Source organism: Miniopterus natalensis, chromosome 12, assembly GCF_054644295.1.
Source record: "Miniopterus natalensis isolate mMinNat1 chromosome 12, mMinNat1.hap1, whole genome shotgun sequence".
Lineage (NCBI taxonomy): Eukaryota > Metazoa > Chordata > Mammalia > Chiroptera > Miniopteridae > Miniopterus > Miniopterus natalensis.
Window position 1 is genome coordinate 29542829 of NC_142092.1, and position 118625 is coordinate 29661453.

Sequence of the window (118625 nt, forward strand, 5' to 3'; positions counted from 1 at the left end):
ATAAGGGATGTCCAGTCAGACCCATTTTTTGGTTGCCAGTTGCTTTTGTTCCTGTGAGCTAAGTACATCCTATAGGCTCCAAGGAGAGAATGCTGTAAGTACCTAATAAATTGCAAATGTCTTTAAAAGGTCCACATTAATGAGAATCTTGTGTCAGAATGATGTGACTATTTATTTATATAGCTTTTACTTTAAAAAATGCTTTATTTTTTCATTCTAAATAGTATTATGTGCATCTTTCAAGTAGAACACAAGAAAATAGTAATGTCTGCTTTATGGAACCATTAGGTCCTTTCTGCTCATTTACTTTTAAGCAATATGTAAATTAATGTGAAGGATGAGTCCATTTTAGACATCTAAACAGTAATTTAAAAATGTGTCGTGAGATTGTAACGCCACGGTAATGACTATTTAACAGCTAACTAATGCTATATATAGCCTAGACTTGAAATATCTTAAAACTTTTTAGTCCCAAGAATATTTTTAAAATGGGGTTCCATTCCCTTCCTTTATTCTTGGCAGATCTCAAGAATCAAGAATGTGGGAATATGTTTCTTCATTTTAAAAAAACGAGGTTTCCAAAATAGGAATCGATGTTAACTAGAGACAGGAGTTTCAGCAATCCAAGTTCTACAAATCATCTCCTTTTCTCTTGCATGTGGACATGTTTCACTTAGTCGAGTTCTTGAACTTTTCAAAATTCTAGTTTTATATGCATAATTGGAAAACCCAGCAGTCACAAGGGGGAGGCTGTGTGCAAATAAAATGTAAATTTTACAGAATAGGATTTACATTTTGTGCCTTGCTTTTAATTTGCTATTTGAAAAAGTATCTAGTAAGCCCCTTCTGGATTAATTTTAGTTTTTAGGGCCAGTAAGGGTCTCTTGCAAAAGAAATACCCTTCTGCAGTACTTGCTTTTAAAAATCCCTTTGCCCTCTCTGCGGGTACTGAGTAAAGCTGCGCAGGCGCCTCGCTTCCCTCTCCACTCCGCCCTTACTGTCGTCTACAAGCTGATGACATCATTGGCCCGCACAACCTACCAGAACTCGGGACCTGTAGCTAAGCCTAAATGCTCGCTGTCGCGTAGAGCGGGCGTGAAGGGGGTGGGGCTGTTTTGATGCGCATGCGCACCGTGGATAGCTACGGTGCCTCTTTCTTCGCCTATTTCCACAGCTCTCCCCAGCGGTGGGGGGGAGTGGGGACCTGAGTGCCCTCCCTCTTCTCTCTGCCCCTCCCTTTCCCTCTCCCCCCCCACCCCGCCCCGCGGGACTTCTAACTGACAGTTGTCGCCCGGCTCGGTCCGCGCGCCGCCTCCTCTTTCCCCGGTCCCCTGCAGGTAGAGAGGGGCGGGAGGGGTGTGAGGGAGAGGAGGAGGAGGAGCCCGACCCGCCGCGGCCCTCCGCTGCGGCCCGCTCGGGGGAGGCGAGAGAACCCCCTCCTTCGTCCTCGCCCCCTCCCAGTCCCCTAGCCGGCCCGGGAGGGGGTGGGGCGCCCAGGCCGCGGCGGCCCTGCTGGGCCTGGCGGGTGAAGAGCGGGCGGGGCGCGGAGGGGTGAGGCAGGCGAGAGCCGCGCGCGCGCCGCCGCCGGGGGGAGGGGAGAGGAGGGCACCTAGGCTCTCCTCTTCTCTCCCCCATCCCCCGCGCGCCATGTAACCCCGCCCCACTGGCGGCGAGCTCGAGACCCCCGCACGCGCGGAGCCCAGCCGGCTGCTGAGGAGAGCGAGGCCCGATGCGGCTGGGGCTGCGCGGTGCGGCTGAGCCCTGAGAAAGCAGCCCGCGCTCACGCGTCCCCCGGCGCCTCGAGCGGCAGCTCCACATCGCCCAACCTGGGCCTGCCCGGGGCATGAGCGTGCCCCAGACGCCGGGGGAGATGGAGCCCGCGGGGGAGGAGGAGCGGCCGCCACCGGCGGCGGAGGACGAGGAGGAGGTGGCAGCGGCGGCCCCGGCCTCAGGGCCGACCCGAGGGAGGAGTGCCTCGTCGCGGGAAGACGCGGACGACCAGGAGGAGGAGGAGGAGGAGGCGATGGTGGTCGGGAGTGGTGGCTGCCAGGAGCAGGAGCTGAACTACGAGCTGCAGCAGGGATACCGCATCCTGGGCGAGTTCCTGCAGGAGAAGCACCGGGGCCTCACCGCCCCCTTCCTGCAGCCCTTGGGGGGCGTTGCCACCAGGGAGGAGGAGGTGGCTGAGGGGCCGCGCTGCGGGAGCCGGGGCAGTCGATCCCTCCCGCAGCAGCCCGGGCTGGGCATGTGTCTGCTGAAGATGGAGGAGAAGTTCAGTAGCGGCCAGTACGCGGGCATCACCGAGTTCGTGGCGGACTTCAGGTCGATGCTGGAGACTTGCTACCGCCTCCATGGAGTGGACCATTGGATCTCCAGACAGGGCCAGAAACTGGAGATGATGCTGGAGCAGAAGTTGGCGCTTCTCTCTCGGTGAGTGAGCCGCGTCCCAGGTGGGACTGGCTGACTGACACAAACACACCCTCGCACGTGTCCGAGGATGGGTTGGGCCAGGGGCCGGGGGGCGTAGCTGATAGGTGCTGAGTCGGTGCTGGAGAACCCTGGGAGGAGCAGCCTCTCTGGGCGGGGGCCCGCAGGGGTGTGGTAGGTGTTGGTGGAGGAGCCCTGCACCCAGATGAAAAGAAGCTGGGAAGGAAGCCGAGGCCAGAGCCTAAGAGCAGGTAAAGTTTGTAGGTGGAAAGTGAAGTGGTGCCCGTCGGAAGAATTATAGGAGTAGGCAGAGGAAAAGTTTTAGTGGGGATGGAATTTGGATCCGTAACTTTCAGACAGTTTAGCAAGACAGTATAAAAAGGTTTAAGGATGAAATATCGTTAGAGAAATAATTTTAGCTCATGTAAACGGTGGTTGTTCCCAGTCATTAAAAAAATAATAGTATCGTTTTTCTACCCATGTCGGCCATCGGAGATTTATGGAGTTATTAAGTGGTTAATGATTACTCTGGTGTACTCCTGATCTTTTCGTCTCAGCTTCATCTGAGGAGACTGAAGTTTTCCAATAGTGGGTGCTTCAACACAAAATTGTTAGTACGTTTAGATACTTGTGTTTATTCTACCACAAATCATTGGCAATTCAGGTGACACTGTGCTGTTGGTGTACTCCATCCATATATCCAGTCAGTTATTTTAATTTAGTGAGAGGAATTAATGGAAGCCACTAAAATAAACGTAATTATAAAATTTGTACAAGCCAAACTAATTTCTCAAGTGGCAGTTTTTTAGGAATAGAAAAGTAATTGACTGTTGTTGGAAACAGTTGAGTAGTAGTTTGACTCTTTACTAGCTGAAGTGAACTTATTTAGCTTTAGTTTCCTCATCTGTAAAATGGAGATAACAATAGTACTTACCTAATAGGGTTGTTGTAGGATTAAATGAGTTAAATGTAAAGTCAACAGTGCCCGTCCCATAGTGAGCCCAATATAAATGTTTATCATTATAGTAGTAGTTGAGTAAAATGAATATTTTCCTCATATCTGAAACTGGGCATTGTACAGTGTTTTTATGGAATAGCTCCTGAAAAGTTGTGTTAATTTTTTGGCCCTTGACTTACAATTGTAATATTAAAATAATCTAATTTGTCACTGACTTCTATATGCTGTTTTCACCACAATCAGTGACTTCTTTCATTGAAAACAGTAGTTAACAATGCTTGACTCATTAGGGAAGCTGTATTTAAACTAAGGAACCTTTTCTTGAATCCTTTCATAAAATAGAATTATTTGGTAGCAGAATAATTATTCACAAATTTGCTTTGTAAATTACTTTTAATACTTTTTTAGTGTATTTGTTACCCTTGACTCCACAGTACTTTGTAGTTATGACCAACATAAAAAACAATCCATACATGTTATTATTTTTAAGTAATAAAATATACTACAAATTGATGTCATAAGATTTTAGAACTGGAAGGAACCATAGATTTAATCCAAGCAGACAATTTTACAGCTAGAAACAGGATTTAGAATGAGGCAAGAGATTGACTGCATGAAAATGCCAAGAAGTAGCATATAGATTTTAATGAATTACAGGTATTTTCAAAAGCATTGTGTGTATAATAAATAATTTTTCAAGTCCCATAACAGAGCAGGGAGACTATTTCTCTTTCACATAAAGGTAAATTTCTGAATACTTAGAATCATTCCCAGTGTCTAAGCTCATTCTGATATGATTTAATAGCATCCATACTTAGAAATTAAACTTGTAACATTCTTTTGTTTGTAAACATAATATATTTCTGATATTATTAGTCTAAGAGAGATAAATTTCTTGCATTTTAGTAGCAAAAAGTAAAGTAATATGATGGTCTCAAACAGATAAAAGTTTTGAGTCTCACTTTTTTAATGTTTCGTGTATGTAAACATTTTGCAAGATCACACTTGTTGATACTAGGAAATCATTTCTTTTTATGTACTAGCCTAAAATCTGAGTTATTACTCAATAAATGCTTTGAGTGGACACAACTTTGAGAAAAAGCATAGGTTGCAACTCTTCAGTATGCAGTTAAAATATATAGATGTTCCAGAGCATGCTATAGACTCCATATGAATATGATTTTCAGCAAATAGATGACTCAGATACCTTATTTGTAAATAAGTGGTATGTGATATTTTACTAATAAAAAACCAATCATTTAGATATTATCGCTTAAGTAGTGTTTTTTTTAAAAAAATTATTTATTGATTTTTAGAGAGAGAGGAAGGGAGAGAGAGAAATATCAGTTTGTTGTTCCAGTTATTTTGCATTCATTGGTTTGGTTTATTTTTGTATGTGCCCTGACCAGGGATTGAACCCACAACCTTGGTGTATATGGAGGACACTCTAACCAACTGAGCTACCCAGCCAGGGCTTATTTAAGTTTTCTCTTGTCTTCTGGTATATATTTGTTAGATACTGAATTAACTCTTATTTTCAAATTTACACTAAGAAGAGCTTTACATCTACTTTATATACTAGTGAGCCTGTTAGTGAGCATGAAACGAGTTATCTTAGGTAAAAAGGATGCTATATTATCATTGTAGAGCAGCCCAATGGCATTAGTACTTTGGACTCATTATATAACTTGAATCTCAATTTCTTCATCTGTGCTATGAGAGTGTTAGGCTAGATTAGTTGATTGTATATGAGAGTTTATCTGCCAGAGCTAGACATTCAAATCCCTGAGATCAAAAGATAAGTTCTCTGCTCTTAAATGGTTTACAGTTGAGTAGGGAAAAAGAGACTTAAAAAAGTTGAGTCTGTAATGGACATATAGACCAGGTACAGGGAAATTTAAGAGGGAAGAGACCTAAATCTGAAGGGGAGGGGGAGAATACTGGGGATGGCAATTGAGAAGAAAGATAAAGGGAAAAGAGAATACAGTAGTTACAAGATATCATATAGAAGTTTACACTTGAACTGATTCTTGAAGTTGAATATTGCTATTGGGGTTTTTTTTGGAGTGTATGAAATGGACATTCCAGAATGCTGAACTGCAGTGAATGCAAAGCATGAAATAGTATACAGTTTCTGGGAACTATTGGTACTTCTGTATGGCTACAGTATGGTCTCCAGAGTAGTGTCTGCACCCCAGGAGATATGAAGGATGATTGGTTGGGGTGAGGAAAGAAAACATTACAACTTCAGTATATTTCATTTTATCCTTTTTAATTTTTATTTTTGTCTTGCTCTTTGTGGCGTTTTTAATAACACTATGTATATCGTTTATAATCACATATAAATATATATTAGTAATATAGAACTAGATTATATATATTATTTGTAATATAACGAACTAAAACAGACAACATATCTATTCTCGAGAGTTATATTTCTAGAAAGAATCTCATTCATTTATTTGAAGCAACTAAGATAAATATCAATTAACATTAAAATAGGGAGAAAAATCTAAGTAGAAAGGAATAGAGAATACTTCATAGTTAGGAAGTTATGCACAAAGCTTTAGAAACTGTCAAACTGTAATAAGAATTTTTGCCTCTGGCAAATTTTAAATGATCATGTTTTTTGAAAGCTTTTAAATTTTAAAATATTTTGAAAGCTTTAAGAATATTGCTATATAGTTAGAAGATGGCTTTTTCTAGTTTTAAAAGGTTGTAGTTATAGAAGAGGCATCACCAGTGACCCCAACAGAGCTGAACCTAAAATTTTTATTTTGGCCACTTAAAATAATCTTTTGGTGAAAATAAGCTTTAATGTAATATATATTTGTTAAAATTATTTTTCATTTCTGAATTAAGTTGCTGTTAAATGGTACATGGGTAAAAAGCTTTCTTAAAATAGAACTAAAGGTTATTTTTTATCATTGCTTTTTAGTTGGTAGAATATTTTTCTTGGGGATGAGAGTGCAAAAGCATCATGAAACCTCAAAAATTTTAAAATAGAGATTTCCAAGTAAAAGTAGTAATTGAAATACAAAAGAATTTTGTAGACCGATTTTAATCCCCTCCTGAGTTAAATTTGAATTTTGCTGACTAGCTTATTCTCAGTTAAGATCAAAACTCAGAAATTAATTGGGAATTTTAACAAGATGTTTCTTTTTCCCTAGTAATCTAACTTTCCTCACCCCCATTGGATTCTGTAATTCTGTCTTTTTTATGTAAATCTTTAGAAATTGGGGACCTTTGGTAATAGAATCTGGATTTGTCCCTTGTTCAGAACTACAGAATGTTAGAGCTTGAAACTCCGTGTAGTTCTGTTTGTTATAATTGTTGATTTCAGAGAGAGAAACATCAATGATGAGAATCATTCATCAACTGCCTCACGCACGCCCCCTACTGGAGATCGAGCCCACAACCCAGGCATATGCCCTGACCAGAATCAAACCATAATCTCCTGGTTCCTGGGTGGACGCTCAATCACTGAGCCATGCTGGCTGGGCTATAGTTGCCATTTAAAAAAAAAAAATAGCCCTGTTATTTAGAGAAGATTCAGAAAATGTTTAAGTGCAGTCTTGAAAGGATGAGGGATTTTAACAAGACATTTATTGAGTACCTGCTAGGACTTGGGGAAGCAGTTTCTGTCCTCAAGAGGTTTAAAAGATGGTACATACACAATTATGATAAAAAGTAAAATATCTTAAAACTGATTCATTCTCAGACTTGTTCCATTGTCAGAACATCTGGAAATCATACTACTATTTGCAGAATATCATAAAATAATTGATGTATTTAGTTGCATCATATTATTTCTTTTGTTAGGGGGTCCAAAAGGCTTTGTAAAATTATGGGAGGAAACGCTTGATTGAAAAGATTGTATTTAGTACCTTAGTTCCCCCTCCCCCCCGCAAGTTGGGAGAAAATAATCATGGTGGTACATCTTGGTTCAGCTCATGAAATAACTATGTTCCAAGGGTGCATACTTTGAAGACTATTGTGGTGAGCTTTATTATAGAGTATTAGGGGAGTACAAAGAAGTTGTAACTGCAAGGGGGGAGGAGGGAGCTGGGATTGAAAAATACTTTATTAGATTTCATTCTAGAGGTTAAAGTTTTGGAGGGTGGGTAGAATATTGATAGGCAAACTTGAGTTCATTAAATAGTTACTTGAACTATTATATGATAGGTAAAGCCCTGTGGAAACAATGATAAATGTGACATTATACCTTCAAGGTGGTAGGTAAACAGAAACAAAGGTATAGGTCAGAAGAGTACGGAGTATTCCAGAGGAACAGTTTTTACCCAATGATTAGAGTATAGGGCGATGATGAAGAGCTATAGTGGCAGATAAGTCTAGAAAGGTAGGTTGGGGCTAATTATGGATATTCTTGATTGCTTGCTAAGGAATTTATTTATTTACTTATTTATTTATTTAATTAATTTATCTTTGTTGTTGGAAGTATTACAGATATCCCCCTATATTTTCCCCATTGATCCCTCCAACCCGCATTCACACCCCCCCCCCCCCAGGCCTTCACCATACTGTTGTCTGTGTCCACGGGTTATGCATATATGTATATAAATTCTTTGATTAATCTCTCCCCACCCACTCCCCCACCCCCACCTTCCCACTGAGATTCATCAGTCTGTTCCATGCTTCTATGTCTCTGGATCTGTTTTGTTTCTCAGTCTATTTTGTTTATTAGATTGCATACAGTGAGATTATGTAAAACTGAATCAGGAAGAATCAGAATACCTGAATAGGCTAATAACAGCTGATGAAATCCAAGCAGTAATAAAAAAAACTTCCAGCAAACAAAAGCCCTGGTCTGTATGGCTTCACAGGGGAGCTTTCTAATTATTTAAGTTTTAGGGTTAGATAGTTTACTAAAAATTTTTCTTGCCTTTTGAGGTGGGCCTGTAGTGCTATGAACTTCCCTCTTAGTACTGCTTTCTCTGTGTCCCATAGGTTTGGAGTTGTTGTGTGTTCATTTTCACTTGTTTCCAGGAAGGTTTTTATTTCTTTCTAGATCTTATAGGTAACCCATTCATTGTTTGATAATATGCTATTTAGCCTCCATGTGTTTGAATGTTTTTGAGTGTTTTTACTGTAGTTGATTTCTAATTTCATGCTGTTGTGATCTGAGATGCTTGATAGAATTTCAGCCTTGAAATTGTAGGTAGAGCCGTGGGCTCTACCTTAATCGTGGTAATTGGTGATGAGCTTGGGGATGAGGCTGAGGTGGGCTATCTGTAGCAGCCCAGCCAAACTGGAAGGTGACAATGAAGGGCTCATAGTAGAGGAGCCCTAGCATGTGGTCTGTGTTTGAGCATGACCCATGTGCACTTGAGAGGAATGTATATTCTGCAGCTTTGGGGTGAAATGTTCTGTAAATATCAATTAAATCCATCTGATCTAGTGTGCCATTTAGAGTCACTGTTTCTGTGTTGACTTTTTGTCTGGAAGATCTATCCAGTGAAGTCAGTGGGGTATTCAAGTCCACGTCTATGAATGTTGATCTCTCCCTTAAAGTCCTTAAGGTTATTATTGATAAGTCCTTACTTATTGCAATTTTAATTCTTTATGCCTATGTTTCTCTCTCTATTTCTTCTTATTACAGCAGCCCCTTTTACATGTCCTGCCATGCTGGTTTGGTAATGATAAACTCCTTTAGCCTTGTCTGGAAAGCTCTTTATTTCACCATCTGTTTTTGAATGATAGCCTTGCTGAATAGAGTAGTCTTGGTTTCAGATCCTTGTTTTGCATTACCTTGAATACTTCATGCCATTTCCTTCTGGCCTATAGAGTTTCTGATGAGAAGTCAGCTGACAGCCTTTTGGGAGCTCCCTTGTAAGTAACAGATTGCTTTTCTCTAGCTGCCTTTAATATTCTCTCTCTGTTTTGAATTCTTGGCATCTTAATTATGATGTGTCTGGGCATGGGCATTTTTGGATTCTTCTTGCTTGGGACTCTCTGTGCCTCCTCAACTTGTGTGACTTTTTCCTTCACCAGGTTAGGGAAGTTTTCTGCCATTATTTCTTCAGACAGGTTCTCTAACCCTTGCTTACTTTTGACCTCCCCTGGCACTCTATGATGCGAATATTGTTACGTTTCATGTTGTCCCACAGCTCCCTTAGACTGTCCTCCTGTTTTTTAAATTTTTTGTCTTTTGTGCATCTCTGATTGTGTGATTTTTTTCTCCCCTGTCTTCTAATTCACTGATCTGATCCTCAGCTTCCTCTAATCTGCTATTTATTCCTTCCAATGCATTCTTTATTTCTGCTATGTCATTCTTCATTTCCTTCATAGTTTCTGTATCTTTTTTCATGCTGTTAAGCATCCTTACAACCAGTATTCTGAACTCTGTATCTGATAGATTGCGTATCTCCGTTTCATTTAGCTCTTTTTCTGGAGACTTCTCTTGTTCTTTCACTTGGAGGCTTGTTTTTTTGTGTGTGTGTGTCCCCATTTTGGCTGCTTATTTGGGTTTGTTCCTATGTATTAGGTAGGCCTGCTAGGGCTCTCAGCCTCTTTAGAAGGTCTCTGGTGCAGGCCAATGTCAGATGCTTTGTGACTGGCCCTGAGTACCCTGTTTGGAGCTATCAACCCGCAACTTGAGGTCCCCTCTGTTGGGGTTGGGTGCCTTTGGATAGGACCAAGATGCACACCAAAGTCTGCTTTTCCAAGGCCTGGGTCCAGAAGCACATCAGGCAAAGACTCAAAGCACTCTGAGGTCTTCCTGTGCCTGCAGATTGATTAATCTGATTCTCTTAATGAGCCTCAGGCTGTAGAAACTCCACAGGATGGGGCAGATGGTTGTTATCAGCCTCTTAAGGAGGCTCAGGCTGTAGAAATTCCTTGGGGTAAAGGGAAATGTTTTCCAGCAGGGTGGGGCAATTGCTTCCCCCTCAGGCAAAAGCTGCTAGAAGGTAAATGTCTGCCCAAGAAAGATTTCCTCTGAAGTATGGGGGAATGACTCAGCACAGGAATCCAGAGGGGTGCCCTTTGAGCTCTGTCTCCAGAGCCCACAACCCTAGATTCTCCTCACACAGCTCCAGTTCTCTCTGCCCTCCCTCTGTTGGAGCCCGAGGTGAGTGGGTGCCTGCAAAACTTTGTGTGTTGGCTCTTTAACAGGGTGCCTGCATTTCCAGCCGTCTCTCCCTGGCAGACAGAAAGCCAGCTGTTTTTCACAGCCAGTTGTGTGGGCCCCTTTCTCAGTTCTGGTGCTCTGGCTGGGAAGCCCAGCCTGGGGTTTAGGCCCTAGAGTCCTCAGTGGGAACCCCCCATAGCTGAGATCTCCCTCCAGACTTTTAGCTACTGGGTGTGGTAGCCCAGCCAGCCCTCTTGTGCCTCTGCATTTCCTACCATTCTCTCTTTGGTCTCCACTGTTCCTCCTTGGTTAAGAGGGTGTTCTCCAACTAGTCTTCAGTTGTAGTTGATTATTCAGGATGGCTTTTCTATATTTTAGTTGTAATTCCAGTTTGGTCCAGGGAGAGTGTCAGTGTGGCTTCCACTCAGTCCGTCGCCGTCTTTAATTTTTCTACTTGTTAGTTTTCTTGATCTCATCTATATACATATACATTATTTACTCACATAACAGAATTTTAATACAAAATTTGGATTTGCCATATGTAGTTTTATATTCTGCTTATCACCTATTAGATTTGATTTTACTTATTGTTAATCATATGTTACATGTGAAATTGTTACATGTGGGACTGTACACTAATAGGGTAACAATAGTAGAACTCTGTAATGTGCCTTTTGTTTTTTAGTTTTTTAAACCTCACTTGAGTATATGTTTATTGATTTTAGAGGAAGGGAGAGAGAGAGAGAGAGAGAGAGAGAAAGAAAAAAAGAAAGGGAGAGGGAAAGAAATATCACATTTGCCCCAACTGGGGGGTCTGAACCCATAACCTAGGTATGTGCTCTGATCAGGAATCGAACCAGTGACCTTTTGGTGCACAGGACGATGCTCAACCAACTGAGCCATACCGGCCAGGGCTGTTTTGCTTTTTGATCTGTATTTTTTTTTCTTCTAAATTTTAACTTTTGCCATATGGATTAAGCTATCTTTTGCTTTGTTTGACTACCAACAAAAAAATGACAGACCACTTTCACTAGTAATTAGCCTAAGTTATCAAAAAGTAAGTTGAAGTTATCAGTCATGCCTTGATGAGTTTGTGAAATATGTATTAAAAATATAGGTTAAAATATATTTTTATGTTTCTGATCACACAAGTTAGCTAACTTTCCAGTATTATTATTAGTATGTTTTATGACTATCCTCTTCAACAGAACTCATAATTTGCCAAAGTAGAACAAGTAGAAACAGAGCCTGTCTTGGCTGCCTTTAATATACAAAAGCCCAGCAGAAAGTTTGAAATTACATTTTTTATCATAATTTTAGTAATAGTTAACATTTATTAAGTGCCTTTGTGTCATTCTGGGGCTTTACCTATATTAAGTTGTTTAATCCCCACAACAACTCTTGAAGTAATTAATGATTTACACAACCTGCTTTACAAATGAAGAGATAAGGCACAAAAGACTAATTTGCCCAAACCTAGTTAGTGGCAGGACCTGGATTTGAATCCAGACTGTTTGGCTCCAGAGCCCAGGTACTTAACTATTGTGCTTTCCTGCTTATGAACGAGAGCTATAGGGATTGAGGGAAAGGAGTTTTTCTACCTGAGAGAGGCTGGGGAGAATAAGATTATAAAAGATTTAAAGAAGGGAGCATTTAGATACCTGTGGTGGTAGGATTGACATTAATATTATGCTAAGTGAAATAAGTCAGTCAGAAAAAGCTAAGTACCATATGATTTCACTCATATGTGGGATATAAAACTGAATCTAGTGGATACAAACAGCATTGTGGTGGTTGCCAGAGGGAAGGGGGTGGGGGCATAAGGGGCACTTTGGGTGGTGGGCACATAAAGCAATATACAGATCTTGTAACATAGAAACCCACACCTGAAACCTATATGTTCATATAAACCATTGTCACCCCAATAAATTTAATAAAGTGTTATAAAAATATATATATACATTAAGAGAAGGAAGCACTCTGCTTAAAGCACTTCAGCAGCACTTAGGCTAGAGTAGAGTAAGGAGTTTTGTTTACTGTTTTTTATATACTTGCCATGCCATTTCTCAAGCGAGGGCGTTTATACTTGTATTTTCTTTTATCTAGAACACTATCTCCAAAGGTTTTTTTGTTTTGGTTTGGTTTGTTATGGTTGGTTTGGTTTTGTCATGGTGGCTTCTCCTCCTTTCACTTCCTCAGAGAAATTATTCTTGACTATCTTTCACAGAATTTATAATATTTGACTTATATTTACAGCTTATATATGTATGCACACATTTGTTCACTTTTTGTATATTTTTTTATATTCTTTTTTTTTTTTTTTAATATATCTTTATTGATTTCAGAGAGAGGAAAGGAGAGGGAGAGAGAGAGAAAGAAACATCAATGATGAGAGAGTTATTGATCGGTTGCAGCCCGCAACCCGGGCATGTGCCCTGGCCAGGAATCGAACCCAGATCGCCTGGTTCCTAGGTCGATGCTCAACTGCTGAGCCACGCCCACCTGGGCTGTATATTTTTTTACTAGCATGTAAGTTTAATGAGGACAGGAATCGTGCCTGTAAGTGTTGCTGCTGACACGTAAATTAATACTGAATGAAGGAATAAGTGAACAAATGAACAAAGGAATGGATCTGTCTGAAATTTATTTTGATCAAGGAGTAAGGTTGAAATCCAGCTTTACTTTTTTCTCATGTCCAGCCAGTTGTCACAGCATCACTTTTCTTTATTGATTTTATTTACCATTTTTATAATATATTAAATTCCTGATGTTTTTGGATCTTCTTTTTTGTTTTTTGTTCCCCTCCCTTCTCTCACCTCATGTGCCCCCCCCGCCATCCCCTCACCTGATGTCCTCTGGGTCCCTGTTGCTCACATTTGGCCTCACCCCACACCTCGCAACACAGCCCCATTGCTTGCTGGCCGTACCTCACCTCATATCTTCCTGGTTGCTTGCCTCAAGAGTGGTCCCAGTGGCTCATCCTGACCCTGCTTATTTGGATCTATTTTTGACTTCTCTTCACTGTGCTGTTGGTATGTCTCACTGTTCATCTTCTGGTATTAAACTTATATAATACTGTAACTATAAAATCCATTTTATTTTTTATTTTAATTTTTAATTTTTTTTATTGTTCAAAATATTACAGATGTCCCCTCTTCTCCCCATTGACCCCCTCTACCCCTTCCACCGTCCTCCCCAGTCCCTCACTACACCATTGTCCATGTCCTTGGGTTATGCATATATGCATATAAATTCTTTGGTCAATCCCACCACCCCCTTTTTAATATATGGTAGGATGAGTCCTCCATCAAATGATTTTTCTTTTTCTGAATTTTCCAGAAATGAAATTTTTATGTTTTTATTTTTCCATGGTACTTTTTAATAATATAATATACCTTTTAATAATATATTTTTTAATAGTACAGTGGAATCAGCGTTTGTATCACTCATGTTTTGGTCACTTGACATAAGAAATATGTGAGAGAAGAATAGAAATTACTGGTTTGTGGGGAATAAAAATGATATTCTTTCCATTCTGCAGGCACTATAATGCCTTCAGTTCTTGATGGACTCGTGCATCTCTTTGTTATGACCTGTTTTTTCAGGTAGGCAGTAGCAAGATTCGCCCTAGCTTTCCTGTCTTTCCTCTTTGTGCCATTGTCTGAATCTGAAAGTGTGCTGAATTTACAGTCTTCTACCTTAAAGCCTCATCAATACTTGGCAAATATTTAGAGGAGTTGGCCAACAATAGGAAGCCAAGCTATCTATCAGCCCCCCTTTTGTAGACTTGTCACAACTTTAGCATCTTCATTGGAACATGAACATAACTGGATTGTATGAGAGTTAGTGACCTAAGAAGCCTTCTGCTCTGCCTTTACTGAGAACTCCTGATTGCTTCTGGATGGTGAAGAACAGCTGTCATGGTAGTAAAATGTTTGTTCAGCAGAACAGTCCTAACTTATTAAAAATGCTTATCAAAGTTGTTGAGGTTGGTAAAGCACTTTCAAAATACCATTTCAATGTAGCTAAAAAGTTTACCTTTGTGCCTTAGTTAAATTAGAAGAACAAAATCAAGAAATGGAAATTTATTCTAAGCAAAATGTTTAGTTTTTTAAAAATTTGTTATGATGGTCTTCAGTTGTTCTTTTGGGAATTAAGTCATTTATTTGGTGCCACAAAGGCCTTGAAAGGTTTTTTTAACTTATAAGGATCTTTGCTATTAATTCCTTATTGAAGTTGCCCTCTTGAATTTTACTAATGAATGTCTTACTGCTTAATCCTTGGCTTTTACTTAGCCCTTTCTCCATCTGTCTAGAGAATTAAATTGTGTAGATCACTTAGTATTTGAAATTTTTCTTCTTTGGCCTCTCTGTTTCTTAAACTATTTCTTTAACTTATCTTTTCAGTATTTCTCTTCTTTAGCTGTGTTTCTCCTTATAACTGGATAATCCCTAAAGTTATGCCTTTAGATTGTATCTCCCTATATTTATTTCTCTGGAGAAATCATTTTTTATTAAAACTTTATTATGAGAACTCTTAAAACAGTATCTTGAGCTTTCCCTTTTGTCTTAGTTTTGTGTTTATGTCCAAATAATTTTTCCAATTTATTCTGCAACTGTTATCTCAAAATGTTAAAAACTAAGTACATATTTCTAACTCAGGTCTGCTTCCCAGTTGTTTTATTTTTCTTTTCAACTTTCACATTCTTTTCCAGTGGTGTCACCATTGTTTCAACCTAAGTATATTAAAGCCATCTTTGATTTTTATACTTCTCACTTAGTATATACAAACTGTCACAGTGCTCATTGCTGAATCCTTTGCTGCTCATTTAATATTTTGAATAAATGAATTTGAATAATATGAATGTTTTCCTTAATTACTATTTTTCTTCTTTCCTTACTGATCCAAAACTGCCCTTTCTGCAAAGTCCAGGTTAAGTGCTTGACAAAAGAGTAATCAGATGGTATAGAGACATTGAGTAGATAAGAACTGAAAAATATCAATTGAATTTCATAACTAGGAGACTAATTTTGGTGGAGGAGATGCATGCGAATGCCAGATTAAGGTGTGAATGAAAGGTGAAATGGACCAGCAGTTTAGATGTGACTCTTTTCAAGGGGTATGGTTTGTTGTTAATATAAACTTTGATGTATTTTTATGCTAAAGGCAACTAGCAGGTTCAGGTTGAAGATGCAAAAGATAATTAATGAAATACAAATTCTGAAAACCTATAGTGGAATCACTTTTTGATCAGAGGATGGGAAGCGCATTTTTCACAGCATCTTAAAGTTGCATTTAGATAATTTTGTTTGGATTCAGACAATTTTATTTTTTGAGAAACAGGAAGTTAATGGAGCTCTTAAAACTACCATTTTGTCTGTGAAATAAATGGCAGAGTCAGCTGCCAAGTGATGATGAGCAGTGGGCTAAAGTTTTTAAATAATGATGGCATTTGCAGATGGGTACTAGACTTATTGGGGGAATAACTTTATATAAATATCTAACCCCTGTGCTGTACATGTGAAACTAATATAATATTGAATGTTAACTATAATTGGGAAAAAAATTTTTAAACTGAAAAAAGATGGCATTTGAAATTTTTGTTATGGAAAACCAATGAGGAAGTTGACTTCCTTCAAAGAAGTGGTTTTAGACAGGGTTGAGCCCAGTTTAGATTACAGGTAGACAACAGACTTTAAGGTGGGACTTTTCCCACAGTGCTTAGTAGTGGAAGTATAGGAGTGAAGGAGTTTTTATGGCTGAGATGCATGAGAGAGGTTGGGTGCCTGAGCCAGAAAGATAATTGATTAAGGGAGATGAGAAAAGCGAAGAGGTTAGTCATATATGATGAGTCCCAACTAGTTATCTGTGTGAATAGCTGAAAGAGGCTGGATTATGTTAGAGCAAATGAAGGAATCAAACAAGGAACTGGAGGTCTGGATAAAGATAAGTTAAAAATACAGGAGCAATAGAGAAACAACTGGGAGAGTAGATGGTAAAGAGGATCAAGTAGGAAATAAGTTTACTAGTCTGTGATAAATGCTCTTTTAGTAGGTATGAAGACTTTTTTTACCAACAACTCTTTTGGGTATCCAATATATAGGATGTCCCCTCAAAATGTATACACACTTCGAATGATTATAGTTAGTGTTTATTGCCCTAGCCAGTTTGGCTCAGCCTATAGACTGAAGGGTCCTAGGTTCGATTTTAGCCAAGGGGACATACCTTGGTTGCAGGCTCGATCCCCGGCCCTGGTCAGGGCATGTGCAGGAGGCAACCAATCGATGCATGGCTCACATTGATGTTTCTCTCTCTCTCCCCCTCCTTCCACTCTCTCTGAAAAACAATGGAAAAAATATCCGCTGGTGAGGTTTTTTTTTAAAAAGTCAGTGTTTATTAACATTCAATTCATTTTCAGATTTTAAAAGAATCTACAGAAGTGTATCTTTTTTTGTATGTCAATGCTTGTTTTCAAACTGATGACCATTCTGGGCCAGGCACTGCTGATAACTTGAAGCAATGGAACCACAAATATCAAGAATCATTTTTGCCCGGCCGGGCGTGACTCAGCGGTTGAGCGTGGACCTAGGATCCAGGCGATTGGGGTTTGATTCCCGGTCAGGGTACATGCCCAGTTGCAGGCTTGATCAATGACTCATCATTGATGTTTCTATCTCTCTCTCTCCCCTCCTTTCCTCTCTCTGAAATCAATAAAGATATATTAAAAAAAAAAAAAAAAAAAAGGAATCATTTTGTTCAGTGTTTGTGCGCACTCAATTCCACTGTTGCCTGTTTGTACCGTAAACTTTTATCTCTTATGTATCCCCATAAAAAAGTCTAGTGGATAAGTTTTCTTTGTTCAGAGCTTAGTCTGGCTTCACCGATTATTTCAAATCAGTTAAACCTGAAAAGGAGTGACAGTTTAGTGAGTTATCAGCTGTTAAAGTATGTATACATTTTGAGAGGGCAGTGTTTGTACTTCAGTTGCATTTTCAAACTTCCAGTAGCCTTTCAGGATAAATTTCCTTTGTTCATAGCTTAGTCTGGCTAAAAAGAAAGAAACATCAGTTGAGCTGTCAGCTGTTAAAGTGTGTATACATGTTTTTGGGACACCCTGTATAGTTGCAGATAAAAGTAGTGGTCTCTAAACTTTTATAATTTGACTTCTAAGCAGAAAAAATTTTAAAATATTCCCCATTGTATGCATATTTATTTATAAATCATATCTACATATTTATATACTATTATGTTTTCTATATTATAAAGCATAAAACATTAAACTAGATACTTAAAATATGAGATTAAGCATATTGTAAGTAATTTTAAAATATTAATATTACAAAAACTTATTTTGGTGAGGCCATTATGGTATTTCATTAGTTTTGAAAATCATGGTTTAATACTTGGCTGCAGAGCTATTTGAAGGACTTGTTTTAAGTTAGATTTATTTTGGTACTTGGTTTTAATGATTTTTGTAGTTCAGCACTCATAAGTATACATAAATCCAGATGGAAGAAGGCCATTGCAGGCCAGGCTGACTACATATAAAGCATATCTATCAAACATGAAAAAGTTTTTGCTGAAATCTACCAGTAAAAGTTCTGTCTTTCCTAATTTCATTGAGTTGCTCTTAAAAACTAATACAAGGTCTTGTGCTGAATAATCTTCATTTGCCTCCTCAAATCCATTCTCCACCTGTGCACTGCACCCCAAGAGGCTGATTTCTAAGGACTGCATCAACTGGTCTGCCTTATTCTCTGGCTTCTGATTGGGGTCAGTCAGTGGGAGGCACTGACAGGACAGGGAGGTAGGGATATTTATTCTAAGAGCTTTCTCTTTGCTAGGCTGCAGGTTGTCAGTAACTGCTTTTATCATTGTGTGGCCCTCTTCTACAATTACAGCTCTCTCAGTTCCAGTAACTATTGCCTCTCATTCCCCTATTGGGCCTAGAGTGTGATGGCTCCGTGACTAGCCCAGGAGTGCTTCACCATCCCTTCATAGTTTCCTTAATCTTGCCTGTACATACATAAATAGTGTCTTCATTAACTATCACCTCATTTTTAGTATTCTCTCTTGCCAGTACCCCTGAGGGCTATAGTTGCATTTTAATATTTTTAAGTAATGGATTTTTAAAAAAGTGACTGAAACTTTAGAATATTTTTAAGTAGGTTAGATAATTCTGTTTCTAAGTTTTAATTGTACAGATACAATTTTTATAAGTGACACAACAACATCATAATAGAAACCTTGCTATATGTATTTACTAGGGAGTCAGTATTAGTCCATATATTAACCATAAGTAAAGATTAATATCAAATCACTTCCTTCTTAATACTTATTTTAATAATTTTAAACAGAATTGAGCCTCAGAATTCTGAGATTTGAAATGTATTAACAACAGAGAAAATACCTTTCATGCTTTGTGGGGGGAAAAAAGATAACTATAAAACTCAGTAAATCAACTGTAATTATTGCTTAGCTTTTGCTTATAATTAGCAATCTGTTATTTTCAAACTATTATCAGACTGACTTCATGAAATAATTTTCCTAATAGGCAGGGGAAAAAACAAATTTTAAAAAAGATAGTTATTTTAGTGTATTATTTGATTATTGATTAATTATCTGACAATTCTCTTTGAAGGTAAGACTTATTTTTTACTGCATTTTATTCCCTGATAAATGAAACTCAAGTATTTAGTTACAAATGTCTAACAGGGTTTTTTTTTTGCACTATGGACAAAATAGATGATGGGAATTCTTCAACTTTAATTACGTATATAAATTTAAAATGATAAATAAGCCACTTGGCTTGTATTCTTCCAAACCTTCCCCCCCCCCCCCCACGAGACTCTGAAGCTACAGCCATTAACTAAACAAAGCCCTTATGCTCCTAGAACCTTCATTCCGGTGGGGAGATTTAATTACCAATTAAATAATTATATGATGCAATGTAGTGATAAGTAGCATGAAGGAAAAGAAATCATGTTAAAATAGAGAGTGACAGGGGATCCTCTACTAGTTATGGTGGTCAGGGAAGTCCTCTCAGGTATTCTGGCGTTTGAATAGACATTTGAATGAAGTGATAGTGCCTAGCCATACAAATATCTGGGGAAAGAAGGCCTTCCAGGAGGAAGATCAGGTGCAAAGTCGATGTTGGTGTGACTGAGAATAACGAGACTTTTGTGGCCAGGACACAAAGATCTAAGGGCAGAATGGTAGAAAATGAGGTTTGGAAAGGTAGGTAAGGGCCATATCACACTAGGTCTTCTAGGCCATCAGAACTTTATATTTTAAGTGTAATTGGAAGGCTTTGGAGGAGACAGAGCAGGGAATGACAGGATCTGATTACCTTTTAAAAGGATTATGTGGGTTGCTGCATCCAGAGTAGATTTTAGGGAGATGAGAGTAGAAGCCAAGAGAACTGTCATGAAGAGATTGCAATTGTCTGGGTGAGTATTTGAACTCGTCCATGTACACACTACTCGGTGCCATATGTATGTTTACATATATACTTGTATATAATTCCTTTTGGGTCAAAAAATATATTTTGTTCAGAAACTTTGCTTTTACATTCAGCAGAGTGATATGGACATCTTTTACAGTGAGCACATGTAGATTTACCTAATTTCTTATAATAGGTGGATGCTATTTCTTATTGTGGGTACATTACCTTAGTTAATTTGTGTTGTATCAAAGGATATTTATGTTTTCAAGTTCTTTTTAAATAACAAACAGTACTGCATGTGTGTGTGTGTGTGTGCGTGTGTGTGTGTGTGTTTATTGCTTACAGTTGTGGAGATATATCTATAGGGTAAATTCCTAGAAGGGTGATGCGTAAAAGGATATGTGCATGTTAAATCTTAATGATTATTACCAAATTGACTTTCAAAAATGCTGTGCCAATTTTACACACCCACTAGTGTGTGAGAATTTTTCTTTCTTAAAATCCCCTCCAACACTGAGTAGTATCAGTCTTTTTATCTTGTTGATATGAGAGAAACATAGTTTTCTGTTTTATTTTTAAATTATAAATAAGTATTAAAGCTTATAAATTTTTATTTTTGATAAGTAATAAAGGTTATTTTCTCTTTGGTCTTTGTTCTGAGAAAATACTGTTAAAGAAGTAGTTTATTAATTTCATCTTCTCTGTTTAGAAGACTGAATGAAGTTAAAGGATAAAATTGAGTTTCTCACTTTTTTACATAACAATTTACCCATGTGACTTACTATTTTCCTCAACTCTCTTTATCTCCAATTCTTAACATACACTGTGACCTCTGAGAAGTCATAATGTTTTGGTGTAATATTAGTTATTAATTTTCTCTTCTATTAGTGTTGATGAGGAAGTGATTATCATTACAGATGTACTTAGTTCACCAATAAAAACTATACTAAGATGAACCCAAGTATATCCATTCAGATCTGTTATTGCCAGTCATCTTATTTTCCTTGGGCCCACATTGCTTACTCTCAGCCTATTAGCCATCATACAGGTGTAATGCTGTTGTGCATGAAAGAATCATAGCCTGAAAACTATGGATAGTTTAGCCCAAATTTTTGAGAATTATTGGAAAACCAGTTTAAAAGTTCATTCCCTACCTAAAGCTGAATTAGTTAAAATATTATCTTCTTATAACAGAGAAAACACATAATAATGCCATAGTTCAGTAGAAGCTTGCAATCATACCATTTGTGGGACCTAGATGGCCTGAGAGTAAAATTGTTAAGTTTTTCTTAACTTAGAGTAATAAACCACTGCGAATGTAGTCCAAGATGGACAGGAGTTTGATTGTACTTCATGCCATGAAGGTTTATGTTTTGGTGATTTTTTTTAGACTATCTTCTATTAAGACGTATAGGAAAGCAGGAAATTATGACTACAGGGTCAACTTTGAATTTGTATAAATTCTTATATAACATATTGAATGCTTACTTTGAGTATTGACTTGATTTTGCCACTGTAGAAACAACATGTACAAAACCTTCAGACTGGCAGACTTTACAAAGTTAGAAGAGCAGATGTTTGTTTTTCTGATGCTTTTTACAGTTAACACATACAGGTACAAATCCAGAAGTCATTTTTTAGTCTAGACTTAAAAAACTTTGTTTAATGTAATGTTTCTTTTTCCAGTGTGAATGGTTTTAAGCAAATTGTTGAGAAACTTTTTCATCAATATCTTTAAAAATTAGGTTAATACCTTATTATATTAATAAAATATTATAAAGTAGGGAAACATTTGTGGTGAGGTTGAAGAGGAAATCTAGATTCTTAGGTTTTTCTTATAGTCAGACGATTTCCAAATTTACAATTGTATATTGTAATACAACTTAAAATTGTATATTTTAATGCTTCATTTATCTATAATTTCTTCAAAGTGTTTATGTGTCATAAATTTTCTCTCCCAAAATCTTTTTGTATTATTGTACATTTTCCCACACCAGTGATAGGTAGTATGAAATATATGAAGAGATATAAAGATAAGCTACATATAATTTTGCTAACAGAAAACTTGTTTTCATTAAAAAGATAGTGCTTTAATCCTTAATTTTAATGCTTTAGTTTTACATATTTTTTAAATGTAGGGAAGGAACTATCAGTGATTTTATGAGATAAGTACGGAAAATTAAAAATTATATAGGGAGAATAAAAATCTAGAGCATAACTAGTTTTTGTGTAGTTAGCAAAGGAATTCTTAAGATGCTGGTTAAGGGGGTTTATTGCTTACCCACAAGATTTGACCTTGTGAATTGACTTATTCTTCTCCAAGGCACTTGAGAGAAAAGACAACGATAGCAGTTACATCTAGAGGCTATTATGGATTGGAGGATGAGAAGGGAACTGCATGTACTTCAACAAGGCGTCGGTCAACACCGCGAAGTTTGGCGGGCTTGACAAGTGGAGTTTTTGAATCTATAATGGTTCAAGTTTTGAGACAGGAAGAACAGCTGAGAGCAAAAGAAGAAAAAAGGTAAATGTTAAAAAAAATTAAGTTCATGTTGTTCAAATTTTCAGGACCTACTTTCAAAGAGTAGCTGTGTAACTTTTGTATGCCCATATCAAATTTCTGGGCTCATTTTAATAGTGTTCCAAAATGCATTGCCACGAAAGTCTGAATTTATAATGAAATATCACAATGAAATTTGTTTTAAAATACAGTTTTAAATTTTAAACCAAATTATTTTGAAGCAATACAAAAATAATTTTTATAAAAGATTTCAGAATGCTTTCTAGATTTCTAGATTTTCTTTCAAATTATTAATTTTAAACTAGAGGAATTTTATATAGATTTGTATAACTTAGGATAGACTCATAGACCTTTAAAATTAGGAGAAACTCCAGAGATTACGTAGTTCAAAACAATACATAGGTCTGCCAGTTCCTCCACTGGTATTAATTTCCTTGATAACTATGCTTACTCTGGGCTCATCAGGAAAGAATGTTGTGCTCAATTAGTGTTACCTTCTAGGATCTGGAAGCATAGACTGATGGCACTTATAACCATTTTACTTAAAACAAAAGAGACTAGGACCCAAACAGGTGAGTACTCAAAAAGACTGGTGATTTGTATCCTAAATAAAATCTTCAACTATGTTAGGAGTGATTACTGATGTAATAGGGAACTTTGCTAATTCTATTCAAAGGCAATTTATAATATGTTGTTGCGCCTCTCATAGAAATAAATGTAGCTTGCTTTGATATTTATAGGATTAACACTTGACCTTGAGACTTTCCACCACCACACTTTTTATAATGGTGGTTAATTGGGAACCCAATAGTGTGTAATAGATTGGAATAGCAAGAAATTAAAGAAAAGGAAGGCCTGTAGGAAGGAGGCTATAGTAGTCTAGATCTCCACTACTGATGTCCAGAAATAGGGAGAGGTCAGATTGTTCCAGGAACAATCAACAGGAATTAGTACCTTCTTTGATACAGGGGGAACAAGGAAGAAACAAAGATGAATCAGGACATAGTTGTAATAATAGTGATAGTAGCAATAAGAATAAGATTTAAAAAGAGAGTGGTTAACCTTTATGTAGTGTGACTGTTTGCCAGGTTTAGCTCTAAGTACCTGATATGTGTTCAACATTTATTCTGAGGCACAGAGAGATTAAGTAATTTACCCAAGGTCAGGCAGTGTTTGAGCTGTGTGTGGTCAGGATTCAAACATAGGCAATTTGGCTCTAGAGCTTATGCTCTTAAACAATATGCTATCCTTATAACTTGTGAAGTGGTGGAACCAGCAAAGAACAAAGAAGGGTTTGAGTCCGTAATGTGAGGAGAGATCAGTGAACTTCAGTTTTTAATAAGCTTGAAGTTAGGATGAAAACATTTAAGCATCCAAGTAGGAATGACTAATAGGAAACTAGAAATTTTTTATCATTCGGTCTATGGTCCATTTGAAATTAATTTTTGTGTGTTATCTGAAGTAAGGATAAAAAATTTATTTTTCTTCCATATGGCTGAACAGTTGTTCCAGTATTTGTTGAAAAAACTATTTTTTCATCACTATATTCCTTTTGCATCTTTGTTGAAAATCATTTCAACATATATTTGTGAATGGACCTTCTATTCCATTTATCCATAGGTCAATACTATATTGGCTTGATTACTACAACTTTATATAGTAAGCCTTGAAATTTGGTAAATAAGTCTTTCAACTTTGTGTTTTGTTTTCTGTTTTTTTTGTATTTTTCAAAATTGTTAGGTACACAGGATCTTTGTATTTCCATGTGATTTTAGAATCATATTGTTAATTCTTACAGAAAAACAGAAGCCTAAGGGAATTTTGATTGAGATTGCATGGAAGTTATCAATCTGTTTCTGGATAATTGTTTAATTTCCCTCAGCAGTATTTTGTAGTTTTCAGTGTTGTACACATTTTCCACGTATTTGGTTAACTTTATCCCTACATATTTCATGTTTTTGATGTAATTGTAATTTTTAAATTCAATTTATAATTTTTTGTTGCTAATATATAGAAATATAAATGAGTTTAGTATAGTGAAAATCAAAATACTTCTATTTCTGCTCTGAGTTTGAAAGATTTTACTTCATGTAATTTGAAACTCTGGTATTGGATGCATACATATTTATGATTCTTAACATTTTTTTGATGGATTGACTTCTTTCTTAGGAGTGTGCCTTTTTAATCTCTGATAATATTTCTTATATTTTTAAATATTGTATGTAATCTTCACCATTGGCTTATTAGGTATACATCATTGTTTGGAAATTATTTTTAGTGGCTTCTCTAGGGTTTATAAGATGTGCCTAATTTATCACAGTTAACTTCAAATGTTATATACCACTTCACAGTATACTTCTGTTTACCTCTTCCTGTCCTTTGTGCTGTTGTCATACATTTTACTTTATAACTACATGTGTTATAAATCCCAGTACACTGTTATTGTGTGTGCTTTAAATAGTTATCTTTTGAAAAAATTTAAGAAAAAGGATTTTATATTTACCCATACATTTACCCTTCCCATGATGCTCTCTGGTGTCATTTTTCTACTGTCTAAAGAACTTCCTTTAACATTTCTCATAATATAGGTGTGCTAGTGATGAATTCTGAGCTTTTATTTTGTGTTGATGGGTTTTTTAGGGGAGGGGGTGTTTTGGGTTGTATTTTTTTTCCTATTAGCATTTTAAGCATGGCATGTTTTTTACCATACATAGTTTTTGAAGGGAAGTCTGCTGTTCTCTTATCTTGTTCCTCTCTTTGTAATGTATTTTATTTCTCTGACTGCTTTTAAGATTTTATCTTTATTACTAATTTTCAACAGTTTAATTGTAATGTGCATTTCGTGTGGGGTTGAGTTTATTTATATGTGTGCTGATTATCTTGTTTGGAGTTACTGTTACCCAGGAGAGAGTTACAAAGAAGAGACTGTGTTGAACCAATACCTTCTTTTGAAGGACACAGCTCAAGGCAACTTCATGGAGAGGAAGCCACTGGAATAAATATTTTACTCCTGTAATCAGCTGCCAGGGGCACCCTTAGCTGAAACCAAGAGAAACTAGTGGATGAAGTTGCCTATTGATACAGATAAACTGTATAGTGATGGGTAGAGATAAATCTAAATGCAAACAAGATATTCTGTATAGATATCTCCAAATTGATTACATCTAAAATTAACTATGAAAACATGATCTTTCCTCCTAATATTTGGTCTTACTCTAATGCTCCTTATCTTGGTGAGTGGCACCATTCATTGTCTACTGGATTATGCAAGTTAGGAACTTAGGATTCATCCATGACACCTTCTTTTCCCTCACATATAAATCGAATCCAGCCCCAAATCTTGACAGTTTTATTTTCTAAGTCTCTCTTGAATCTGCCACTTCCTTGTATCTTCTTTGCCTCCATCCAGATCCTTCATCTCTCACTTAGACTACTATTTTCTCTTATTTGATTTAAGTGACTCTGCTTGCCTCATTCCAGTTTGTTTTTCACATTAAAGATAGAATGAACTTCTCCAAATGCAAATTTGATCAGGCCACTTACCTATCCCATTGCCTACTATCTCCCCAAAACAAAGCAAGTACAGTTGATTCTTGAACAACGTGGGGCTTAGGTGTGCCGACCCCACACACAGTCAAAAATCCAAGTATAATTTTTGACTCCCTCAATGCTTAACTATGAATAGTCTATTATTTACCAGAAGCCTTACCAATAACATAGTCAATTAACACATATTCTATGTTATATGTAATATATACTGTATTCTTGTAATAAAGTAAACGAGAGAAAAGAAAATCATATGGAAGAGAAAATATGTTTATAATACTGGGCTGTATTTATTGATATTGTAAGTTTACATAGTTTGTTTACAAGGTGAATTGTCTGTCAGTTACCTGCATCAGTATTGTCTTATATGATATAAAACACTGTAGATGTTATATATATTCCTGACACTAGACATCATAAATGAAAAGATAATGTGAAAAAGAAATTCATATTTATTTATAGGTATTAGCAGTTCATACATTGATAACAAAGAAACAGCAATATGATATTTTTTATGATACTTTAGTGTAATTGGTACAATTGCTTCATGGTGGTAAGAAAATCTCCAGAAAATTTTCCAATATATGTATTGAAAAAAATTTGCATGTAAGTGGACCCATGCAGTTCAAACCTTGTTGTTCATGAGTCAACTGCACACACAAAAACTTTAATGGCTGAATATAATTTTTAAGACCCTACTTTCACTTTTTGGCCTCACCTTATCTCTCTAACCTCGTATCTTTCTTTCTCTCGTTTTTGATATCCTAGCTATAGTGGCCTTCTTTACCTCTCTTCATTGCCAAGAGATTATTAACTTTATGTGCATCCAAATTTAGAGTTCACATAAAAACACATGTGAAATGTATCAAGAATGGTAGGACTTTTCTTTTAACCTCTGTTTTCTAAATTTTCTAAAATAAGGATGCTTTTCTTTTATTATTGAAAATATAAAAAGTATTAAAATTTGTAATGTGTCACATTGCTAGTGCGACAGGCAGAATTTTTGAAATATCTTTTGAGCTTATCCCAAGATTTCTTTTGAGTCTGCAGAAGGAAAATGTGGCAATTAGGCAACATGTCGTGTGTGACACATTAGACCGCTAAACAAAGCCCCCGTTTGTACAATTTCCTTACCATCTATCATGATATCTAAAATTCTTTCTATCAGTCTGTCAATTTAATACTCTTCCAGGAGTTAGAGACCAGCAGAGATTATTGATAGTGTAAAATTAGGTCTATAAAGGGACTTTAAAATCATCATAAGGAAAAGTCATATGGGAAGATGGAGAAGGTTGCAAAGATCATTTGATTACTGTAGTTGTGCTTTAGTCCTGGGCATAGGCTTTTTTTTAATATATCTTTATTGATTTCAGAGAGAGGAAAGGAGAGAGAGACAGACAGAAACATCAATGATGAGAGAGTCATTGGGGATCAAGCCTGCAGCCCTGGCATGCACCCTGACCGGGAATTGAACTTCTATCTCCTGGATCCTAGGTCGATGCTCAACCACTGAGCCACCTGGCCGGGCATAGGCATAGGCTTTTAAAAAAAATTAAAACCTTTGGCATAAGATGTGAGAAGATAAAGTTTCCATCCTAAGTAGGTTAAAACAATTTTTATATCAGAAATTTAAGTCAGCAGCAAGCTGAACAATTCTAATGCATATTTTAATATGGTAATACTTAAGTTGTGTGTTGGGCATTTTATTTTTAATCCTCACCTGAGGATATTTTTCCATTGATTTTTAGAGGGAGTGGAGGGGGGAGAGAGAAACATTGATGTGAGAAAGATACATTGATTGGTTGCCCCTCTTCCTACACACACCTGGGGATTGAATCTGAAACCGAGGTATGTCCCCTTCACCGGGAATCAAACTCCAGACCCTTGAGTCCACGGGCTGACGTGCTATCCACTGAGCTGAACCAGCCAGGGCCATTTGATCATTTTTAGTTGATTACCTTGGCAGATGCAAACCTAAAAGTAAATTATTTTTTAAAAAATCTTTAAGCCCAACAATTAGGTCTCTGATTTGTTATCTGTTCCAGTTAAAGGAAGGGAATCCCCACTTTGTATTTTAATTTTTATACAGTAAGTAGCTTTCCCTGTTTGGAACAATACATGCCATAAAAATTGTGGGTTTTTAAAATATATCAGATTGCAAAAATCTAAAATCCTGGCATTCCTTTATTACTATATTTATTTGAACAGCATTGGAAACCAATGCAAAGGAGATGGCAGATGGTATGTGTTGCACAAAGAGGAATAAATACTAAATATGGTTTGGTAGTCTTACCATGTTCAGGTAAATGCTGACGGGGCAGTAGGCATCCTTGAGGCTGATTGGTATAGAGAGGCACTATTGAATTAGGAGACAGCAACCCTACAAGTCAAAGTTCTGGGGAAATGGAGTGAAAGGGCTGGTTAATTTACAGTTGCTGAAGTAGTCTTTAAGCTACTTATGACAACACTGCATTCTGTTTACAATGGTGACCTCAAGCCATTACAGAAAGATTAAATTATGCTTTATACACCTTGTTTAATAAACAGGAGAGTATATAATACATTTTAGATAGTTTAAAAATTAAAATTGGTTATAATTGAAGGTTAGCTCTCATCAACTAAATTTCTTTTCATCTGGAATATGATATTATTAGGTAGCAGTTTTGATCATTAAAGTCTACTTTAGCTGTATTAAAAATATTGGATCTGTTCACCATTCTGTTTCTCAAAACTGTTTGGTTTACCAAAAATAGTGTGTTTTATACTCTTGTTCCACATATTTGTATAAACTTAATGGTGTTTTATTGATTTGGAAATCACAATTTAAAACAAAATGTTTTGTAAAATAAAACTGACTTATGATTGACTTATTTTCAAATTGTCTATAATTTTAAATAACAGTGACTTAATGAAGTGTGCATTCATCATTTGTGAACCACACAGCATTTTTTAACACCTTCCGTACATTTTGGTAATTTCCCATATTACAAGTCTTGACTTCCCAAAGTCGAAGCCAGAAAATTTATATTATTATACTCAAAACTAAGGTAGAGGAATGTCTCCAGTCATATACTTCACACGTGAAATTGCATAGGAGCAACATGAGGTGGTAGTCTTGGTCAGGGGAGTTATCTTTTGGCACATGTAATGGTGGGAGCTTCTGATGGTTCTAGGTTTCTAGTATTACAGGTGCCAAGTAGTGATGGCAGTCTAGTTTTTCTTAGAGAAGCTGTCAAAGTGTGGTTGGGATTTATATCTTCATATCTTCTGTAGGTTTAGCTCTCTGAGCTTTAACAGCTTAAGTAAGCTCCCTAATAATCTTTAAATAAATTCCTTTTCTGCTTTAACTAACCAGATGAGATTCTTTTGTTGACAGCTAAGAAAAAAGCTTGACTGAACATTTAATATGAAAGGTTGGTTTTGCTAAAATGCAGTATTACATATTACTCATTTTATTTATTTTTATTATTTTTTAAATGTATCTTTATTGATTTCAGAGAGAGGAAGGGAGACGGGGGGAGAGAGAGAGAGAGGAACATCAGTGATGAGAGAGTCATTGATTGGTTGCCTCCTGCATGCCCCCTACTGGGGATTGAGCCCACAGCTCAGGCATGTGCCCTGACCAGGAATCGAACCTCAATCTCCTGCATCATAAGTCGATTCTCAACTGCTGAGCCATGCTGGGCTGGACTATATTATTCATTTTAGAAAATGTAAATAAATGTATCACTTTCCTTTTTCATGCCACTAATTTGCATACATTGTATTGGTTCCTGAATTAATGGATTATTTTGGATTAAAGCTCCTATGTATGTTTTGTAATCTGAGAGTGGTGTGCCTGCTTTCACCATTTTGTATCCTCAAAGGCTTACTTCAACTCACCTTCAAGTCCATGACTCAGAAACATCCACTTTTAACTTTTAGTTATTTCTTCTAGTAATTATTTCTACATTTCTAAATACAGCACATGCTTATATTGCTATTTCTTCATTATTCAGTTTGGCATTTTCTATTGACATCTATAGAAGATGAAGACTCAGTTCTCTTACAATTAAATTTAGAACTTATATATGCTCAATTTATCTTAATTTTTATCTCTTCTGCCTCATCTATCTTACATATTATTGTTGATTAATAATTTAGCTCTGTCTCATTTTAACCCCAAACTAGAAAATTATTATTACTATCTTTTTGTAATGTTTATTTACCTACGTGATCAACAATTACTTTGTTCTCCAATCCTTTTTTCATCTTAGAATTTCCTATGGTCATTTTTTTCTTCCTGAATTTTATACTGTAGAAATTTGGATAGTTTCTATTACTGTCTTCAAGTTCACTAATTTTTTTTCTGCCACATCTAATTTGTCATTAGTCCCATTCAGTATATTTTCATTTCAGAAATTGTAGTTTTCATATCTAAAAGTTTGATTTAGGTCTATTTTATATCTTCCATGTCTCTACTTAACTTTTTTACCTGATAGATTACATTTTTAATGACTACTTTAATGGCCTTATTTGCTAATCTAGCATTTGTTTCTTTTCTGGGTCAGTTTTCATTGACTGATTTTTCTCCTCATTATGGGTCATGAGTTCTGCTTCATTGTATGCCTGGTAGGTTTGGTTTTGATGCCAAACATTGTGAGTTTTATCTTGGTGGGAGCCAGGTATTTTTATATTCCTATAAATCTTTTTGAGCTTTTCTGAACTATAGTTATTACTTGCAAACAGTTTGATCATTTTGGATCTTTTATGATTTGTTACTTGGGTCCAGAGCAATGCTCTGCTTAGTCTAGGACTTATTATTCTCTGCTACCAAGGCACAACCTTCCTGAGTATTTTACCCAGTGTCCCATGCATTATAAATTTTTCCAGTATGTATATTCTTGCCTCCTTTGTCAAATATTAACTGACCATAATGGAGTAGGTAAATTTCTGGGTTCTCTGTTCTGTTTTACTGATATGTGTCTGTCTGTTCTTGTGCCAGTACCAGGCTGTTTTGATTACAGTGGCTTTGTAGTATAACTTGATATCTGGTATTGTGATCCCTCCAACTTTGTTCTTCTTTCTCAAGATTCCTGTGGCTATCCTGGGTGTTTTTTGGTTCCATATAAATTTTTGAATTTTTTTTTTCTAGATCTGTGAAGTATGCTGTTTGTATTTTAATAGGGATTGCATTGAATCTGTAGACTGCTTTGGGTAGTATGAACATTTAAATGATGTTAATGCTTCCAATCCATGAACATGGTATATTTTTCATGTGTTTGTATCTTCCTCTATTTCTTTTTTCAGTGTCCTGTAGTTTTCCGAGTACAGGTCTTTTATATCTTTAGTTAAGTTTACTCCTAGGTATCTTATTTTTTTTTTGGTTGCAATGGTAAATGGGATAGTTTTTTTAGTTTCTCTTTCTGAGAGTTCATTACTGATGTATAAAAATGCCATCAATTTCTGGGTGTTAATTTTGTATCCTCTTACCTTGCTGAATTCATTTATTAAATCTAGTAGTTTTATGGTGGAGTCTTTAGGATTTTCTGTGCACAAAGTCATGTCATCTGCAATAATGACAGTTTTGTTTCCTTCTTTCCAATTTGGATGCCTTTTATGTTTTCTTCTTGTCTGATAGCTGTTGCTAGGACTTCTAGTACTATGTTGAATAAGAGTGGTGAAAGTGGACACCGTTTTCTGTTCTTAGGGGAAATGGTTTTAGTTTTTGCCCATTGAGTATGATGTTGGCTGTAGGTTTGTCATATATGGTCTTTATTATGTTGAGGTATGATCCCTCTATTCCCACCTTGCTGAGAGTTTTTATCAGAAATGGGTGCTGGATTTTATTTAATGCTTTTTCTCCGTCTATTGATATGAGCATATGATTTTTGTCTTTCAGTTTGTTTATATGATATATCATGTTTATTGGTTTGCAAATAGTGTACCAGCTTTGCATCCCTGGAATAAATCCCACTTGGTTATGATGTATGATCTTTTTAATATATTGCTGAATCCGACTTGCTAATATTTTGTTGAGGATTTTAGCATCAGGGATATTGGCCTGTAATTTTCTTTGTTTGTAGTGTCTTTATCTGGTTTTGGAATTAGGCTAATGGTAGCCTCGTAAAAAGAGTTTGGAAATGTTCCTTCCTCTTGGTTTTTTTGAAATAGTTTGAGGAGAGTAGGTGTGAATTCTTCTTTGAATGTTTGATAAAACTCCCCTGTGAAGCCATCTGGGCCAGGGCTTTTGTGTGCTGGGAGCCCTTTGATTACTGCTTCAACTTCATCAGCAGTTATTGGCCTATTCAGGCTTTCTGACTCTTCCTGATTGATTTTTGGGAGGTTGTATTTTTCTAGGAATTTGTTCATTTCATCCAGGTTGTCCAGCTTGGTGGCATATAGTTGTTCATAGTATTTTCTTAAAATCCTTTGTATTTCTCATGGGCCAGTTATTTTACCTCTTTCATTTCTATTTTGTTTATTTGGGTCCTCTCTCTTTGTTTCTTGATGAGTCTGGCTAAAGGTTCATCAATCTTGTTTATCTTTTCGAAGAACCAGCTCTTGGTTTCACTGATCTTTTGTATTGTTTTTTAGTCTGTATGTCATTTATTTCTGCTCTGATCTTTATTATTTCCTTCCTTCTACTTACTCTGGGCTTTTCTTGTATTCTCTTTCTAAGTTTTTAAGCTGTAGGGTTAGAGACTCTATTAGAAGTTTTTCTTGTTTTTTGAGGCTTGTAGTGCTATGAACTTCCTTCTCAGGACTGCTTTCATTGTGTCCCATAGATTTGGAGTTGTTGTGTGTTCATTTTCCTTTGTTTCCAGGAAGTTTTTTATTTCTTTCTTGATCTCTTTGATAACGCATTCATTGTTTAAAAACATGCTTCTTAGCCTCCATGTGTTTGAATGTTTTTTAGTGTTTTTGTTGTGGTTGATTTCTAATTTCATACCATTGTGGTCTGAGAAAATGCTTGATATGATTTCAGTCTTCTTGAACTTGTAGAGACTTGTTTTGTGTTCTTTTTCAAAACTGTTTCGTTGTTTTTAATACTGTCTCTTTCACTTTATCCATGATTTTAATTTCTTTTTACTAAACATTGTATTTTCCATGCCCTGTAATTTTTCTATATCTAAAGTTTTTGGTGGATCATATTTTTTTTTTTCCTGTCCCTCATAATACCTTATTTCCTTTTATATTTTGTATCTTTGACTATGAACTTGTTTCTTGTGACTGTATCAGTGGGAGTTTCTGAAGATCTAGGAATAAGGTGCATTTCTTTAAGAGATTTAATTGTTTTTCTGTTCAAGTAACTAACAATTTTGCAATGAGACCACTGTAGACTCATTTCTTAGTGTGATGTTTTCCTGAGCACCCTGGGAATGTGAATGTGGGAAAAAATCCACATGAGAATCAACCTTATAGTTATAAATTCTTAGGAGAAATTTTTTTTCTCAACTCACCACTTCTGTTGTGAAGACAGTTTTCCTTGCAGTCCCCTAGTTAAGGACAGAGGAAGGGGTTGGTATTTCTAGTACACCCTTCTACTGATTGTATGGGCTTTTCAAGACCCAGCTTTGTATCAGGGAAACTAGATTCTGCCAGCCTACCACCAACCCCCATTTGGTAAAAAGTTAAAACTCTTCAAAATTATAAGCACATTTGAAAAAAATATTTTTTTATTAAGAATATGTTGCATTATTTGGGTGTTCAGATGTAATCATGTACATAAATGTCAAATCACAAATGACAGTTTAATATTTTTAATGAACTAGGACTATTTAATCAAATAATTTGTTGTATCTGTAATAGCAACATAGTTATAATATCTCTCAGCCAAAAATATAAAAGTAGGCTTGTTCAGTAAAAGAAAACATCCTGATATTACTAAAATAGTGTTCTTACTGTGTATTTGTTTTAACAAATTACAGTAAAGTAGTACAGAAAAATAGCCAATGTCAGACATTATACCTCGATTTTAATTTAAAGCCGAAGAATTAGTCACATTTCAGTGCTTTTATACATCATTTCTAGAGGTAGCATTCTCAATCTTGAAAAATCAGGAATAAGATAAATTATTATATTTTCCTTCACTTGTTATTCTAATTTCCCCCCAAAATGTTATATGCTTTAATTTCTTTTTTATACAGCTGTATTTAAATAAAATTCATACACTATACAGTTTACCTGTTTAAAGTGTAAAAATCAGTTATTCTTGGTATATTTGGTGTTGTGCAATCATCACCCCAAAAAGAAAGATTGTTAACTGTGACTGTCCATTTTCCCTGACTTTCCTGACCCTAGGAAACTACTAATCTACTTTGTCTCTAAAGATTTCTGGACTTTTCATATAAGTGGAATTACACAATATGTGGTATTTGTGGATGGCTTCTTTCACTTAGTGTCATGCTTTCAAGGTTAATCTATGTTGTAGCATGTATCAGCACTTCATTTACTTTATTACCAAATAATATTCTGTTGTATGGATATGCCACATTTTATTTATCCATTCAGGAGTTGACAGACATTTGGGGTATTTCCACTCTTTAGCTATTCCCAATAAGGCTACTATGAGCATTTACGTACAAGTTTTTGTGTGAACATGCATTTTTATTTCTTTTGAGTATAAACCTAGGAGTAGAATTGCTGGATCACCTGGTGGTAATCTTAAACTTCTGAGGAACTGCTACACTGTTTTCCAAAGCAGCTGTACCCTTTACAATGTATGAAGTTTTCAGTTCTCCACCTTTTTACCAATACTTGTTATCTGTCTCTCTGCATATAACATTTTGGGGGGAAATTAGAATAACAAATGAAGGAAAATATAATAATTAGTATCTCATTGTGGTTTTGGTGTGCAGTTCTCTAATGGATAACAATGTTGAGCATCTTTTCATGTGCTTATTGTTCATTTGTATATCTTCTTTGGAAAAATATATATTGAGGTCCTTTACCCATTTTTTAATCCAGTTATTTGTCTTTATTATTGAGTTACAAGTGTTCCTTGTATTTTCTAGATACAAGTCTCTTATTAGATATATGATGTGCAAAAATTTTCTCCTGTGGGTTGTCTTTTCACAGTACAAAAGCTTTTAGTTTTGATGATGTCCACTTTATTTTTTTCTTTTATTGCTGTGCTTTTGATGCTATATCTAAGAACACATTGCCTAATACAAGATCAGAAAGATTTATGTCTATGTTTTCATCTAATTTAAATTTTTTAATTTAAGATTTTGTGGCAGTGGCAGTAAAGAAATTTTTAAGGGGAAAAAAACACCTATTATCAACCTAGGAATCATTCATTTTTGAAATGCTCTTATGTCCTTGTTCAGTGTATGCATGTTTTTATTATTGCTGTTGTTTGGTAAGTACTATATTGTGTTCTAATATTTTTGTGCTTATACATGATATTCATAACTTTAATTTTAAGGCTATATAATATAGCCAGCTATTTTCCAGTTGTGTAATATAACTTCTTTATAGTTTTGTCTTTATTATATGATAAAACTCTGGTTAACACTGACAACACGTAACTTTTTACTTGTATTGAATTATTTTCTTAGTATAACTTTCTAGGAATGGAATTATGGGCTTAAAGGATGTAAAGATCTTTACAGCTCCTGTATGATGTCACATTACTTCTAGAAAGCACTAAACTGCTTTACTTTTTTTTGAAGTTGACACACATTATAAGAATTTTACTTTGAGTGGCATTATTGTCAATGATAATCCTCTATCAATAAACTTATGGTCAAGTTAAATGTGTATTTCTTCATCAAAAAAAAAAGGTATTTTAATGGGACGCTTTCTACTGATACAGAAAACTGGACCAGCCAGTTGCCTTGTTGACTGAAGATAAATATGACATACTTAAACTTTATTATTTTATGGCATCCTCTACTTTAAGCAATAATAGTTACATTTTGTTAAATTTCCTTTAGGCTTCGGGAGCAGGAAAGAAAAGAAGCAGAAGAAGCTAGCCAAAAGGAATTAGAAGAATGGGAAAGAAGACTTCTAGCTCAAGCAGCCCCAACTTGTATGGAGACCATGTGGGAAATTCCAGCTATTGGGCATTTCCTTTGTTTAGCCCAGCAAATTCTAAACTTGCCAGAAATAGTCTTTTACGAATTGGAACGTTGTCTTCTGATGCCTCAGTGTAATGCTTTTTTATCTAAAATAATGACTTCCCTATTAAGTCCTCCTCATCGCAGACCTACCTTACATCGAAGACCTACTTTGCCTTATAGGACCTGGGAGGCAGCACTGAGACAGAAAGTACAGCAGTGGTACACTGCTGTAGGGCAGACTGAAAATCCCAATAACTGTGCTGAGAAACTTGGTTTGTGTCCTCAGTTTTTTAAAGTTCTTGGAGAAGTTAATCCATTGGAAGAAAAACCTTTTCACGAACTACCTTTCCACCAAAAAGTGTGGATACTTAAGGGTCTTTGTGACTTTGTGTATGAAACACAAAAAGAAGTTCAAGATGCTGTACTTGGACAGCCTATTCATGAATGCAGGGAAGTTATCCTTGGTTACGATTATTTGGAGAATGCTTATGTACATTTTCCACAGTTCTGTGGTGCAGATGTACGGATTTACAAGCAGAGACCTTTTCAGGCCCCAGAATTTCCAATTCCACCCATTAAAATACAAAAAGTACCTCGGATTAAACTGGAGAAATTGAAGTGTGACTATTTTAGTACAAGTAATGGCGAACATAGGTGTAGCAGAGAAGGCCTGCCCTCTGCCTTCAAGAAAGAGCAAGAAATTAATTTTGATCCAACTTGCCCTGTTAAAATGAACTTGAGTAATCATGGCATCTCTGTTGAAATGGAAGTGAAATCCAACTGTGAAATTAGAATTCGCAGGCCCTGTGAAATTAAAAGAACTGATTGTTGTAAAGAAAATTTAGAGAAACCAGGAAGTCCAGGAGAAGTTACTGGCTTTGGAGAGCCTCTCAGTCCAGGTGAAATAAGATTTATAGAAAATCACGAGAGATATGGTGAAGCTTCCAGAGTAAAGCCTGAACCTAGTCCATTAAAAGAAAATGCTCTGAAATCTTGCCAAATACATGTAAATGGAAGTCACAGTGATCATGGAGAAATTAGCTGCCACAAAGTTGTAAGGGATATTCTGTTAGAGCAGTCACTGCAGAGCCACAAGAAACTCAAGCTAACTAAAATGAGGGCAAAAAAGAAGAAAAAGAAAAAAAAGAAATTAAAAGATGTTTTGAATGAAAACCTACAGAGAAAGCGTGAAGGTCTTCATTCTCTTGCATTCAAGTCTTACAAACCTGAGATCCAGAATAAGTTATTGATCATCAAAAAGAAAGCAAAACACAAGAAGCACAAATCTGGTAAGCTAGCACAAATGGGTGAGAATTATATTTAAGCATACTTCAAGTTCTTTCAATTAGGCATCATTAACAGAATGAAATGCACATGTATGTGCATGTGTGGTCATGCATGTATGTGTGTATCTGCATGTGTATGTAAGGGTCAAGTTTTACATTATTCCCCATGATTAAAACCCAGAGCAGAAGAAATTTCATTACTAACAACAAGAACAAAATACTGGTGCAATAATTTGAATTTAGTTCTCAGTTGAAAGTCCTCGGACATTATGTGTCTATATCTCTTTAGACCAATTTCTCCGTAAGTGATGCTTTCCATCACTGATTAGAAGTGAGGTTGTTTCCCCTGGGTAAGGGCAGTACAGTACAGTGGGAAAGACACTGATATCAGGAGATAGCATTCCTAGGACTAAAGTTCATAGCAACTAGCTTCTTAAACCAAGGCAGGTCAGATTATCTTTTTGGCTCTCAGTTTTTCCCCACATCATATATTTTTCAGTGCTCTGTTTTCAGTTTGTATTTGCATACCCACAAAATGTTGTGAAATGTAAGGAAAGAGTTATATCAACTAATAAGACACGAAACATATTTATATAAAAGGAATTGTAAATTTGTCTTACACTGAATTTAACTAATGTATCTGTCACAAGCCTGTTTAAATAATAAAACAAAAAATCCTATAAATATAGTATTCATTTGCTGGTTGCTCTGTTTCTTAATTACTCAGGTGCTTTTGCTTTTCCTATTCTTTGCCTTTTAATCGGTTTAAGTGTTTCATTTATTGAGAGCATAGGTGAGATAAAAGCAGATGACTAACTTTATTTATTAACCCTAATAAAAAGTTGCCTGATTGGAAAAAACTTGATTCGTTTACTAAAGTAGATTGTGGTTTATTGTCATTATTTGCAGATTTCAATTTTTATTCCCTCTTTCAGTAACAAAGATAAGATTTGGCAGTAATTTAATAATGAAATAGCAAATGAGGGAGTGAATTTAGTTTAGTTCTATAGCTGTTATACATTAGTTATTTAAATCATTAAATACAATTAAATGTGTTTTTAAATGTATATGTAATGTATCATTGATAAAGAAGTAGTATAAAATTTTATCAAGAACAGGATGTGTGTTGAACTGAAAATTGCAAAGTGGTCCACACTGATCTAAGCAATGAAAAACTACAATATTTTAAAGTAACTTTCAGAAATAAACCTTTTAAATTTTACAAGCAATCCATTAGGCTGTATAAAATTTAGTTTGATTAATTTGGTGAGTTCTCTGAAATGTTAGCCTCTGAAATACTAAATATTTTTAAATTTGAAAAAGTTTTCAATTCTAAAGTATGTAATATTGTTTTATTAATATCATTATTTCCTAAAACCTTTTATTAAGTTTATTTATGACCTACTAGTCATGTGTTCCAAGTTAATTATTTATTAAATTGGTTTATAAAATAACATAGTTATCGATGTAGCAGAATAAAAATATTAATTGCTAAGAATTGGATTAAATGAATTTGTAAGCATATAAGTGTTGCTACATTTTTGAATATAAGTTCAAAATGTAGATCAGAGGGGAAATTTATGAGAATTTAATGTCCAATTCTAGACAAGTGAATAAAAAAAAGTCAGAAGCAAATTCAGCTAGTACTTGCGTACCCTCTCCATGCCTTCTTAACTGAGGAGAAAAGGCTTACAGGAATGAAGTAGAAGAAAATAATGCACTTGCGTATACACTTTCTCATATTTATCTTAAGGGAAAATTTTAGAAAGTCAGCCTTCAGTCTGAAAATACGTGGATCTTGCAAATACAGTTTCTCTGTCCATTGTTAGCACTGGGTAAGCATAGGCCAATTCTCTTTCTTCATCAGATACTAAACTTCTAACTGTTATTACATTGTTACATAAAATGTTATAACAACACAAAACATTTGTTTTACATCATTTTGCCCTGAGGTTCTTTAGTAGGTATAAGACATTGGCCTTTTATAAAGTCAGTTTGGGCATACTCTAATCCAGTATTTCTCATTTTAAGAGTAAGCTGAATGGTCACAGATTTGGGAGCTGTTCCTCTTATAGATTCACATTGTGCATTAGTACAGGTCCATAATGCATTTTATGAAACTTGTACCATATATGTTTTAGAAGTCAGAAATCTTCAGATTTTAGAAGGGTGTTAACGATGTATATAGTGTTTATGAAGTAACATCCTCAGTGGAGTTTGGAGCAGCCACTGTAATCAAATACATAATTTCTACAGAAAACATTTTTTTAAAATTGTTAGACCAAATGAGATAAAGACTATAAAGAACCTCATAACAGTTCAGGTTAGATTTTGCTACTGTATAAATTATTTTTTAAAACTTTTAGTTTTCAGAATCTTTTGGACTCTAGAATTGTGGATAATTGATTATGTGTCTGTATAGTAAAGACTCTACGAAGTCTTGAAGAAAAAGAAACTGTTTAGTTTCCTTTAACTTAGTATTTTTTCAAGTTTATTTGAACAGAGAGCTATTTTATTTATTTTATTTTATTTTATCCAAATTATAGTATTGTATAGAATATACTTTGGGATAAACTATGTCATCCGTGACTGATTTATGAACCTTAATTTAGGATGGACTGAATTCTATATGTAGTTAATCTTTTTCCTTTTATGTTTTAATTTTCAGTTGTATCTTCAGATTTAGTAACCCTTCTTACTGTGATGGGAGATGATTTTTAGTAGAAGGCACAAAGGCAAATTGATTAAAAATGATTTGATAATTTTAATGCACTATGAGACAGTTTCACAGTTTTTAAGTATTTTTATTTTCCAGAATTGGAGTTTTCTTTTTGCTTTTTAAATTTTTGAATTCACTTTTAGTTATTTAAGCCTGTTCCTTACTCTTGGAAACATTATAGAATAGAAAAACATTGGAATTTCCCTTAATGTGCACACTTACAGCAGCAGATACTTCTCCTTCATGATATTTATAAGATCTATTCGTAACAGTTAAATTTATTTCTAGGTTATTTTGGTTATTGTCTCCCCTCTATTCTGTAGCATTCTTTTTTTAGCCTTGATTAAAATTAAGTTTAATAATTTCCATAGCAGTAAATCTGAAAGGATTATAAATTGTCAGTGAAAGTGTTTTTGAGAAGGCAAGCATTGCTTTACATAGATTAGGAATATTTAGAAAATATTTTACAATAGTTGCAAAAAAATGGGGTTAAATTTTTTTTTTTTTTTAAACTTATTTTTAACATGTATCTTGTCATCATAAAGTTGATTTTAGGGCTAAGTTGGTTTTCTGGAAAGGCAGTTTTCTGTAATAGCCAAAAGTTTACTTAATATAAATAAACCTTGGAAAGACCACTGACTGGTAACTTTGAGACCATTAGTTTGTGTTATAATGCACTACATTTGTTAGAGCATTTATTATAGAGAGCAGTGTTTATCACTTAAAGTTGTAAACTGTATTTGCCACTGGAGGTTAAATTTATGGCCAACCTTGGGATCATCGATCCTCTGTTTATGACCTCTTGATCTTGTTGTAAGTAACTAGTAATTGTATGAAAATTGAGTGTTTTGTGTAGTTTTTAGGGAAAAAATGTTTCTCCTCCACAATTTCATTTAAGTAAAGGTAAATACATGACTTTAGCAGGCAAAAATACAAAGTAAATACTCTTTCTCCCACAATGGGTTCGGACCTTTTCCCTGCAGCCTAATGAAGTTTTGTGGAAGAATTACTGAACATTTGGGGTACAATTTTGAAAATGAAGATGTCATACAAATGACCAAAAAGCCCAGGCTTTGACTGTACAAAGATTAGCTTTTTTGTTTGTTTATGTTTTGTTTCTCAATATTCTATAACATTCTTGAGGACAGAAGGATTATTTCTGGTTTAGCATTCCTAGCACTTAGCACAGTGACTGACACATTGTGTAGGAATCTATTGAATAAATAAGTGCACACACAAGTATGGTTCACTCAAGATATAACTAAAATTAACTCTTTAATATGTCTTTCATATCCTTTTTAAGGTATTTATATTGTTGAATAGGATTGTACTACACATACCATTTTACAGTCTGCTTTTTTTCACATAATAGAATACCATGAAAATCTTTGTGCAATAAATAGATTCCTGCAGAATCATTTAAAATGATTACATAGGATTCTGTTATATGTACTTTGTAGTTATTTAACCAAATTCCTTATTGGGCATTTTGGTTGTTTTCAATAATATGCTATTATAGATTGTATAGAACAGGTAGAGTTGACTGAACTTAATTAGAAATTTAAAAGCCTGAAGAATCAGATAAAAATTTTTAAAGATATATTAATTGTTACAAAAACTTACAGTCTTTTAAGTTATTCATTACAGCCAGTTTGGTTTGGAGGGTTTTTTTCCTTCCACACATGGTGATTATTTTCAACCAGATCATTTTGTGGTAGCTTCTTTAAACTGATTAAAATAAATAAGACAAGTGGTGGTATTCTCTTACAGGTATAGAAACTAAGATTCAAGATGGTAAAAAACCTTATTTTAATAATTGTTAAGTATATGTTAAAGACCATACAATAAAATGTCAAGTAGAGTGTAAATCAATGTGTGCTAATAGTCTGGGAAGCGTTCTCTGAGGAAGAAGGGCTTTGAAAATAATGACGATTGGATAGATGAGAAATGGTTAATAATGTGAGCAAAGGCATGGCAGCATAATTAAGTCAGAGGTCACTGAAAAATTAACACAGAAAAACTGAAGGAAAAGTTGAAAAGTTGAGGTCTTAGAAGTTGTTTGAATGATGAGAATATGCCATTTTGGGGCAGTATTTTTCTATTTTAAATAATTGAACCAGGAGCCCAGTACAAGGAAATGAGCATGAAATAAGGTCTATCAAATGTGTAAAAAGCAATGAGCTGGTTTATAGGGAATGACTGAGAAAGTAATGTAATCTACAATATTTGGTTATATCCAGGCCCATATTTGTAAAAGATTGTACAGTTCTGTGTTGCTAGCACTATAGAACTTAACTATGTGTGTCTTTATGGGGAAAACTTTTAGAGGACCAACTCAACATGGTAAAAGAGTAAAAGGATAAACTGTACTCCATATCCTTTTATTTTGTCTTCTACTCTCATGCCCTATTCCACCCCCACAAAATCTAATAATCTGATGCTTTTTGTGTGCCAGGCACTGTTCTAAACCTTTATACATACTGTCTCATTTAACCTTCATAAAAACTCCATAAACTAGATGCTATTATTATTTCCCATTGTATAGCTTTTATAGATTAAAAAAAACTGAAGCACAGAGAAGTTTATTCATGTGCCCAAGGTAACGCAGCCAGTAAGTGGCAGAATTAGGAGAAAGGATCTTGCAAAGTAACTGGGATATCGTTAAATAGCTATAAAAAGAGACTGACAGGGTTTAAATGAAAGGGTAGAGGTAACTTTAGAAAGAGGAAATTCTAAATCAAGATGAGCAATGATTACATGACTTTTCTATCACATTGACAGAAAAAAAATTTTTTTTGAGAGAGATGCTGCAATAATCAGAATATGACAACTGACTCAATATTCTAAATTTAAGGAGAAAAAAAAAAGTAGATGTTTAGCAGTTATTGAATTACAGGATAGGGTTAAAAAATTGCCAGTGTTAAGGCCAAATTGCTTACATAGAAATAGAACATTCCAGAAATTTCTGTAGAATATATATATTAGTTCAAGACATGCACATTTAGTAAATAAAAGTCAAGTTTAGATTCCAGTTGTGGCTTGACATTCTAAGTACTTCCCAGATTTACTGTTTAATAATGCAAATGCCCTTGTATTTTTACTTTTAACAGTGATTAATGTCTTAGTATCCATTCACTTATGGTGCCTAAAATGAAAACACTGAGAGAGTAGAGAATGTGTTAATGGGATAATTGTTAAACATGAGAAGGCCAGATCTAGGAGGGCATTGGAGTGGAAGTCCCTGAATAGCTCAAGGGGCCAAGGGGTAAAGACAGGCAGGGCAGCCAAGTGAAGGAGAGGGGTAAAGGTGAGTAACGAAAGACTGAAGAGAGAGGACTTGGATTGGTGGTGATAATCACCTTCCTTGTTCTAGTCCGAGGTGTATCTCCACATTTAGAAGACTAGAGTTTTGTGCCTAAGTTTATAATGTAAAATATATTTTTAGTTATATTTTACCCTCTCAAGTTGGGTTTTCTTTTCTAGAGCTGTTCTAAGCATAGTTTTAAAAAGCTTCATTATGCTGCACTTGTAACATTAATTACTAGGCCATATTAAGGTTTTCTTACCATTTTTCTGGTACAAGTTGAGGCTCAGCTTTTTGCCCATGTCTGTGTTTTAAGCTCAAGAATTAAGTTGAAATTCTGTGTATGTTTTAAACTGTTCCTGACTTCAGCGCAATCCTAGATCTGAGAATTACATTCTATTTTATGGGACCAGGTGACTTAGGGCAGTGGAAGCCCACTGGGAGGCAGTATGTAACTTGCTCTGTGTATATCTTACCCTGAAACAAAAACAGATTACCAAATGAAGGCTGTGTAGTTTTGTATTATACCATGCTCCATTTTAAAAGTATTTAATAAAAAAGGAAGAGCTAATTTTTAATGAAGAATATAGGAACTTTTGTATTCAGATTTTTTTATAAGAATATAGACTGAAGGTATTAATAGTGAATAGGCAAATCTTCTAACCCTAGTAAAAAGGAATGCTCTGACATCAGTCTGAAGCATATTACATCGCTACAGAAAGTCAGAAAGAATGCAGTATTTTACCATTAAAAAGAGCACAGCATTATCTCTGGCTGGGCAGCTCATTTGGTTAGTTTCCCCAATATGCCAAGATTGCAGGTTCAATCTCCAGTCAGGGCACATACAAGAATCAACCCATGAATGCATAAATAAGTGGAACAACACATCAGTCAATTTCGGTATCTCTCTCTCTTTCTTTCTCTTTCTCCCTCTCTCTCTCTCAAAAATAAAGTAACATGCTTTAAAAAAAAAAAAAGCACAGCTTTGAAGTGAGACAGATCTAGCACAAATACATGCTCCAGTGCATGTTAGCTACAAGTCCTCCATTGATTTATTTACCTGTTTATAGCCAGCTTCTTTATCTGTAAAAAAATGAGGTAATACCTACCTTGCTGTATCATTACAAAGATTAATTTGAATAGCAAAGCATAGTACCTAACATGGTGCTTGGCAGGTTATAGGAGTCAATAAATGGTTACTATGACTTTTGAGAGGTTAGAATTGCATAATAGAACTTGGACTTTGGCATTAGAATTCCTGGCTGTGGTGCTTACGTACAGTGTAACACTTGAGTAAGTAATCTTTTTGATCTTCAGTTAGCCCACATTAAAATGGGGGATTGCCTATCTTGGAGGGTTGTTTAAAGAATTAATTAGGTAATTTATATAAATCACCTTACTAAGTGTCTGATAAATAGTAGCTTCTCAATAGATACCAGTTTTCTTACTACCATTTCTAGGTCATGTTATGAAACTTTGGTGAATTGTGTAAATTATTTAAAGTCATTATCAGTATTTTCCTTGTTATAAAATGGTCTCCAAAGGACCCTCAGAATAAGTAACTCGCCTCCCCTTTTCTGTCCCCACACTGGTGAAATTTCTGTTGAAAAGTAGAATTCTTTTATTTAAGAATCATTTCTCATTACTGACTGTATGCTAAATGCTGTAACTACAAAATGAATGTGATTTCTGTCAGGAATAATTCACAATCAAGTAAGGAAAATAAACAAATGGATCATCATACTGTTTGATAACTTATAATAATTTATATATGTACAAAGTAGAGTGGTAGAAAGAGGGCATGAGTAAGAAAAACTAAGGTGAAGGTATAAGTTAATAAAAGAATTTGAAGAAGGTTAAGATAAATACTTTGTTTAGACTCTTATCCTCATAGCTTAGTTATAGTAGATAATAACAGTAACATTTATTAATCAGTCTGCCCACCAGTAGTCTAAGCTCTTTACATGTTTTAACTCATTTAATTCTCACAAAGTAGGTAATATCATTATCCCTATATTACAGATGAAGAAACTGCACAAGGAAATAAAGCAATTTGTTCAAGCTCTTGCAGCTAGTAGGTGGTTACAGCTGGTATTCAAACCCAGGTTGTTTAATTCCAAGACTCAAGCTTAAAACCACTGTACAGTACTACCTCCAGTTACTTAATAACATTTAAGTATCCTAATGACATGGTGAAAGGAAATACCCAATAATCACCTCAGCTTTTCTTTTTTTAGTTATAGTTTATATTCAGTATTATTCTATATTAGTTTAAGATGTATAGCATAATGGTTAGACAATCATGTACTTTATAGAGTGATCCCCCCAATATTTTAACTGCCCACCTGTCCCCATACATTGTTATTGTGGTATTATTTTTTTCACATATAAGTGAAATCAAGTGGTATTTGTCTTTATGTGACTTATTTCACTTACCACCTCAGCTTCTTAATTCATTCAAATAGAGTGGCTGCTAGAGTTAACTGAGAATTCAGTACCTGAGTTTAGTGCCTATCTAGCAACAATATGAAATTCATTGAGAATATCAAGGGTTATGCTGATAAATACAAAATAATGTGATGTTTAAAACTAATTAGAGTGGTACAGGAGTGGAGGTGGTGGGGAGAGGGGGACATTAAGGAAGGATTTCATTTCCTTCAAATTGTTTTTATAGCCTTCCTAGTTTTAGATCAGTAAGGTCATTAAATCTTTTCTCATGAATTTTAATAAATAGTAAAGGTGGAATATAGAGGAAAGGTATCCTGGTGTTCAAATCCTTGAGTCCCCTCTAGAGGTGCCTATTGCACTATTTAGAAATTAGTTGCTAATTACTACTTGTATTAGAGAGATACCAAGAATTTAATCACTTTTCCCTGAATATTGCTTGTTTAAACAGCCCATCCACTTATTTTTGTACGAGTTAGTTCTCATATAGGTACCATGTAAGCGCAAAAGCAAATAAAACAAAAATATGTTAGCTTTTTAAAATTTATTTAAAAGCAAATGTCAAGTGAAAGCAAGTTGATAGTTACTAGAACCAGACAATAAAACCCATGTGAACCTTAGTAAGTCAAAGTTTTCAGTAGTTCAAGCATAGTATATGTATTTTATTGATTTAGAAGTTATCCAAATTACAGTTCTGTGATATGAAAATAGTTATTTTGTAAACTGGAATTGTGACTTGTGCCTACAAGTTGAATAAAATGTTGCAAATTGACTATTTTCAGTGAGGAAATTGAAATAACCATAAAAAAAAACAACTCCCAAAAATTAAAAGTCCAGGACCAGGTGGCTTCATGTGTGAATTCTAGCACACATTCGAAGATTTGATATCTGTCCTTCTCAAACTCTGCCCAAAACTGAAAAAGAGGCAGTATTTCCTAACACATTTTATGAGGCCAACATAACCCTGATACTAAAACCTAGTGAGGATAACACAAAAAAAGAAAACTATAGACCCATATCTCTGATGAATACAGAGGCAAAAATACTAACAAGTCAAATACAACAATACATTTAAAAAAATACATCACAATGAAGTGGGGTTCATTTCACGGGCACAAGGATGGTTCAACATATGCAAATCAGTCAGTGTAATACACCACATTAACCAAACAAAGGATAAAAATCATACGATCTCATCAATAGATGCAGAAAAAGTATTTGATAAAATACAACATCCATTTATAAATGCTCAATAAAATGGGTATAGAAGGAAAGTACCTCAACGTAATAAAGGCCATAGATGACAAATCCTGAGCCAGTATCATACTCAATGGTGAAAAACTGAAAGCTTTTCCTCTTAAAGTCAGGAACAAGAAAAGGATGCCCATTCTCACCACTCTTATTCAGCAGGGTTTTTTAAGTCCTAGCTAGAGCAATCAGGCAAGTGAAAGAACTAAAAGGCATCCAAGTTGGGAAGGAAGAAGTAAAGATGTCACTTTTTGCAAATGACGATTCTATATATAGAAAACTCTAAAGACTCCACCAAAAAACTATTAGAAACAATAAATACAGCAATGTTGCAGGATACAAAATCAATGTACAAATATCCACTGCTTTCCTTTATACTAACAATGAAACTTCAGAAAAAGAAATGGAAAAAAAAATTCCTTTTGCAATTGTAATCAAAAGAATAAAATACCTAGGAATAAACTTAACAAAGGATGTGAAGTACCTATATACTGAAAACTACAATGCATTAAAAGAGATTGAAGAAGACACAGTAAAATGGAAAGATAGTGTTCATGGATTGGAAGAGCCAACAGAATTAAAATGTTCATATTACCCAAAGCAATATACAGATTTAACACAATCCCACATCAAAATTCCAATGCCATTTTTAAAATAAATAGAACAAAAAAGAAAACTTTGGATTTGTATGGAACCAAAAAGACCCTGAATAGCCAAAGCAATCCTGAGAAAAAAGAACAAAGCAAGAGGTATCACGCTACCTGACTTCAGATTACGCTACAGAGCTACAATAATCAAAACAGCATGGTATTGGCTGAAAAACAGACACACAGAACAATGGAACAGAATTGAGAACCCAGAAATAAAACCACATGTGTATGGGCAAATAATTTTTGACAAAGGACCTGAAAATACACAATGGAGAAAAGAAAGGCTCTTCAAAAAATAGTGCTAGGAAAATTGGAAAGCCACATGCAAAAGAACGAAACCAGATACACTTAGTCCCCATGTACAGAAATTAACTCAAAGTGGGTCAAAGGCCTAAATATAAGATCTGAAACAACAAATTACCTAGAAGGAAACATAGGTACTAAACTAATGGACCTTGATCTTAGAGAAGATTTTATGAATTTGACCCCAAAGGCAAGGGAAGTAAAGGTAAAAATAAATCAATGGGACTGTATCAAACTAGAAAGCTTCTGCAGAGCAGAAGAAACCACCAACAAAACAAAAAGGAAACTGACTGAATGGGAGATATTTGCAAACAACAGCTTAGACAAGGGGTTAATATCCAAAATATATAACTCATACAACTCAACACCATAGTCCAGTTAAAAAATGGGCAGAGAACATCAACAGACACCTGTCCCAAGAATTCATACAAATGGCCAACAGATATATGAAAAGATGTTCCACTTCACTATTAGGGAAATGCAAATCAAAACTGCAATGAGATACCACCTCACACCTGTTAGAGTGGTTATCATCAACAAGACAGGTAATAACAACTGTTGGAGAAAAAGGAACCCTCATTCACTGCTGATTGGAACATAAACTGGTACAGCCACTATGGAAAACAGTATAGTGGTTCCTCAAAAAATTAGAGAATAGCATTATCGTATAACCCAGCAATCCCTCCTCTGGGTATCTATCTGAAAAACTCGAAAACATTCATTCGCAAACGTATATTCACCCCTATGTTCATTGCAGCAGCATTCATGGTGGCCAGGACATGGAGATAACCAAAGTGTCCTTGGATAGAGGATTGGGTAAAGAAGATACACGTATATACTGTAGAATACTACTCATCCATGGGAAAGGATGAAGTACTGCTATTTGCAACAACATCGATGGATCTGGAGAATATTATGCTAAGTGAAATAAGTCAGAAAAAGCTAAGAACCATATGATCTCACTCATGTGAGATACAAAACTGAAACTTATAGACACAGATAGCAGTATGGTGGTTACCAGAGGGAAGAAGGGATGGGGGGTAATAAAGAGTAAAGGGGGCCAAATTATATGGTAACGCAAGATGATTTGACTTTGGGTGGTGGGCACACAATGCAATATACAGATCATGTGTCATAGAAATGTACACTTGAAATCTATATGATCCTATTAACTAATGTCACCCCAATTTAATTTTTAAATTGACTTCATGTAAGATCTTATCTGTATAGAAAAATGTTTAAAAAGGAGCAATAAGGGTGTATGTAGAGCAAAGTTAATTTATGTACTTAAGTCATTTTCCCTTTTGAAAAACTAGTAACTTTTTACGTTTATTTTAGCCTGCAGATGATTGTGAACTAAAATTAACTTTTAAGTATTTCCAGTTTTTATCCCCTTACATAGATTGTAAGCTCCTGGAGGACAGGGTTTCCATTTTATAATTCTTTGTTATTCCCATAAATTGTATAGTGTCCTATATCTCATGTTTGTTGAAAAATTAACAACCAGTTTATTAATTGATTTTGCTAATTGCAAATGAGGAGAAAAACATTTACTTTAACACGATTTATACTAAAAATAGAGGTTATATGCATGAATGTGTCTCTTTTGTCAGATTAAATACACAGAGTAGATTTACTTTATGCTATAAATTTGATTTAAGAATATAGGTTTATTTTTCCCAGTAATTTTTAGTTACACAGATGATTAGGTACACTTTAAAGGGAGATGTTTACTTTGTTTTAAAACTGGTCATTGAATACTGCCAAAGGCAGCCCTTGAGGAAAGATTTGGTGAGTGCAGAGCTAAAGGGATAGAAAAACACTGTTTCCTGAGCTACTGACAGGATTTTTACATTGGGTTGGCTCAAGAGACCATAGTCTTCAGAGTATAATTCTATGCAGGTTCCTGACTATGTAAGTTACTGTTAAAGGTAAGGTTTTTTCCTGTGTAACCTCATTTTTAAGTTGTGAATTAGATTTTAACTGAGTTGTAATGTGACTTTTTTGCTAAATCTAATTTGTAGTAAATTCTGATACTGTGCAACACACTGGAGATTGTAATAGTTTGGTTCTTATATAAGGAAAACAGCATTTGTTAATGTTTCTGTTATAGGTAGTTACAGTTTAATGTTTGCTTTCACTAGGGCCTGTTTTGATTCATCACTTTTATTTGACTCACTAAAATCCATCTGTTAGTTATAATTTAACTTTCAAGTTTCTATGTAATTTTTGTTAATGAAGGTTTATTAACAGCATTATGAAGCTTTTCTCTTTTAATCTTGAAAGGAAAAAAATCCATATCTAAAAAAGCAATCACAAAGAAGAGGAAAACTGTCACAAAGTCATCTACTGTACCAGAATTTCAGGTAAGTGTTTTAGTTTTCTCTCAACATTCTTTAATTTAAGTTTTGTTTCAGTGTTTGTATCGTTTGTCAAGAAATTGCTAAATTCCACTGTAGCACACATATACTTTCAATGAAATGTTTCCAGCTGTGACTTTTCCCTGCAAGTGCAGACATAGGTAGTACTTATGAGTTAATCTGCTAGTATTTCAAAAAAAATTTTACCTCTATTTTTGTCTCTGATAGTCAGAAATTTTTTTTTTAATATACTATGTTGTTTTGTGGAAGTAGTTTAATAGAACTATATATACAAGTAAATGTGTAAATGAAAGTCTTTCAAGAACAAACCGTATATGTGCATGGAAATACTGCCTAGGTAATCCATTTTTATTTATTTTGGCACTGTAGAAATGGTCAAGTTGTTAATTTGAAAAACAAATCTTTTAACTTTTAGTTACATATAAACTTTTGAAAGACTATTAAGTAAAGGTTAATTCAGTTATCTTTAAATATTTCTGCAAAAAGAAAAAATCACATGCCTGCCATGTGATTATGTGAAGAGTTTTTTGTTTAAAGCGGATACTAGAATAAGCAGAATCTCACCTTAATTAAATATGTTTATCTTCTATTTTTTATAAAAGATGTTTTCTTCAACAAATGATTTTTTCTTTAAAAATATCTTTTTATTAGGGTGTCCATCCATTTCCAAAAGTTTTACAACCTAATATGTCATTGCTGAAAATAAAAATACTAAAATGAGTTTCTGTGAGTTAATTCAAGTAAAGAAGAAAATAAAGGAGTAGTAACTACGAAAATATTGATAGTATGTAATGTGAGTTTGAAGTCATCTTTTTTTCTATAAAGTTCCTATTTTTGGAAGTGTTTCTTTGAAAGTTATTAATTGGTAAAAGTTTAATATTTTTAATTGAACAATGAAAGGAAATAAACATGCTTTTCTCTTAGTATTTTAAAATAGAGTATTTCTAATTACATTCTTAGGATGATTTATTTAATATAAAGTAACCTTGGTCCCACCATATTCAGTAAAAAAAATAAAAATGTGTATTTACTAGTTACTTAGAGGCCTTTCTATCATTGCTTGTACATGTTATTTAATGTTATAATAGTGTATTATCGTTCTTCCACTGATGTCATGCTAGCCTTTGCTATTTCTTTCACTCATTTTTTTTTTCTCAATCCCTCAAAGTATTCTGGCCCAATATTGGTATTTTGTCTCCATTTGTATCTTAGTGGATGGACTTTTATATGTAATAACTGGCATAGACACTGTTTTAAAATAAGCAGGTGATATTCATTAGTGAAGCATGAAATCAGTTTAGTGGATTGCATGACCAGCATTTCTTTTATAAGCTAACAAAGTTAAAATAGAAAGAAATTATAAAAGTGTGTCCAGTATAGTAAGAGTAATATTGTTTCATGAAACATTGGTTTTAATTTGTGTGTGTGTGTGTGTGTGTGTGTGTGTGAGAGAGAGAGAGAGAGAGAGAGAGAGAGAGAGAGAGAGAATGAGACTGACATGCAGTGTATTTTTGACCATGGGTTGTGAGCAAAAAAAATTGGAAAACACTGTCTTAAGTTGTGCTTTTAGTCAGTTACTAACCATTTGCTTACCACTCTCAGAAATTTAAGGTCAAAAGTACATGTTTTGCTAGATTGTGCTGTTTAAATAAATAAGTGAAGGAAAGAGGGAGGGAGTGAGAGGAGAGAAAAAAGAGAAAAGGAGAAAGACCTTTTCCAGGTTCTCAGGCGCGTGCGCGTGTGTGTGTGTGTGTGTGTGTGTGTGTTCTCAGGCGTGTGTGTGTGTGTGTGTGTGTGTGTGTGTGTGTGGCTAAAGATGGAAAATAGGCTATGACAATAGTGGTTCTTATGCCTAGTTTACAGTTTGAATACCGTGCTATTATTCATGAAGAAAATTAACACCTGTCTCCCAGGAAATAGGTCATTTGCTTCAAATAAACAAATAATAGTAGATAGTTTTAGCCACTAGTAAACTTTGTTGTTACATGTAAAACGTAAAGTTTTGCTTCTCAAACTAATTTTATGTAAAGTTTGTTTCTTTATTTGGAAGTTCCCCACATGTAAGATTATTATATACTAAAGAAGTGAATTATTTCCTTCGCAAAAGCTCTAGCATTTTGACGTTTAGCACCTCAGATTCTGCAAGTTAATTATTTTATCCAAGTTGTGTAAGTATCACATTTCTAGTAGTAAACATAAAAATACTTTATAGAAATGTTTAGCTGGAAGATTTGCTTCATAGTATTTATGCTAAAATGTCTTAATGCTTAAAATAATGAAACTGTTGGTGGATAGATATTACATCCCTTTTGTAAAACCTGACCTGTTTGCCAAAGGACTGTCATCTTTAAATTGCCTACTTGCCTCCAGAAGAATCCGGTTTTATTTATATACACACCTAATATTTACACCTCAGTTTAAGAATATAATCTCAGTTTAAGAATATAATTATCCCATCCCTATTAACGTATACACTGTAGATATTCAAATGGTGGATTGGATTTATTTTTGTGTGTGTACTGTAAAGGGACTAACCATATCTGTGCCACTTTTTCCTAAATGATGTCAGTGGTTCTCAAACTTTAGATAGTAAAAAAATAATCTGGCCCAGCCAGCGTTGCTCAGGAGTTGAGCATTGACCTAGGATCCGGCAGATCGTGGTTCGATTCCCACTCAGGGCACATGCCTGGGTTGCGGGCTGGGTCCCAAGCAGGGTCGTGCAGGAGGCAGCTGATCAATGACTCATCATTGATGTTTCTATCTCTCTCGCTTCCTCTCCCTTCCTCTCTCTGAAATCAATAAAGATATATTTAAAAAAATATACAATAATAATATGATGCCTTTATTAAAAATGAAAATACCTGGATTTCATCCTTGATTCAATGGGTCTAGGTGGGTACCAGTAATCTGCATACTGGTTAAGCATATGGGTTCTGGAACCATGCTGTTTGGATTCAAATGCCAATTTTACCACTAACTCTGTAAACTTATGTAAGTTACTGAACCTCTTTGTGATTTCAATTCCTCATCTGTACAATGGGTAATAATAGTACCTACCTCAGAGGGCTGTTGTGAGGGTTAAATGATAGAGCTTACTACTTTTATCTGTTGGTATTTATTTTTTAAAATGGGCATACCAGAAGCTTCAGACAGAAAATACTGTGTTATCAGTAGGAAAATCAATTAAGAATTGGCTTAAGAGCATGTATTATTAGACCTTTACCACTTTTTCCAGCTGCCTAAGACCTTGTAATAAATTTTAGATTTGGTCATGTTTCAGAAATCATGAAATCTCATGATTAAGCCTATAAGAATTTGAAATGTGAAAAGAACAAAGTAACATTATTTGCATCATTATACTTAACCAGAGGAGAAAACTTATGCTTAGCCCTACTCTCATATTAGGCTGAGTTATGCAGTTGGCCTTTAGGGGAACTTGTCAAATTTTTTAGTTAGAAATAGTTGCAAAAAAATTAGGAAATATTTTTATTTTAATAAAATTAATTTTTACCAAAAAGCTTTTTATTTTAATTTGTTTAATATTTGAGAGAGAAATCTCATATATGAATTATCTTATTGTACATAATTATAACAAAGTCATAGACAATATTTTAAAAACTTAGTGTGTCAAGTCTCAATAAAATAAGTTTTTTAAATAGTTACCATGACTCAGCTTTTCATTGATAACCAAAATCTTTCATATAATGCATACTTGCTCCTGTTCTATATGTCATTTATTCTAAAGGCTGCTTTGCAGAGACAATTCAGAACCCAGCTGCTAAGACTTACATAAAAGTATTGTTTTCAAATGTAAACATAAACTCACTGAACTTTAATATACCTCTTAAAAAAACAACTGTGTTTCTCCATTTAACCAATGAAGAAACTAAGGAATATGAAATAAAGTACTACCTTCAATGTAATAAATTGGGACCAAAATTAAAATTAGAGTGTAACTGCTGCACTATATTAAGGACCTTTTGATTACATTAATATTTTGAATTGCTACCTCTTAAGTATTTCCAACTTCATCTTTTTGTTTCACTTTTAACAGCATTGGTTTTTACTAATCCCTTAAAATTCTTTTAATTTTCAAATATATGTGGTACATTGAGAGAAACATCTCTATTTAATCATATAGTAGTTTAAAATATTTTAACTTGTTAATCAGACTTATTTTTCACATCACACATAATATCCTTATTTGCAACTTTTTTTGTTTTTTAATCCTCATCTGACGATATTTTTCCCATTGCTTTTCAGAGAGAGTGGAAGAGAAAGAGAGAGAGGTGGGGGGAGAGAGACATGGGTGAGAGAGACACATCAATGGGTTGCCTCCTGCACGTGACCCGAGCCCAGGGATTGAGTCTGCAGCCGAGGTATGTGCCCTTGGCTGGAATCGAACCCAGGACCCTGCAGTCTGTGTTCCAATGCTCTAATAACCCCTGAGCAAAACCAGCTAGTGCTTATTTGCAGGTTTCGAAGTACTCATTATTTCTGGTATGGTGATCAGAAGTGAGAAGGAATTTTCCTGTCATAGTTTTAACAAATGTTAATATAATTTTAGTTTAAATACAATATAAATTTTGAATTACCACCTTGCATTTAGTGTTTTGCTCACAATTTTCATAATAAATTGTAGGAATGTTTTATTAGAATAGTAGTGAACGTGATCCATTCCACTTGGAACTACTCATTTTGATTTTTCTTCTTTGTATCCTTTTGCTTTTTAATGTAATTTACTATATTGTTTTATTTTTGTATGCTACCTTTTGTCCTTTTTGGAACAAATGAAGTACATATCTCTCAAACCTATTGAGTTTATACCCAGAGGACAAAATTTCTAGCTTGAAGTAGTAATAAAGTAAGGAATGAATTATTTTGTAATTTTTCTGAGATGTGGTTATGGAGTTCTTTTGATCTCTACATGACTTCTCCCCCACTACATACACACATTTCTGCTTCTTGAATTTAAGAGAGGGTCTTTTACTATTTACCACTTAATAGAAGTGAGAAGTTAGATATAAGTTAAATCCTAAAACTATAATACATTTCCAGTTGTTAGATTGTTTAGAAAGAGCCCTTAAAGAACATGATACATGTAGTAATATATATATAGTAAGAGAAGGGTGGATCCTAGGTCCTGTCGTTTTCTCTACCAGTGTGTTATCTTAGGTTAGTAACTGTTAGTTTTAATTAGTATGTATATGAATTGGAGATACAGCCTAGGCCAAAGTTTGGATCAGATTACATATTAATGGTCCCTTTCACTCGTGGCTCTGTCATGGGTTGCATCAAGTGAAAGGTTAACTTGAGGGGAGATTGTGACTGCCTAAAAGAGGCTCTTCTTGGGGCATAAGACTTCTCGTAACCTTTGCAATGTGACTGAAAAACCCTCATGAGTGTTGGCAGTGTGATCCAAGTGTAATCTGAGCTGCTGTGGAGTTTTTCTTCCCCTCCGCACCTCCCCCAGAGGCCCTGAGCCTCAGATATGTTTTTCAAATTCAAAGTAATGAGAAGGAGTTTTTAATAAGATGTTTTGCTTCATTCAAAAAATGCATCTGTTTTCCTTATTAAGGAGAACTTTACTTATGGGATTTTTTTTTAATCCTCACCCTACGATATATTTTTTTCCCCATTCTCAGAGAGAGAGAGAGAGAGATCAATCGATTGGTTGCCTCCCACATGTACCCCAACCATGGCCAGGGATTGAGCCTGCAACTGAGGTATGTGCCGTGCCCTTGACCAGAATAGAACTCAAGACCCTTCAGTCCACAAGCCGACACTCTAACCCCTGAGCAAAACCAGCTAGGGCTGGATCAATTGTATTTTTAAAAGCATCATTTGAAGTTGAATTGAGTTTAAAGGCCACACATATGCCTTACTTTGTAAGAGAAGAAATACATGAAAGAGTTGGGATAAATCAAATTAGAATTATGTTCCTATACAAGAATTTTCTAATAGCTTAACTTGACCCTATTTTGGATATATCAGGTATGTATTACAAATTTATGTAGAGAGAAGTATGCATTAATATATAAAGAGTATAAATTATGTAGCTATTAAGTCATTTTAAAATAAGGTAAAAGTAAATATTGCTAAAATATTTTGACTCAAATTCAACACAATTTATGTTTAAAAGTCATGTCAGTTATTTTAAGAAACATTTGTCTTCTCATTGTACATTTACTTCAGTATTCCATCCTCTGTTTGGAAATTTGTCTTTCTGAATTTTCATATTCACTAGCTCCTTAGTACCAGAAGGTTTTAGTAGCCTTGCAGATTTGTAATTCATAATCATTCAATACCTTACTGCTCAAAAGTGTGATCTGTATACCATACCTGGAAACTTGTTAGAAATACAGAATTGTAGGTCCCACCTCAGACCTACTAAATCATAAACCATATTTTAACAAGATTCCCAGGTGATTCCTAGGCACATTAAATTAATGTTTGAGAAGCACTGATTTAGTACAACTAAATAACTGGGTAAGCCACTTGAAAGTGTTATTTTATATAGCTCTTAGGATGTGGAAATCATTCATGGTTTGACTTCAGAACTGTTATTTATTCGTTTAAATTGAATATAAATATTTGTTAACCTCATAACTAATTGTTAATTAAAAGATCTTTACTTTTTTTAGAGTGTGTTGTAGGGATATATGTTTTCATTTTAAGTTTCTAAAAACAACATGCAAAATATACCCTTATTTTTTGTATAATGAGAAAGCTAAGATACAAGTGCAGATTCCTCTGAACTTTGCTCTACGTGCAAATGAGATGCTGTGATGTTAACTAGTACACCAAGTGCAGTGAAAAGGGGTGTAACCAACCATCAGCAAGCTCTGGGGCAAATTTTACATGGTAATCATAATAGCAGATTGTACAGTGGGAAGTTCAATTTCCACTGAATACTTACTAAAAATCTGGTGTAGGGCCAACATTGTTCTTAGGCTTTATAGATGTAATAGAAATTGAAGACATTACTTGGTTCTAGAGGCACTTACATGGTTAGCCACTCCACTGCTTGCTTGACTATCAGCATTTCTTCCTTAACTCTAGATTTGGCAAATGGGAATGTGTAGTTCATAACAAATATTAGTTGCACTGAGCTGCTAACATACTGTGTACTGTTTTCTACTCTGGAATTGTTTTGAGTTACTTAAATACATAATCTTAACTGCTCTGTCATTTGTGTGAGTTTAAATTATGCAGATATTTCTGACAATGGCTAATACTAATTATAGTTTATAATATCTGGATAAACTTTCCATAGGCTATTAGGTTGAATCATATCGCCATTTTTGTAGATCGAAGGCATATCAACAATTTCATATAATTCAGCCCAATAATAAAGGAAGTTTAAGGGGCTCCTAGTCTTCCATTTTTGTCATTCAGTCATCACTAGGAATTACCTTTTTGTAACCTACTTTTCCTTTTGTCATTTTTGTTTGTTTTATTTTAAAAGAAAGTATGCATTTTAGGAAAACAGTATTCTTACGCAGAAATTAATGAATGTACCAAACATGGGCTAATAAAAATTAATGGTGAATGAATAGCTTTATAAGTATAGTATATTTTTAAAGTTATCACACAGTATACACATTACAGCAAGACTTTCATTAATCTAAAACTTTTCCTCTGTATGTGGTTGCAGTTTTGTTTAAAATATGTTTTGTTTTAAAATAGCTTAAATTATTTTAGGAAAAAATGTTAAGTATATTAAACTAATTGGAAAAACAGTATAATTTTACAAGAACTAAAATGTAGTTACTAATATTTTTGTTGTTGCTGACACTTTACTATTTAAATCTTTAGTAATTAAGCCAAACTAGTTTGATTATTAAAACTAAAAACCAATTATTTTGACTATTTTCCAATATTACCAAGGTGAAATAAAATGAGCCACACAGTTATAAAAGGAAATGTGTGGAAATGGTCTTACTAAGGACTACTAAGATCATATTAAGAATGTGTACTTAATTTCATTTACATCTTTGAATATATCATATATAGTTGAAGTCCTTTATTAGCAGTCCCAACAACAGTAATACAGCTTGTTTAATTGTATAGTTAGCAAACCAAAGCAAAGGTATAATGACAGTTCTCCAGGGGTGCATTTATGCACTTACTAGGCGACTGCCTGATGAGTATTTCTTAAAAGGTGATTCAGTAAACTGTGAAATCTAGGGTGAGTTTCCAGATCTTTGTCATTCTGGGCTGACAGTTAAGAATGTTAAGAAAGTACCTGTATTATAAAGCAAACTGAGCGGTAAGGATGTGGGATGAAACCACCAATGTTGAAATTTCAGCTATTTTTATACTAAGCCTAAAGTTCATACATCATAACAAATATCTTTTAAAGTATAAACTGTGGAGCTTTCTCTGGTTTTAGCTATTACAAATAATTGTGAATTCAGTGTGTGTTAAAACAACTTCTGTTACCACATTTTGGGTGTTTTATATTATGTGTTATCAAGCTGTGTTTTTGTGTTTTATTTTAGCTTATTTGCACTAATCTTGATGAACTCAGGGACTTAATCACAAAAATCGAGAATGAACTCAAAGATCTGGAAAACAGTAGAAAAAAATCGGTAGGTGTTGATCCAAAAGTTTTATGTATTATTGTCAGCATAAAAATTTATTCCTGCTTTTTTCTAAAGCCTTTTTTATCTTGTTCTCCTGGATGACATAAAAATTTGCAATGAACACTAGAAACATTGTTTCTTTTATTTCTCCTATGTGGTCTAATTTTCATTTTTAATAAGACAAAAATTGTGCCAGAGCAAGTGCCTGGTTTATATCAGGTATAATTTTAGATATTTCCCAACATACTGGTTGGTTGTTTTCTGACTGGTAGTTTTTTGGGTAATGCTTACCTTGCAAATATTCTTAATAATTATGTGCTTTCAATGGAAGTTTATTGCTTAGTAACATAAAATTTTAATTAGCTGTGATATAAATAACATGTAAATTGTTTAATCTTGCCCCAGATGTTTTTGATACATGCCTAAAACTATGTCTTTTTTTAAGAATATTTGTCAGCTAAAGGTCTTTTTTTAACTTTCACTATATATTCTAAATTCACAATCTTTACCTTTATTTTTTATTGTTCTTGAGAGAATAGAGCATAGGGGCATTACATTTATTCACTCAATACTTGGTAAAACAATTTTATTTTTTATTAGTAATATCCATTTAACTGGCATTCATAGTTCAATTATATCACAAGTTTGAAAAACAATTGCACATCAATTAATAAATGGGGAAGGCTTTAAGCATTGAAGAAAATCAATTATCTTTTTTAAAAATCCCTTTGTTTTATCCCTTAGGAATGTCATGAAGCCATTTTTAGGTCTTTGCTCAGAACCTGTTATCTAGAATTATGTATAAAATAAGGTTAGTGATACAGCAAGCTTTATATCAACAGATTTGTTGTAGTAATTTTATGTGATCTTTAGAAGACATATTGGTAGCACTCTGAAGGGAGGAGACTGAAATATCATAAAACTACAACCTTCCAAGGTCATTTTAGAACAGGAGTAAAACAGCTTTAAGCATATCAGAAGTCTCTCATATGATACCCCAGAGAATATCGCTATAATCTTACAGAGAGAATAATGTTCATAATAGTCATCAATGAACAAAAAAAAATTATATTCAGTGTGCAATCTGAGAAGGCAGAAAACTGTATATTCTAGAAATATTTCATTAAAAATTATTTAAACCCTATTGTTTTTATACCTATATATACACACACACATACACTTTTGTTATACAGGCATTCTTTCTTTTTGTGTGTGTGTGTGTGTGTGTGGTATATGGGCATTCTCTTGATGTGGAACACCAAGTGTGTTTTGAAATCTACTTCTGTGATATATTTCACAAACAACATTTATACTAGACTATTTTCTCTTTGGCCAAAATTTTTAAAAATATACTTAATGTTATATGCTCATAAAAGACTGATGTTCTGTAATAAGAAGGAATAGTCTTTTAATCAGGGTGTTACAGGGTTTTTTTGCAGAAGCTATTTATTTTTAGTGAATACTTTAGTATTTATTTTTGTCCATACTTCATGACTAAATAGAGTTTTGTTAAATTAATTTGCTAATTGGTTTATTCTACAGTAAAACAGAATATATGCATCTTAATTTGTTCCCATATTATAAATTAGGGTTTTGTTTTTAAGCATAATTGATTTATGTACTTATTTATGTTATGTATTATAAGAGAAAAAAATTTCTGCATGCATCCTAGAGTTTTTCTGTAAAGCCATCTACCTCACTTCCATGTGGTATTACGAGGTATAAGCATATTGCCTTCCTTCACAGGGACAAATAGAAGAGTGAAAAAAAGAACACCATAAATTACAAATACTTAATACTCTGGTCCTTGGGGACATATTTATCAGAAAGATTTAAGAGATGTGTAGGGTTTAATTGATTAGATTTCATGGCTAAATTTTTAACTTGTCCATGATTCCTGGTATTTGCATATCAGTTTTAAAATACGATTTCTGCTCTTCAAGAAATAGAAATTTAGTGGGGGTAATCTTATTGAGTTTACCAACATATAGGCTATTTCCCTTTAAACTGCCTAAAAGGTTTTCATGAACAGCTTCTCCCAACCACTGAAATAGCCACACAGCATTCTAAGGGAAATAGAAAGTAAAAGTTTGAGTCTCAGTATCATTCTTTATTTTTTACAAAAAGCCATTACTGAGTGTGATAGATATTAGTTGCAGGAATTAACTTTATTGAATGTTCATGTTAATATTGAATACCAGTTTATTTGGCATCATTTGGAATAAGGTATTCCACATAACTGAATTTTCTACATAACTGAAATTCATCATAATTATACTAATACCCTAAAAATCTGTTAATATCAGTCACTGAACATTCACCAAAGGCCCTTTATGCTATGTATTATGAAAGTTTTTGTTTGTATTTTTGTTTTTGTTCTGTCTCTTCATTGTCAGCCTGTCATTTCTTGTATGTGTGTATATATTCGCCCTGCCTGATATATACTGTGGATTACAAAGCAAGTAACCATACTTATTGGAAGTGGGTTCATGGTAAGGACCTGAGGGACTTTCTTAATAATGAAATGCATGAACTTGGTGATAGTGATAACCATTTTGACTGATTCTTTGCCTTGTAGGCTTGCTTCATTCACTATTGCCAGACAAATGAAGTATAAGAGGATATCACTGCCAAAACTTAAATAGTATTTAGAATCAAAACAACTTTATTATCATCAACTTTCCTATTTACAGTAATGGCTTCAATAACAAAGAGGGTGTATTCTATATAAACATTCATTTGTCATAAATCTACATTATATATGTGAGAAGGTAGAAATTATATATGTGAGAGGGTTTAAAATGGATTCATATAAATGCCTGACTGCTTTAGGGACCTTCTTTGCAGGGCTTTTCCAGAAAGTTTTTCCTACCAAGGCAGCAAGGAAGAATTATCCCATTTCCTCACCTAGCTCTTCCATTAAAAAAATGTTCTTCCCTGGCTGGGTAGCTCCGTTGTTTAGAGCTTTGTCCTGATATCCATCCCCAGTCAGGACACATACAAGAATCAACCAGGGGATGCTTAAGTAAGTTGAACAACAAATCGATGTTTCCCTCTCTCCTGCTCCTTCCTCCCTCCCCTTTCTCCCCCTGCTTCCTCTCTGACTAAAGTCATTAAAAAAATACTTAAAAAAAAAATCCTCACTCAAGGATGTTTTAGTGATTTTGTTTAGAGAGAGAAACTGAAAGAGAGAAACATCGATGTGAGAGGGAAACATTGATCAGCTGCCTCCCGTACAAACCCTGACTGAGGATCAAACCAGAAACCTAGGTATATGCCCTGACTGGAAGTTGAACCTGAAACCTTTTGGTGTGAGGGACAATGCTCCAACCAACTGAGCCACTCGGCCAGGGCAATAATTTTTTTTTTTAATGAAAAGAAAGCTTTCTTAACCACTTAGAGGCTTTGCCATTGAACCACTCATTGTGTTCGAAGATGTACAGTCTTTTAAAATCTAGATTGATCTACTCATCCTTGCAAGACAACTAGTTCTATTTTTGGTTAATAACGTGAGGAGAGAAAAATGCTTTAAATTTCTTGAGTGTACTCTAGTTCACTTGACCACATTACTTCATTTAGGGGCTTTTTCAAAAAGGGGCTCAACATCCTATAGATCCTACAGTGCTGTACCTAATTATCTACCAGAGATTTGTTTAAAGTGAAACAACTGGTTGAGATAAATAGAGGTGTATAGTTTGGCAAAGTCCTTTGACTTTTTCTTTCTCATTATTATTTAGATCATAGGATTCCTCAGCAAGCTAAGGGAGAAATCATAACATTTTTTATTGTTTTTGTGATTTTAGTCAAGATATATAATTTGCATTTTCTTAATTATATGGAAAATACCCTTTTCTGTCTGGGAACTTTATTAGTTTTCCAGAAGGAGGATGCAATGAGGTATTAATAAACTTTTCTGATCCTATCGTATTTGAAATTCATTAGACATTACTGCTTTCCAAATAATCAAAGTTAGGTGATTTTGCCAGGCTTTTATAGAAGTGGTTATATTTCTGAGTTTTTCATGTGACCCTTTTTTTTCTCATATTGGCTTTATTTCCTTATGTTTTAGATCATAGATTATATTTTCAAAGAGATTTCTATCTTTTTTTAATAAGGAAAGATCTGTATAGAGATTGGGTATAAGGGAAAAAAGATGTTATTTATAAGAAAAGAAACCCTGTCTGGATTATATTATGGCAAATGATAGTCTTATCAAATAGATAAACTAAAATTAAAATATAAGATCATATATTTTCTAATACATCTTTTAGCAATTAAACACTTAATCACTGAGCAGGATTTAAAATAGACTTCTAATATTTCTAAATATCATAATCAGTATGTAAGAAAAGCTATAAAAGTGTGCTTTTTAATCCTGTAATCTTATTTGGGATTTAACATTTATTCCCATTTTACCCCGACCTGACCTCCCAAAAAAGTAATTTACACAATGGTGTTTTCCACAGATTACCTCTAATAGTGGAAATTTGGAAAATCTCGTATGTCCAGCAGTAGGGAAATGACTAACCAAACAGTAATATTAACACAGTGGTACATCATATAGCTAGTAAAATAAAATATTTGTAGATCATTGTTACTACATGGAAATATTTGTGAAATGTTAAATGTTAAATACCATACAAAATAATTTGTGTGTAATGGTTACAGTATGTAAAAAGACGTGTTAAAAAGAATTGGAATTTCAAGTAATGAATGAAATTAATTTTAATTATGTTAAGATAATTTAAATTCATAATACAATAATACCTCTCCTGCCTAACCAAAGCCTGTACATTAGCTAGGCCAAACATTAGAGAAATCAGAAGCTGAGATCAGAGATGGTGGCACCCCATTCTTTTGGTCACAGCATTCTTTCTAAGCCCGTGGTTATCAATCAGGGATGATTTTGCACTCCCATGAGACTTTTTGGTTGTCATAGTTGAAGAGGTGGTACTGGCACTTAATGGATAGAGATCATCAATGCTACTAAAAATATACTACATTTTAATGACCTTATAATGCACACGATAGCCCCACATAACAGAGTTATCTAGCCTCAAATGCCAGTTGTATGTCAATTGCAAAACCCTGGCTTAAGCCCATATTTGCTAAGGGCCCTAGTCTCAAATTTTGTCTGCTGCTGCCAATTTATTATGTTGATATTTTGAAAATTATGTAGAAATCAATGGAATCATATATCAATCCCATTATTCAAAGTATTTTATTGCATCATATATTCCTAATTCAGGCCTGTATTTATATGTTCTTGACCTTATCTTCAGATCCATCTCAGCTGTCTTCACTCCATTATGATTTATGGCCTCTCTTAAGTTTGTTCACTATTTACCTTTTACTTTCCTTAGGAAATGAAGAAGTTACAAATAACATGGTTGTATAAATATTTTCTTTACTCATTTCTAGAAAGATGATATATTTTTTAAAGTGAAGATATAGTAAGGAATGAAATACACAGGTTAATGGAAAAATAGTCAAATTATGCATAAAATTTCACATATGAATTTACATGGACCCAAAAAACCATAATTGAATATGGTAAAGGTTTGATATGAGGCAAAGAAATTATTATATATTAATCTTATTTTCTGACACCTTGTAACAAAGATATTTTACTCTATTAAATAGGAAGGATTATGGTATTTCCACCCCCCCTTCTTTCCATTCCATATCCCATTTGCTCACAGTGAAGCATCAAGTCAAAATTATCCTTATAGTTAGGTGTTTACTACAAAATCTATTTTACTAGAATGTGTAATGAACTTTAGGTATATTCAGAGTCCTGAATGTACCCTGATTAACTTTATTTAATGGCGTCAGTTGTAGGTATGGTTGCAATAATTGCAAGAAGGACAATTGTTTAAATTGTCCTTAAAATTAGTATTATTTAAGTTTTGACAATTGCGTCATTAACTGTATTTTCTTATTCTAGATCTCCTGGTAAACTGTTTAATGGTTAACAAAACTGAAAACTATTTCAGCTATTGAGGGGAGTGGGTTACTTTGTCTTTAAATAGTCATATTTAAAGCTTTAAAAAAATTTAAGGGACCTTTTGGAAACCTTGCACAACAGATAAGTTTTTTTACCTGTCTTAGTTACAAATTCTAGTCTTATTCATTAGGAAATATTTCCTCAGTGTTTCTGTGTGCTATGCATACTATCAGGAACTTGATAGGGATCTAGAGATTGAAATAAAGTTCTTGTCCTCAAGGAATTCATTTATAGAGCTTAAGATTCTATCCCCAACTCTGGGAATAAATTATTAACTTTAAGCAGGGGTTGGACTAACTCTTGTTTTTTTAAATAAAAGATTTAATCTTTTATTTTCAAGCTGTGTTTATTCAGAAGTCACTATGCACTCTGGACACTTGCTCACTTCCATTGATTACGTGTTTATGTGTTGTTTGGGAGTAGAGTGGAAGTGCACATAACATGAACTTTATGAAGAATCAAATGTTAACTGACATGTTCAAAATAATCTCGAGAAAATAAGCTAGATGACAGGAAATGTGAACCAGAACAGTACATTACTGGTAAGACAAAGCTTCAGTTGACTATAGTCACTGAATTGTGTGAGAATGCATTTTCATTTAACTATGGTAAGTCTTGCTTTTGGGTATTTTTTGACATTTAATAACTATGTTCAACTAAGAACTGGATTTTAACCCTTATTAATAATGTTCACTATTTCTACTTACTGAAATTTGGCATAGTTTGAATCCCATCAGGGAAACTTTCATAAAAACAATATTTGAAAACCTCTTTTCTTCCAGAGGAAGTTCCAGTTACAAGGGAAAAGGGTTGTTTGGCAGAGAATTAATGCTGTATATTCCCAGCATAGAGTGAGCTTCAAGCAAGAGTTAAACTAGGTGACAGATCTTTCTATAGTTAGAGCTTCATAGTGTGGCTTTTATAATTTGCCTTAAACCGTTTTGAATATCACACACATTTATTCAAATATGAATAACATTTTAAATATCAAATTTTTTCACAGCCCCAAGTAAATTTATGTTATCTTCTATTTAATGGTTATTTTACCACCTTCCAATGACAAGAGTTCTGAAAAATTGAATTTAAATCCTTGAGGTGCAGAAGGCCAAAACTATTAGCTTCATCATTCTGGTTTTTTTATATTATAGAAGATATCAACATCTTTTGAAAGACTCTAAAATTTAAAGATATAGTCCAGAGTCTTTTTTTAATTGGGGAAGAATATTATCAGAAAATTGAGAGGATTAAACAATAATAAAACTTCCCTACCATTTTAGCAGACTCTGTAGAAAAAGAAAAAAGTGATACATTATATATTGAAGGAATCAAGCAGAGAGTAAAAAGGAGCCTAGGCAGAGGGCAGAGTCCACATGTGGATACTCTAGTACTTTAAAATAGAAAAAGGCCTTACATAGAACCAATTTCTCTTAAGATGTGATTCTCATGAGTAGTACATGCTTTTAATTAAAACAAGAGCAGTTTGAGGCAGATGGAGCATGAAACACTGATAGGCAATTGAAAAAAAACAACACCTATATAAGCAGATCTTCTGAGTCTAAATGTATTAATATTTAATAATAATTTAATATAGGAATATAGGTTATAGCCCTAGAAACCTGAACAGTGCCTGAGAGTCATTGTATTAAAATATAACAGTAACTTGTTCATAATGATTATCCAAGTAATTGAGTTACTAATTGTGTGTTCAGAAAATCTGGAAGGCATATATCTTAGGAACATTTCTGTCAGTTTTTTAGTATTTTTTTATTGATTTTAGAAAGAGAAGAAAGGGGAGAGAGAAGAAAAAAAAACAACATTGATGTGAGAGCGAAGCATCAATTGGTTGCCTCCTGTATGCACCCCGACCAGGATGGAATCCAAAACCTGGGTATATGCCCTGACCGGGAATCGAACCAGCGACCTTTTGGTGCATGGGACCATGCTCAAGCAACTGACCCACACTGGCCAGAGCTCTGTCAATTTTTAAAAATCTTTTGCATCTAAGGAGAAAAACCTCAGTTAGCTAACACATTTACTTATGTAGTTTGAATACTTACTGTGGGCCTTCTCTATGCTAGGCATTGTGATAGGACCTGAGAAAGTAAAAATAAGTAGGATACTCTTCCTGCTTTTAAGATATTCCCATTCTTAATTTCACTTAATTGGAACTTTTTATGCTCTCATGATACCAAGTATAGCATTACTTAGTGATTCAGATTATACAGTGAATTGCAGAAGCTACCTTTCTGATATCAGGTAGGTTTGATAAAATTTTATCCACTTCTTTGCCCATTGATTTGCTTAAAATGATCTAATTCAAATACTCAGCCAGTGGTTAATTTTCAGTCCAGGATTCTTTCTTCTTTATAAATGAAAGTGGTTGGATACCATCAATTACACAGATATTGTTAGATTCCCCCCCCCCCCCCCCAGTAATAGTAACTGCCTCACTAAGAATGTGATGTCATCTAATTTCTCCTCTAGAAAGCCAAATGACACCAAAACTTGAAATTTTATTGTTGATGTAGTTGTTTTTCTTCATGCTTTCTGGTTAAATGCTAATTTAGAAATAAATGGAAATTTGGTATATGCTGTTCAGTGTGGGATTCCTTTAAATAAAGTACCACCCTGCTGATGTGGTTCAGTGGTTGGGCTTCGACCCATGAACCTGGAGGTCAGGGCACGTGTCTGGGTTTCGGGCTGGATCCCTAGAAGAGGGCTCAATCCCCAGTAGGGGTCGTGCAGGAGGCAGCCAATCCATGATTCTTTCTCATCATTGATGTTTCTCTCTCTCTCACTCTCCCTTCCTTTCTCTGAAATCAAAAAAACATTTTTTTTTTAAAATAAAATAAAGTACAAATGCTTTCCTTTTCTATTAAATTAGTCTTAAGTGAAAATGTGTAAGAGTACCTCAAGAGAAAATACTAGCATATGATAGCTCATATTAGAACTTCTGGCAGTGTTAAAATACATTTTAACTTTTTCCATACTAATATGCAGACATTTCACTATACTGTCAAGCTAGCACTTTTTCAGGGGACTTCACCAAGATAAACATGATGTTTTACTCCCAGAACTGTGAATATGCAGGAATATGTTATGAATATGGTGGTAGTTTCTTTAGGTAAGCAGTAACAAAAAGGTAAATAGTTATTACCTTTTCATTTAATATTACTTGGACTAGGAGAATGCCAAATCATTAGTTTATTAAAATACTTAATTATAGTTCATTTGATTTGTGCTGTGTTATTACACATTATGAATTTAAATTTGCAACCTTTTGGATATTGCTAGTGATTTTAAATGAGACTTCTTTGTGTATGGATCCATTTGGCCTTACTAAAAGTTCTTTGAAAACAACTTTTCGAACAATGATATGTTGTTATTTTCTCTCTTTTCCACGATGATATTTATTTATGGAACAAGAACCAAACCTGTAATAAAAAATACAATCCACATTTGTGCGCTCTAACAACGTATTTATAAGTAAAAGTATATAATGATACCTTTATTGTATCCATAATGGTTTTGTACTGTTCTTTTTAATAAAAATGTTCTTTTATGTCCATAATAATGCCCTCTCAATTTAAAAAAACATTCTTTGTATCATTTTTCCTCCATTTGACTGTTAATACTTGTTTTGTTTAGATACAATGTTATAAGAAAATCTATATAAAAGAATTGTTTAAACAAGTTACTTTCACCTAAGTTTAACAGTCAACCCATCTAAATTTATTAAAATGTGCAAAATATGTCCATGGTGGTGAGACAGTTGATAAATCTGGAATTTATTTTTTTTCCTCTTTTTCTTCCTTTTAGGTGACCAATGTCCCCAACATCAGTAGATTGCCAACTCCCTCTCTTTGCAACACCCCAGCCAGCGTTATGCTGGCACTGTCATACCCATTTCAGATTACTGCCGCAGAATGGAATTGTTCTTTAGTTGTAAGGTAAGTTTCCCTCCCCACTCATTTTACACACATAGACTCAGCTTTTCATTTTACAGTATTGTGTAGTTTTGTAAGTTTTTTAAAGTTTCTTTTTCCATATGGTTCCCTAGGTTATTAATGTGTCATATTCAAAAACTTATAAAACTGCATAATATAATAAAGCACTTACCTTATGACCATAGACCAGCTCCTTTTTGTAGTAATCCCTATGAGGTTATAAAACCTCCACTATTTGGCAGTTGGGGGCATCTTATGGAAAGGGAGCTGGCAATCTGCAGCTGCTGTGGACATTGGATAAGAAATTATTGAAAGGTAAGCTTCAGATTTAATCTACATTGTCTGCCTTTGGTTCCATGGTGTGTGCTTGAAATTCATACTCTATTCTATGGTAAATTTTATAATAAATTCATAAGAGAAAAACATTATTCTCCTTTTTTAAAGTGACTTTCAGTAAATGTTTGAATTATTAACATTCATATAACACATTGGGATTATTTTAGAAAATATTTTTTATCCCTGAAAATAGCGAGAATTCTAATTTTGAGAACAGTTTATATTCATTCATATACCTGTTTATGAAGAAAAGTCAGAGCCAAATTTACATACAGAAAGCTTATTAAATATATTTTTATTAGAGAAACAGTTATAGCATTGTTCCACTAATGACCTTTTATCATTTCTTCTACCTACCATCTTTATCTTTGATTCTATATTGATCAGTGCAGATACAGATTGTAAGAGCTTCTAATTTTCATTACATTCATATTCTCTTTTGAAAATAGGGGAACTTGCTATTTTCCTTATTTTTTAATTTACTTTTAAACTTTAGATCACTATAATTTTAAGTACTATTGTAATTAAACAATAAATTTGAGATTGTAATTTTTGCATTACAGAGATACCCTACATGCAAATATAGGTACTTACACCATATAGTTTCTTTCTTTAGGAATTGCCTGTGTATAGGTTAAGAAAGGCAGCATTATATAGCGGAAGGAGAGGAGAGTTTAGCATTTAGAAGACCTAGGATTTTATTCTAAAGTCTACTGCTATCTACAAGTACTTCCTTATATGCTACTTTAACTCACTTTCTTCTATAAAACTATGTCCTGAGTTCCCTTTTAGCTTTAATAATTTTATCCCAGAAGAAACATGATCATTTTTCTTAGTTTTTTCATTATCTGCATATGTAAATCAAGTTGATCAGTCAGAAGAGCTATTGCCAGTATTTAGTTAATGACCTGACTTGAAGTTCTGATAATACTCTGAGATAATCTCTTGGTAGAAAAGGACTTAATTATTTTAATTCCATTTGGGTTGTATTGACCAAGCAAGAAGAGAAATGAAATAAGCAGTATGAGTTTCTCTTTTACTATCAAGTAGTTAAAGAACCTTACCTTAAATCCCAGTCCCATAGCAGCGATTCTGAACTTTTTTAAACCTGTGCCCCCTTTTGATCAACCTAAAAACTCTGGACACCCATATACCATGGCAGGGTATAGGAATGCCCTTTGTCAAGGTTATTGTATTCTTTATATGTATCTTCTAATCAAAATATTTTATCATTCTTTCTATAACTTGTGTTATGTAAACAATAGACTTTCTGTTTATTTCCCAAATACAGAATGATTAAATATGTACTGTTAAATGTAAATGAAATACCATATCACTATCTCAGTTTGGGAATGTGCAATATAAAGAAAGGGAAGAAGACAAAAATAGGTATATAAAGTTAGAAGGCCATAGACATTTCCATACAGGTCAGTGGGTAAGACAGAATTATATGGAACTTAGAAATCTATTCTCTGATTTAATATTTATGACCCCTTTCCTGCGTACATCAACTAGTTCGGTAGTTTATTTTTTGGGCATTTGATTAATTAATATTTACTAACCAACGTAAAACCAAAAGGTAAAATCTTCCTAATCTTTTAAAAATTCTTCTCTACAATAATTAATGTTGTTGTTTAGTACAGACACAGCTGACAAATGTCTTGAAATAATGACATCCGCCTACACAGTCTCCCCTCCTGTGCCTCACCTGCCTAGTTCTAAGGTCCCATAACACTGGTAGGCCTTCTGCATTCCTCACCCCATCACCACCACACTAACCTAGACAGCAGCCATACTGCCTGAGTTCATTCTGCATCTGCCATTCTTCCCTACCTGACCCCCAGTTAAAAGGAATTTAGCACGCCCCCTGGCCTGTTAACACTTTTCCAGTTATTTATACCACATAGGATATTTTCTGCATCTTCATTCCTCATTTCTTCCCTCTTTCTGCTCTAACTTAGGAAAAGTTTACTTCTACTCTCACCATTTTATTTTTGAGCCACATGGTAGTTATGAAGGGGAAAATAACATTGCTGACATGCCTTGTTAAAGGGGAAAATCTCCACCTTCATATTTTCTATTTTTTTCCCCTTTTTAAAAATTTTCTGTTTTTTACTGAAATAAAACCCTATCTCATTCCACAAAGGATTTAGGGCAGCTTTCATCTGCTTTTTCATCTTCCTCAATTAGCTTTCCCTACATGAAAGTTATTTCTCGTTCAGTTTTGTGTGTTTTTTTGTTGTTTTTTTTAAAGATACATCTTTATTGATTTCAGAGAGAGGAAGAGAGAGAGATAGAAACATCAATGATGAGGAAGTCACTGATCGAGCGCGCAACCCAGGCATGTGCCCTGACCAGGAATCGAACCCTGATCACCTGGATCCTAGGTCGACGCTCAACCGCTGAGCCACGCCTGGCCAGGCTCTCGTTCAGTTTTATTTTTTTTGTTGTTGTTTTGTTTTTGTTTTTGTTTTTGTTTTAGAACGGTTTTGTGTGTGTTTTTTAAATATATCTTTATTGATTTCAGAGAGAGGAAAGGAGAGGGAGAGAGAGAGAGAAACATCAATGATGAGAGAGTCATTGATCGAGCCTGCAACCCGGGCATGTGCCCTGACCGGGAATCGAACCCCGATTGCCTGGATCCCAGGTCGACACTCAACCGCTGAGCCACGCCCGGCTGGGCATCTCGTTCAGTTTTATTGTTTATCATTTAATAGTTTTGTTTTCATGGGTTAGAATAAGCACTTCATACTATTTCAAAACATTCCTTTGAGCGGGAAAAGACTTGAGGTATAATTTATTGTTATGTAGGGTTCTTTTAGAAAGTATTTGCAAGAGAGAAGATATGTCTGTCTACGTTAGTATATTACATGAAATAAAATTACTTTTTTTGAAATTTTTTTCACAATGCTATGATTTGTCATGCCACTAAGACGACACAAGGATGAGTGAGCCTAGGTTCTATATTTAGGCAAACATGCACATAAAATCTCACATCTTCCTACTCTTTTAATAAAAGTTCTCCTTCCAAGATTGAAAAATCCTCAGAGGAAGAAATAATAGTTGTTTATTTTTATGTGCCTAAACATTCTGTTGGTTTAAAACAAAACTTTGGGGGAGTAGGAACTGTATACTTAATCCCTTAGATTTATATGCGACTAAAATTTCCATGCTGAAATCTTGAAGGTTTTACACACACACATACACACATACACACACACACAAAATTGGGAAATTTATGCACAAATTTAGAATACATTTTGCTCTACATATGTGCAAATTGACTCAACAGTTGCTATGAAATTAAGTCTAATTCTTGGCATGCTAAATGTAATCCATAACATATATACTAGTATGTATTTTGCTATTAAAAATAAAACAAGTGGACACATGGTATGTGAATTATATCTCAAAGCTGTTTACCAAAGTAAAAAGGAAATGCATGTGTTATATAACAGTAAATGATGATGACAGTGGTGGTGATGTTGATAGGTGTACACTAACATTGTGGAGAATGGGGTATAGGCTACCTAGAGATATAATTTCTATAAACTTATTCCTGTGGTATTTGAATAATTTTATGGGAACTGGTAAAGCATATCTTAGAGATTTTTATACCCTATGTCAGACTGAATTTATGTGATACAGTTTTCAAGAGATAGTGATGTAATTTTAAGAACTTGGAACTTCAGTATCAGGCAGTTGCGGGTGAACTCATAGGACTTTAAACAGATCATTTAATCTCTGTGAGCCTTAGTTTTATCATTTGTTAAGTGAGACTAAAATGCACATACCTCAGAAGGGTTTTAATAGAGTGTGTGTGCACTGTCATGCTCACTTCATCTCTCCTTCCCTCTCCCCATCCCCCCCATATATGAATGAAATGCTTTCGATAATGCCTAGCAAATGGAGTAATTATTAACTCTGTAGCATTACAGTATTGAAAATGACCAGTTTATCAAATAAGATTTATTACAGCATACTCCCTGCTTTCTGCAACCTTCTAAAGAAATAACATTTATTTTATGGGATTGGTGGTTTGGTTTTTACTCAGAAAATAAGGCTTTTGACGTTCACTTTTTGATTAAATCTAAGGGATTTACTTTTAAAATTCTGTTTTTAGGGCAAATGGTATCATCGGAGGCAAGCTGTAAAAGAATTGCATAGTACATTGATACGCCTTTTAAATGAATTGCTGCCATGGGAACCAAAGTTGATGAAAGCTTTTCAAAGAAACAGGTAACTCAGGCTTTATCATTTGTTTTACTTACTTTAGGGCTCTTAATTTAGGATTTATGGGGAAATGTCCTGGAATATTTAGTAGTTTTCTGTTGATTTGTAACTTAACATATTTTGAGTGCCTCCTCTGTACAGGGACTTTGTAAGTCCTGAAAAAATGTTGATAAATCCCTTACTCTACGGCTTACATTCTTTTTCTTTATTGTAAAATGCACAGAATTTACCATCTTAACCAGTTTTAAGTGTGCAGTTCAGTGATTTAAATACATTCATAATGTTTTGTTACTATTATCCATTTATCTCAAGAACTGAAACTCTATACCTGGTAACTCTGCATTTTCTCTGCCCCCTAGCCCCTAGTAACCACCATTCTATATTATGTTTCTATAATTTTGACAACTATAAGTTCTTATATAATATATAATATTTGTCTTTTTGTGACTGGCTTATTTCACTTAGAATAATGTTCTCAGTGTTCATTCATGTTGCAGCACATGGCAGAATTTTCTTCCTTTTTAAGGCTAATATTCCATTGTGTGCATTTACCCCATGTTCCTTAGTGGACACTTAGGTATCTTTTGTGTTTTTAGCTATTATGAATAATGCTGCACTAATGAATATAGGTGTGCAAATATCTCAGGACCCTGCTTTTAATTCTTTCTGTATATACCCAGAAGTGGGATTACCAGATTATAGGATAATTCTATTTTCAATATTTTGAGGAACCACACATTGTTTTCCACAGTGACTACAATTTTACATTTCCACCAACAGTGCACAAGGGTTCCAGTTTCTTCACATTCTCACTAACATTTGTTATTTTCTAGTGTTTTTTTTTTAATAGTAGCTGTCTTAATGAATATGAAGTGGATGGTATATTGTAGTTTTTATATTCATTTTTTTAATGATTAGTGATATTGACTATCTTTTTTGTGTGCTTATTGGTCATTTGTGTATCTTTTGGAGAAATGTTTGTTCAAGTTTTTTTGTGAATTTTTGAACCAGCTTGTTTGTTGTTGCTGAGTTTTAGGAATTCTATATATAAGGTGTTCCAAAAAAATGTATACACACTTTGAATGATTATAAAGTCACTGTTTATTAACATACAGTTCATTTTCAAATCTCAAAGAATCTACAGAAATGAGTCTCTTTCCTTTTTTGGTCAATGCCTGTTTTCAAACTGATGACTGTTCTGGTCCAGGCACTGCTGATAACACAAAACAGTGGAATCACAAACATCAAGAATCATTTCATTTGATATTTATGCACCCTCAATTCGTCCACTGTTGCCAGTTTTGTACCATAAATTTTTATCTTCTATGTATCCTCATAAAAAACTCTAGTGGACAAATTTTCTTTGTTCAAAACTTAGTCTGGCTTCACCCATTATTTCAAACCAGTTAAACCTGAAAAGGAGTGAAAATTGAGTTATCAGCTGTTAAAGGGTGTATACATGTTTTCAGGACACCTTGTATATTCTGGCTCTTAATCCTTTATTGGATATAAGATTTATGAATATTTTCTCTCATCCTTGGGCTACTATTTTACTTTATTGATAGTGCCTTTAATGCACAAAACTTTTAAATTTTCATGAAGTCCAGTTTGTCTTTTTGTTGGTGTTGCCTGAGTCTTTAGAGTTATGTTACGTCCAAGAAATCATTAGCAAATCCAATGTCATGAAGCTTTTGCCCTGTATTTTCTATTAAGAGACATTTACATCTTTGATCCATTTTGAGTAAATTTCTATACAGGGTGTTGGGAAAGTGTCTAGTTTCATTCTTTTGTATGTGGATATCTACTTTTCCCAGCACCAGTTGTTGAAAAGATTCTTTTTTCCTCGTTGAATGGTTTTGGCACCCTTGTAAAAAACTATGTGACCATATAACAAAAGGGTTTATTTAGAAATAAATAATGCTGCACTAATGAACATAGGTGTAAAAATATCCCTCTATTCTATTCCATTGGCCTATATATGTCTGTCTTTATGCTGGTACCACACTATTTTGATTACTGTACCTTTGTAGTAAATTTGAAATTAGGAAGTGTGAGTACTCCAGCTTTGGTGGGGTTTTGTTTTGTTGTGTTTTTTACAAGATTGTTTTGGCTATTTGGGGTCCCTTGAGAGTCCATATGAATTTTAAGATGTGTTTTTCTATTTCTTCAACAAACACCATTGGGATTTTGATAGGGGGTTGCATTGAATCTGTAGATTAATTCGGGTAATATTGACATCTTTAAATATTAAGTCTTCCCACTACAAAGAAAGAAAATTATAGGCCAATATCCCTGATGGACATAGATGAAAAAATGCTCAAAAAATATTAGCAATCCAAATTCAGTAATACATTAAAAAGATAGTATGCTGTGCTCAAGTGGGATTTCTTCCTGGGGTGCAAGGTTGGTACAGTATCCACAAATCAATTAACTTGATATGCCAGATAAACAAAATGAAGGATAGAAATCAGATGACCATATCAATAGATACAGAAAAAGCATTTTATAAGATCCAGCACCCATTTATAATAAAATCTCTCAGCACAGTGGGAATAGAGGGAAATTACCTCAACATAATACAGGCCACATATGATAAACCTAAAGCCAACATCATACTCAGTGGGGAAAAACTAAAGTGCTTCATTTCAAATCAGGAACAAGACAGGGATGTCCGCTTTCACCACTCTATTCAACATTGTACTGGAAATCCTGGCCACATCAATAGACAAGAGAAAGAAATAAAAGGCATCCAGATCGGAAAGGAGGGAGTAAAACTGTCATTTGCAGATGGCATGATACTGTATATAGAGAACCCTAAAGATTCTGCTAAAACACTACTAGGACTGATAAATGAATTTAGTAAAGTAGTAGGATACAAAATAAATATTCAGGAATTGGTTACATTTTAATACACCAATAATGAACTATCAGAAAAAGTACCTAGGAAAATTTTTAACCAAGGAAGTAAAGGACCTATACTCAGAAAATTATAAGACAGTGAAGAACAAAATTGAAGAAGATACAAATAAGTGGAAGCCTAGATAGGAGAATTAACATCACTAAAATTCCATATCCTCCAAGCAATCTGTAGAATCATTGCAATTCCCATCAAAATACTTATGGCGTATTTCATAGAACTACAACAGGTGTCCAAAAATTTATATGGAACCATAAGCACCCCAAATAGCTACAGCAATCCTAAGAAAGAAGAATAAGGTTGGATGTTACTACCTGGTATCAAACTGTACTACAAAGCTACAGTAGTTAAAACCGCATGGTACTGGCATAAAAACAGACATACAGATCAATGGAACAGAATAGAGAGCTGAGAAATAAACCCATGCCTATTTATGGTCAATAAATATTTGACAAAGGAGGCAAGAACATATAATGGAGTAGAGACAGTCTATTCAATAAAGGTGTTGGGAAAATTGGACAGGTACATGCAAAAAAATGAAGCTAGACCACCTTCTTACAACATATATAAGAATAAACTCAAAATGGATTAAAGACTTAAATGTAAGATTTGAAACCGTAGAACAGCTAAAAGAAAACATAGTCAATAAAATATCTGACATTTCTCTTAGCAATATTTTTTTTCTGATACACTTTCTTGTGCAAGGGAAATGAAAGAAAAATAAACAAATGGGACTACATGCTTTGCACAGCAGAGGAACCAACAAAACAAAAATACAACCTACTGAATGGAAGAAAATATTCACCAGTTATACATCTAATAAGGGGTTACTATTTAAAATTTATAAAGAACTCATACAACTCAACACACACACACACAAATAAAACAATCCAATTTAAAAAGGGACCCTGGCTGGGTGACTCGGTTGGTTGGAGTGCCATCCCATACACCAGAAGGCTGCGGGTTCGATTCCCAGTCAGCACATACCTAGGTTGAGGGTTTGATCCCTGATCAGGGTGCTCTCAGGAGGCAACCGAACGATGTTTCTCACATCAATGTTTTTTTTTCTCTTTCTCCCTTGATTTTTAGACATCTAATTGGAGTTATTGAGTAGGCAGTTTAGTATAAGTTCCCAGTCTAAGGGAGTAAGCCAGATTTAAGTTTGGGAGTTGTCAGAATATAGATTATATTTAAGCTATGAAACTGGTAGAAGTCACTTAGTATGTGAACGTAGATAAGAAGGAGAGATACCGAATCCTGTGGCATTCCAATATTTAGAGATGGTGGAGATGAATAGTACTAAGCAGAAGAGACTGAGAAGGAAGGGGAATGTTCGGTAAGACAGGAGGAAAACCAAGGGGAGTGTTCGGTAAGATAGGAGGAAAACCAAGAGAAAGAGTGGTGTCGTGGAAACCAGGTAAAGAAAATGTCAGTGAGGACTGCTCATGATGGATTGAGGAATATGAGGGCTGAGGATGCATTATTGAATTTTGGCAGCATGGAGATGATTGATGACCTTGATGAGCTGTGCTGGTAGAAAAGTGGGTAAAAGTTAGGAGTCTCTTCAAGAGAATTAGGGGAGAGGAACTAGAGTTTTGCTGTAAAGTGGAGCAGAGAAAGAGGGCAGTACCTGGAAGGACAAGTTGGAGTCAAGAGAGGTATTCCTTTGTGTTTTTGTTGTTTTAATTAGAGAAATAACATGGTTGTATACTGGTAGAAATTATGTGATACAGAGGCAAAAATAGACTCAGGCAAAGAAAGGGACATTTCGTAGAACGATATTCTTGAAGAGGTGAGAGAGGATGCTTAAGTGGAGAGGTTAGCTTGTATAAGAAGACAGAAAATATGAGTACAAATGAAGGTCTTAAGTTGCAGATGAGGTATGAGCATGTGAAAATTCTTGTCTGATAGCTTCCATTTTCTCTGAAATAAGGAGCAGAGTCACCAGCTGACACTAAGAAGAGGACTGAGAAGGAAGGAAATGATGAGTTCCATGTAGATATTTCTAAAAGGAAATTAATTTGTTATCTTTTTCCATTCTAGTACCTTAGAGCCCTTGCCTACTCCATAAAACGCATAAGCATTAATTTAAAACAGATAAATTCAGAGTAATTATTAACTAACATTTGTTCAATATTTATGTGCCACAAATACTGAGGGAAATACTTTTATTATCCGTGTTATACAAAGAAGTAATCTGATGCTTAGAAAGTCTTGCCCAAAGTCTTAACAGCTGTTAAATGACAGGAGTGAGACTTAAACTTCAATCTGCAAAAATAAGAATTTGTAGCAAAAATAAATTAGAAGATGTATATTCATATTATTTTTAAAAAACAGAAAATAAACAGGTAATATAAAGGTTAGGGGTAGAATAGAGAAACTCAGTTGGAAACAAGTGGAATAACAAAGAATCTCTAAAATACCGTATAATCATTTGGAAATGTTTCCATTTCTCCATAGTTTCATAGAAACATAGCTTTTATGTTTTTATGTGAAAAGGATCTCGGGAAGATCACCTTTATGCTTGGTTTTCCTATGCTTAATAAAGAATTATATCTAATGAGATCCAAAGGTTTAGAAATAATTACCCTCAGGATTAAATGATGGATTTTTTGTTTGTTAATCTCTGTAGATAGTTACTGTTTCTTAAAATTTCTTGATAAGCTTTTTTTAAATGACCTTTTTAATTTATAATCAGAAATTTTAAGAATATCTAAAATCAATAACTTAGAAAAAAATTACCTTTCTAACAGCAGCGTTTAGAAAGCAAATAGGTGGAATGCTCAAACACTTTATTCTGAAATTGCAGATAAAATCTTTTCAATTTCTTATGCCTATACCCTGGGTTTTATCCTCTTGAACAATAATCATTGGCAAGACTGAACTAAGCATTTTTTATTATATCGGGCATTGTATTTCAGGAGCCGCCTAAAGAAAGACTATGATGATTTCAGAAGACAACCTGATCATGATAAATTTACTAGAGAACTATGGGGTACTGAAGAAGGTGAAGGAGATCCTGGAAAGGAATCTCCTAAAGTGGACATCAGTAAGTCTGTAGACTTAACAGAACCTCTAGATATCCTGGAGAAAGATCACTTTGATTCAGGTAGGCATTAAAACTTTTTCTTTAACTTAACACTAAAAGCACAAAGAGAAGTTTTAGTATATTTTATGGAGCTAAAAATAATCTGGTTAATGACATATATTGATTGGGGGAATCTGATGTTTTGATGGTGTACTGTGTCCTTATGAAAGGTTCTTTGAAGTCATTATTATGTTTCTAGGAGTTTCTGGAGCCAGCACCTGACCTCAAACTATAGGGGTGCCATTGCTCATACAGAGCACACGTCCTTGGTCTGCAGTTCCTTTGAAATAGGTTCATCCTCCTCTTATCACTGTTTTTGAAGCACTATTTCAACTCATCAGTTTCTATTCTATAAATCTAATTAAATAACTTTCGTTATATAAGAGGGTTAGTGTGAAAATTTGTGGTTAGAAATGAATTAACCTGTTGTAGTTTATGTCTTTGGTAAATTGAAAAAGAGTAACTTCTTATCAACCCAGTCTGACCAGATATGAACATAAATTTTTTGCTGTAGGGATAATTAAACACCAGCAAAGCTGGACCCTTTTCGTCCTTTAGAGTCACTAAAAATAGATTAGAATGGGAAACCATCTCTCTTTGACATCAACATTTTCCTATGAAGAAAACTAGACTAGATTCCTTTCCAAATCTAAATTATTCTCCCTAATTGCTGGCTTGATCTCTTTAAAAGATGTAAAATTTCCTTTTGCACTTGTACGGTCAGCAGAATTAGCAGAAGTTGACCAAAAATAACTTTCTCATTAATAATAGGTTGTTCTTGGAAATGTTTATAATATCAAGATTACCATGTCATAGGTCACCTTACCTTTCCATCAGTGGTGCTGAGACTTGAATCACCCTATAGATTTCTTACTAAATTGTCAATTCAAAGATTGACTTTTTAAAAAATAACTGGTTTTATTACTATTCACTCGCTGTTTATATTAACAAAAAACTTTGTTTTATAATTTTCAGATGATATGAAATTGTCAGAAATAGATTTTCCTATGGCCAGAAGCAAGTTATTAAGAAAGGAATTGCCTTCTAAAGATGTACTGAAGACACTGCCTAAAACACTTAAGCGACAGTCCAGACAAACTAGTCATCTGGATGATAGCACAAAGGAGCTTTCTCCAAGAAAGAAAGCAAAGTTAAGCACAAATGAGACAACAGTTGAGAATGCAGAAGATGATATGCAGATTGACTGTTTGAATGAGTCAAACCATACAGAGCCACTGTTTCCAGAGTCATTTGCCTCAATGGATTCAACACCAGTGTCTACTCTCCAGAAAGGGACCAAACCTATTCAGGCCTTGCTTGCAACAAATATTGGGAACAAAGTGACCTTAACAAATCAACTGCCCCCTTCTACAGGTAGAAGTGCTTCTGCTGTGGAAAAGCCAGTTTTATCTCCCCCAGAAGCAAGCCCCATAAAGCCAGCATTGACCTGCCACACCAATACAAAAGGTCCTTTACAGATGGTATACAAAATGCCCTGTGGCCAGTGGTTGCCCATAGATCTTCATAACAGCTCTGTAAAGATTCAGATGCAACCTGTGCTAGATTCTAAAACAGGAGAAAAAATCATGCAGCAGGTCCTCATTCTGCCTAAGAATTTTGTGATTCAGCACAAGGAAGGGAGAGCAGTTGCAAAAGAAATACCGCCACTTCAACAAAAAGGTACAGAACAGCATTGTTCATCTTTCCAGCAGACAGCAAATGTAAATGCTTCTTCAGCAACAGTTCCTGTCAAGTCAACAGGAGCTGTTTCTTCTACCCATCTACCTAACGCAGTTTTCAACAAGACGATTACACCTTTGTCAAATGTGAGCAGTGCTAGACCACAGCCTTTGTCACCTGTAACCTCCGTAAGTAATTTATTAACACCACCAGTTAAGAATAGCCAGAATGAGGTGGGAAAAGTCAAGAATGCAGTTTCAGCAGCCACATTCCCCCAGCCTGTTGCTTCACCCACCATTTCATCAACAGTTCAGCCTCTGTTATCAGCAACAACACTAAGTGGATCTACAAATCCTGGTAGCTCCCTCAACTGTTTTGCACAACAAACTTCTGATTCTTCTGACGCAAAGCAAGAATTGAAAACTGTGTGTATAAGAGATTCACAGTCAATTCTTGTTAGGACAAGAGGTGGGAACACTGGAGTTGTAAAAGTACAGACAAATACAGATCAAAATTCACCCAACAGTTTATCTTCAAGTTCAGTTTTCACTTTTGCTCCTCAGCTTCAGGCATTTCTGGTGCCAAAATCAACTTCATCATCCTCTGCTTTTCCACCGGTAGCTGGAATGACTACAACATCTGGTCTCCCACCTTTTGGCCAAACACCGACTTCTGTTTCCATTCCAGCTGGTTTTAATCCGTCCGTGGGGAAAAATCTCAAATTTACATTAAGCCAACCTAATCTAAGTGGTAATTTGGGCCACATGATAGAGAAGACTTCACACATGCCCTCTTCTCCCTTAAAGTCCTCTATTTCTTCTAGTACTCTGCTACCATCAACAGCAAATAGTTCAGTAAGTGTAATTAGCCTACCAACAGGAAATTTTGGACAAACCAATGCAAATTCTATTCATACTCCAACTAAACAGCAACAAACAGATTATATTACAAAATGTTACCCTGTTACAAGATCAGAAGCAACAGTAGCAACAAATGGAGATGTGATCAGTGGGACTGCGGTTCAGAAAGTTATGCTGGTATCGGCTCCATCTGTTCTTTCTTCTGGCAGTGGAACTGCAATCAATGTGACACCTGCACCGACACCTACAGGTGTTTCTGCCCAGAAATTAGTTTTTATTAATGCTCCCATTTCCAGTGGCACTTCAACTATTGTGGCAGAACCATTAAAACAAACTCTCCCTCCCTCTTTGAGTAAAACATATGTTAAGACTCCAGAGCAGCCCCAGATAGTACTAATTCCATCTACAGTGGGAGCACCAATAAAAATAAACTCATCACCAACTGTGTCTCAGATAAAAGATGTGAAAATTGGACTAAACATAGGTCAAGCAATTGTAAATACTTCAGGCAGTGTGCCAGCTGTACCATCAATTAACATATTGCAAAATGTAACCCCCAAAGGAGAAGAAAAAAGTACCAAGGGCTATGTTTTGCCATTGTCAACAAGTGGTAATTCAGTTCCAGTAAGCTCAAATTTTGTGAGTCAAAATACTACTGTTAATGAATCAGTGGTTTCTGCAGCAAGAGCAGTAAACATGTTTTCAGTAACAGGAGCAAATGTATCTCTAGGTTCTCTTTCAGTGACCTCAACCTCTGCTTCAGTTGGGACACGACCTCCTGTTTTAGTCAGTGGAAATGATACCTCTTCAAGAATTATGCCTATTTTGTCAAATAGACTTTGCACGTCAAATATCGGAAACACTGTGGCGATATCAACTGTGAAAACAGGACATCTTGCGTCATCTGTTCTGATTTCAACTACACAACCAACAGTGTCTCCTAAATGTTTGACATCAGCTTTGCAGATCCCTGTTAATGTTGCCTTGCCTACACCTGTGACTATATCCCCTAAAATAATCAACAGGGTTCCACAAGTGGCAACAGTAACAGGAGCCTCACGTTCTTTATCTCTTTCTAAAAGACAATCTCGGACTTCTGTCCAGTTTCAGTCACCAGGGATTTCAGCTACAGTGCCAACAAATATAAATACAAATAAACCTCAAACTGAATTGCCATCCCTTTCACCGAGTCCAGGTAAAATAATTAATATTTCCAGTTTTGCTTCTCTGCCAAACCAGCCAGTGTCCCCTGCTTTAGTAAAATCAACCTCCAGTTACAATTCTACTCTGGGTGGCTCTGCCCTTCACACTGCTACAGCACCATCAAATGTAACTAGTGTGGTAGGAGGTCAGTTCAGTGAACCTTGTATTCAGCAAAAAATAGTCATCAACACCAGTACACCTTTGGCACCTGGTACTCAGATCATGATTAATGGAACCCGTTTTATTGTTCCACCACAAGGTCTTGGAGCTGGCAGCCATGTTCTCCTTATATCTACTAATCCAAAATATGGACCTCCCTTAGTGCTTAACAGTGGCCAAGGCATTCAGCCCACACCAATAGATAATCCTGTCCAGAAGACCACATTAGCATCAAATAATTCTTTAAGTGGGCAACCTGTAAAACAATCTCTAAGAACCTCTACAAAAATTGTAAACTCTCATGGGAATACAAGTTCTCCACCCACAGTACATACAACACCACAAATCATAAACACAACTGCTAAAGTTTCTGTTCCACCTCCTGTTCCAACGGTGTCATTGACTTCAGTAATTAAGTCTCCTCCAGGTACTCTCTTAGCTAAGACATCTTTGGTTTCTGCCATTTGCTCTAGTAATTCTCCACTGCCAAGTAGTACTTCTGTATTTCATTTGGACACATCAGTCAAAAAATTGTTGGTTAGCCCGGAAGGAGCCATTCTGAATACCATAAGTACTCCAGCATCTAAGGTTTCTTCACTCTCTTCATCTCTCTCTCAAATTGTTGTATCTGCCAGTCGAAATCCTGCCTCTGTCTTCCCTGCTTTTCAGTCATCTGGTTTAGAGAAGCCCGACACAGCTGCATCTTGAATTTAGACTAAACGAGCCAGTTTTTAAATAATGGGGCATTGTTTTGACTCCCATATAAATTTTAACCGTTTATTATACTGTTGGAAACATACTATACATAATATGTGTGTGTGTGTGTGTGTGTGTGTGTGTGTGTGTGTGTGTGTGTGAATGTACCTTTCATTAGCTTGCAACAAGGCTTTGTTTTCTTGGGGAGGGAAATATCTGTTCCATTTCACTCATTGGTATATGTTCTCAGAGGTTGTTTGTTTAGACAGGCTTTACCTGTCTCTATAACAAATTGAACAAAGTCAAGTTTGACTAGTTTGGAGTAAGCTAGCCTTTTGCGCACTTGCATTGACATGTTTCTTCTTGAATTTGGACTGTTGCAGTGTGTATCTACAATATGGTATTTTGTGTCATTAGTGAAATCTTATTTTTGTTTCTGTAAAAAATATATATATATTTATGCATTGTGAAAATGCAGTCCATGGTGTAAAATTGTACATATTCCTAAATTCCTAACAACCTGTACTAAACTGTATGTACAAAGAACTATGCTGTCTTATTTATGTTTTGTTTACATAATGTATAGTTTTTTAAGTATTTTAGTAATTTTGGACCAGTGAACTGTTAGCAACAATGCAGAAGAATCTGCATGTAATAAACTGAGTTGCTCTATTTGTTTGTTTGAATACTATTTTTTAAGTGTGTCCTTGTTCCATTGAAAGAATATATGATATAAAATGAAGATAGTCCTTTACAAAAAGGAATTAAAACTGAGAAATTTGAATTAATAGCCTTTGTAGAAGGCTTTACAGTTTACAAACTACTTTCTCACATCTCATTTGATTTTCACAGTACTTAAACTCTAGAGAGGTTAAGTGATGTGTCCAAAGTCACCCAGCTGGTGGGTGGTAGAGCCAGTATTTGACCATGATGCTTTAAATCATTTTTCCATGATTTTATATTGTTATAAAATTTTATTCTAGATCTTATTGTTTTATCTTTTTTCTAAGTCCACCACCAAATTCTATATTAACCAAAATAAGTAATCTTTCAGGCCATTGTATTTGCTGTCTGTTTATATACCCCAGATACGTTTTTTTTTTAACTTTTTATTTTTAAATAATTTTAGATTCATAGAAAGTTGCAATGATAGTACAAAGAGGTCCCATGAACCCAATACCAAGTTTCCCCTGATATGTTTATTTTTATATTGAGATGTTGGTTCATAGTGACTGACTTTCCAATATATTTAAAAACATGATTTTTATTTTTTATTTTTAGAATAATGTGTGGACACCTTCAATTAATTTGTTATTATCAGTTACAGAGCAGTTACTTAAATTCCATTATAAAGCAGTTTTTATGAGTCAGCTTATTTTCAGAGTTTGACATTGTAGTATGACAACATTTGTCATTTTAAATAAAAGATAGATTTTATACTTACTGGATTTTTATATCCATTATCTTATTTGGGGTATTGTATCTTAACATCCACATTTTATTTATAATAATATTGTTAAACCTTATCACGTGGAGTTGTGTATCCTGGGGTTGAAATGGTAGAGAAGAGCAGGCCTGAAGGCTGCCTTGGAAACTACACTGAAATGTAGTATCAAAGTGGATAGGTCAGCGAGGGTATTCCTGGAAGGTTGCTAAAGGCTCTTAAAAACCTCTTTTGTGTTCTAAGGTAGTACTTTCACCGGTCATGTCTATGTTCAACTCTACTCACCCTTCCCCTTTCCCTGTTTAGAAAGACCATGGATTTCAAGGGGAAGTATGTGATACGGAAATGTGTTATGTTGTACATAGATGGTCCTCAATGAATGTATTTATATACTTAACTTTTTTTTTTTTAATATACCTTTATTGATTTCAGAGAGAGGAAAGGAGAGGGGGAGAGAGAGAGAGAGAAACATCAATGATGAGAGAGTCATTGATCGGCTGCCTCCTGCACGCCCCCCCACTGGGGATCGAGCCCAAAACCCAAGCATGTGCCCTGACTGGGAATTGAACCCCGATCGCCTGGATCCTAGGTTGACGTTCAACTGCTGAGCCACGCCCGTCCGGGCTATACTTAACTTTTTTAATATGGTTTTTTTAATTGATGTTAGAGAGAAAGGAAGGGAGAGAGAGAGAGAAACATTGATGTGAGAGAGAAACATTGATCATTTGCCTCCTGCCTGGGGACTGAGCCTATGTGCCCTGACTGGGATTCGAACTGGCGACCTTTTGGTGCATGGGATGACCAGCTCAACCAACTGAGCCACACTGGCCAGGGCTATGCACTTAATGTTTAAAACAAAACAACCCAAAACTATTTCTCTTTTGTCTGAAAAGAATTCTCTAAGCCAGAATTAACTTCCAGAAACCAACTGAATTACCTACCTATGGTCCAATTGTAATCTCAGTGAGGGACTTAAACTAATTATTAACCACTAATTCTTTTCTAACTCCTAAATCCAGATGCCTGAGTCCCCACAGCTTAACCTCTGCTCCTCCTCTGGGGATCTGATAACTTAGGGAGTGACCTGATACTCCCTGGCCTCTGCCCAGGGCTGCATCTGGGACAGTGGAGGCCACTTGGGAAAAGCTGGAATTTAAGCTTCAGCCAGTTTTTGTCTCTCATGATTTTTTTTTTTTTTTTCTTGGCTCAGGGAGCTTTCAGCCAGGCTACCATCCAACTTTCTTGACCTTTTTTCTCATGGGAGGCAATCCAGCTTATCAAAAAGGAATTGCTTCTTTCCAATTTTGTTTCAATACCATCTTCTTGTAGGAGTCGTGCTCCTGACGTATATGGCTAATGTTTTCATACACTCTGGGAAGTTCCTTCTAGATTGCTAAGCAGTAAGCTCTCTCCTCAATTGATTTTCTGCAAATTTGCATTCCATGTTCTTGACTAGTCCAGCCACCAGTATTTGAAGTTTTAGCTGAAGTTTTTGAATCTCACTTTCAAACTATTTTCAGACTATAAAGATGTTTGTTCAGTTTGGAGACCATTCATTTGAACTGTAAGTGATTTGTTCATTTAAATTTCTTAACTCTTTAAATGATCCTTAATTTTCTCCTTCAAGCCTTTTTAAAGAAACACTTAACAGGATTGGTGTATTCCATCAAATTGACTTCTCATTGACAGCAGAGGAGTTCTCATTTTTTAAATCTTCTCTTCGTCTGGTTTCAGGTAGCCATCAGGCATGTAATCTTTTCTGAAAAGAGCAGGCAGACTTATCCTCAGTATTGTTCCAGAGATTTTAATGGGCTCTCTGTATAATTTAAAGCCTCTTTCATTCATATTTTCAAGCTGTCAAGCCTTTTTGTTGTTGTTGTTCCTTCATTTCTCACACTTTTTCATCTCACAGCTTCTTGGGAAAGGAGTTTTAGGCTTTCTTCAAAATGAGTGCCTTTATCCAAAGTATCCATGATTTCCCTCTGAACTTGCTCTGCATTCTTCAGAGACGATTTTATGACGTGTTGTCATCAGTCACCTGAGAGAGAGGGATTTTGAGGCATTTTTGAGGACTGTGTCAATCCTTAAACCATGAAATGAAAATTTAGGGCGCTTACTATTTTCTGTCCTTTTAGGAAAAGTTCTGTAATATTCTCAAGTGATGAGCGGATCTGTCCAGATTTATAAGTGCTACCAAACTTGCTGTTTATAACTTCAGAAGAATGGTCTGCACTGGAGGTGACTTAGGGTTCATTGGTGACTCAGTCTAAACTCCTCACTGACTTCAACCCAGGCAGAAAATCTTTCGGCTAGTTCTTTTTCCCTCCTTAAGTTTCCCTGCTCTTTACTCTCTTTACAATCAGAAACTCCTGGGGACACCCATGGAGACTGGGGCCTTGATTCCAGCATCAGACAGCACCTGAGGGCTGGTGGGGGGCCGGAGGAGGAGGGAAGGCCAGGCTCTATAAAACAGAGCCCACTGTGCAAATGGAAAATGATATTATTTATGCAGTGCATTTGGGCAAGTAGAAAACAAGAAATATGGCCAGAGGAGACCAGCCATGAGCTCTGACTACTTCAGTCCTCACTTGATCCTGCAGGAAACCTAGGAGGTCAGAGCCATGCCATGCCGTTACCCACTCTGCGAGCAGGTCGGGTGTCGTGGTGGGGCGCACTGCAGCGGAGCACTCCTGTCCCAGGGCCCTGGGTGAGGCTCATTCTCCTCAGTTCAAGTTTCCTTGGGCAGCAGGGAAGTCTGGTCCCACCTGCAGAGGTCACAGGGATCTCCCTCCCCAAGAGGCACCCCTCCCGTCCCCATTTGTGTATGTTCGGTCCAGGTGGGTAGGGGCAGAGCACTGAAGGGCCTCAACAAAGGAATTAACTAACAGCCCTGGATTTCAGTATCAGATCTGGCAATGTCCTAACAGTTTATGGATTTTCTGTGGGGTCAACCTGTTCTCATTCAATCCAAGCCAGTGTGTCATTGAATCCATGGGGCAGACTCTGTTCGAGTGGGGTCTTGGTGACCCAGGCTCCTTCCATCATGTGGCCGTTCAGCTCCTGGCTCCCAAGGTTGTGTTATAATTGGTCTCCAGTCCAGGAAACAATTTCCAAAAGAGTGGCTGCCTTTCTGTAGGGAGCTGGTTCTTCTTTTGGCTGAATCTGGCACCTTGTGTTCCTTTAAACAAAATTGCACTCTCCTAACTTCTCTCTGGAAGGCTCAGCTCAACCCTCCTTGCCCATCTTCTGGGACACTTGCCTTGAGGAACTCTACAAAGAAAGCCAGGGGGAAAGGAGAGAACTCTCAGCAGATGATGGATGGCCTGGGGGTCTTGGAGGGGTCCAGGGCTCAAGCCACAGGTTATTCTATGAATGTGAAGGATTAAGGCTCAGACTAGGCTTTGCAATGAGGAAAGGAGCTGGCCAAATGCCTCATGGAGTTTATTTTGTTTAGAACTCATGTATTTTTTCGAAAAGGGCGAGGGGTGGGGGTGATGGGGACCCAGACAGGGCTTATTTTAAGTGGTAAGACTGGACAGAGTCAGAAAGGGCAGGGAAGTATTTTAGTATTTTGTTGAATGGCATTTTTTTCAGTATGTGTAATGAGTCTCTATTCAGTGTGTTTTCTTTGCAATCCTGTCTTTTGTAGGAAATGATGAGGTTAGGCTACATGGTGTTTCCAATGACAGAAGATGATTTTAGGTGGTTTGCTTACTCAGCATTAGATAACACTGAGTCACATGGTGAGAAAGTCATTTCTTTCTCTGCAAGCCTTTTAATTATGTTGAAAGCTTTTCTCTGATTCTTGCTAATCTCCCTCTTTAAAGAGAGCAGGTCTCAGGTTGACAGCCCTCTGCTACCATCAGTATCTTCCTAGGTTTTAATAAAAATAATTTGCTTTCATTATCTTCATGTTTATGATTATCATCTACTTACGGAAGATGATACTGATTTTCCATTTAGGGCGGTGTTACAAAATTTAAGCCAATTTTTTAAAACATGAGCTGACTGAAAGAAAAATACTGGATAAATGATAGTATACATATGTAGATGTCAACAACAAAAACCATCATGTTGCCAGCAAATAAGGACACTGTTCCTGAATCCTCCTGCTTTATGATTTCTTCTATATGCTCTTTTGAGAGGGATTTGGGAGCCCAAAGGAACTAAACTGCCATTGGGACATCTAGGGCAAGACATCAGCCAAACTACAGTAGCTTTTACTTACTTAAATTCTGATATCACCTCTGGTTTAACAGGAAATTCTTGTCATTTATTATGACAGCACTGAGCCCTGAAATGAAATGTAATTAGAACTGTGTTTATGAATCACTTAAGAAAGAGGGTCTCTCCTGGCCAGCTGTGGCTCAGAGGTTGAGCATTGACCTAGGATCCAGGAGATTGCAGTTGGATTCCCGGTCAGGGCCCATGCCCGAGTTGCGGGCTCGATCCCCAGTCAGGGGCGTGCAGGAGGCAGCCGGTCAATGACTCTCTCTCAGCATTGATGCTTCTCTCTCTGTCTCTCCTCTCCCTTCCTGTCTCTGAAATCAATAAATACATATATATATAAAATAGTCATAAAGATATATGAAAAGAGAAAGAAAGAAAGAAAGAAAGAAAGAAAGAAAGAAAGGAAGGAAGGAAGGAAGGAAGGAAGGAAGGAAGGAAGGAAGGAAGGAAGGAAGGAAGGAAGGAAGAGAAAGAAGAAAAGAAAAGGAAAGAAAGAAAGAAAAGAAAGAAGGAAGAAAGGGTCTTTGCAGTACATATGGTAAGCACCATGGAACTTTAGCAGAGATGTCACTGACACCTTCCTGATCAGATGAGTCTGCCTGTGTAATTTGGTAGCCATTCCGCTGTTGGTCTTAAACCTGTAAAGGTATCCTTTGTGAGCACTCCATAGCCCAAACTCACCTGTGACAATTCTGTTAGAGTTCAGTTTGGTCAAGATGTTGCTTCTTCAGAAATCAGAATAGTAGTTGGTTAGTTATTAGCCAAATTTCAACTGAAAAGAAATTGAATGGTCCCAGAACACACACTTAAATTCTATCCCTCCAGAAATAACATCGTAGGTGTATTAGCATTATTACTGGCACAGATAGTTTGCACTACAACATTTATTGACAAAGTTCTTCCATTTTAATATTTTTCATCATTTCCTAAATGAGTATTGCTAGTTTCCCTACTAAGAATTTAGCACTAAGCTTATTAGTCGTGATGGTGTACACTGTTTCTATGGCGTTCCAAAGCAGACCATTAAATGTCCACATTAGATTTAATCCAAAGTGTGAGGCAAGCCATTTCAGCATCTCTCGGGGGCCCCACTGGCTCTCACGGAGAGTAAGGTGGTGGTGACTGTTGTGCGGAGAGTTTCTCATAGGCAGGCGGAGCATTGGGAACCTGTGAGAATGAGAAAAAGAGTATGGGCTTGGCCACAGTGCATATGTTCCTGGGAGAGCCATTAAGTCAAAATAGGTAGCATCACATTTCTACTTCTGCTCTGGACTGAAACTTTTAAGTGTCCACATCTGATTTCCACCCAACAAGGTAATCGTTAAATTTCACAAGTGCATGTGTTGAAACATTGGGGCAAGAGTAGAGAAAAATAGGGCTAATGGGCTTCCCAAAATCTCAAAAAACATATATACCTGGAATATCCTTGTCAGTAGAAGTCCAAGCCCTAACTAATGAATTACTGAACTCTTTTACAAACACTAAATACATTGCATTTTTTACCACAGGTAAAATTAACCTTAATAATATATTTCATTTAAGCCCACATACCAAAATATTATCATTTCAATGTAACCAATATAAAAATCATTAATGAATTATCTATATTCTTTCCTCATACTAAGTCTTTGAAGTCTGGTATGTGGCAGAGCACATCTTAATTCAAACTACTGTGTTGTAAGTGTTCAACAGCCACATGTGGCTAGTGGCTACCCTGCTGGGCAGCACAGCTCTGTACAATTAATAATAGGTCTTTTATTTCCTCCCTTAGATATATCTATGTTTACGACATAGACAAATATACTAAAAACATAAGACAAAAGGATACTGTATCCAGAACCAAGTTCTCCCTTTGGATCCTACGTGTATGGCTCTCATTAATGACCCTGGAAAATTGGGGTGTGAGAGAACACAATCTAAGAAAATCTCTGGGCTTCCCTTATTTTTCACCGTTATCATTATTTTTTATTATGGTAAAATAGAAATAAAATTTACCATTTTAACTATGTTTAGGTGTACAGTTCAGTAGCATTAAATACATTCACATTGTCCTCGCTCTTTAAATGGGAATAATTTTATTCATTTGAGTTAAAAGCAGCTATTCACAAAAGCCCCAAGATGCAGGATCTCAACCTACCACAGGTTCATAATTGTTCCCTTGAAAAGTCAGTTTGCTGTCCTGGTAACCAGGTCCCTCGCGTGGACATATTCCTGTTAAGGTACTTTGAGTACCAGCATAAAGGCTTTTGTCCTGAAATGTGAATTCATGAAGGTCAGTGGGTGAGAAGAAATCATTGAATCCATTAAAGAAATGAGAAAGAAGTTAAGTTTTAAGAATGGGTTTTAATCTTGGTTCTGCCACATACTGTGTGTCCCCTCTGGACTCCAGTTTTTGCATCTGTAATATGAAAATAACGTCACCTACCTCTCAGAGCTGTTGCAGGAATTAACTAGAGGTTAAGCTCCTAGTATAGTCCCTGACACCCAGTAGTCAATGAATATTTTAAAGGGAAGGAGAAAATGGGAATCTAAAAAATGGACCTCAGAATGATTGCACGTGGAGATCAGAGCTAGTGAGGCGGGAGCTGGTATCACAGCGAGGACAAGCGCTTGACAGCGTGACAGCAGGAATACACTCTGTTTCCGCCTTTCCCAAAATGACAGCAAAATATCTTAAACACCAGGAATGCATGTACTGTGATAGAAATGCTGCGGTGTGGCCCTGAGCTTCCAAGTTCAGTTGCAACATGATGACAAGTCAGGCTAAGGCTAAATTATGCACCCTGAGTTACTGGGGGAGGCTGGATAAAAGCTTAGTGCTTTGCATAGGGTTAGAGGATGATGGTCTTCACCCCTGGAATAGAATGACAACAGTTTGTACAAGACAGACACACAAACCACGAAGTGGAGACTGCAGGAGTAGTCCACCCTGGAGAGAGGGAGTATTTCATCACTGACACTGAGGAAATGCTGGCATTTTGTGACAATTAAAAACAGGCTAACTTTTAGTCACTTTGATTGCTGTTGTTAAATTCCCTGCAACAGTGCTTCTCAAACTTGAGCGTGCATCAGCATTCCCTGGAGGGCCTGCTAAACACGGCTGGGCCCACGCCCAGAGTTTCTGACACAGTCTGGCTTGGGCGGGGCCCACAGATTTGCATTTCTAGCAGGTTCCCAGGAGATGTTGCTGGTCCAGGACCACACCAAGAACCACCGCTCTACAGACAATGCACCTATTGCCTGTGCCTGGGGCAGCTCAGCTGTACTCACATACTTAGAGGGACCAGGCAGGTAATGCAAGGGGATCAAGGGGTCAGGTGGGGGCCATAGGAAAGCAGGACGTGTGCATCCCATCTGAAGGGACAACCACTGCATAGCTGCCAGTTTTCCCAGAACTTTTAATTTTTTTAAAAAGAAACTAGAAATCAAGATTTTTATATAAAACATTACTTTAAATGTTGGCATCTAATTCAATTTTTTAAAATACAGGCCCATACATTTTAAAACATGAAGTTTTATATGAAACTTACATTCTTCATTTTATAAATGCTTGCTATATACACATATTTTTAATTCTCACCTGAGGTTATGTTCTGATTGATTTTAGAGAGAAACGGGGAGAGAGAGAGAAAGAGAAAAATGATGAACATCAATTATTAGGAACCATTACATTGACTTAAGTGGGCTGCTCTGGAAAATTGACACTAGCTTTCCTGCAATCCCTAATAAAAGATTTTCTGTGCACAATAAATAAACCAAATGATTTGAAGAATCATTTGACTCCAAATATTCAAATACCTTGAAAACTGTACTGTTTTATTTCAATCATCATTGTAGATATAAGTGAAGCCTACCATCCCCACCCATGTCCTCCACCTTTGTCTGTGTCTAATATAGTTTCCATCCAGAAAATAAATAAATAAATAAATGAAATACAGGCTCAGCCTGGCCAGTGTTGCTCAGTGGTTAGACCGTTGGCCTGTGGACCAAAGGGTAGTGGGTTTGATTGCGGTCAAGGGCACATTCCTGGGTTGTGGGTTGGTCTGGGCACGTGCGGGAGACAACCAATTGATATGTCTCTCTCACATCGATGTTTCTCCCTCCCTCCTTCCCTCCTACTCTACCTGAAATCAATGGAAAAATTGAAGATTAATCAAAAAGGAAAAAAAATACAGACCCAAACATATCTGTGAGCCAAATCCAGGTAGCAGGCGTTAGCAGCATGCTCTCTGGAGGCCGGCTCAGGGAGGGTGGCTCTTTGGGCTTGTCTGGGACCCTGGCTGGTCACTGGGGTCTGTGCACTAGGCTGGGTGAGAAGGGCATCAAAGCAGGTTTCCAAGGGAGGAGCAGTGTTTGGAACATCAACTGGACGAGGCCAGACATGGACTAAGCTGATACCTATGTAGTCTGCAGACTGTAAAGTAGTTTTCCTAAACTCCGGCCTGAAATTATTATTGACCCTACCTCCTGGAAGGATATGTGCACAAGGGCCCTAATCTTTTTTTTTTTTTAACATTAGTTTGTCTCTTTTTAATCAAACATTAAAGAAAAGATCATTTCAAACTTACCCAGATGCTTTCAGAGACTAGGAAAAAAAGGAACACATCCTAGCTCATTTTTAAAGGGTTGTATAACTTTGGTACGAAAAGCAGGTAACAAGGGTGAAAAAAGAAGAAAAGAAAATATAGTCCAATCTTCCTTCTGAAAGTGGGTGCAAAAAATACTAAATAAAACACAAGCAAACTGAATCAAATACCCACGTGTCAACTATTTATCATTACATAGCAAACCTCCCTCAAACTCAGTGGCTTAGAACAGCCACCCAAAGGACCCTAATCTTGACCTGAGGACACAGGGAGGTTCTGCTTCCCTCCCCAGCTCCCAGAGATCCGCCTCAGAAAAGGTATTTAGTTCGTCTGTCTCTCCCTTTGCTAACAATCGCTTTTATTCTTTTTCTCTGTTTTTTAAATCTCTCACCTGCCACAGTGTGCATGTCAAAATGCAGTTTCCTGGGTCTCCACCAGAGCTGGTCCTAGAATCTGCATTTTAGCAAGAACCCTGGGTGATTCGTGTTCAGGGGCCCCTGGCCTGGCCACGCACCGAGAAACAGACACCAGGAGACATGGGTGTAAACTCAGCTGTCAGCAAGGCCTCAAAATATTCTCTAAGAATCAAAAGCATTGTGTTCTAAACTTCCAGGTGAAAGAGTGACATTGATAAATACAAAAACAAACTTTCAGCACCTTATAAATCATTTTCCTGAAGAAAGAGCAGTCTTTCCTCTGAAAAGACATTTTCCAGGCCTAAGAGGAATTGTTAGCCAAGGAAGAAATTTTAGGAGATCTAAATTCCAACCAACCTTGCTACCATTCTGTGTTCAGTGAAAGTGGGAAGGTGGGCATTGCCAAGCTTAATGAAGGTTGTTAAAGGTGGACTAACTCAGATACCCAGAGCTTGCATTTATTGTCATTTATGTATTTCTGTTTTAAAATGAAAATAGAATCACCAAAGAGAGACAGGGAGATAATTATGTAATTAAATGCAGCACTTAATGCACTATTTTACATAATTTTACCTACATTTCTTTGCTGATTCCCAACCTGGCATTTCAGGAAATATGAAAGCCTAAAAACAAGATTTTAATATTAATTTTAAAAATAAATGACAGAGAGTATTTTTGGCAGGGACTCTAAACACATAAAAATTCCAGAAATTGCAGATCACTGATCTAGACCCAGAGTGATAGATAGAGGGATGGTCGGTTGAACTTGAATCTTACCAGGCAAAATATTCAGTGTCTGAGCCCATAGTGTTAAGACTCTCTGCTCCTCTTAAGTTGAATGAGTTTAAGATGAGCATGTTGAAGCAGAAAGGAAAATTAAAAAACAAGAAAACAAAAAACCAAAACACATTGTCTTTTTGCCCAGTATCATCCAGCTAGCAATTGCGGAGAGTTAGGAAATAGGTACCAACATACTGAGTCTGTAGATCTTTTACTCCTTGAAAAGCTAAATCATTGTGATTTTTTATATGCAATCATAGGATGAATACAAACCATATAGAAAAAATACATATATTAAACAAAAACAGATGTACATCATATTATATCATGTGTCTAGGTATAGAACAGAGCAAATGATGCTTAGAGGAGTTAAAATCCAGGGTCATCAAGCAAGTCAATGGCAGACAATGAGGCCAAAACCCGATGCCATACAACTGGGTGACTGCTGTGTGCCAAGCACTGTGCCAGGCACTGTGCCAGGCACTGGAGGTACAAAGGTGAATGAGAAATAGTCTCCACTGCAGTTCATAAGTGGGGGACAGACAGGGGTGGAGGAGAAAAAAGTAAATAGCCGATTACAGGCAATGTCATAACCCTGAGCTAGACGTACAAATGAAGTTTTGTGGCAGAGAGCAAAGCGCCCCTCGCCCCACCCCAACTAACCTGTTGTGGACGGCCACAGACAGGTGTCACAGAGGCAGGGGCCCCATCCCTGACCTCCTAACCCAAGGCTTTCCTGTGGAACTTGGTTTGGAGTCTTACTCAGACTCAGCAACTTCTCCTCCTTCCCACGAGATGTCAACACCCTGGAGAGCTGCTGCTCCATGGGCATGTCGGCCCCCAAACTCACCCTGTCCTTCATGGTTTGTATTTGGGACACTCTGGCAAGATGGGTCTTAGGAAAAGGGACGCATGGGACTGCCCAAGCTTCCTGGCAAGGAGGAGAATTTGAAGCTACAGCGCTCACCTTCCCCTCTCCTCCTCTGTCTGCCAAGCGACGGCCTCCCACCCACACCAATCCCCCCTCCGTCGCAGAACCTTTTCCTCTGAGTGAGGAATGGGACTTTCCAACATCTTCTGTAAAGATAATTTTTTTTTCATCATGTATCAACCTCAGAAGCTTTCAGATCTGTAATAACAAGAGAGACAGGAGAGAGAAGGAGGGTGAGAGAGAGGAAGGGGGGGGAGAGGAGAGGGCGGGGGAGAGAAAGGCAGCTCTCCTTTCATTTCCTTGCTCACTGTGGCCAAGGCCTTTGGATGCGTGAGTGCTAGGGTGCTACCTGGCTTTGAAGCGAGGTTTCTGACACCTGTAGTTTTTATAGTTTAGAGACTCAGTTGATGTTTCCCATTTGTGGAATATCCTGCTGCCCCAAGACTGGGCTGTGTCACTTCTTAGCTTCCTGATCATACAGGTAAAGAAGAAAAAGTCCTATTAGAACCACCCTGGCCAGCAAAGGAAGATGGAGCCTGTTAGAAACCTGGTGGTCCTTTGTGCTGCTGAGGAGTGAATGGTCACCTCATCGCCCTGATGGCCAGACGGGTCCTAGGCATACTGGGTTGCTTGGTACAGCAGAGTTGGAAGAATTCCCAGGCAACGTGAGAGGAAAGGAGTGAAGAGGCAGGTGAGAGGAGCGGCCGTTAGGTGGAGCAACGGAGGCTGTGAGACTCCCCAGAAGGACTGGTAGGACCTGGAGTGTCTCTAAGCTGCTGGTGGCTGTGCAAGAGGATCATGAACCTGCCCCTGTGCCCCACAAAATACCAGTGCTCAGCTGCACACACAGCCAGGCACTCGTTTGCTCTGAGTGGAACCAAAGAGTGGTCACTGGTTGGGGCCTGGTTGGGGCTGACGCCTGGGCAGAGGCCAAGGAAGGGATGCAGGAAGGATAATGTAGAGAAAGACTCATCAGAAGCAGGAATCAGAGCTAGAGGTGATCATGAGAACGTTACCCCACTGCCTGGAAATTCACAGAAAAGGGGAAGTGGGGTCCTGGATCTGGAAGGATCCAGGCCATGGGAGCTTTACCTTCAATCTCCGGTATCCACTTCGTTTTCTACAGTACCAGCAGCCAAGGAACAGCAGGAGCCCCAGGATCACTGTCAGGATGCCGATCCCTACGATCCTGGCCCAAGAGATAGACAAATCCATCTTGGTACAGAAGCCTCTCCCCACATTATGATAAAACATTCCTCTGTCTTTACAGGGACTTTGCCAGCCCAGAACAGCACTGTCCAGTCCCCAGGTCATTTCCCACCACATGGCACACTGAGCACCCACCAGGCCTCCTGCACTTGTATCCAGGGGCCCCTCAGGTACGTGCCAACAGGAGCCGTGCTAACTGCCATGGGCCCAAGCACCCACGTTCCTGGTGCAAGAGGTGCAGTAGCAACTGACCCTTATGTGGACAATATATTTATTGAGGCTGAATTACCTTTTCTTCGGGACCGGTTTAAACCATTCTCCCCAACTATCAGTCCACAAAAAGGAAGTGAAAATTAGCACTGACTTAGCATCTACTATAAGGCGGTGCCAAGCTAAACGGTCCAGATACATTAGCTTATTCAGTTCTCACCATAGCCCTGGAAGGCAGACACCACTTCTCATCCCCATTTCATAGATGAGGAAATAAATTCAAGGTTAAGTGCATAGGATTCAAGGTAGCGTAGGATTTGAAATGGACTCTCCCTTGGGCCCTCTCAGCCCAGTCCCTCCCCCACACCTCACTCCTTGCCCATCTCTCTCCATTTCTTTCCTAACATATTCACCTTCCTAGACTCAGCCTCATTCCTCCCAGTTTGATGGCAGCCCATCCCGCCTTCTCTCATAGGCCTCCCTGTGCTGCTAATCAGCAGTGTGCTTACCTGTTTCTTTTAGAAATACAAAAAGAGCTCCCAGAGGAGTTTTTTAGTTTATGTTTTTAAAATCTGTGTCCTCAATACCTAGAAAAGGTCAGGCACATAGGTGTTTCAAGAAATATTTTTTGAAGCTAGGTGGATGGATGAATGGATGGACAGTTGTGTGGATGTCCAAACAAATGAGTAAAAAAGGAACAAATGAATTATGGCTGATAACAAATTCACATCCTCTCCCCCATAACACCAGTCTCTCTGAAAAATGAGTGAACAATTTAATGTCTTTTTAAAATAACTATCTAAAAATATGTGGATTTGTGGCAAAATGTGACTTTAACCTTTTGTTAGTCATCGACACTCTAGTGAGAAGAAAGGGATCAGCAACATACCACAGAGCAAGTTTTGGTTGGGGATGGAGAAAGGTAATAAAGAAAAGGAGAGAGCTTGGGAACCAGCCATTGAGAGCTTAGAGCTGGCACATTCTGACTGAAGGGATGGAAGTAGGGCTTGTAGGATTTAGAGGTCCCTGAGACTATAACCATCGCATACGGATGCCAGAGCCCAGCCCAGCTAGGACATGTGTCCTGTGTTTATGCTCAGCTTGGCCTCCACCTGCTCCAAGATTCCAGTGCAGGTCACCAAGGACCGGGTCAGATGGGCTAGTGCTTGCTGCTTACCCTGCTCTCACCTGAGGGACCTGGAAGAGGCACCTCAGAATGGAGCTGGTGGTAGAGCCCTGGGGCGGCTGACATGAGAGCCCTGACCTCTCAGCCAGCCTGGCTGCCAGGTCAGAGAGGCCAGATGACATTTGGGGTCAGGACTCGTAGATATTTGGTTAGTACCTCCCAGCTGGCCAGGCATGGATGGATTACTAAAAGAAACAGCCCTGGGGCTCAGCCCTGGGAAGAAGTGTCCAAGCTGACCCTGGAGGGAAGCTGCAGCATCACTGAGAAGGGTCTGGTTTTCAGCAGCAGGATGCCGTCCAGAAGTCCAAGCCAGCCTAGGGGGCCCCATGTCCGGTGGCCCGTGGGAGGCATCACTTACCCGATTCCAGGCCCTGGGGCTCTGCTTTCTCTAAGATTGCCAATTAGCTAACATCTGCCTGATTTTCTACTTCCCAGCATGAACAACATCAACAAAATGCAGAGTGCAGGGGCTTTTATCTGTGACTTGCTAAAGAAAGGCTCTGCAGAGCTGGGTGACTTATAAGAGACTGAGTAGCTGCAGGCAAAATAAGGTCTAATGGAGGCTTCTTCTGGAGAGACTTTTGCCCAGCACCACCTGCCGGACCACCTCCATCTCAAGACGCCGAGGGACCAAGGGGCCATCTCCCAGTGGGATAGAGAGAAACATGGCATGACAGTGCAGGATAAAACTCAGACCCAATCATGCCGGCCAGCCCACCACTTTCTAGATCATGAGGCTGAAACCCACCGTGACTCAGCAGCATCGGCACCACCTCAGGGGCTGCTCTACCATTCACTAAGCACCAATTTGTGCCAAGCCCCCCACATACAGGCTCCTGTTCCATCTGCATGGCAACCTCTGAGGTAGGTATGATGTTCATTTTACAGCTGACATCCCAAGATGTTAGGCCAGTAAAATGCCTCAGGTTGCACAACAGGTGAGTGGCAGAACCCGCTTTCACAGCGACTAGCCCGAGATACCCAGCAAGTAAGTCTAGGATTTGGGCCAGACCCAGGTCCCCCATCGCCCAGGCCAGCGCTTCTCCTACCAGATCACCCTTTCCTGAAATGAAGCTGTCACATGGAGCGTTTGGTGGGCTCTCGTGACTAAGGCAGCTGATTTGATTCCCAGCCTGCCTGTGTTCTGATTTCGCCCCCAGGTCTGCGGTTATAGCCCTGGACACCAGGACACAGACAGAGCTCTGTCCCAGCTCTTTACACAGTCATGCTGCACTCACCACCCCGAGGCACAGACGGACTGACTGGGAGCGGAAACCACCAGCATATGCCAGAGAAACCCAGTACCCAGCTGGGCGGGGGCCTCAGAGTGTCACCCTAATGCCTCCTGCAGTAGAGTCACCCGAGATGTGCGTTACAGTGCAGATCCGGGGCCCCCCACCCCCAGTCTGACCGAATCAGCCTCTCGGGTGGCAGCACCTAGAAAACTGCATTTCTTCAAGCTCATGGGTGACTTATGCCGTCTCACATGAGAGAACCCCTCTCTAGGTTCCATAGCAGTAGAGTCTATTGAGTCATCACGCAGAAGCTGAAACAATATCCTACTTAATACCATGTGCAATGTACCCCCCCCCCCAAAGAATATACTTTTGTTCTTGAGACAATTTTTCTGAACATTTGCCCACCCCACCCCCAGTGACCATACAGGGACCTTAGACAATCCCACAGGGTCTTTGAGAAAATGCTCCCTCAGTGCCTGGGCTGGGTTCTAAAACTTGCTTGCCCCTGCTGTTTGCTCTAGGAAAGATTGGTCAACAGTCCTTTCCCAAGGTAGGGTAGGCTTGCAGGAAGTTGTCAGCAGACCGCTTCAGAGATGGTTCCTTGTTTGTCCGCTGGTGGAGCTCCCCTCCCACCACCACACCCGCCGGTGCAGAGCGCGTCCCCACAGCCCCTGCTCCCATTACAGCACTTTCTCTTGCTGAAGTTACCCTCGTGCCTGACTCTCCCACTAGATTGTAAAATTTCTTCCAAAGGCAAGAAAAGCATCTTGGGCAGGTTATACAATGCTTAGCCCTTAGAAATGCTTAATCATATAAACACTTACTTTTAATTGATTTGTAATAGCAAACGCCTTTCCATAGGAACAGTTACGATGCAAATGTTCTGACCACCAGGTTTGCCGTGGAGCCAGTCGCAGGCGGAATCGCAGGCCTGCCCTTCAGCCTCACTTGCTCTTTGGCAACTCACCTTTGTTCTGTCCACAGACCACCTTCAGGAGCCCCAGACAGAGCAGCAGACAGAACCCAGTGTGAGGAAAGAGGCAACTTGCTTCCAAACATACGTTTTTTGGCCTGGGAGCCCACAGCAAAGGCCAGATAGCCAAGAATGCAGACAAATGGACAGATCCAACTTTTTACCATTCCTAGCACCTCGCCTGCTCAGCCTCAGAGAAGCTATTGTGGGAGCCCCTTGTGGGCCCACAGCGTCTCCTCACTTCATTGCCAGTTTTTACTCTCTGGAGAAATAAACACTGGAGAGATGGACTGATGTGTGCCGGCGGAATCCAGAGGCTGTGTTAGCAAAAGTTTTGAACTTACTCTTGAGCGGTGATGTAGGAGTGGCCATGCCCTCTCCTGGGGTACCCATAGACGAGCTGGGCCTCTTCACCAGGCATCTTCTAGGGTCACAGGACACCTAACAGCAGAGGCACATGGGCATCATTTAATGTATCCACAGCATACACGCTCGTCATCTCATAAAGACCCACAAAGACACTCCCTCTAGGTGACCAGGAATGACAGCTGGGGCCCTGGTCTCCCTTTATGAGAGGACGTGTGCCTGCTTCTTTCATTGCTACCGAGTGGAAATTGCTCAGGTTTCTAATCCCTTCTACCAACAGAAAATTAAGTTCAAAGAAGAAACTAAAAACAAAAGCAAAATACTTTAAAACTGAGTTATTCTTTGGGGAGGAAATGCTCTTCATTTGCCTTCAACTTGACTCTATAGCATACACTGTAGAGAAACAAGCAAACAAAAGGCATTTTTATTCGTCCTTACTTTCCTTGCCCCAAGACTGTGGTTAATAAAAGGAGTTATTTCTCTCCAAAGGTATTATTTGATATCAATCCTTGGACAAATAGAAGGCTATGATGACCTAATGTCTGTGGCCAAGCACAGCACCCTCCCAGCCCACTTTCCAGCAAAGGAAACCACCCCATACAGGTGCCTGGTGGAGTCCACAGTCACCCCACCCAAAACAGGCTGAATAAGCCCACTGCTTGACTTTTATAACAATCTGTTGTCCCAAAATCAATTTCTGCTTCTCCCTTGTTCAAGTCTCATGACTAGGGTTTAAATATATATAATGTTTGTGTGTGTTTTATATATGTCATTATAATACAAAAATTTAAACTATAATACAAATAGACAAACAAACAGCTCATGAACTGCAGTGGTTGTGATTAAAGTGTTCCTGTTAAAACCCAACAGCGGTTTCCCTTCTCCCCTTGCTATTATGTATTTTTCTTCCCTCTTATTGTTCTCATGAATTTCAAAGGTCCGATCCCCACAGAATTATATTAATGAGCCTGTTTGGAACAGCAGGAGAGAAGGGGGAGGGCAGAGTGGGAGTTCACCGCACGAGCCCTTTCCACTGGGGCATCTCTGTAATTTGCCCTTCCCAGTGGTAGAAAAGAAATTACAGCTGAACTCACTGATCAGCTCAGGTGAATAATGCAGGGCTGAACCCCGTGTTCAAAATTACAGACACGAAACCCAATTAATTCTGTATGAACTTGTTTTTATGCCTCCAGCTCAGAGCCTTGGGGAACGGTGCGAGGACACCCATGCCCTGGCCCGACCCCACCCAGGAGCAGCAGTCCTTTGAGTGGCAGCCGGTGCTGCTCACAGGCTGGCTCTCCCTGGCTGCTGCTCTGCTGCTGGCAGCCTCGAGAGAGCATCTAGGAGACTGGGAACCGTGGGCATTTGGGTATTACCAACACTGAGGAGAAACTCTGCTGATGGCCAAGCTTCAGAGAGGCCGTGAGGGAGGGCGCAGGAGTGACCAGGATCTCCCAACCCTGTTCTGAAAGAACAGGTCCACACTGCGCCTGAGAGGGCAGTGGGTGCTCTTACCTTCCCGAATGGGCCGTCCTCCGTGGCAGCTGCCCTGTGTGTGAAGACTGCTTCTCCTCTCTTAATCTTTCCCTTCTTTCTTTTTTCCTGGTTTTGAGTCCCATGTTAGTCACGAGTTTGGATTTCTGATGGGGTCATCTGAGATTGCTTAATTGGCGTGAATGAAATCAGCTTCATTCCTCCCCTCAAAAAGTCACGCTCAGTATGGCCTTTGTTTTCCCCAACTCAGGATTTCATCCTGGGGAAGCCACTTATTTTAGATGCTGGTCCCTCCTCTGTAGGGCTGCGGGTTAAAACATAGGATGCCCAGGTACATTTGAATTTCGGAAAAACAATAGTGTTTTCATTAGTTATTGCTTTTATTTTTTAATTTTTTAAAATTTATCTTTATTGTTGAAAGTATTATGGATGATTGGCAGCAAGACCAGAGAGGAGGGAGGTACTGACTGGATCTCAGGGGAAGGGGAAGCTCCCGAGTGTAACTTAGGTCTGCTGGTGATGGGTGCTAATTCAGGGGCCTTGAGTGCGCCTGGTCATTGTTCCAGGATGGAGACTGCAAAGCAGCTGGCATCATGCCTTCCCCCAGAGGGGGATACAGGACCAGACCCAGCACACAAGGGACACTATGGCCTGTCTGGGGACATACCCTCCAGTTCCTGTGCTCTTTGGAGTTCAGCAAGAAAGTCCTGATCAGATCTTACAAAGGCATGCATCTCTTTGGGCCTTTGAGTGGTTTGCAGCTTCTGAGGTACCCAGTCCTGTCGGGTTGAAGTGCCCAGGATTGGCTGGGGTGGCTTCTTCAAATAAGGTTTCACAAGTGTAGGGGATGTAGCCCAATTCCCCCTCAGTCAGTGGATAGGTGTCTGCCTGGCCAGCAGCCACAAGGAGCAGAGCAGCCCAGAACTAAGTGTTTCCCACGCCCTTGATGGCTAATAAGCCCCTCACCAGCCTCTGTTTGACCTTGGCCTGCATGCAGGCCTCTCCCAGCACTGCTCTCTCCCTCTCCCTCTCCCCTTGGCTAGATAAGCCCCTAGCCTACCCTGGCCCAGTGAGGAAATTCCACAGATGTAAGTAATAAAGGCTATGTCTCTCCCCTCTGGCCCCCCATGTGCTTTTTCTGGACTAGCAAGAAACAGTGTGGCCCTCCCAGGGTTGGAGCTCCTACGGTACACCAAGGAACCTCAGCCTGAAAATCCTACCACATCCTGTTTCCTGGAAGTGCCCCAGAAATTCCCCTTGACTAGGCTCCTGGTCACTGTCGTTGGACTATCCTAGGCCTCAGGCTCTACTCCAGGGCCAACCCAGGCCAGGCCCTACCTGCCCTCACCCTCCACACTTCCTAGTGACTTGTTACAGTACCCTCCTCACCCCCACCCCTAGGCTCACAGCAGGGGCTCCAGAGTCCAAATCACCTGCTCTTCATCTCTTCAATCTGTGTCACTTTGGGCAAGTCATAAACCTCTTGGAGCCTCACTGCCTGCATCTGAAAAGTAGGGCTAGCCTGGCCAGTGTGACTAAGTTGGTTGAACTTCGCCCCATGCACCAAAGGCTGCCAGTTCGATTCCTGGTCAGGGGGCATGCCAGGGTTGCAGGCTCAGTACCCAGTTGGGGGCATGCAGGAGGCAGTTGATTGGTAGGGCTAAGAAAAGTACTCCCTAGGTTAGCTGTGAGAGTTAAAAGAGATCGTGCTCACCCGGTGCTTGGCAGTGTCTGGTACAGAATAAGTTTAGCAACATAGTGTGCTGACCCATTACCCCTTTGGCCCAGTTCAACCTGCCTTAGTTTGGAGGTGGCACTGCCACTTCCCTGTCCCCAGCTCCAGGGTTACAGCTTGCACCTTGCTGGCTCCTGACTGGTTCTCTGCTGCCACCTGGTGGGCCTGGCCTCGCACCACGGGCCCACCTGCTGAAGCCCTGGTGGAGCCGAGGGGGACTGATGGCAGAGATGCCCCTCTGATCTTTTCAAAGCCTTCCGGCTCACAGTGCTCAGGGGCCAGGATCCACTTTACTCATTTCCTTGGGACTTAGAACCTTCTTCAGTGCCAGTCACTGTTCTTGGATTGCCATAGCCCCTGGCTCCACCCCGAAAAGCCCAGGCCAGGCCCTACTGCCCTCGCTCTCCACACTTCCAGTGATTTCCTTACTTCTCCATCCCGACTCCCCCCACCCAACAGGCCGACAGCAGGGGCCCTGGAGTCCAAACTGCCTGCACTTCATCTTTTTTTTTTTTTTAAATATATCTTTATTGATTTCAGAGAGAGGAAGGGAGAGGGAGAGAGAGAGAGAAACATCAATGATGAGAGTCATTGATCAAGCCCACAACCTGGGCATGTGCCCTAATCGGGAATCGAACCCCGATCGCCTGGATCCTAGGTCCACACTCAACCGCTGAGCCACGCCCGGCCGGGCTGCGCTTCATCTTTTCAATCTGTGTGGCTTTGGGGTGTGAGGGTTTGCTCCTTCACATATACCCCACCAGAAAATTCTAGAATGTTATAGAGGACATCGCTGTACATGGGGTTGGTGCTGCTGCCCTTTTATAGAAGCTGAACAAACAGGAATTGCTGTTTAGAAGGCAGAGGGCTCAAGTAGGCACATCTGTGGTGTCTGAGGCCAGCTGCAGACAGTATTCCCTCCCTACACCCAGCAGGGCCCTGAACCAAGACAAAAAGGCCTTTAGTCCCAGCTCCTGTTATAGCTGTGTGACCTTGGGCAAGTTACTTAACCTCTCTGAGCTTCAGCAGCCTCATATACAAAATGAGAATAAACAGTAATTTTTAAAATGCCGTGAGACTTGAGAAATAATATGTAAAATCGTCCAGCACAGTGCCTGGCAAATTGCTGAAGTGTGAGAAAAGCGGATACCTCTTGGAATCTCCTGCGAATGCGCAGACAGCCTTGAGAGGGAGGGATGGAGGGGTCATCCTATGAACTCATGGTCAGCTGTGACCTGAGGGCTGCCGGGCTACTCAGCTAACAAGTTATTGCCTGCGGCGTACAGGGGGTGGGGCGGAGAAGTTCTGAAGGTGAAGGGGCAGTGGCAAGGTGGAGACAGAACAGAAGAATGAAGGTGTGTCTACACGGGGACCTACAGGAAAGCCCTAGCAGCCTGGGGGCAACTGGAGGGCAGCAGGAGCCCCTCCTCCCTCGGCCACTAGAGCAAGAGTAGCTTCTGCTGGCCTCTGGCTGGATTCCTGGAAGGAGCTGGGAGGCCTTCCAGGGGACCTAGTGTCATCCCCACACATACACAGCTGGCGCCCGTGTGAGCAGTGGCCAGGTTCCAAGGCTGTTCTGGTGGGCAGAGGAAAGCACTGCTAAATCAAAAATGGGATTTAAGCATCCCATGGCCACTTCTGACCAGCCTCTGTCAAGAAGGGTGGGATTGCAGGACTGGATTTCTATGACCTTTGGGGTGGAAAATATTGAGGGGTCAACCTCAATGTCCACTATGATGTCAGATAATGCTAGAGCCACCCCAGATTCCTGCCCAGGATGCAGCGGGGGTACTGGTTTTTCTTGGGGGCAGGAGGCACAGGAGAGGTTTCTGAGAGGAAGAAGAACTTCATTGGAGTCTGGAAAGGTAAGCAAGGGCTCACCAGGCATGAGGGGGGAGGAAAAATAGACGTTCCCTAGTCAGGACTTAGGTGAGAGTGGGAAGGTGACATCCAGGTGGAGGGAGGGCTCCAAGGTGCAGAACAGCCTGGCAGATTTGGGGGATGGCAAATAGCTCTATAGGGGCTGGAGCTCAAAGTACCAGAAAGAAAGTGCTGGCCTGAAGCCTGAATCTCAAAGGCCCTGGAACACTATGCTGAGGCTTTCAGACTGACTTTGCAGGCTGTGTTGAGTCACAGAAAGGTTTTTAGCAAGGAAAAAATTGAGGCTGACCAGACTTGGGGTCAACCTACTTTCCAATGTCATGAAAATATCTTCCTCCGAGGTGGCGATGAGAATTACATGTGTTACTGTGGGTGAAAACATTTTGTAAACTGCAAATCATATTGAAAGATCTAGAAGCAGCAGCTTGTCCTTAAATGGCAGGGTATTGGACTGGTGACGTGAAGGGATGAATAGGAGAAAGCCTGGGCTTTGGATTCTGTTTCAAATGCTGGCTACAGCATAGACTGGTTGTGTGTCCTGTATTACCCAAGACACTCAGCCTCAGTCTCTTCATCTGCTGAATGGGAACACAGTATCTGTGTGTCAGGAGGCTGTTAGGTGAAGGTTCACGTGCCTGGCGTGGAATAGGCTCTTGTATCAGGGTTCTTTGGTTGCTAGCAACAGACACTCAACTAGGGCTACTTGAGGATATAAGGCAATTAATGGAAGATTATGAAGATGTCCCACAGAAGTAAAAAAAAAAAGTCTGAACAAGGCAGGTCTTAAGAAGGAATAGAATTGAGCAGTCCTGTGAACACAGGTAGAAGGAATTAGTGGGTGATCCTTCAGGTTGTTGCCGTCAGAAAGAAATCACCTCTAACCATGTTCACCCATGTTTGTCTATGTGCAATAATTAGAGTCCTTGGAGAATCTTGTTTGGGTGGCTTGGGTCCTGTGCCAAATCTTTGCGCAGGCATTGAGTGGTCTGGGCTGGAGTGTGGTATTTAACGCTCCTTCCAGGCTGATGAAACAGGGAAGGAGAAATTTTCAGAGGGAATATGGGTGGTTGTTACCGAAATAAGGAAGTGTCTGCAGGAGCTCCAGCCCCAGGAGTGCCACACTGTTCTTTGCTAGACCGAAAAAAAGCCACAAGGAGGACCAGAGGGAAAAGACACAGCCTTTATTACTTACATCTGGGGAAGACCTGCTGGCGGCTGGTTAGGGAGTTTCAGTGCAGGCCAGGGCCAAGCAAGGGATTATCCAGCAGCTAGCAGAGCGGAGAGGGAGGGAGCTGTGCTGGGAACCACCCGCGGGCCGGCCAAACAAAGGGTCTGGTGGAGCTTGTTAACCCTCAAGGACACAGGAAACAGTCTGGCTTCTCTGCTCCTTGTGGCCGCTGGCCAGGCAGACATCTTTCCACTGACTGGGAGGGGGAATTGGGCTATATCCTCGCTTTACACTACAGGAAGGGATGCAAGAGAGACAAAGACAGGGCTGCCCTCTGCAACATTCAGCAAATGGTGGCCCGTGCAGTCACATAGGGCTGAAAAGCTAGGCTTCATCCCTGGCCTTTGCTGTTTCCTGGAGAGGAAATCCTTCAGGAGACTGTGCAAGGCTGCCAGGTGCTCCTTGGGCCACTGACTGAAAGGCAGGAGGCTAACACTAGAATCTACCTCACCCCCAAGAGTCTCTGCTTGGGCCTTTCCATGAGTTGTAGAATAGAAGCCAGGGGTTCAAGTCCTATCTTTGCAGTTTTTGGGCCTTGCAACCTTGGATTAGTTACCTAACCTTTCTGAGCCTCAGTTTACTCAACTGTAAAATGGGGATAATATTTTTTTTTTATTTAGTTTATTCTTGTTTAGTTTCTTCCAAGTTGCAAAGAGAGACCCATGAGTGGCTTCAGATGAGGCAAAGAAATGTATTATTAGGAAGAACAGGACATTTTCAAGGCTGAGCTTGTAATTGCTTCATGGAGGCCCAGGGCAAGCCCATCTTCATTAAGGAGATGACTGCAGCTGTAATGACTTGTCAGCAAAGGGCACCCACTGCTCCTTCTGATACTTCTTGTCACTTTCTTGTCAAAGGACCAGGTTGGGTTGGTTTGTCACTATCCAGAATGGAACACACCCACTGAGCAATGTCTTTGTACCGGACCACCCCATGTCCTTAGCTCTCTTTGATTCAGGAAGGGTTCCCTGGTCCTTCCAGTGGAGTCACAGCACCTGAACAAAGTCATCTGGAGAGAATAGCTAACGGGCCATTTAGCTTTTATTGAGTATTATTTTCCAAGTGCTGCTTTACAGAGTAATACCAGCTGGGTGGCTTAAACTACAGAAATTTATTCTCACAGTTCTGGAGGCTACACGTCTGAAATTGAGGTGTCAGCAGGGCCATGCTCTCTCTGAACCCTGTAGGGAGAATCCTTCCTTGCTTCTTCCAGCTCCTGGTGTTTGCTGGGAGTCCTTGGCATTCCTTGACTTGTAGATGCGTCACTCCAATCTCCGCCTCTGTCATCCCAGGTCTGTCTTCTCTGTGTGTCTGTCTTCACATGGTGTTGACCTCTCTCTGTGTGTCTGTGGCTCTTTATAAGGACGCCAGTCATATCAGATTAGAGACTCACCCTGCTCCAATAGGACCTCATCTTAACTAACTACATCTGCAATTACCCTATTTCCAACTAAGGTCCCGTTCTGAGGTACAGGGGGTTAGGACTTCAATGTGTGTTTTGGGGAACACAATTCCACACAGAAGAGAGAGTTTCACAGACTGCCCAGCATCTCTACCCGGCTATGGTGAGTGTTATATAAATGATATACATTAAGTGTCCACCATGGCATCACATAAAATAAAACTGCTTTTCTGTAGTTAAGTGGTTCTCAAAGTGCAGGCTCAATAAGCAGCCTCAACAGCCACTGGGGACTGGTTAGAAAAACATCCTCTCAGGCCCCCTCCAGACCTACTGAATCAGAAACTCTAAACATGGGGCCCAGTCATCTGCTTAACAAGTCCTCCAGGTGATTCTAACACAAGCTAAAGCTTGAGAACCATTGGCTTATTCAATTATCTGGTAGGGGCAGAAGTGTAGACTGATGATGAGAACCCCTGAAAAAGCCCCTTCCAGCTGGAGAGCCCACCCACAGCTTCCCAGGAAGGCCAGCTGAGCAGCCCCAGGCCTGAGCCTCCTGTTCCTTAGAGGCCAGGGGTGTCCCCTAAGCTGCCCCTCCCTGGCCTTGGGCCAGTCCATCCCTGCCTGTCGACACCCTCAGTGTTGGGCCGGGTGTGTGTCTGCTAAGACTGTGCCTCCGTGGGAACATTCTCAACCTCACAACCCGGGGGGTACTAGCTCTAAGGACAGGGGTACCCCTGCCCTGCCACCAGACATCAGCCCAGCCCTGCCTGCTCCTCTCTCTCACTGCACTCCGCAGAAAGACTGGACTGGTCTAAATGAATTTTAGATAAGAAATGGTTTCTTCTTAGGCAGAAGCAAAGACATGGAGAAGGAGACGACCTGCCGGGGTCATACAAAGATCTGTGGCAAAGCCTAGCCCTGAACCCAGTGTCCCCGGCACCTCCTAAGAGTTCTTCGCACTATTGTTGCAAGTCCCGTCCCAGGCATTGCATGTGCTGGTCCCGTGACATGATTAAGCAAATACCTAAACTGACCCGTTGGTTCTGAATTAAGACTGAGCAGTCCCACAATCTTCGATGGAAAACCGCTGAATAGGAGACTGTTTTGGAGCCAGAGTCGGTGGCAGGAGGGATCCAGCCTGTCTTTGCTCCTGCTGGCGCATTCAGCATTGAGGGCAGAGGGTCTCCTAGAGGCAAACCCAGCAGGCCCTTCGGGGCTCCATTTCCCAACTCCCCTCCCCCCCGTAAGTGGTGCTTGTGTCCTTATGCTCCATTTCAGCCCTCCTGAACCTGGGACTTTAAAGATCTAACCTCCAGCCTGGGGATTTCCCTGTCTGTGGCTAACAAGGCACAAAAATAGGGAGGAAAGCTATGAATCATGTATTTCCCCCCAGGCTGCTTCGAGCTAGAGGTATGGAAGGGACAGAAAGATGGCAGATTGCTGGGTCTGCAGCATCTGGTCCGTGGCTCTGCGGCGGGGCCACCTCTGGGGCCTGTGAAGTGTCCACCACGGGGCGTCTGGTGGCGGCTGGCCTGCGGCGGGGCTGCTGCTTCCTGTGGTCAGAGGCTCCCTCGCGTGGTCTCTCTTGCTTTTTTCTCTCTTTCAGCCTCCCTGAGGGCTAAGCCCCCAGCTTCTCGCTGGACAGGACGCTGTTTCGTGGGCAGGTTTGGGCCTGCCTTTTCTCCTCTCCCCACGGGGGGGGGGGGGGGAGGACGAGGCCCCCAGCCCAGGGGGAGGCAAGCACCCCTCACCCAGGCCCGGCCACGTCACAGCGCCGGCTCCTAGGAAGCCTTCCCTTGTCCCTGAGGGAACAGTGGCTGAGTCACTGAGTGGTCCTGCCTTCCCCCTGCAGTCACAGTGCTCAGTCTAAGAGCACTGGGGGGTGCACATGTGTGTTACTTCAGGAATGTGAAATTTTACCTTCATATATTCCTTTCCTAATACTCTTCCTTTCTTTAGATCTGAATTTCTTACCTATATCATTTTCCTTCTCTCTGAAGAATTTCTTTTAACAGTTTGTGCAAGGCCTACTGGCAAAACATTCCATTTTTGTTTGAGAAAATGATTTCTCCTTCACCTTTGAAGGATGATTTCACAGGATTTAGGATTCCAAGCTGGTTTTTTTGTTCGCAACACTTTAACTATGTCACTCCACTCCCTTCTTGCTTTCATGGTTTCTGAGAAGTTGGATGAAATTCTTATTTTTGCTCCTCTATAGGTAAGGCGTTTTTTTTCCCCTCTGGCTTCTTTCAAGATTTTTTTCTTTGTCTTTTATTTTCTGCAATTTGAATAAGATACGCCTAGGTGTAGTGTTTTTTTTAATGTTGCTGTTGGTTCGGGTTGGGTTGGGTTTTTGTTTGTTGCATTTATCCTGCTTGGTAGCGTTCTCTGAGCTTCCTGGATCTGTTGTCTGGCGTTGGCATTCGTTTGGGGAAATTCTCAGTCATATTTCTTCCAATATTTTTTCTATTCCATCTATCTCTTTCTTCTCCTTTTGGTGATATTTTAAAAAATAAAATACATCTTTTTCCTTTACAATGTTGTACTGATGGATGAACCTGCTGTGTGTCCAACAGGAAAAGGACTTGTAAGCGCCATCCCAGCCCCGGCTGCCCACACACACGTAGCACCCCCCGGGCTCCGCCTGTGAACGCAGTGCGGACCTCAGGGGCACCCGCTCCCCAGGAGGACGTGGTTAAAGGTGCCTCCAAATCCAGCTGCCGGCCTGCGGGAAACCAGCGCCCCCAGGTTGAGTGCTCTCCCCGGGGGCGTTACCCTTCATGCTTCTCGTGGTCCTGTAGCCGCATCTGCCCCCCAGACTCTTCCTCATGTCAGTTCAGAAGCAAAGACAAGGACCTTCTCTGGTTCCCACCACTCCAAGCCCTCAGCTAAAAGTGTTCAGGAGTGCGGGATAGTGGTGTCTACAACTTACTAAAAAATGTACCAAAAATAAGGTGGGTTGATGGATGAGCACAAGGATGCACAGATGATTAGATGTGGAATAAATGCAGTAAAATATAATTGGGAAATTGAGGTAGTAGATATATGAGTGATGGCTGTTTAAGTTTTTCAGCTTCCCTGTATATTTTAAAATTTTCATGATCAAATTTGGGGGGATCCAATACACCAAGCATTTTATGATTTTTGTAACGTGAGTGAAGGTGAAAGGGGCTGGAAGAAAGGCATCAGAGGCGCTCCGCCTTCTGGAGACTTGCTCATTTGTTCCCCTCATTCTCTCTGTCCCCTCACTTACAGTAAAACCAACAAAATTCTGCCCCTCTTGAAGCAGGGTAGTTTCACCAACCCCATAAGGCCCTTTAGAGCCTCACCCCTACCTTTTGGTAGAGTTGCTAAAGAAACAGTGCTTCTTGAGAGCAGTCTTCTCTGTCTCCTGTGAAGAACTGTCAAGACCCAGTAAAACCACCACAGCGCTGAACTTGAACCGCCTGCCCCCAAGCTGAACCACGTTTCTCCTAAATCTTGTCTCTGCTTCTCTCTAGCAAACTGGCTAGCGTAGGAGCATGGGAATTTACATTTTTCTCATTTTCTTGGAACTGTTAGACATTGGGAAAGTCTAAGACATGACAGGACCTGTACTTTAAACAATCTTTTATATTTCAATGGGATCTACATCAGTTTCCTAGGGCTGGTGTAACAAATTACCACAAATTTGGTAGCTTAAAACAACAGAAATTTATTCTCTCACAGGTCTGGAGGCCAAAAGTCCGAAATCAGTTTCCTTGGGTTGAAATCAAGGTGTTGGCAGGGCCACACTCCCTCTGGAGGCTTGAGGGTACGGTCCCTCCCTTGCCTCTTCTATCCTCTGGTGGCTACCAGCATTCTTTGGCTTGTGGCTTCATCACTCCCATGTCTACCTCTGTGACCACACTCCCAATGTCTTATGTCTGTAGTTTAGCTCCCTCTGCCTCCCTCTTATATGGATATTCCTGATTGCATTTGGGGACCTCCTAGATAATCCACGATAATCTATTCATCTCAAAATCCTCCATTTAATCACATCTACAGACACCTTTTTTCCACATATGGTAACATTCACAGGTTCTAGGAATTAGGACCAGGATATTTTTGGGGGCCATTGCTTAGCTACCACAAGACTGTATACATTCATTATATTTTGACCTACGAGACAAGTATTATTATCCCCACACTAAAGATGAGAAAACTGAGGCTCAGAGAAGTCTTTAAGTCACATAGTTACCAGGGAAGTAGACCACTGAATTAAACTGTCTTGGACCTTGAATTTAGCATCCTTGACTTATACAGGATGAATTTGAGCCAATAGCCACTAACAAAGGGTGATCATTAACAAATACTATAATGAGAGCTGTGTTTACACTTGTATGGTTACCACTGGTCTGTTGTGAAACCTCCTTCAAGCTTCACTTCTCACTAAGCCTTGGAGTCCTGAAATTGCAAAATATTTGCACGCACAGGTCTTTTGGTGCTCTATTGGCCTCCCCACCCCCCCAGCTACAGTTTACATTCAATATTATTTTGTATTAGTTTCAGGTGTAGAGCACAGTAGTTAGACCATCATATACTTTACAAATTGGTCGACCCAGTATTTCAAGTATCCACCTGGCACCATACAGTTATTACAATATTATTGACTACATTCCCTATGGTGTACTTTATATCCCCATGACTATTTTGTAACTACCAATTTCTACTTCTGAATCCCTTCATGTTTTTCACCCAGTCCCCCAACACTCCCAGACTTTTCCAGGGCCTGGCCCAGGTCCTTGGTGCCACCTCAACTTCTTGAAAAAAGAGACCCTGAGTGCCATTACCCTTCTCTTTCTCCATGGAATAACATGCCCTTCTGAGAACCAGCCCCTACCATCCCAACTTCATGAGGTGTAAGTGGGAATTTTCATGTTCTTATAGAACCTTCCCTCTTGACTTGGTTGGTTGGTCCAGGAGCAGGTAGCTGATAAAGGAAGTGCTGACATCACTTGATATCCTGGTCCCTGTTTTCTAAGGCCCAGTGGTTTGGTTACATGGCCTCCTTTTTATTGCTTAAGATGCTCTAGGATTCTTTCAATCGATTCCTCTTTTGCTTAAGGTAATTTGGGGTGAGTGTCTGATATAGCAGGCAGGAGCTCCCAAAGTAGGAACATAAACAGTGAGGTCCCCTACTGGGGATCGAGCCCACAACCCGGGCACGTGTCCTGACCAGGAATCAAACCGTGACCTCCAGGTTCATGGGTCGACACTCAACCACTGAGCCTGAGCCACACCAGCCGGGCAGCTCACTCTTCTTTATGCCTTCATCCCAAAGTTGGCAGCAGGCGGTTGACCACAGTGATTCACCAGCAAAACTGCAAAGTTGGTGAAGCCCACCCTCTTTACCCTCCAGCTGCCCAAAGTTGGCCTCTGGAACCCCTGCCCTACCATTCTCCCTCCTACCCAACTACACAAGGACGGCAGAGACCCTCCCCCTGCCACCCAGACTAAGATAAGTCAGAGGACTGCGGGTTTCCCACACACTTGGGCCCCAATTTGTGAGGTGAAAATGCACTACTTTCCTGGTTTGGGGAAAAAGAAGAAATATAACACCTCTCACTTAATGAACACACTCTACAAATACATGCATATACAAATCAACTCATTTGGTTTACAAAACAACCATTCTTATTACTAGTCCCATTTTACAGATGAGGACAATGAGGCTTAGGGAGCATGTGCAACTTTGCCTGCAGGCCCACAGCTAGAAAAGGAACAGAAAATACTGTACAAGTTCATGCTCTCTCTACCCTCTTTCCACGCTGGTCTTCTCATCTCCCCAGCTCTCTCATCACCGTCTAATTTGTAAAAATAACCTTTAATAACGCTATTAACTCAAAGCAAGTATTTTGGGTTTCAATATCTTGTTTTCAAATTTGACTGCAGTTTGCCTTGATTTTTCCATGTCCCCAGTTCTGTGATATTATAAGTTCAACCATCCCTAAATTAGTCTTTTCAGGTGGTTGAGAGAGAGGTGAGATAATATATGTGCAAATGATTTCAAAAGCATCCACCAATTCTGGGCTATTATTTTGTTTTTATCTTTATTAATAGCATCTGGCACAGTTTCCAGGCTGTGTGGAGGAGCAGCTCTGTGAAGCCTCAGAACAGAGTCATTTCATCCAAACCTGATATGTTCTGTTCAACCTAAAAATCACAAAGGTAACTCGGAACAGTTCTACAAACAGCATAGTCCCAACACTAATGCAAACTTATGTTAAAAAAAAAAAAAAAGCCCCCAAAATGACCCCAAAACTGAGGGGCTTTCATTTCCATGAGCTGCCTTTGAGTCTTTTCCATATGTAATGAATATGCATATGTTTAATAGCATGACTGCATTTTTAAAACCTGCTTTTATTTATTTATGTTCTATCATATACACAATCACAGAGTGATAAAAATGTTTATAATTTTTTGATAAACGTTACTCTAAAAGCAATACATACTTATTGCCAAAAACTTGAAAAGTGCAAAAGCAATAGGGTATAAAATTTAATATTAATTTCAGAACCCAGATATAACCCCTGATGTGTTTTATTACCTTCTAGACTCTTTCATTTGAGTATATGTTTTAAAGGATAATTGGCCATCATAGTACATATACCGTTCTGTATATATAAGTTTTTCATTTACTTTTATATAAAAGAATATGCCTGATAGTCATTTTTAATGGTTGCTTAACTTTTCCCCCCAGCTATTGAGATATTATTGGCATATAACATATGTAACTTACAGCGTGATGGTTATACATACGTATAGATTATTGAAAATGATTGGGACACTTAGGTTAGTCAACATTTCTGTCCTTTCACATAATTGTGACTTTTATGTGTGTATGTGGTGTTAACATTAAGATCTACTTACTCTCTTAAAAACTTTCTGTGTATTTAATGTAGTAGTGATCATGATAGTCACCTTGTGCATTAGATCCCCACATCTTGTTTGTCTTTTAAGTGGGAATTCGTACCCTTTGACCAACATCTCCCCATGTCTTCCACCCTCCAGCCCCTTGGCAACCACCATTCTACTCTCTATTTCTATGAGTTTGGCTTTTTCAGAGTCCACTTACAAGTGAGACTATACAGTATTTGTCTTTCTCGGTCTGACTTATTTCATGTAGCATGGTGTCCTCCAGGTCTATCTATGTTGTCTTTAAAGGCAGGTTTCCTCCTTTTTCTATGGCTGAATTATAGTCCTCTGTGTGTGTGTGTGTGTGTGTGTGTGTGTGTGATCACAGCGATTGCCTAACTTCTAATCCAGCAGTTGTACCATAATTTACTATCTCATTTCCAAGTGGTTGGCCAGTTGTGTTGCAATAAACATCTTCATGAATACAGATTCCACCCCTCCCCCAGCAATTTTTTCTCTTGAAACCACTCCTAGCAGAATATACTGAGCCAAAGGTTTGATCTTATGTTGTAGCTGAGGCGGCCTGACATCTTTCAGCTTATTCGTTTAATACCATGTTACTGCCCTTGAACTCAGCATCAACACACACATTAGGCACCAACAGTTGCAAGGAACTGCAGGGCAGCTGCTCGCTGACGTTCAGAACTGAGGCTCTGGGGGACGAGAGGTTAATATTGAAACACAAGCCTTCTGTCCAGCTCTCACCCTCTTCCAGGAGCTCATATCACCTCCTGGTAAGAAGGGGGCTAAGATTCTTATGAGTCTGGAAGTGTTGGTTTCTTCCCACCAAAAAGCTTAAGGTTTTTAGATGTGTTAAATGTGAATATTTCTGGGCAGGGTAGCTCAGCAAAACTGCTACCAGTCTCTTCTAGAAATGAGCTTTCAATGTTTTTTCTTTAAAAAAAAAAAAAAAAAAAAAAGTTGTTTATTGTTGAGAGTATTACAGATGTCCCCACTTTTCCCCCCTTCCCCCCCACTGTCTGGTTCCCACCCAGCCCCAGGCCTTCAGCTTTTTGTCTTGACAGTGGGTTTTGATGAGTGAGGAAGGAGGCAGTGGAACCTGATGTGGGAGAATGTTCTGTCTCCTAGTGAGGAGCTTGTCTGCTCTACAGTGTTTCCCCTGGTTAAGCCCTTTCCTGGCCCGAGTGAACAGTGATGTTCTGATGGCCCTACTGATACTGGGTGTTAGCAGAGGCTGGAAAAATGTAACAATTCTCACTCAGAGGTTCTGTTCCCTTTTGAAAATGGCTTCAGACAAATCTGTGAGGAAATGTCAACCTCATTGGTCAATGAAATATAAATTAAAGCAATAAGAGGGCAATATCTATCCAACAATTGGAAAGATGATACTTTATTGCTAGTAAAAGTGATATAGAAGGATATATCGTGGTAGTTGGTTTGGCAACATCGATCATAAATTGTTTTGTGTTTTTTTTTAAATCAGCCAGAGGGAAGTATTTACTGATTTGAGAGAGAGGAAGGGAGCAAGAGAGAGAGAAATATCGATCAGTTGCCTCCTGTCCTTGCTCCAGCTGGGAACTGAGTGCTCAGCCCAGGTGTGCGCCCTGACTGGGGATCAGGCCCACAGCCTTTTGAGCTACTGGATGATGCTCCAGCCAGCTGAGCCACCTGGCCAGGCTATCATACTTTGTTTTTTCAAAATGGGTGTAGACAACAGAAATGCATCTTACAAGGCTGTCCACTGCAATGTTATTTATAAAAGTGAAAAATTGGAATGTTCAAAATACCTGATCAAATGTTTCAAGCAAAATATAATGCATCTATATAATCCGACTATTACTCAGTCACAAAAAATGATGTAGGTAAATCTTTGTTGATACCAAAAAAAAATGCCCGTACTGTATTGTTAGGTGAAAGGTGCAAGTTATGGAACAGAATGATCCCATTTTTGTAAAAAAAAAAAGGCACCTGTATGTCTGGAAAGCTACAATTAAGTGGCTAAGTTTTGATGATGAATAAGTCTGACTTCTGTGATAAGGAAATTATATTTTAAAATTATTTTTGGAAGGCCCTGAGAATCTCTGTTGACTTTCAAAGAGTAGGCATGCCCTTCACCTTCTCCTTGTCCTTACAGAATGAGTCCGCAGTGAGATTTGGGAGGGGGGACCTGTGTCAGCCCCAAAGAAGGTCATCTGGGCACCGTGCCCTCTCCACAGCTCAACACACCCTCAACCTCACATTATCACTGCTGGGCAGAGCAGGCTTTGCCCTGTGGTTCTTATCGCTTTCATTTTCTTACCTCAGAAAAAACAACTGTAGCCTTGAAGGGAACTTGC

At 37.8% G+C, this 118625-nt stretch overlaps 2 protein-coding genes across 3 annotated transcripts; one reads left to right on the plus strand and one right to left on the minus strand.

The window, feature by feature from the left end:
• Nucleotides 1-1626: 1626 nt before the first annotated feature.
• Nucleotides 1627-84755, plus strand: BRD10 (bromodomain containing 10). Of its 2 annotated transcripts, XM_016214250.2 has the most exons (8): nt 1627-2430; nt 22244-22444; nt 35908-37322; nt 50275-50354; nt 58874-58963; nt 73371-73486; nt 79319-79506; nt 80461-84755. In XM_016214250.2, exons 1-8 carry the CDS (start codon nt 1844-1846, stop codon nt 84093-84095), a joined length of 6312 nt encoding a protein of 2103 aa, XP_016069736.2. In that variant the 5' UTR covers nt 1627-1843; the 3' UTR covers nt 84096-84755. The 2 variants fall into 2 exon arrangements, with proteins under 2 accessions (XP_016069736.2, XP_087678798.1); XM_087822672.1 differs by lacking the exon at nt 22244-22444 and having other exon boundaries at nt 2018-2430.
• Nucleotides 84756-90272: 5517 nt separating this feature from the next.
• Nucleotides 90273-101707, minus strand: MLANA (melan-A). Its single transcript, XM_016214238.2, has 4 exons — nt 101631-101707; nt 97563-97659; nt 91895-92008; nt 90273-90924 (listed from the first exon to the last, which is right to left on the minus strand). Exons 1-4 carry the CDS (start codon nt 101705-101707, stop codon nt 90856-90858), a joined length of 357 nt encoding a protein of 118 aa, XP_016069724.1. The 3' UTR covers nt 90273-90855.
• Between the last annotated feature and the right edge of the window lie 16918 nt (nt 101708-118625).

What these genes read in the sequence shown, in the direction of transcription:
- BRD10 (XM_016214250.2), top strand. Translation starts at nt 1,844, where the DNA reads ATGAGCGTGCCCCAGACGCCGGGGGAGATGGAGCCCGCGGGGGAGGAG. An exon ending in CTACTGTACCAGAATTTCAG is followed by an intron (nt 50,355 to 58,873) that starts GTAAGTGTTTTA and finishes GTTTTATTTTAG; the next exon opens with CTTATTTGCACTAATCTTGA. An exon ending in AAAACAGTAGAAAAAAATCG is followed by an intron (nt 58,964 to 73,370) that starts GTAGGTGTTGAT and finishes TTCTGTTTTTAG; the next exon opens with GGCAAATGGTATCATCGGAG.
- MLANA (XM_016214238.2), bottom strand. Translation starts at nt 101,707, where the DNA reads ATGCCTGGTGAAGAGGCCCAGCTCGTCTATGGGTACCCCAGGAGAGGG. An exon ending in TCCTACATCACCGCTCAAGA is followed by an intron (nt 97,660 to 101,630) that starts GTAAGTTCAAAA and finishes CTCTTGGGCCAG; the next exon opens with GATCGTAGGGATCGGCATCC. An exon ending in GTGGATACCGGAGATTGAAG is followed by an intron (nt 92,009 to 97,562) that starts GTAAAGCTCCCA and finishes TTCACATTTCAG; the next exon opens with GACAAAAGCCTTTATGCTGG.